Here is a 144,179-nt window from a genome sequence, read left to right on the forward strand (position 1 = left end):
ATTGGGAACCTATCCCCAGGCCTGCTGGGAGAGCCAGATCTTAAGGGCTGCGCGGAAGGTCTGGATGGTGGTGAGGGTACGAATCTCAACGGGGAGATCGTTCCACAGGGTCGGAGCTGCAACAGAAAAGGCTCTCCTCCGTGTAGTCACCAGTCGACATTGACTGGCGGATGGGATTCGGAGGAGGCCCAGTCTGTGCGATCTAATCGGTCGAAGGGAGGTAATCGGCAGAAGGCGGTCTCTCAAGTACCCAGATCCACTACCATGGAGTGCTTTAAAGGTGGTCATCAGTACCCTGAAGCGCACCTGGAGATCAACAGGTAGCCAGTGCAGCTCGCGGAGGATAGGTGTAATGTGGGCTAACCGCGGTGCGCCCACTATCACTCGCGCGGCTGCATTCTGGACTAACTGCAGTCGCCGGATGCACTTCAAGGGTAACCCCATGTAGAGCCCATTGCAGTATTCCAGCCTAGAGATCACAAGGGCCCGAGTGACTGTTGCGAGCGCCTCCCGGTTCAGGTAGGGCCGTAACTGACGGACCAGGCGAACCTGGGCAAATGCCCCCCTGGTCACAGCCGACAACTGATGGTCAAAAGCCAGCTGTGAATCCAGGAGGACTCCTAAGTTACGGACCCTATCTGAGGGGTATAAAATTTGACCCCCCAGCCTGAGTGTTGGAATATCAGCCAAATTGTTGGGAGGGAAACACAACAGCCACTCGGTCTTGTCCGGGTTGAGTACCAGTTTGTTAGCGCTCATCCAGTTCTTAACGGCCTCAAGACCCTGGTTCATCACGTCCACCGCTTCATTGAGTTGGCACGGGGCGGACAGATACAGTTGCGTATCGTCCACGTACTGATGGTATTTCATCCCGTGCCTCCGAATGATCTCGCCCAGCGGTTTCATGTATATGTTAAATAGTAGGGGGGATAAGACCGAACCCTGCGGCACCCCGTATGTTAGGGGCCTCAGGGACGATCTCTGCCCCCCAACCAACACCGACTGTGACCTGTCCGAGAGGTAGGAGGAGAACCACTGCAAAACAGTGCCTCCCACCCCCACCTCCCGCAGTCGTCGCAGAAGGATACCATGGTCGATGGTATCGAAAGCCGCTGAGAGGTCAAGGAGAACCAGGATGGACGCATGGCCTCCATCTCTGGCCCTCCAGAGATCATCGGTCAATGCGACCAAAGCGGTTTCTGTGCTGTAACCAGGTCTGAAGCCGGACTGGAAGGGGTCAAGATAACTAGCTTCCTCCAAGGCCCGTTGAAGCTGGAAGGCCACCACCTTCTCAACAACCTTCCCGATAAAGGGGAGGTTGGAGACAGGACGATAGTTGTTTAAGATGGCTGGATCCAAGGATGGTTTCTTCAGGAGGGGTCTCACCACCGCCGTTTTAAGTGCGGCGGGGAAGTGCCCCTCCCGAAGGGAGGCGGTCACGACCGCCTGGATCCAGCCATGTGTCACCTCACTGCTGTTGGCAACCAGCCAGGAGGGACACGGGTCCAGAATACAGGTGGAGGCGCTTACAGCTCGAATGGCCTTGTCCACATCCCCAGAGGCAACATCCTGGAACTCAACCCAGAGATGGTTTACCAAGCAATCCCCAGTCATCATTTTTTAGTTACTTGGCTGAGTGGTTCCATAGATTTAAACCCAAATCCATCCAAATGTGCTCCTGTGAGAATAGTAGATACTAATTTGTTTTATTGTTACATTTAGTCTGTCTTTCTTCCAGGTACTCAGGATAGTATACTGAGCTCTCTGTCTTCCAATATCTATGTTTACCCCAGAACAGCTGAATGGAGTAGATAACTGGGATAAAGTAGATGTACTAAGTGGCAGTTTGCTATAGTGATTAAGGCATCAGATGCAGTGACTAAAGCATCACTCTGCCGAGAAAGAGGGAGATAGGGAGTTCTAGTCCCAGCTTAGGCAGAAAGCTAGCTGGGTCACCTTGGGTCAGTCACTCTGTCTCAGCCCTCTAGAAGAGACAAGATAAAATCAATTCTGAAAAACTGTGCTAAGAAAACTGCATGGACCCTTGTAGGAAGTTTCTGAGAATTGGACACAATTGAATGGCTAAACCATCCTCTAAACTTCCATGGGAGAAATGAATTTGATCTGGTCCAACATTTAACTCCCATACCAAGCTTGTTCACTATTCATGACAGAACAAACTGATGTGTGTGTGCCTGTGTGTGTGTGTGTGTGTGTGTGTGTTCCCTACCTTTCAAGGCAGAGTTCCCCTGTAGAGCAACCTTGGTACCACTTGTGAGAAGTCACCCCAATGGAATTCCTGCCTGGCGCATACTTGCTCAGCCCTTGAGCCCCAACAAGGCAGAAAAGAAAAGGTGGCAGTTCAAGAAATTCAACCAGCTCAAGAAGAGAATTCATCACGCCTTCTTGGATAGGGGCGAGGGATTGAAGGGAACAGCCGTAGGCTTCGTCCTGGACGGGCAGATTTCAGTAGGGCAAAGTCTTAAGCGCCAGGACTGGGGCAGCCCCTCTTCCCTTGCGCACGATGCCCTCCTTTACGTTCACGTGAAGAGGAGAGGGGCGTCGCTATTGCCCCGCCCTGCGCCGGTTCGCTTGGCGAGAGATCGGAGCCTTGCCCCGGGCCCCCTCCGCCTTGCTCCTGCCCCATAAATAGCCCAGCAGCAGCGAGAGAAGCAGCAGAAGTGGTCAGGTGGACGGCGCGGCCACCTGTTGCTCTTGCCGTCGAGTGAGGTTCGCTCGCCTTCAGCATGTACTCCAACAACAGAATCGAGCTGCCGCGGCGAGGTCGGTCCTTCGACTCCGTGAGCTCCAACTTGGAGGAGAATCAGCTCAGCGATCTTTTATCTCCCCCGGTTCTGAATGGGGTAGGTCCTTCTCCTTCTCCGTTGGGAAAGCGGCTTTCCACTTCTTCTCCTTCTTTCTGGCGCTTTGGCTTTCTTCTTCTTCTTCTTCTTCTTCTTCTTCTTCTTCTTCTTCTTCTTCTTCTTCTTCTTCTTCTTCCTCCTCCTCCTCCTCCTCCTCCTCCTCCTCCTCCTCCTCCTCCTCCTCCTCCTCCTCCTCTTCTTTGAAGACGTTTTGCTCCTCATCCGAGAAGCTGAAGAGCTGAAGAAGCTTCTTGGATGAGAAGCAAAACGTCTTCAAAAAAAAAAAAAAAAAAAACCTTCCTAGAAAGTCCAATTGCCTCTGGAAAAAACAACCCTGACCTGGATGACTGAGAATCTCCATAGACATTTTTCTTCTTTGGTACTTTTTTTCTTCTTCTTTCCCTTTTACAAATAAGGGGTTGCTAGAACAAAAACGTGCTTTGGAATGCCACACTTTAAAGAATCTCACACTTTCCCTTTCTTTGTGAGCATTTTCTGTTTCCTACTGTTCCCATGAACCTTTCACACACCTGATGATGCTGTTGCTTGGTGCTTTTTCTGCATCTATGCTTCAAATAAGAAATGCCTTGGGATTAGATAGGTTTTTGGGGGGCTTCAGTTCTATATCTGTCTGTATTATAGAAGAGCAGGATGCCTCTGCACCAGAGTCGGTTCTTTGCAGGAACTCCTGTTACAGTTGGTTGTCTGGTTGAATCAAACAGGAGATTTGTGGGGAGATTAGGAAGAGGAGAGAGCCTCCCTTGTGAATTGGCAATTCTTATGATGGTTTAAAAAAAATGTGGCGAGGACTTCAAAATTACTCAGATAAAGATCTTGGTTATTTCTGCTTTATAGCCCTGCTGTTCAAAAGTGCACAAGGCAATTGAACTTGAATGAAATAACGGGAGAATTGACAGGCTTTTATTTAAGTACGGTTGTCTCCCATTGCCTGTTTCCTAGCTTGCCTTTTTTTTGTTAGCATGCCTTGGGAAAAGTTGCATGCACTTATTTTGTCTTGCATCCTTCAGTGGGAAATAAACAGTGAGACAGACATGGTTCTGTAAATTCTGCACGGATTCTAGGTAACCAGAATAATTTCCTACCCCAAATGCTCTTTGGGAAGGGATTGACTGACCATAAATTATAGGAAGAAGTAGGATACTGCTAAGAGGCTAGTTAACCCAGCACTCTTCTTGAAGTGCCACCCAGATGCCAGCAGCCAACTAGAAAAGTAGGCTGTCCACTTGGTATTCTTAGCTCTATGTTGTGGTAGCCATTCTATGCATTAAGGTCAAAAACTGCATTTGTGTTTGTCCTCTTGTATTGTTCATTTATAGCAGTCCAGTAAATTAGAAAGTCTTCTTTGCATAGCGATCCACGAGCATGCTCATGTTGTAGACTGTTTACAAAAAAAGACTGCTGAGTGTAGTCTTTAACTTAGAACAACAGAGTTGGAAGGAACTTTGGAGGTCTTCTACCTGCTTAGGCGGGAAACCCTACACCAATTCAGACAAATGATTATCCAACATCTTTGTGAATGTTGGAGCATTCACAACTTCTGAAGGCAAGCTGTTCCACTGATTAATTGTTCTAACTGTCAGGAAATGTCTCTTCAATTCTAAGTTGCTTCTCTCCTTCATTAATTTTCATCCATTGCTTCTTGTTCTACTTAGATTCCATATACGCTTTGGCTATATATTTGGTACCTCTCACTTTTGCTGGCAGTACGTTTCTGCTACTCCTGTTCATATTTTAGTAATACTAAATGTTAAATAGCGCACACATTCCTAAGACCTTCTAGATTGGTTCACCTACCTCTTTTTTGTCTATTAAATATGAAGTTTACTCATGAGCATCAATGTGTATTAACTGTCAACAAATGGTGGCAAGAAGGTCCAGATTGGAAAATGAAGGCTGCATTTTTGGCAGACAAGATTTTGATTTGTGCCTTTTTCTATAATGGTCTATGCATCAAGGTTGACTACTACAGCATTTTCCTGGGGCATTTTCTAGATTTAGACTATGGGACTTCAATTCCTGATTTATCATATTTCTTATATTTTTCTACTTTTGTGATTTAAAGAGGTACACCATAAAAAACTATAGAAAAATGTCATCAGCTGCAAAACTTATTCTAAGCATTCTTATTCTTTCCGAGTAATAAAGTTGAAGAATTACAGTGTAGCACTGATAGAATTGGGCAAAAGCTTCCAGAGAGCATAGTCCCCCCCCCCACAATAAACATATATGGCTGGTAATACTTAATGGGACCTTTTATTTGAAAAATGCTGTGAATACAGTGAGAAACTGAAAAGCTCAGCATAACACAGAGATTCATATAAAACAATGGCCAGCCACAAAACATTTTTTCCAGTGGTGTAGAAAAATTATAAAATTTAAGTCAGTCGGGAAAAAAAATCTTCAGTTTTCCATGCCTAAATATTCAGCAACCAAAATCTAGTTCCTTTCCCAATTTCTCTTTGGTTGAGATGAATTATTTAGGTGCTAAGTTTGACCAAATGGAATCTCTTATAATTTGTGATGGGGGCTTTGTGGTTGACAAGTGAGGTAACAATTCTTCAAACAAATAAATTCAAATTTTGCATTCATTATCTTTTTTTCTGCACTCATGATCAAGAAACAAAATGCTTCTAGCAATTATGGAACTGTTCTTGGGATTGTGAAAGAATTAGGAAACAGATAACACGAGAGAGGCCTGGGTGCGGAAAGAAAAGAAAGGAAGGGCATAGATAGATAGAAGTGCCTTAGTGCTATAGGATCGATAACAGAGGATAGAGTGAATGTAATAGCACCATACAGGAAGCTTTGACTTGTGCATAAGGAAAGCTCTTCTGGGCTTCTCTCTGCTGTTGAATGTTGTCATTCAGCCTCCTCAGCCTGGTGTCACATCCAAATGAACATGACTATGACTTGGATATTACCTCAGGTGTCATGGTTATTGGTCATAGTGATTGAAAAATAATGGGATTTCTACTGGAGGCTGAGACCTCAACTTGGGCTGAACTATCAGAAAGAATTCTAACTCTTTTTTTTTATAGCAAATATATTGCTGGGAATTGATGATGATGATGTTTGAAGATTTTCTTGTGAGAACTTAATCTGCTTTCTTAGGTACTAGATTTTATAAACTACATCAAACTGGTTGCTTTTACAGCAATTAAAGGAGTTGTGGATAAATAGGTGAATAGAAAATCAATACTGATATTTGAGGCAAAATGTTAAAGAACTCAATTTACAAAGTCAAAAGTCTTGTTGATTTTTAAGGTGGCTTAGGTTGCTAGTTTTTTTTTCTATTAGTTTCTCCTCTTCCCACTTCCACATATAGCATTTAGAAGAGTGTAAGGTAGAATAACCTTAAAAACGTGGCATTGGTGAAGTACAAAATAATAATAAAGATCCTATTCAACAGGACAAAAAACATAACACCCAAAGCATCCACGATAGTCTTGGCAATCAGAAAATGAAACAAACCCATTGATGGTATAATTTTAAGTCATTTTGGTAAAGAAAATCTTAATAACTAATGAGACTATAGGATATTCCCTGGAGAAATTTCATTTTCTTAGGAATAGTTTGCACTTTTTTCAGGCATTTTATTTCATGCTGTACAGGTTTCTTTATCAAGCATCATAGAGAATTTAGGGTTAGGGTTAGGGTACTTAGCAAGTAGACACATCCGTGGAATTTCCTCAGCCACATTATGGAAGTGGTTTGCTGTTGCCATCTTCTATGATTTATTCTTCTGACTTCCCAGTTTAGTCTATAGATTGAGATTTCCTGGTGGTCTCCCCTCCAAGAATTAACTAGGTCCAATCCGGATTAGGTTCGCTGAGATCAGCTAAAGTTACTTTGCAGAATCGTATGTGAATTTATGCTTACTGAAACCTAGATTAAGTGCATCTAATGTGTTATGTTTGGATATTCAATTTAAAAAAAATCCAAAAATAGAATTCTGTATAATTGGTTTTAAATATTAAGTAAAATGTGCAAAACTTTTAAAACTGTTTAAAACTTTTAAAATTTTACTATATGCAGCTATGATATGCCTTGACACATGAAGCAAGTATGAAATGCATTTGAGCATTTAAGTGCCACCTTTGCATCTATTATTGTTTTGATGTATGTGGGATTACTTCAAAATACTATCAGTTCAAAAACAGTGACAAAGCCATGATAACGAGTCATGCACCAAGGAAATCAAAAGAGGCCATTTATATTGTGAGGCTCCTTGAAATCTGTCTAAACCAAAAGTAATTCTTTTCCAAGAAAAAGTTCTCAGACCTTAGCAAGATTTATTGAAAAGAAATAGACATGGCTACAAGAATTATAGCTATTAGATTACTTTCCATCTTAAAAAAAAACCTTTGACAGATATCATTGGATTCAACTAGTGGAAAATACTTATCCTTGAAATAGAGCATTGTCCAAATTTGATGTCACTCTAAGTAATTAAAAAATAGATCTGACTTATTTAACACTGATGGTCACAAATTTTTATTTTAGATCTTCAAACCAAACTATACTACAAATGAAGACAATAAAGAGAACAAGACCAATTCATCTGAACGGAGCAGAGCTGCTATTATTTTCTCTTTAAAGAATGAAGTTGGAGGACTTGTCAAAGCCTTAAAACTCTTTCAGGTAAGGTGTTACTCTTGCCTACAGTTGAACCAGAGGTGGGCAGCTCCTGGTTTGGCCCATATTGGGCGAACCGGTAGTACTGGAGGTGGGAGTCTCCACCCACCCACCTGGACACTTTTGCGCACACAAGAGAACTGGTAGTAAAAAAAAAAAATGAAACCCACCGAGTTGAACAAATAAATATATTGTGTGGGCATTTCCAGTAGATGGGAACAACTTTGAGAATGTCATAATACACTCTCGATTTTGCTTTGTTCCTTAAAAATTCCAGCTGTTTAAGTACCATTCCATATCATAAACAGCCTGCTTAATAATGAATGAGATATCAGAGTCTTCTCTAAAGGGCTAGTCTACAAGAATTTCCTAAAAAATTGAGCAATGGAGATCAGAGTAAAAACTGTGTGTATTTCAGTCCTATTGGAAAAATGGCATAGCAGAACAACTCTGCCAAATGTTCCATGGTCTCCTTATATGATGCTTCACACTATCAGCTGATCACACAAAACATTCTGAAATCCTCTGCTCTAGAATGCAACAAAGGGTATTATACCAGGAATCCAATTTGACTCAAGGATGGAAAACAGGGAATGAACTTTTGTGGAAATGATCCTAGAGTCTTTTTTTTGTGTGTGTGTGGGTGTTTCAGTAGTGGGATTCAATTTTTTTTACTACTGGTTCTATGGGCATAACATGGCTTAGTGGGCATGGCTTAGTGGGCTTGGCAGGGGAAGGATGCTGCAAAATCCCCATTCTCTCCAGATCAGCTGGGACTCGGGAGGCAGATGGCGACGGGGCCAGTCAGAGGGAGTATTTACTGGTTTTCCGAACTACTCAAAATTTTCGCTACCGGTTCTCCAGAACTGTTCAGAACCTGCTGAATACCACCTCTGGGGGATTTGGGGTTTGCTTGTTTTTTGTCACAGTTCAGTTTCCTGAACTTTCTACTATAATTTTCAATGCGAGCAGAATTTGCCAGTGTAAAATGGAAAACTGATCAGCTGTGAACAGCTGATGTCGAAAGACTTCTGCTATTGTCAAAATAATGAATGCAGCATCATGCCATAGCACATTGATGTTATAAAATAGATCCACAGAGGCACACTTGCATCAGGATAGTGAAATGCTCTTTTCATTGGAAAGACTGATTGGACTCCTCTCCATTTTGTCACTGCCTCTGGCTATAAAAGTAAAAAATTGTATTGTATACAAACCAGTTGTAAAACTATTTTCTTTTACATGGGTTACTACCTCTTCCCCCATTTCATTTCTACTAGGAGTAGACTGGAACTTTATTCTTCTAATTGGAAATAAATCACAATTCCTTGTTGCATAAACATAAAGCAATGTCTTTTTAAAGATATATAATTAGTAAATTCAAGCAGACCAAATCTAGTTTGGATCACAGTTTTCCCAAAAAATAGAAGTGGTATTTCTCTTTCTGGGCTTGATGATTATGTTAAAGAGAAGGAGAAAGAAGATAGAAAGGGGTAAGGATGTATTTGTTATACATTATTTGTTATGTGACTTAGCCATATAATGGGAAGTTTTTAAAAAATTACATATGAACTAGGAAGAATAAAAGGCTGAACATGAGTATGGTTAACATAAATAGTTTTGACTATAAATTTAAATTCATTATGAATTAATTCAAAGTATAATTTTATTTGTGTAAAGCTTGATTAAATGCATGTTAAAGAAAGACTGTATACCCTAGATATTTGTTTTCAGATGATATTCATGATCCCACTATAATGGTCTTATTGTTTAGGAAAAACACGTGAATTTGGTGCACATTGAATCTCGAAAATCCAGAAGACAAAATTCAGAATTTGAGATCTTTATTGATTGTGATAGCAACAGGGAACAACTAGATGAAATCTTCCATCTCCTGAAATCCCATGTAAATTTTCTGACTGTGAACCCAATCAACTACCTACAGGCAGATGGTAAGAAGAAGGAAAAGAAGAAAGTGATTTATTAACATTACCTGTGTATTATAAAGATGTCTTGCTATTCCAAGGCTTATTGAACGAAATTTAAAAATACAGTTGATTTTGTCTCTCTGTTTTAAGTTTTCACTGATAAATGATAAATAAATTCAACAAAAGTAAGCTTTTCTGCAACTGGAACTCATTCTTCAGATTTCTGCCCTTTCTGCCCTTTGGGACAATGAAGAATAATTATTGACTAGCAATTCTGTTACTAAATAATTATTTTGTTAATTTTGGAATTTATGTATGTATGTATGTATGTATGTATGTATGTATGTATGTATGTGTTGCATTTGTGCTGATAAATAAATAAAGGGAGACTAGTATAGATCTATTTCAAGCTATTTAGCTCTCATCAGCTAGCCATACCCTTATTTGGTTTCGAACCTGTGCTGTATTACATCTTAGGCAGATGTGTTAACCACTAAGCCACAAGGTCCTCCTCCTTATCAGCTGAGCCAGGGAAGTAGGTATGTATTTTAGTGTCACAAGCCCTAGTATGCCCACATGTGGGAGGAAGCTAACTGCTTCCATTCTCTGTCTATCGGCTTTATTTTATATATATATATAAAATCATTTTTGTCCTCCATTTCATTTCAAAAAAATTTCAAGAGCATTTTAATATTGGTATGTCTTTACACATGCTTTGCTTCAGCAGTTTTGATGCTAATTTAATGCAAGCATTTCCCCTTATTTTTAATATAGCTATCCTGTTTCATTGTAAGTACCACAGCAGGAAGCGTTTTGTGCTGTGCATATATATGATAAGAAGTTGCCTTCAGTTTTGGCATTTACTTAGCAGCTAGATTCCACTTTGAACTGTCATGAGGCTAGTTTCCTTTTTCCAACCAGCCTAATTTTTATTAATAACTCTGAATTTTCTCCATTCCCTAGACATGGAAAATATACCTTGGTTTCCTAAGAAGATCTCAGATTTGGATAAATGTGCAAATCGTGTTCTGATGTATGGATCAGATCTGGATGCAGACCATCCAGTGAGTAGATTTGTAACGGTCTTTGCCAATCTTGGTTCTTTTCTGAAGAAAAGCTGCTTGAATCATTGGAAATTTAACTCCCAAGTTTGAATAATTTTTTTCCCTAATTTCCATTCCATTTTCAATTTTTGTTTTATATATTAAATTCTACCAAAATATGTAGAATTTAGATAAAGCTGTGACCTCTGAAGCTGTGAGAGATTCGGGGAAAACTGGAGGGATGGTGATACATTCTTATCTTTTTGATGCCATGTATAAGGTTTCATGTGCTTCCGTTTCCTCAAATATGCTTTTGCAAGTTCTAAAAAATGCCTGCTTGGTAGTGTCAGAAAGTTGCATCACTCGTGTCTGAAGTTGGTACCTCTGATATATGATGGGGCATGGTCCACACTATTGGCCCAGTTGCTTTCTTTTGGCAGTTATGGTACTACTTATTTATTTTGAGTGATGTGTATACAGTATGTTGGGATATGAGGTCTATATTAGCCTTCCATCCTTCTGAGGTTGGTAAAATGAGGACCCAGATTGTTGGGGGCAATATGCTGACTTTGTAAACTGCTTAAAGAGGGCTGAAAAGCACTGTGAAGCAGTATATACATAAGTTTAAGTACTATTGCTATATAGAGAGCCGAGGTGGCGCAGTGGGTAGAGTGCAGTACTGCAGGCCACTTCAGCTGACTGTTATCTGCAGTTCAGCGGTTCTAATTTCACTGGCTCAAGGTTGACTCAGCCTTCCATCCTTCCGAGGTGGGTAAAATGAGGACCCGGATTGTTGTTGGGGGCAATATGCTGACTCTGTAAACCGCTTAGAGAGGGCTGAAAGCCCTATGAAGCGGTATATAAGTCTAACTGCTATTGCTATAATATTGTATTGGACAGTTTGTCTCTCCTATTAATTGCAGGGATGTATGTAAATCAGTATTCCCTGCTCTGATACTCTCCAGATGTATAGGACTACAGCTCCCATCATATCCAGGCAGCCTGATCAAAGGCTGAATAGTTATAGGGAGATGGAATTGTAGTGTCAAATATCTAGAAGGTACCAGATTAAAGACTGAGGTAAATAAGTATATAAAAAAGAAAGATATAGGTTTCTGGTTTGCATATATTTACCTCATAAAATGTTCCTAAATTTTCTTTCCTTGGCTCCTGTCCAGCTGATTGATAGAACTGCACCATTTTAATCCTAATAATGAGGAAATTATTATTTGTTTTGCACTAGGGTTTCAAAGACAATGTTTATCGCAAGAGACGGAAGTATTTTGCTGACTTGGCTATGAATTACAAACAGTATGTATCACTGTGTACTAAATGCTATTACTATAATGATATCAAAACAACTGACAGATAAAAAGCATTGAAGACATTTAAAAATATCTGCTGAAAGGACATTGAACAAAACAGAAAGTATAGGCAGCATTCCTTGGTGTTCCAAAATCCACACTAGATTTGTACAAAGTAAAAGTAAGATGTTCCTCTGAAGTTAATTAGTTGGGCTTCTACATCTCACCAAAGTGGTTTTATTCCTGTAGTGACCATATTTTCTTGGGAAAAATAAAGTTTAAATTTGAGAAAGGGGGAAAATTGAAAAAAAAGTTCATGTTGAAAAAATGAAATTGCTTATGTTTACAACTTTGGTTACAAAACAGAACTCAAGATTTTTTTTTACAAAAACACTTATCCTACTAAAAATATCTAAAATAGAATTGTGTATTTAAAACTCTTTGCAGCCTTCACTGAATGTTTTACTGCTTCTGGATAAGTCTTGATTCCCTTCCTGCCTTTGCTAATTAATAAAGCAGGGTGGTGTTCCATGGGATTGAAGAAAGTGATAAAGAGTTTATGGGAACATTTATATCAGCTTCTTAAGGATCCATTTGGCGGAAAGCAGCTAGGACAGGTGCTACATATATCCTTGTAAACACTCTGATCCCTCTTTCCTCTTTGAATGTAACTCAATGTCCAGCTGTAGTAATATACCCTGGATCTTTAAAAGCTCAGCTTCCATTTTCCAATTGTCTCAACCCAATTTGCAACCAATAGCCAGTATCCAGAATAATAGAAAATATGCCATTATGCAAAACACCATTGTTTTTCACATTGGACAAATGTTAATGAAGTGAAAATTAATTTTTTAAATTCTTTCTGCAGTGGGGATCCGATTCCCAAAGTCAAATTCACGGAGGAGGAAATCAAGACTTGGGGCACTGTATTTCGGGAACTCAATAAGCTGTATCCAACCCACGCGTGCAGAGAGTATTTGAAAAATCTGCCCTTGCTTTCAAAGTGCTGTGGGTATCGAGAAGATAATATACCTCAGTTAGAAGATGTGTCCCTTTTTTTGAAAGGTAAGGATCAGATTCCTGTTCGGTGTTGAGCTCTTGCTGAAGCAGAGCTTCCATTACAGAAAGGGAGCAGAAAGTTCTTTCTCCACAAAGGATCACATTTATTTGGAAAGTAATCTGGTGGTCTGCTTTGGCAACAGTTCTTTCTGCTCTCTCTAGATTACAGTAGGTTTCTGATCGATGACTCACATTTACCTTGATTGAGAATTCATGCTGAAGAGGCAGTGAGGCTCTTTGTTGAGGTAAAGTTGAAGCCTTATGCCCTGATAAGGTGCTTTGTAGCCCTTAGGAATTTTCTTCAGTGCCTGTAAAAAAAACCAACCCAACCCAACGCAAACCAGGAAGGGCAACCTGAGGCATTGCATCTGTAAGTTCTGGATAGCTTGTGTTGAAGAACAAAATGATAGAATCACCCACTCCTTTAGAAAATGAATCAAGTAGATATTTCCCTTGAGCTAAGCACGTTTGCAATCCTGCATACAATAATGGTGTTAAAAGTTCTTCAGAGGATTGCTCTATGCATTGGGTAAAATGAATGCTAAAAAGAGTCTGGAATCCATTAACCAAAAGGGAATAATGCAAGGTCACTCCACTATCAAATGGCGTTGCTTAAAAGTTGCTTTTAGGAATAAATTGTTAACAGTCTAAATAAATCAAGGCCTTCCTGCCTTGAAACTAATCAAGGAGAGAAGCAACTCAGAACTGAGGAGAAATTTCCTGACAGTTAGAACAATTAATCAGTGGAACAGCTTGCCTCCAGAAGTTGTGAATGCCCCAACACTGGAAGTCTTTAAGAAGACGTTGGATAGCCATTTGTCTGGAATGGTATAGGGTTTCCTGACTTGGCAGGGGGTTGGACTACAAGACCTCCAAGGTCCCTTCCAACTCTGCTATTGTATTGTATTGTATTGTATTGTATTGTATTGTATTGTATTGTATTGTATTGCATTGCATTGCATTGCATTGCATTGCATTGCATTGCATTGCATTGCATTGCATTGCATTGCATTGCATTGCATTGCATTGCATTGCATTGCATTGTTATGAACCTGTTTGGTGATAAATAAGTGCAGCGGAAGTCCATTTGAGGATTCTGTGCCACAGAGAGCATTATTTGATGTGTACAGTGTAAGTGTACAAGCTGTTTTCTGTACCAGTTCTAACCACTTTCTATTATAAAGATAGTTGTCGCATCACGGCCACAACTAAGCCCAAACTTTCCATTGCTAAGCAAGACAGCTGTTAAGCAGGTTTTGCCCCATTTTACCACCTTTCTTGCCCCCCCAGTTGTTAAGTGAACACTGCAGTTGCTAAGTTAATAACTTGGTTGTCAAGTGAATCTGACTTCCCCATTGACTTTGCTTGTCCGAAAGTCACAAAAGGTGATCACATGATCTTGGGACACAGCAATGGTCATAAATATAAACCAGTTGCCAAGCATTTGAATTTTTATCATGTGACCATGGGGATGTTGAAATGGACATAAGTAAGAAAAACTCTCATAAGTCACTTTTTTCAATGCTGATGTAACCTCGAATGGTCACTAAGTGAATGGTTGTAAGTCAGGGAGTATCTCTATTATGTGTTCGATCCCAACTATTTTGGAAAGGGTGTTTTTAACTTTCGATCAAAACATGGTTTTTTTTGATAGTTATTTATTTATAGTAACATTTCTGTACCACCTAATGTCAAAATAAGTCAAGGTGGCTTATCACTGCTTTGATATTTCATCATACTTTCAATAGTGCTTTTGTTTTGGGCACATTTCTTCAGCTTCTTGCTCAAAGATACATTCTTATAATCCCAATTAGGCCTATTTATCAAATCTGTTGCTCTTTGTTGAGCTAAAGAAGTTGAGGTAAAGTTGAAGCCTTTTGCCCTGATAAGTGCTTCATACCTGTTAGGAACTTCCTTCAGTGCCTGTAAAAAAAACCAACCCAACCCAACCCAAACCAGGAAGGGCTTGTAGAAGATTACTATCACTTTTCCTATTGTGATATTTTGATGCCAAGTTCATTTTCAAGATTGTATTGAGAAATATATAAAAGACTGTTTTGTTTTGACTAGGGGAGACATGATAGCAGTGTTCCAATATCTCAGGGGTTGTCACAAAGAAGAGGGAGTCATACTATTCTCCAAGGCACCAGAGGGTAGAACAAGAAGCAATGGGTGGAAACTGATCAAGGAGAGAAGCAACTTAGAACTGAGGAGAAATTTCCTGACAGTTAGAACAATTAATCAGTGGAAGAGCTTGTCTCCAGAAGTTGTGAATGCCCCAACACTGGAAGTCTTTAAGAAGATGTTGGATAGCCATTTTTCTGAAATGGTATAGAGTTTCCTGCAGTGGTGGGTTTCAAACATTTTTGGAACCTCTTCTGTAGGTGTGGCCTGCTTTCCGGGTCCACTGGTGGAACTTCTTCTAACTGGTTCAGTAGACTTGACGAACTGGTTTTACCGATTAGGTGCGAACTGATAGGAACCCACCTCTGGTTTCCTGCTTAGACAGGGGGTTGGACTAGAAAACCTCCAAGATCCCTTCCAACTCTGCCATTGTACTGTATTGTATTATATTGTTCAAAGAAAATATATATATACTTTTATTTCTACTTGGAAACCACTTCTGGACTTTGTGCTTGAGGTGGAAAAAAATTAATTTTTGATTTTGGGTTCTACTGATTAGATAGGTTTGCTGTTACAGAAATGCTGCTTTACACTATTATGTAAAAGTAAAAAGTTGAGGTTTGATGTTAATCCCTTCTTCTACCGCACCAAAGGGAGTTGGAAGTCAATGCCTTTTTTTTCTTTTTCCCCTTTTCTTTTCCTCACTTTTCTCTTCCCTATTTTTCCTAATATTTACTTTGGTATTTTCTTTCTATGTTATATTATAAACTAATGAAAACTATTTATGAGAAATATATAAAAGCCATTTATGAACTATTGCTTGGTTTTACAGAGCGCACTGGATTTACCATTCGCCCTGTTGCCGGATACCTGTCGCCCAGGGATTTCTTGGCAGGCTTAGCATTCAGAGTATTTCACTGCACTCAGTATGTTCGGCACAGTTCAGATCCTCTTTATACCCCGGAACCGTAAGTAGGGATTGTAACACATTGATTCTGATTATATAGTCTACTTAATGGTAGACTAGATGAGGAAAAAGGCACTGCCATAAATACTAGCATTAATCTCTTTACTGATGGTTGTCCCCTATTTTTTTCAAGGCCACCTCTCTATACTATGATAAGTTTCTTCAAGTGTATTCAGTTTGGAACCTAAGCATTACAAATATTATTATTATTATTATTGTTAGGTTAATCTTTGGTGAGATTCAAAGCCTTTGGGGCTGGTTGGTAGCTCAACAGCTGAAGTCCTAACCAAGGACCTAGGCACTGTTAAGGTAACGTCGGAGGATATAAGCTGTTCCAAGTAGGGTGGTTTTTTTTAGAATCAGAATGTTCAAGTCTGATAAATTTAAAATTTCCAAATAGCGAGGTAGCCCTTTGGGTATTGCTCCAAGGGCTCCAATTACAATCGGGACAACAGACAATTTCTTTTTCCACAGTCGCTCAACTTCAATTTGCAAATCCCGGTACAACAATAATAATAATAATAATAATAATAATAATAATAATAATAATAATAATAATAAATCTTTGGTGAGATTCACAGCCTTTGGGGCTGGTTGGTAGCTCAACAGCTTGAGTCTTAGCCAAGGACCCAGGAATTGTTAAGGTAACGTCGGAGGATATAAGTTGTTCCAAGTAGGGTGGTTTTTTGTAGAGTCAGGTAAATTTAGAATTTTCAAATAGCGAGGTAGCCCTTTAAGTATTGCTCCAAGGGCTCCAATTACAATTGGGACAACACATGATTTCTTATAATTATAACTATTATTATATTGCAAATCCTTGTACTGGATTATGTCTAGCTGACTCATCTACTACTGGGACAGATTTCTTCCTTTATAATAGTTTTGGGAAAGGAAAGACAGCAAACTTGAGAAGTTAATTTTTTGACAAACTATTATTATTATGCTAACTATGTTAATGTGAGATGGTTTACATCCAGCAATTGCAATATTGCAAGTTTTAGTATCACCTTGATTTCTCTGTTTTCCAGGGATACTTGTCATGAGCTTTTGGGCCATGTCCCTCTTCTGGCTGAGCCCAGTTTTGCTCAGTTCTCACAGGAAATTGGATTGGTATCACTTGGAGCCTCAGATGAAGCTGTTCAAAAACTGGCCACTGTAAGTAGACAATCCTGCCCAGTACAACATGTTCCAGTCGTTTGTTAGTTTTTCTAGCCACATATCCCTCTTATAGTAGTTATCTCAGACATTTAAAAAGGGGGACAAAGTTGCAACATGGCTACTCCTGGTTATCCGGTCACTGCTGATCACTGCCTCCAGTGTTTATTCCAGAGTAGTGGCAGATTGGTTTATGTGAACCAGTCTGAGTCTGAGTCAGCCAAATTAATCTAAAAGTACCACTGATTTTAGCAGGCTTAACTCTAGCTTTTCTGTGGTGTGGAGAGGTGAAAAAGGCTAAAGTGGCAGACAGTCTGTGATTGAAGTCCTGACCCATTCTACATGAATTAATATTGCATACATGCATTTAAGCAGTGATGCTCCACCATCTTGGCTTTTTGCCCCCAATGGTTACCATTGTTTGTTTTCCGTAAAGAGCCTGAAAATGTAAATTTGAGGTTGATGGGAAACCTAACTCTTCAGTGCTCCACTGTGAGCTTGAGGGGAAAAAAACAACTGTGGAGAGGAGAGTGTCTAGTGATCTTTAACCAGAGGAGAGGTGCCATTCCTGCTATCATGAACAATAGACAATTTGACTGGAGGTGTATGCCTATAATAAAATGAAGTTCAGCAGGCAACTTGAACAGAATCACTTCAAATGGCATAAATCAATGCACAATACTTTTGACATATAAGAGAAAAAGATGGGTGATGGTTGGTTGCCTTCCCAGTGGGCTGTGTGCAGGTGGAGGACAATATCATGTATTCCTGCCATTGAGCAATGATCAATTTACTCTACTGATTCTGGATCTAGCTGCTCTTGTGGATTAAGCCACCCATCTCCTTGGAAGAGAGGATGTCAGTGAAGCTTAAAGGACTAACAGCAAAGGCAATAGCACTTAGACTTATATATTGCTTCAGAGTGCTTTACAGCCCACTCTAAGTAGTTTACTGAGTCAGCATATGGCCCCCAACAATCTGGGTCCTCATTTTACCAAGCTCAATAAACTGGCCCAAATATTTTTATTTTCATGCAAATCACAAAAATGGCTCCTTCCAAAGAGGTAGATTTGTTCATTCAACAGCACTTTAGAAACACCTAAAGCCTCAAGGTGTCTTCATGTACCATTTTGCTTTCCATTTTTACAAAAAAAAATACCATTTATCAAATGCTGTTTTGCTAAGTTTATTTCTGACCATTCATTATAAATTTGCCAGAATGGAAGATTGCTGAAATCTATGTCATGAGCAGAATATAAATAAATCTGCCTTTTAAATTAACTGTTTAATTTAAATAGTATCAAAATGATACTCTTCCATTCAGAGGTGGGTTGCTCCCAGTTTGGCCCGGTTCGGCCAAACTGGTAGTGGCAGCAGCGGGAGGTCCACCCACCTGGATGCTTCTGGGCATGCACAGAAGCATCGTGCTTACATGAGAGCACACGCGTGCATGAACAAAACGGTAGTAAAACCAGTACAAACCCACCACTTCTGCCATTCCTTCAGGAGCTCAACACAGAATACAAAATGGTCTCTCACTCAATTCCACTCCCCCAAATGAAACCGTGAAATAAATCGAACTGTAAGAAAGTGACTGATCCCAAGTCATTTGGTAACTTTGTGTGGCAGAAGATGATCCTGAATCTGGGAAATCTTGATCCTCGGTCAACATTTTATCATAGTACCATGCCTTGATACCATAGTACCATGAACTGGGAAATGAGGCAGCAGTACTTGCCTTCTGGGGTGACAGAAATTCCACTATTTTTTTCCTCCAAACTGAACACTGCATTTTCAAAAAGTTGATGGCAGTCTGAAGCTTTATGCTCTTTGGAAAAACAAACAAACCTGTTGAGCAGCTTTTCTTTAGTGGGTTGCTATGGAAGATAAGATGTCTGCCATAGGGAAAATTCTGAAAGGATCTTCCATTTTTCATTCATGCAAGGGGACCCAACCCTTCAGTGGTACACTGCTACTATTTCTCAGAGTAGTTTCCACATTTTTGTAACCCTGAGATCATCTAATCAACTTGTCACGTTGACTGAGGTATTATTGTCACTGAAGGTTGGGCCCACAGCATATTCTAGGTTAAAATGTTTTTGGATAGAATTCGGCTTATGCAAATCCAGACAATCTGGGTTTAGTATTGTTGAATTAGCCATGACATGGTGTGCTGCATTGACACAGCTGATATATCTGGAAATATTGGAGAAAAGGCTTTTATTTCCACCAACAAAAGATTATGTGGACATTCAGTGTTTATGCTTTATTCAATATGCACATCTCTATTAGAGAGTTACTACTTCTTCTCATTTAACTTTCTTCCTTCTCAGTGCTACTTTTTCACAGTGGAGTTTGGCTTATGCAAACAAGAAGGGCAACTGAGAGTCTATGGAGCTGGTTTGCTCTCTTCTATTAGTGAATTGAAGGTAAGCCCCCAAATCACCTTCAAAATACGGCCTTTAATTTAGTGTTAATAGTTTTACAATTGTACACTCAGGTGGAACTTTTATTTATTTCATTTGCCTTCACTGTTCTTCTACTTTAGACTTTCACCTGAAGGGCTGTTGATGCCCCAAACAACTTTTAGGAAATCTGTCATTGGTTATCTTCTCAGTGAAGGATATGATATGGTGTTTGATTATTTGGTATCAAGTTAGTGTCAATTCTTTGTGACCACAACTCTGCTGAAATAGAGCCAGGGGTCACATTGGAGATGACCAGCTAAGCCTAAGGTGTGTGTCATCAGTTTGTAGTCCCTTTGTGTCCATCACAGATTTAAGTCCAGCCCTCTGAATTCCATTGACCCTACTGCCAATTTGCCTTGACCATTAGTAGTTATGATTCTTGTAATGAGCTAGCATGGATTAAATTTGTACTCATTTGAACAGCCTTGGGTTCTTGATTTCTTGCACTAGACAGATTATTGAATACAATATTAATGAGTTTCAATGTTGTATGTTCTAGCATGGTATTTTACCCAATAAAATATTGTTTATTTAGAGCAAGTTTGGCAGAAGGAAGCTTGCAATAAGAAGAATCTAATATATCCAGCAATATTGCTCAACTGATAGAATGTCAGTTACGGTCCAGAAATATACAACTTAAAGTCCCCTGAACAACATGAAGCCCTCAAAATTTTTCAAGGTGGCCCACAAAACCCCCCAAATTATGTTATCAAAGAATCATCTTGAATGTGACAGATAGGGAGGAATTATGACAATCAGTAGAATTAATTCTATTTAATTGTAATTACATATAACTGAAATGAATTTTAGTTTTCATCTTAGCACCATTTACTAATTTTGGGTGACTCAGAGGTCAAGGGTGATTCTTAGTTTGAAAGTTGTGCACTTTATACAAAAAGACATTCTTAAGAATTACCGTAAGTAACAAAAAATAAAAGCAAACAAAATAATTAAAAGTTTGAATCCATGTAGAACAGGGCTGTCAAACTTGATTTCATTTGAGGGCCGCATCAAGGTTATGTTTGACCTCGTGGGGTGGGAGGTGGGCATGCCCAAGGTGGGCGTGTCACTCACGCCTGTGGTGGCTCAAGCACTGCCAGTGAAAATGTCCTCTTGCAATCTTCTGCCAGTGAAAATGGAGCTTAGGAGGGCCGTCTGTGGCCAGTCCTTTGCTGTTTCCAGGTCTACTCCTTTGCTGTTTCCAGGTGCCAGATCTAAGTACCCTGCAGGCCAGATCCAGCCCTTGGACCTTGAGTTTGACACCTTTGATGTAGAATGTCACTAGCTATCTTTATATGTTCATCAATATTGAGGTGTCTATAATATGTACATTTCAATCTTTTCTATTTTGGTGTTTCTGATAACCAGCACGCACTCTCTGGAAATGCCAAAGTCAAGCTTTTTGAACCTAGTGTCACCTGCAAGCAAGAATGCATGATTACTACCTTCCAGGAAGTTTACTTTATTTCTGAAAGCTTTGAAGATGCAAAAGAAAAGATGAGGTAATTTACTGTTTGCCACTGAGAAACTGAAAGCTGGCAGAATGAAAGACATTCAAATATAGTCCTGGTCCTAGTCCCTGGCCTTGGAAAAAAAATAACACCTTATCCCATTTTACGTTGGTGTTAGGTAGCCAAAAGGCCAGATACACCATAAATGCTAATTGTAATATAATGCCAGTGTTGATTTGAGGTTTGCCTTTTCTGTTATATTTTGTATTATCAATGACACACACAGCTACACTAAAAATGTCAAATATTTTAGATACTGTTACTTTTCCCTTTTCTAGCAATTGCTTACAGACAAGGGTAATTTACAGTTTTACTGTAATTTATGGAATATACTATGATAGCTGGCTTCGCTAAAAGGGCAAACTACAAGTCAAGCAAGCAGACAAAATTATGACTTATTTTGCTGTGTGATCTCAGTTATCTTCTGCATCCATTTAACTTTCTCATTTATCTTTTTGTTTTTCTGGGTTAATTTTGGAGGCCCTCCCTGCTGGAGCATCTTAATTTTTTAGTTATTTCTCTGGGCGTATCTTTTGCCAAGTTAGGACAAATTTGTGGACTATTTCTCTCCTTTTTTTTGTCTCTTTCCTGGACATTATTTCTGCACTCGTCACAATAAAGCAGGAAAACGTTGACTCATCATCCCTTGCCACTGGATCTATTGATTGGGGTTGAAAACATCTGGAGGCCACTAGTTTGTCTATTTCTGGTCCACACTATCACATCTGCCACACTTTTTCCTTTTTAATGGCAATCATTCAATAGATTAGAAACAGGGGTAGAACAATAATTAAGCTATTTAAATGTTTATAATTGACTGAAACTGCCACTATGTAGACAATTAATTCCCCTTTTTTTCCTTTCCTTATCTTAACAGAGAGTTTGCAAAGACAATCAGACGCCCATTTGGAGTGAGTTACAATCCATATACCCAAAGCGTTCAGCTCCTGAAAGATCCACAAAGTATTGCACATGTGGTGAATGAGCTACGGCATGAACTGGACATTGTCAGTGAAGCCCTTGGCAAAATGGACAAGTAAATGGGAGTCTAACCTGTCTAATAACCTTTCTACATTCGGTAGCTGTGGATCCCCCACATACATACAGATTTTAGCAAGATAATACTGCTTTTATGCTTCATGCAGGATGTTTCTTCCCAAAATGATCAATGAAAGGAAAATATTTTTGTTTTAATATAGTTTCTTGGAAGAGTCATATCAATGTTTACATACCACTTTTCTCTCCTCTTTTCAGGCCGTTTCTCATTTATTTGAAAAGAAAGTAGAAATAATTTATCTAGAAAAATTGATAGAATATATTATGAAATGCTATATTTAAAGGCTAATGGCTGATATAGTCCACTGTTCTGTGCAACCAATGATGGCTAGTATTAGCTGTTATGGAAGGAGAAATAAAACCTTAAAACTATCTCAAGAAGCGTGTGTTCTGGTTTATCTCCCATCATGTTTCTTTTTTAGTTGCCAAACCACAGTTATAACCATATACACACTTACCTAGCAGAAATATCAGTTGAATACAATGGTCATAGTCATAGTCACTTTATTTGTATGCCGCCCTTTTTCCCTGGGGGGACTCAGGGCGGCTCACAGTTCAAAAGGGGGGGGAGAACAAACAGTTTACAACATAAAGACACGACATCATTTAAGAACACAACAGTCATACAATTCGAGTGGGGTTAGAGTCTTTAACCCCAGGCCAGCCATGACATCCAGATTTTAAGGGCGGCGCGGAAGGTCTGGAGGGTGGTGAGGGTCCGAATCTCCACGGGGAGTTCGTTCCAGAGGGTCGGAGCAGCCACCGAGAAGGCTCTCCTCTGGGTAGTTGCCAGTCTACACTGGCTAGATGATGGAATTCGGAGGAGGCCTAATCTATGCGATCTTATCGGTCTAGTGGAGGTAATTGGCAGTAGGCGGTCTCTCAAGTACCCAGATCCAATACCATGAAGGGCTTTTGGATATTATTGCAATGGATATTATTGCATTCAATAATGTAATATTTCTTATTTCTAAGTATAAATACCTACAATATATGTTTCTGAGTAAGCACAGCATCTTCCATTTTTGCCTATTACATTTCTATATGAATAATATGAAATAGAATACAGCAGTTATAATTTGGGAAATTGTGATTGAATTTGAACATCATGCTAAGCCATAGTTTACTTAAACATGACTTGCTGAACCATCCACAATGGGCTGAATTTACATATCATGCTCTTCATCATGGTGCCAATGGGTAACAGGCACCTAGGTACAAAATGGGTACCTAAGAACCTATTTTGTATGCCAGAATCTTGATTTTATTTTTTATCTTATGATTGAGCAAGCCTGTCCATGTTGTGGACAGGTGCTGCTTCCTAATTGCAGCTCTAGTGCCCACAGCATGTTCCCAAATGTTAAAATGTGCCCACAAGTAAAAAAGTTGACTTATTCCATTATATCTTTGTTTGGTTATCAAATTTAGTTGCAGATAAAGGATGAAGATAGAAAGCCGATATTACCTGTGTATACACTCTGATACTATTTGGTTACGCTAGTATTACATGCCAGAGCAAAGAGCCTAATTGTTCAGTGCAATTTGCACTGAATTTAATCAGGCCATTTTGTCTTGACAGAAACCAGAAACCAGTATTTTAATGTTTGTTGTAATTATATTCCAGTAATTATATTCCTGTTTCATAAGCCTTGTATCCCACCTTTTATTATCTTTACAAATAACTCAAGACAACAAGCATATTCAGCATACCTTCCTCCTCCTATTTTCCCCACAGCAACAACCTTGTGAGGTGGGTTGGGGTACGAGAGAGTGACTGGCCCCAAATCACCTAGTGTCACCCACCCACCTACCTACCTACCAAATCACTATTACTAATTCAAAAGACATGACAAATTCTGATCAACAGAAAGCTTGTGCAGACAAAATAACACCTTTGACATATTGTTTAAAGTGACTATATCCTATAGTGGGTCATTCACATATTTTGAAATATATTTTTATTATTTTTACATTTAAAACAATGCAGTACCACAGAGTCGAAGTGACCATACATTCACATTATACACAATTAGTCTCAACCATTAACTATTAGCCTACTTAGTACATTGTCTATCCTTCTGTCCAATCACAATATGTACAGTTTGTTCCAGTCTTGTCACCTTGTCTTATACCAATAATAAAATCTGTTCCAGACTTCAAAATATTCTGATTCCCCTTTATTTTTAAGTTCAAGAGTGAGCCTATCTGCTTCCGCACAGCCAAACACTTTTTTGATTATATCTAGCTCTGATGGTGTATTTTCTTTTTTCCATTACTGCGCAAAAGTTATGCACGCCACAGTTAGTACATGTATAATTAGACAGAGTACATTTTTCTTAAACCCCTCCAGTATTATGCCTAGGAGAAAAATTTCTGGTTTAAACAAAATTTGGTCTCCCACCATTTGTTCCAACCATGATTGAATCATTTTCCAATCTTTTGGCCTCATTTCATGTCCACCATATATGATAAAAAGTGCCTGGTGTTTTTTTACACTTCCAACAATTTGGGGCCAGATTTTTAAACATTTTGGAGAGCCGTGCTGGGGGGAGATGCCATCTGTAAAACATCTTATACAGATTTTCTTTATACGCCATAGCCAATGTTAGTTTTACATTCCGATTAAGTATCCAAAGTTTTTCCCACTTAGCCAATTCCACATTATAACCAAAATTTTTCGCCCAGGCGACCACAGTTTCTTTTACATGTTCTTCCTCCTGTTTATATTACAATAAAAATCTATACAGGACTTTGATCAACTTATTTTCTGTCTCTATCAAAAGTTTATCTAATAATATAATCTTTAGCAATACCTTCCTTCTTCCTGTCCTGTGCAAACCTTGATTGTATCTGTAAATAAGACCATCATTCTACTTGTACCCCTTGTGATGCCAATTCTAATCTAGTTTTAATCTCCCCTGTATGTCAATAACTCTTTATATGTAACAATATTTTCCATATTAATTAAATTTGGGTGTATATATGCTTCCATCGTAGATAGCCACATTGGTGTTTCGGTATAGCGGTCATGTTTAATTTTGTTCCGTATTAATAACAGGGACTGTCTGATATAGTATCTATTGAAATATTTATGCGCAGATCCTTTTTCATACCACAGGAAGGCATGCCATCCTGCTTGGAGGTCAGGGTCATTCACATATTTGTTGGCTGCTATAAGATTTTGCAGAGTATTGACTATGTATTGCCATGAGTCAGCCTTTAGGAGTATTGAGAACCACCATATTGTAAATATCTAAGGTCCTGGAATAGAAGTGGGCAGCCCCAGATTTTAGTACTCTTATGTATGGAAACGTTGGTTAACCTTGGGCCAGTCAGTCTGTATTCTCCTTAAGCAACATCAGGCTTTGTGACAACCTATTTGATAAAAAAAAACCTATTTGCTAAACAAAGCAATAGGGCCTTGTGAAATACTATTTGTAAACTGCACTTACAATGACAGGCAGATTTTTTTTTGCTTACAAGTCAACAAATTGTTACCAAATTCCAAAATTCAATATTACATATTTGGCTTCCTCAGCTGAGTTATTTACATCAAAACTCATGAAAGATTATGCCTTTTAATAAAAAATTGTTAGTCAGAAAAGATTCTCCCAGTTGTTTGCTGATTTTCTATTACCAGAGAGGAACACAGCTCTCTGTCTACAGTATCATATTTCATAAATTGCAGCTTCTGAAATGACTGAGCATAAAGTGTCAGTGATGGACCTTCAGGAAAGTTGAAAAATGTTTTATTGTCAGAAAGTTGATTTAAGGAGAACCTTCTGAATTGTGAGATATTTTTTTTTAGCTAGCCTTGCTCATCATGAATATATCAGACAACAAATGTATTGTGGGTGCCATAAAGTTGAACTTTGATAGATGTTGCCTCAGGTGGAAAGTTAGAACAAGTGAACATGAAATAAACCAGAGATTATGTCAACACGTGTATTTCTTTTTGCTCCTTTCCTCTTCATAGTGCAGAGGCAAATTAAAGACCATGTTGTTATGACCACCTTGCAGCGAGACAGGTGGCAAACTAATTTTAAAAAGTAAGCAAAAATAAATAAAATAACTATTATAGTATTTGGCCCATCTGACAAAACAGACTAGATTTATTTAGAACCATACTGACTTCTGTTATCTTCAACCAAATCAAAGATTCCCAATACTGTAACAAATAAGCCAAATAAATATACCCTTTCTAAGGTGATGACTCAAATGCTGCAATTGTAAAACCATCTGTAATTCAAATGCCCCAAGTCACTTTTATTCAGAGTTGTTTTCAGACCACCAGTGGGCACATTACAAAATACAGATAGTCCTTGGTTAATTATTGCCCCATTTAGCAAGCCGTTCAAAGTTATGACAGCTTAACGGTTGGTCCTTGATTTTATCACAGGGCTCTTTGCAAACTTCACAGCTGACCTGATAAGCAAAATCAAACCAGCAGTTAAGTCATGGTTGTGTGATAGTGTAAACTTAAACCACTAAAGAGGCACTGAGATCATAAATGCAGCATAGTCATGTTTAGTCATATTATGTCTGACTTAATGACCATATTGTTTAATGAAATATTTCCAATTGTGGTCCTTAAGTCAGGTCAACCTGTATATCCCAGTGTGAAGATTTTCTCTCACCCTTACATCTTTTCATTTACATGTAAATGTAGGAAACGACCCCAAATGCAACCGCTTGGAGTATGAGTAAACTACTTCCATACTGCTGCTATGAAACATGGATGTGTCCAAAGGAGTCTTTGTCTTTCATACACACACAAACACAAACACACACAGGGAAGTACGATAAACTGCTTCTTGTTGCAAGAAACATGGACGTATCCACCAGAAGTGGAGCTCCGCTCGAAGACGGCTTTGTCTTTCATACACATTCACGCACTCACACACAGAACAAAGCAACTCCTTTGACATGTCTTGTCCACGTATTCCTGGTTATTCACGCGCTGCACTCCTCTCACACGTTCGCGTCGCCACATCTTCCACACCTCCAAGCCACCGCTGCAAAAGCCGAAGGGGAAAAAAGAGCGTTGCATCGGTCATAGTCTTCTCTCTCTCTCTACTTGCCCGGCCTGGCTAAGTCAATAAATCTCCGGCCTTCGCTTTAAATATACAATACTGTAAAACTACCCCGCTCCTGCAATTGCAGCCAGAAGCCGGGAAAGGCGGACTTATCGGCCGCCGCGAGCGCTTCCGCAAGTGGTTTCCGCCTTCTTCGGCGACTTATGGCCGTCGCCCGCCGAGATGCAACGCGAGCCCTCCTCGCTTGGGTAGGTCCCCGGCAGCGGTGCTATAAGAGGGCGGAAGGACGTGGCCTCCCTATGGGCACGGGAAGGAAAGGGGAAAAAAAGGGCCTATCGTGGGTCAGCCTACGGCCCAGGAGGAAAGGGGCGGACTTTTGTCTTTGCAAGAGCAATTTTCCCGCGTTTTGTTTGCCTGCCTGTCGTTGTTTTCTTTGGTAAATTAAGCGTCTAAACTAGTGTATTTTTCATCGCGCAGCAAGACGGTGGTGGTGGTTAGTGTTTTTACCCTCCCTCCCCTTTCACCCATTAATGAAAGTGACAGGATCTTGTTAGAATTGTATCTTCGGAGGAATTAGCTGTCCCTGAAGCTTTGGTGGGGTTGAAACTAAACGGGGAACACCTGCTATTAAGAATTACACGTCAGGCAGGCAGGCCAGCAAAGAAGCTCCTCTGGTCACACGGTAATGCCTTGGTCAGATCCAGACACCCATCAATCACATCGCAGTCCGAATTAACAAGCCCTTTAATGTCTTCGCTTATCGCGCGGATTCGAAAGGCACCTAGCTCGGATTCACGACACATTCAGCAGTGCTGCTCGGGGAAAAAAATATGAACTGTTCGTGTAGTAGTTGCAATGGCAGCAATTAAAGAACGTCGCTGAAGAGTTATCCCTTCAAATGCTTCGAAGGCTTCATACTCGAGAAGTGAAAGTTCTCCCCCCCCTCCCCCCCCCCCAATTTTTGGGAGAAAGTCTGTATATTCCAGTCTTGGGAGCCGGCTGTGACAGGAGCTTTGGCCTTTGCTGCTCCCTGCTGGCCAATGGTTTATTACCATATAATATATCTATAATTATAAATTACATTGGCTGGCTGGGGAATTCTGGGAGTTGAAGTCCAGACATCTTCAAGTGGCCAAGGTTGAGAAACACTGATCTAGCCCTTTGAAATGGTCAGGAAAACCAATGACCAGCTGGTTTTCCTGACCATTTCAGAGGACTAGATATTGGCAGTCCTTGATTTACAACAGTTCACTTAGTGAGTGTTCAAAGTTACAACAGCACTGAAAAAAGTGACTTATGACCATTTTTCATACTTACGACTGTTGCGGAATCCCCATGGTGACGTGATCAAAATTGAGATGCTTGGGAACTGACTCGCATTTATGAGTGTTGAAGTGTCCCAGCGTCATGCGATCCCCTTTTATGGCCTTCTGACAAGCAAAGTCAATGGGAAAATGAGATTCACTTAACAACTGTGTTCCTAACATAACAACCACATTGATTCACTTAAAACTGTGGCAAGAAAGAGTGTAAAATTAGGCAAAATTCAGTTAGCAAATACTTAGCAACAAAAATTTTGGGCTCAGTTGTGGTCATATGTCGAGGACTACCTGCATAGATATTCTAAAACTATGACTCCATTTTATGGCTCAGATGTTCAAAAAGACCTTGGCTGAGAATTAGTTATAAATAAAATACTCCTGGCTATGATATATGTTTGATATTTATTCCTGGGGTGCAAAGTTCACTGTAACTGTTCTTTTATCTCTTATTGAAGAAGGATTTGTAAATTGCTTTGTGGAATGGTAAGCTCAAATGAATAAACAAACAAACAACATTGGAAGATGAACATGTGAAAATTTGTGATACTCTGACTGATATTATAAGATGGAGTTCCCTAAGGAGATATTTATGATATATAAAATATTTTTATAGGATTTTTTTAAAATTTAAAATTGCTCTGAAAGCAGGGAAGTGTTAATTTGAAAGAATTATGGTGTAAATGACACAATTCCCATTGAAGTATGACTGGGAAAGAGAAAGCGAAAAAGCAATACGACTTTTCTTAAATTTACATTGATATAACAACCACCTTGGAGAAGGGTACATTTCAACCCTTAATATTTCTAGATATAGCTGACAAATTCCCTTTTGTAATTCCAGAATTTTGCTGTAAGAATCCTGATAAACAAATAGCATTTTCTGAATCACCTTGGTACCATCTGCTGTTTTGCAATCTAAGTGTATGCCACTCATTGTTGACAAAAATGGACTCAGTGTAAGCTTTGCCAATTTCTAATATATATGTTTTAAAATATTATCTTTTCAGTAATAAATTAGTAAATGAAAAGCTTCAATAAAGAACTGTGTGTGTGATGGGAAGAATGTTGTGTTCAACATATAAAGGCTTTTATTTGATCTCTCGACTGGCAAAGATGATTTCTCAATAACCATGAACTGACAGATTGTCCAAAAAGGGCTATAACAAGCAATTCCTAAACATACCACAACTATACTTCAGTGTATGGTTTATTTGTCTGTAAGATACAAATAGATAATATCTTGGGTATCTCTGAATTAATCAGAGTTTAAATAAATAAGTCTATTTCCCTCCTTCACTTTTTTTCAGGGAGCTAACAGCTATGGACAGCTTGGCCTTGGTCATAAAAATGATGCGCTCCTGCCTAAGGCTGTGAAGTCATTTCTCTTTAATCAGATTTGTATCAAAAGCATTACTGGAGGTGGTGGCCATTCTGCTGTTCTTACCGGTAAATATCGAACTGCAACATTTCTTTGTGCTGTAATGTTTAGTGACGTTTAGTTCTGTGGATTGTAGATCCTTCCTGCATGATCAGTCCCAACTACATTTCGATCTTTATATGATGTATATGGATCCAAGCCAGTGATGGGATTCAAATTTTTTACTACCAGTTCTGTGGTTGTGGCTTGATGGGATTGATATGGTTTGGTTGGCATGGCTTAGTGGGCGTGGCTGGGGAAGGATACTGTAAAATCTCCATTCCCTCCCCACTCCAGGGGAAGTTTTCTGCAAAATCCCCATTTCTTCCCGATCAGCTGGGACTTGGGTGGCTGAGAATAGATGGGGGCGGGCCCAGTCAGAGGTGGTATTTACCGGTTCTCCAAACTAAAAATTTCTGCTACCGGTTCTCCAAAACTAGTCAGAACCTGCTGAATACCACTTCTGATGCAATCTTTCCTCCAACATACATAATATAACAAACTGAAATATAGGTTTGGAGAAAAGGGAGTTAAAACCATGCTGCTGCTGCTGTTTATTATTATCTTATCTAGCCCTTCAAAACAAATCAAACTCAGGAAACAAGAACTACTTGGATTTTTGGAAAGATCTTTATTGCAAATAGTAATGTGGCCAAATTTTGGAAGTTTGTTAAAGCAATTCTTCAGCGTAATTTAGTGTAATTAAGGTTAACAGAATTAGTTTGGGTTTTTTTCTGTGTGACCCGACAAAAGCGCGAACGTCATAAGCGCGCCGACAACAGCGCGCCCACAACAGCACGCCGACAGAAGCGCAATTTAATTTAAGGTAAGATTTACGGTTAGGTTTAGGGTTAGGTTTAGGGTTAGGTTGAGGGTTAGGTTTAGGGTTAGGTTTAGGGTTACGCTACAGTGCGCTTCTGTCGGCGCGCTTTTGTCGGCGCACTTTAGGGCTAATTCGTCGCTCATTCGTCGAGTGGTTTTGTCACAGCGCTTTAGACACCGCGGTTTAGTCAGGCGCGCTTTTGTTGTGCGCGCATTTGTGGTGGAACCCTTTTTCTGACATTACCCCCCCCCCCCCAATCCAATGGAGTCTGGAATCTTTTTCAGCAGCCATGTTTCTTCCTGTAAAACCTATACTCCATCCTCCATGTTCTTAGGATCTGTTAGATATTTTGTCACAATTTTGTCACAATTGTCATCATTATTATATTTTTAATCCATTCTTCAAAGAGCCATATCATGCTGAACAAGATAATAAAAACTTGAACATAGCAATTACAGAACAATACATAACAGTACTTTTCCTAAAACAAAATAATAAAAATAGAAAGAATCCAAAGCTGAAAGCAATTCATTTCAATGAGGCAGTACAAAAGCATATTGTCCTAAAGCAGATGTTGTTCTACAAATGAACAGGCATGACTTTAATTATCTAAAGGAAATTAATTTCAATAAACTTTTTCCAAGAGATGCGTTGCCATTAAGAAGCCAGCTCCCCAACTACTCATATAGGTCGAGTGATATATTATGAGTGCAGGCTGATGATTAAATCTATTGATTTATATGGTCCGTTTGCTACAGATATGATGCTGATGCTATTTGTTTATTTCACAGACATTGGAGAGATCTTTTTCTGTGGCCAGAATAAAGATGGACAATTGGGACTTGGTCATACTGAGGATGTGACACATTTCACCTTATGTTCTTCTCTTTGTGGCTGTCCTGTCATACAAGTTGCCTGTGGCTGGGATTTTACAGTTATACTTGTTGGTAAATCTGTCATAATTTATTAGACTTGTATGCCAACAAACTCTCAATGATTCTGGGTGGCTCACAACAATTGAACAAAGTTTTCCAATAAAATCAGTTAAATGTAAAATATAAAGCTGGCAAGCAGGATGAAATGATGACTCTCTCTATCTTGGCAAAGTCTTGGATAAATATTGAAGCAAATCATTGCATATAGCCTTGGACCCTATTTATGCCTCCAAGAGGTTCCAAGGTCTTCAGAGTTTTGTATTGTGTATAAAAATTTAAAAATTACCTATTATTGAGTGTTAGAAAATGGGACCCTTTTCAACTGAATTAAGCACAATAATTGAGAAAACGAGTTGTGAACAAAGACTTTTGTACTCACCGTGCAACCAGTGCTTATAGAGCTGTACAAATTAACAATAGTTATAAAATAAAGGTAAATTAGTATTAAAAGTCCCATTCAGTTGCTTCCAATGGGATATAGATGTAATTAAAATTTATTGAATCACACTGGCTTTTTAAAATAACAAGAATTAGGTTAGACAAGATATGGTGAGTTGTGCTCATTTAAAGAGCACAAAGTTAAATAATAGTTCTGTTTAATTGATTTTACCACCATTTATTTCATTCATTCATTCATTCATTCATTCATTCATTCATTCATTCATTCATTCGCCAATTACTGTGGGAGACTTACAGAAGTTTAAAACATATTAAACGACCATTTCCTTTTAAACGTAAATCTCTGAAACTACTTTGCAGCTAGGAGATTTCTTTTCAGTTCTGGTTTTCAGCTGTTTTGCTGGCTCTGTTTTTGTATATACCGTAGTTCCTTTAATTGCAGTTTCTATTTCACTCTTGTTTGTTCTTTTATTCCTCTAATGTTCTAAAGTTCTTACACTGCATTTATGTCACACTAGAAATAAGTAATGAATATACAGGTAGTCCTTGCTTAATGATCTGTTTTATGACCATTTGAAGTTACAATAGCCGTGGAATGAGTGCCTTACAATCTGTAAAGCACCCCCAGATGTTGTAAATGGTTGCACCAGTCCTTATGGTCATGTGACTACATGTCAGATTTACAACCCGTTGCAGCATTCCACGGTCATGTGACTGTGATTCTGCCAGTTTCTGGCAGAAAAATGCCCATTCAAATGAATGGGTTTGTTTAGCAATCACAGTGTTTGCTTAATGACTTCTGTGTTCTCTTACTGATCATTGCAAAAAAGGCAGGGAATGTGGTTGTCTCGACTTATGACTGTAGTGGTTTATGACCTAATTCTGAAGCTCAATTATGTTGTAAGTCGAGGTTCAAGGAATGTTGTTGATTACATGAATTAGAATCAATCAGAGAGCTGAGCAAATAATAAGTATTTCATGGCAATATTATATTGAAAATTCATAATAGTTTTGACTTCAGCTAGACAATAAAGGTGTTCAAATGCGTTGCTTTGTCTTTCAGGAAAAGGCCAAGTATTCTCCTGTGGTTCTAACTCCTTTGGACAATTGGGAATTGCTGATATTTCAGGTAGATGCACTATTCCAGCAATGATTAAGGTAAGTCTTGAAAAGTCAGTGCTTTTGTCACCAAAGCTTTTTAATCATTCTGCCAGAGAGAGGAAAAAAAGCAGTTTTGTAAAAATGAAAGAGTTTGTTTTACAGGTCACTATGAATTTTTGCTGTAAGTTTTGAGGATATTTTATACTTACCTTCATGCTTCCTGTTTGAAAAATCAAGTATTTAATTCAATAGAATTATTACCATATGTTTTGTGACATATATATTTCTCTCACCATCCTCTCACTTCTCTCATAGTCTTTACAGGATAAAATAATAAATATTGCTGCTGGACTCAGGCACGCTGTTGCTGTGGCTGGTGAGTTACACCTTTATAGTGAAATTAACAATAAATAATGTAATACTGTGATCAGATGAGTTTAATTTTGTAGCTGAAACTGCTCTGTGAATTTGCTAGGAAAAAAACGTGAAGTGTTTAAGAAATAATTCATTGATTCAATATTCAATGATTGGCTAATACGAATTAGATATTTTATGGAATATATTCTATGATGATTATTTAACTTTCATGGATACTTTAAAAAAAGACATTTGGAAGACTTTTAAAAGGAATTTATAATTAGGATAATTTTGGTCTTTTACTCTCAGTTGTTTAAACTGTATAAATTGTTTGGTAGGTTTCATTAATTAAAGCCTGGAAATCAATATTACATTGCTTCTTCTGGTATTAACTGGGATGGTACGGTACTCATTCTAAAAATAGGTGCATAAAGTGGCCCTCACTGGTTGAAGGTGTAGCATATTAGGGATCTTGAAAATATTAATGGTAGTCCTTGGGTTACAACCCTAATTGGGACATGAGTTTATGTTGCTAAGTGAAGTAGTTATTGAGTGAAACATCACACACTTAGTAACAGTGGTTCGGGCAGTTCTGGTTGTGGTTGTTAGGTGACCTCCCAGCTTTTCCAGTGACTGGGCTTATCAGAAGCCAGAAGAGAAAGTTGCAGATCATGTCCCCTGTTCCCTGACAGTTCCCACCCTGATCCAAGCTATTCCTGGCTGGGTTCTTCCCAGCCCTGAGCCTTGATTCTTCGCCAGCAAACGATGCTTTCAAGGGATCACCGAGCCAGAAGAGGCCAACTTGATTTTACTGCTCTTTTTTCTGTAATCTTAAGTTTTTTTATTTTTTCATTTTCATAACATAATCACATATATACTATTACATAGCCAACATTGTATTGTATTATTAAATGTTTACATCAATTCATCTTACCATCAACTCCCAAAAATGATTATTGACTCTTCTGTTCTCCATACTCCATATTTGTACCTTATCCATCACTTTCTTCTCCCTATCTCCTTCCTCTCCCTACCTTTCTTCCCTCTGTCATCCTTCCCTTCTCCACTTCTCCTTCCTCTCTCCTTCTCCTCTCTCCCCTTTCCACGCCTCCTTTCTCTCCTCCTCTTCTCCCCCCTGCCCTCTTTCCTATCATTCTCTTCTTCCCTTACCTCTCTCCTCTACGTCACACTCTTCATCTCATTTGCTTGGTGTATTTCAGCTTCTGAGCAAGCTCCATTTTATGTTGATGGTATTTATAATTCCTTTTCAATATACATATTTAATTTTAATATATATCTTCCTCCTTTTTTAAGAAATAGAACAAAAAAGTATACATATATAGTCATTGTGCCTTTACCCCCCCCCCAGCCTAGTTTTGTCCGAGATGAAGAGCTAGTTACAATTCCCAGCTATTCTCATCATTATATTTATATAATTATACATCCTTATGCATCCCCAATTTGTGCTTCTGCCTTTAAATCTCAGTGGTTTCCCACTGTAAGTATATTTCATGTTCCCTTTCCATTTTACCATACCTTGGATTAGATCACCCTTAATTGTCTTTAAATAACAATCCTTGTGTTCAATGTTCATTGCAATTCCCTTAATCTACTATATAGAATAACAAGCGGTACACATCTCACTTTTTTCATCATCTTCAAAGTTCTATATATGTCCATGTTTCATATATTTTAACCCACGCTTAATTGTCCTCCTATTGTCATATTCAATCGATTAGCAACTCAGTTTCATTATCATGATTTTACTGCTCTGAATGAATTATATTTGCTTCAGCTCCTTCACTGCCTATCCCTCCCCCTCATCTATCTTTGTCGTTTTGTCCACCCTGTACAGCATGGCTGAGATGAAGACAATGCGGTATTCTGCCATTGCTTTTCCCCTGCCCCCCATGATCTTTGATGGACTTTCCCCCCTGTTTCTTCCTCTATCTTCTTGTCTTCTCTTAGCATTGCCTTACCTCCCCTGTGCTGGGCTTGTTGACACTGGTGTCCTTGCCGGGGTCAGAGATGGTGGTGAGGGGTGGAGCAGTGGCAAGGGGAAGGGACAGGCCCACCATTGACATGGGGCCTGAAGCTAGCTGGTGTTGCTGAGCCCAGCACAGGGCAGGCAAGGTGATGCTGAAATAAAGGAGGAAGAAAAGGAAGATGACAGCTTCAAGGAGGACAAAGAGGAAGGGTCACTTGGAGATGTGGTGGCAGTAGAAAGGTGGTGGAGGAATATAGCTGTGTCTTCATTTCAGCCGTGCTGTGCAGGGTGCCAGAAGGGCAGATATGGGGTGAAGATAGATTGTGAGAAATTGAAGCAGAGGCATTTTGCGCAGGATAAGGAAATGTGACTGTGGGTCCTGTGACTGTTGTAAGTGTGGGAAAGTTACCAAGCACCCACATTTTAATTATGGGGATGCTGCAGTGACCAGAACTCTGAGAATGGGTTGTAGGCAGGGGTGGGATTCAGTCGGTTCAGACTGGTTCGGGTGAATCAGATGCTAATTTTACATCTGGTTCGCTGAATTGGTAGTTGCAAGGACTGGCTGGGCCCACCCACCCCCTCGCAGGAGTGTCCATGCAGCCCATTTTGGATGGCAGGTAAGTGCAGGGTCCGCATGGAGGGTGAAAAACTGGCCTCCCAGAAGTTCTGGAAGTCTGGAAATGGGCCTGTTTCTGGCCTCTGGAGGGCCTCCGGAGCCTGGGGAAGGCCATTTTTGTCCTCCCGGAGGCTCGAAAAAACCCTGCGGAGCCCAGGGAGGAAAAAGCGCCCTCCCACCTGGTACAGGAGGCTAAGAAGGCCACCATGGGCATGGCCACTCAGCAACCGGGCAGAGAACCAGTTGCTAAAATTTTTGAATCCCAGGCCTGGTAGCAGGTCCATTTTTTTTGCAGCGCTATTGTAAGTTTGAACAGTTGCTGAACAAATGATCACAAAGGATTATGCGTACGGCTAAATTATGTTTTACAAGTTATGTGCTAAATGTGAACTGTTAAGCTGATATCAATAAGACACATTAATGTACTTCTTCAGGCTGTTATCGGGGGAATAATTTTTAATCTTGACAATTTATTTTCCTTTTGTGTGAGCAGAAAATGGTTCTGTATTTCAATGGGGAATTGGAATGGCATCACAAGCAAAGCGAATCTGCCAAGAAAAAAGCATTCCTTCTTTCTTGAGGGCAAAGGAACCTTGCAAAGTTCCAGGTTTGTTTGTTTTTTAAAGCTATACATGATATTGACACCTGTTTGGGGCTTTTGTGCATATATGCTGCCCAGAGTCACTTTGCAGACTGAGGTGGGCAACATATAAATGTGCCCTTGTTGTCTATTCTGTAGGTAAATATACTCAGATTTTTAAACTTTTCATAGCAGAGCCCTCACTATCTTGGTAGCTCTTCTCTGAACTTGTTTTATTTTGCTATTACTCTTTTTGAATGTTGGCATATCCCTGCCACCCCAAGTGGGTTCTTACCAGGACCCAATGCAATCAACAAGTATTTCCCCAATGACTTGGATTCTATGATCCTGTTACTATATCCAAATGTAACATTTGTCTTTTTAACAGCTGAGCCATGATAGTGGCTCATATTTAACTTATAGATGACAAGAATACCTAGTGTTCATTTTTCATGTTAAGGAGGAGAACAACACTTCCGATAGATGTTCCTATCTTATGACTTTGTTTTTCCTACAGAAAACCTGGGAATTCAGGAATTATAGTTCAAGGGAGGACATTCCCAAATCTCACTATTGCTATTCATTTTATTTTCAGTGGTTTTCATAATAGCAACATTTCTTTCTTCAAACCAACTCAGGCTACTTAAACCAATTCCTGGTTCTTGAAAATTAATTTCATTGTAAATCTATATGCTTGCATTTTTAAAGTCTATTCAGCTGTATCAAAGTGACCCTTGATCTATTAAAATTTGCTTGTGGTATAGTAAACCCAACATGACCTATGCAGCAACAATTTCTATATATCTAACATTTTTTAGCTTTAGTTTTATTTGTGACATTCTGTAACACAGAAAATCTCTGTGGAAGGGAATTGTCTCTTTAACACATGACATAAATGGATTACTCTCCTAGGTTTTGAAAATGTCAAAGTGAGGAGTGTAGCTTCCGGCTCACATCATGTTGTGTCACTCACAGGTATGTTTCCTTGTCTGCACCTATTCCTTTGGCTTGGCTGAACCATACAAAACATTCTGTTTCTGATATTAGTTCAAGTTTCCTTGGGAGTGTCTGAGTGTATGTTTTATGTATTTCAGTCTTCAAAGCACCTATTTCCTTCTCCCATTCAGATGTTCTTCATATGGTTCATGTGACTTTGATGTGTGGATTTTTGTCTGTATTTTTCTTAGCCGTTTTCATATGTTCATCCTCATAAGCAGAACTGAACCACTTAGATAAGCTTGCAAGCAAATCCAAGAACTGAGAATAAGTGAAATGCATTTAAAAAACTCAGGAAATTAAAGCCCAAAGAATTTTGGCAGCTGCTAGTCCTGCTGAGGATACCCAGTTTAGTGTGGTGATTAAAAACTCCAAGTTAGAAACTGGGAGGTCCTAAGTTTCTAGTCCTTGGTGGCGAAGCCAACTGTGTGATTTTGGCACAGTCACTTTCAGACGTGGGAAGAAGGCAGTGGCAAACTACTTTTGAAAAAAAAACTTGCCAAGACTCAGTCAATAAAGACAAAGTGCAATCCTTGTATTTAGTTTTTCTTTTCACTGTACCTAATGGTCTTCTCATCTCCATCTGTTGAGTGGCCTAGCTTGTTGTCATTTATCCTTTTTTTAAGATTTGTTAAGATGAGGGGTGTCAAATACAAGGCCTGTGGGTTGGATTCGGCCCAGGAGGTGCTAAGATCTGGCCTGCAGGGCTGCCCTGGAAACAGGGAAGTACAAGCCGATGGTGGAAGGAAGGAAGGAAGGAAAGTCCTGCCTTAGCACTTAGACACCAGCAGACAGCAAGGCTTCTCTGGAGGACAAGGGTGTGGTGCTCTCCCTGGTCTCACTTTTCTGTTCTGGAGACAATGGATCCCCCCCCCCAGCCCCACCCCGGCTACCACAGATGCCCCTGACACAAGTGATGTTGAACTGGCCATGCCCCCTCCCCCCCAGGGTTGGTTTTCATTTACCTTCCCTATCAGTTCACAAATGTATTTGTGTGTGTGTGTGCCCCATCCATGCTGTGACCCGTCAAAAGCGCGTTCCCCAAAAGCGCGGTCGACGAAATCGCGTATGTGACGTCATCACAACGTGACGAAAAAGATCGAAAAATTGAAATAAAAATTAAATTACAGCAAGCCGATTCACATAAAGGTAAGGGTTAGGTTAAGGGTTAGGGTTAGGGTTAGGTTAAGGGTTAGGGTTAGAGCATTAGCGTTACGTTTAGCGTTAGGTTAAGGGTTAGCGTTAGGTTTTTCGTTACGTTAAGGGTTAGGTTTAGGGTTAGGTTTAGGGTTAGGTTAAGGGTTAGGTTTAGGGTTAGGTTTAGGGTTAGGTTTGGGGGGGTTAGGGGAAGGTTTTACCTTTATTTTTACATTTTTCGATCTTTTTCAATCTTTTTCGTCACGCTGTGATGACGTCACATACGCGCTTTCGTCGACTGCGATTTTGTCGTCCGCGGTTTTGTGGTAGAACCCATCCATGCATACTTCCAGCCTTTCGTACATGTGCTTTGCTCAAAAAATGTCCCTAAATAGGACAAAAAAGAGCCAGGTAGGTGGGTGGGTGGCCCCACCTGGATGGGCCCACCCACGATTTCCGCTACCAGTTTGGGCGAACCGGTCCCATCCGGTAGAATACCACCTCTGCCCCCCGCCCCTGAGGTCAAACAGTCCTGATGCAGCGCTCAATGAATTTGAGTTTGACACCCCTGGTTCAGATAAATGTTTTTTTCTGATAATACAAAAACCTTTAGTCAGTATGCTCTTTTCTTATGAGAAACCAACGAAGGAATATTGATTATGCTTGCACTGTGTGTACGTATTGTGCATTGATGTTGTCAGAGCTATGTGTTTGTATTTCCTGGATGCACTTGTTTGCATGGGAATGATTTAGTTTATATATATTACAAATTTCGGTTTTGGAGAAATTTAATTGCAAAAAATGTGACTTGTGTGTGGTTTCTTGTGCTTTGGCATTTCTGAATTGTAGCTTCCTTTTAAAGTTAAGTACTATTTGTGCATGGAGCAATGACATTTAATCATTATATCTGTATCCTTAAGAAATGATACAAAAATGTCTTAATTGCTATTTTATTCTTTCTCTCTTTTTAAGATGATGGAGATTTATATGTTTGGGGAAACAATAAGCACAAGCAACTATTAAGTAAAGACTCTATTGTTTTGGTACCTGAGAAGATTGAAGCTCACTATTTTGAGGGTGAAAAAATCAGAAGAATTTGGAGTGGTTGGACACACTTGGTGGTGCAATCAGGTATAACCTAAAAAAGACTATATCTAAAATAAAACAACATCTATTTGATTGTAAATAATATTTGTATGGATCTTAAAAGGGTTTTTAGACTGAGATTTGTGGAAGAAATGGCAAAACACTGTATCAGAAAAATATAATTGCAACTATGCCTTGCTATGCAAGAATAAAATATACTATATGTTCAAATATAAAAACTCCCTAAAATATATTCTCAATCTTCCTCTTAGAAGTTCTTAACATAGAATGCAACAGATGCCAAAATGAGTTTTAGAAGGATTTTTTCTCTAATATCATATTATCTTAGACTACGACTTCAGACAAGAAGGATAGCCATATATATTCTACTAAAACGCTGCTGTTTGTAACCTTAACATTTAATTAACTCAAACAGTGCTTTATAAGAACTATCAGAATTTTATACGACTTTTAATAGTAGGTCTATATTTCTAATATGCCATCAATATTGGACAGAAATGCTATTCATTGTAGCTTTTCACAGTTGCCGTTTATTTTCTGGCTTAGATACAATATCGATATTTTCTTTAAATAAGATACTATGGCTCCATTTCTTCATTAGTGAGATCATGAGTTCTGTAAGGGAAATAATAGTTTGATTGCACTGGGGCTTCAATTTAGTAGACCAGACAAAGGTGAATTTGGCAGAGGTTTTGTCAGATTCTCCCACCTGCAAACATCATCTATCTACCCTATAAGTCAGGGAAATGATCTCATGTTACTGGATCCTTTTCTTTTTCTTACTTGCTTGCATGCCTTGTTGCATCTAAGGATTTGGGAATGAAAGCAATAGTGTGTAAAACCCATCTTTACAGCATGTTTTATTTTAAAAGAATGACAAACCAAAACTGAAAGTCACTCTTTTATAATTGATATTTTTGTGAGAATGGGAGTAGATTCTATAATGTTGCAGATGTAAATTAGATTATGTAAGAATCTCATTGAAGTGGTTAGACTAAAGGAAGTTCTAAATATAGCAGAAATGTGTTGAAGAAGAAAGGAAAGAACAAAGTCTTAAACCTTTAAAGGGTGAGTCATTCTTGGTTTAGAATAACTGCCTTCCTCCTTATGCTGGTAGCCAATAACAAATGGAGTCTTAATTAAGGGAGTTTATTTATCTTTGTGTTGTTCTGAATAAATCCACAGGTCTGTTTGTTATGTATTTTTAAAATGGGAAAATAATTCTCAGTACATTAAAGATATACACAACCTTTCTTGTGTAAATGGATTGAAGGAAATGGAAAAAAAATGCTTACAGGGTCATACCGCTCTCCCTGTCCAACTGCAGCTATACCAAAGACCTAGCAAAGGAATATACCATAAAATTATAAGCTGAGTTGGGTAGCTCCATAGGTTCTGCGGTGGAAAGGAAATACATTGTCCCACACAGTAGGCTTCTGTTGCAGATTGTGGTCTTGTACTAAAAGCTTCTGAAAAACACTTCTGTTCCCATGTAGTAGTATAAAGGTACAGTGTGATGTTTTAGAGAAATACTAAATAGGATTTATTTTGTTGATGAATGTATCCTACAAGACCTTTGTTGTTGTTCTTGAGCAGTTTGATTCTGTTTGAGGTCCTAGGTGAAATATGAAGAATCAGTGATCCAAGGTCTTTGGTAAGAAATGATAGATAAGTTACTGCTGGCAAAATAACATGTGAAATCTTGGAAGACCTCAACATTTATTTTATGTCTTCTCTGCCATAACTGGCAATAGGATGTCAGAAAATACCAGGAAGATGGTTAATTATCAAAATAATAATTGGAGGATTTTTATAAGGCCTAAAATATAGATGAAGTCTGGTGAGATAAAAAAGTAATAAATATTTTCAGATACTTTTAAATAACTAGTCCATGGATGAAGTTGAAACTGGTTGGTTGATTCATTCATTCTTTCTTTCTTTCTTTCTTTCTTTCTTTCTTTCTTTCTTTCTTTCCTTCCTTCCTTCCTTCCGTCCTTCCTTCCTTCCTTCCTTCCTTCCTTCTTCCCTCCCTCCCTCCCTCCCTCCCTCCCTCCCTCTCTTCCTCCCTCTCTCTCTCTTCCTCCCTCCTTCCCTTGACATTTATTGCTGTGTTATTCTGCAACAATTTCAGTAGTTTCCAACAAATCATAAAACACAGTTAAAAAGAAAGGTACTCTTTCCCACCAGGTACCAAATCAACCTTACACTTAATCCCCATCCTAGCTCAATGTTTGGAGAAAGAGCCAGAGCTTCATAGCCTTTTGGAAGGTTAAAAATGTAGAGAGTCCTGAGATCTCGATAGGAAGCTGTTCCAAATGGCTGGGGTTATCACTGAGAAGGCACGGCTTTGTGGTTCCATCAGGTGGCAATATTTAAGGAAGGGGATCTGGAGCATACCCATCCTACCTAATGTAGTAAGGACTGGCAAATGCCTTCAGGAAAAGATGATCCTGCAGGTATCTGGCTCTGGAAATTCTTGTTTATTGCTCTGATAGAAGGCGATGCTGGGGTTAAGCATCCTTCACTTGATGGCTGTGGTTTATACAATCCATTGTATACAATGATATGATATTGGGATATGGGAACAATGGAAGAATGGAATGTGGAGTAAAACATATTATCAGCTTAGAGTCTTTATGTTGCCACAAACAATTCATGTCCAGCTTCCCCTTGAATTCTGTTGACCCTTTTCTAACATCAATTTAGTGCTGACTGTTAGTTGACTTAATTCTTGTGTATAGGCTTGAATAAATCTTCTGTGCTGCAACTTAACATATGGGCCTGATCCTTTGTGCCAGACACAATGGTATTCATTCCTTGGTACTTCCAAATTCTTTGCCTTGTTTATTGCTTTTTATAAATAAAGTCACTGAATTTTTAAAAAAGGAAACCTAGTATACCACAAAGCAATACATCAGCCTGAGGCATAATTTCTATTCTCCAAAATGTCTCTGAGCCCCATTTCTCATATGGACCAGAAGAATTTTTAGAAAATAACCGAAAAGAGAGGGGAGAAAAAGATTGACTTACACACATGTGTGGACTTGAACATTTAGATCTGCTGATGCTTTACATAGTATGTAATCAGTGGTGGCATTCATTTTTTTTTACTACCAGTTCTGTGGGTGTGGCTTGGTGGACGTGGCGTGGCTTGGTGGGCATGGCTTGGTGGGCATGGCAGGGGAAGGATACTGTAAAATCTCCATTCCCTGCCCACTCCAGGGGGAAGTTACTGCAAAATCCCCATTTCCTCCTGATCAGCTGGGACTCGGGAGGCAGAGAATAAATGGGGGGAGGACAGTCAGAGGTGGTATTTACCGGTTCTCTGAACTACTCAAAATTTCTGCTACCGGTTTTCCAGAACTGGTCAGAACCTGCTGAATACCACCTCTGCATGTAATGCCTTATTGTAGAATCTTCCTGTCTATTTAGGAAGTTTATTATATTTCAAGTAACAATTCATATTCTGTGTTATTGGGGCTATTCTGTGACTTTAGTCTGAATCTCAGAAGTGCTGCAAACATCTTAGGGCACATAAAGCTGTCAAAGCTTTCCTGAGTTCCTTTCAAATGTGCTCATTAAACATGTTCAAACTGTGTACTGACTTTCTAGCTGTAATTGCTAACAGTATATAATTTGTAATAACTTTTATGGAATAGCTTGTGACTAATTTATTTTTTGGTAGGCCCTTTAGAAAGAGCATTTTGTTTCTATTTTAAATGTAGGCCACAAAAGGTGTAAGTGTAAATAGTTCCTTCTTTACAGCTTTCGCCAAATACATGTGAATGTGCATTTCATGTCAGTAGCAGAAAGAAAGTAAGACTTCTCACAGTAGTTATAATATTAAAAAACCAACCTTCCTTCCTTCCTTCCTTCCTTCCTTCCTTCCTTCCATACATCCATCCATCCATCCTTCCTTCCTTCCATCCATCCATCCATCCTTCCTTCCTTCCTTCCTTCCTTCCATCCATCCATCCATCCATCCATCCATCCATCCATCCTTCCTTCCTTCCTTCCTTCCTTCCATCTCATCACACGCGACTCTGGGCAGCAATTAACAACATTTAACTCTGAAAACCAATTAAAGCAGTTTTGTACAATAAAGAAAAAGGCAAAGAAAAGTGCAAATTATTTTATGACCTAATTATTCCACAATTCAGAGATTGTGTCTTTGTGTGCTACTACTGTTCCTGCTAAAAGGACAATGTCATTATCCAAAAATGTAACTGCTACTAAATTCCCCAACTACTTAATTGAATGCTACACTTAACAGGCAACCTCTTATGGTGAACAAAACTTGAATCTTTTTTCTTATGTCTGTCATTCTTCTCCCTCTGGATATCTGAGGAGGGTAGATAGATCTCACACTGTGTTATCCTCTTTGCGTAGCGATCCTATGTGTCTTTCATCATAAATCATTCTGGGACATGTAGCGATAGCAATAGCACTTAAAGTGCTTCGTAGTGCTTTACAGCCCTCTCTTTACAGAGTCAGCATATTGCCCCCCAACAATCTGGGTCCTCATTTTATCAATCTTGGAAGGATGGAAGGCTGAGTCGACCTTGAGCCTGGTGAGACTCGAACTGCCGAATTGCAGCCAGCAGTCAGCAGAGGTAGCTTGCAGTGCTGCATTCTAACCACTGCACCACCACAACTCATGTATCTCTTTAGCCACTTGTAATAGTGTAATACTGTCTTTCCTTCCTAGCCACTTTTATCTTTCCCCCTTCAAATCTTCCTTTCCAAACTCTTAAGTCATCTCCCTCCCTCCCTCCCTCCCTCCCTCCCTCCCTCCCTCCCTCCCTCCCTCTCTCTCTCTCTCACACACACACACTCATGCATGCACATACAAACATTATCTGTTCTTTTTTTCAGATTCAAGTTATCAACCATGATTACCATTTGTATGACTGAGCAGTAACCCAACAGGATGGCAGTCAATGTTTACCTTTTCCATTCTGTCAAAGATATTTGGATTTAAGCTGCCTTCTGTCTCCATATAACATGGCTAATAAAAAGCAGCTGTAGTGGTTGGAATCCAAAAGAGATCTTCAAGTTGTCCGAATTAATTTGGGACAGTACTACTTAATTAACATTACATAGTAAAAGGATTAAATAATTAATATTATATAATACTTAGCATAATACTAAAAATAGATTAATAATAAAATTATTATCTTCATATAACATTTTCTCAAATATTGAACCAGCACAGATAGTGAAGACCTGGTGGCATGCGTATAGAATTTAGTAGGTCTCATATAAATGTACATACAGTGTAAAACCAGTTGAAGTAGCAATGGAGGTGGCAATAAAAGCAATTGTAATATGCAAGTTCAAGTTTTAAGAATGAGTACTTTTCAAGGTGTAAATTTAGAATGGGTACTCACATTCTAAACATAAGAGAGGTTTCCATTTAATGCTCAGGCAGCAGCTGCCTTTCTCATTGAATAGATTAATGCCAATGTAAGCTAAATAATAATAACAAGGAACAGTCATGTGTAACTAAAGAACCGTTTACAATATAAAACAAGAATATAGATAGAACCAACTTGCTATGTAAATAGAACAGCTTATTTTCTTCATATAAAATCTCCTTAATAGTCATTTTTGCCAGTGGTCAAATCAAAGAATCTAAAATTAGATTAGTAATGGAAACTAGAAAGCCGGGGTATTCGAGAGGTGACTTCACTAGTTCATATATCTTTAGTCGAATATAAAGCATGTCTCGGGTCTTGTTCTTTTTAAGCTAGAAATAAGATTTCAGTTTTATTTTGAGACCTGCATTTAAGTTTGATATGGAGTGATGTTGATATGCTTATGATTAACTCACTAAAATTAGATTGCAGTCAGCATTTAGTTATTACTATTAAAAGTTTCAAAGGAAAAGATTATATCATGAATTTTAAATGGGACAAAGTTATGGCTAATGTGGTAGACTTGTGACTTCCAGGGGGAATTGGAAAAATGTTAATTGATTATTTCATGCATATGTAGGAGAGTTTCTTGACTCATTTCCTCTCAAGGTGAGGAGATTAGGAGAAAACTGGTGAGAAGTAAGCTAAAATATTCACAAACCTGGGAACTGCTCCTCATGATTCCTGAGGGCTTCATCTTGAAAGTGATGTGTACATGTTATTTGAACATATACCTGTTTTTATATTTTAGTTTGTGGTTGACTTCATTGATCATGCTAAACTTGGACTAAATTCTAACAAGCTAAGTTCACACATTGTACTAAGGCAGAAATGAATATATTTTGTTCTTCTATTCTATTCTATTCTATTCTATTCTATTCTATTCTATTCTCTTTATTAAATTTATAGGCTGCCCAATCCCGAAGGACTCCGGGCGGCTAGAAGGGTAGTTCCTCTTCTCTTTTTTTTTGGTGGTGGTGGTGGTGTTGGTGGGCAGACTGCAGGCAATGAAAGTTGGCTGTTCAGAAAACTCCAAAATAGATACAAGATACAGTACATAACTTACCACCTCTGTGTTAAGTCGCAAACCAAAATGTTTGCATAGTTATATTGCTAGATTAGGGACAGGGAGGTTCCTGAGATGCTTTGGGAGCAGTCATTATTTGTCAGCATAACCTACCCATCAACGTTGTTGTGAGAATAAAATTTAAAGAGTTCATATACAATATATCTTGCCTGGAAGAAACATAGAATATCAATGTAACAAACAAGCAAAAGGAAACATGCTCAGCAAATCACCATGGTTGAATTCCTAGAAACTGTACTAAGCCAAAACCAGGTAATCTCATTAATAGTGCTATTTATGAATTCAACTCCTAAATCCATTGGTGTGGAAAATATGTAAAGTGAAGGGAAGGAAATGTTTAATGAAAATAAAAGCTTAATGTGACATATTCCAATCTTGCGCAGCTTAATAATGTTTTATCATGGTTTTATGTTAAGTTCAAGAACTAACACTGCGATTATGTCACTGATATTTAGAGACAGAGAAAGTCTTCACGTGGGGTAGAAGAGACTATGGTCAACTTGGAAGAAGTGAGATGCGATGTGAAGAAGGACAGAGCGAGGACAGAAAGGAATCAACAGAGCATCATTTGAAAGAGTCATCTTATGCTCCTGCTACAGTACCCAGACTCTCTGGTGCATCTGAGGTAAGACAAAACTATATGTGTTGTCATGTTAGACTTTCTTTTATTAATTTGAATGGTGCCTCTGGCACAGGGAATGCTGCACTGTCTCAATCCATTAAGTCAACATTGCTTGCGTTTACTTATTATATCTAATATTCTGCAACTTATTTAGTTTGTGAAAACTGAAAGACAATCCAAATGTGATTCTCAGTACTACTCTTTCTACTAGTCTGATTGCAGCTTTCCCTATATTTGCTTTTTTACAACAGAAAAATTTCTTAATACACACTTTTTGTAGAGAATTCTTTGTAGAATATAATAAATAAGTTAAATTGTACAAAATATTTGAATTTTGGAAGACTGGCTTGAATGGTGTCCGTTCATTATTATCACCTAATATGCTGGAATTCATACTAAAGTTAATTGTAGTAGTACTGCCTCTGAAAAAAAACAGGAAAAGAAAAACCTGTTTTCTAATTAACAGAAATACAATTTTTCAGCAGAACATTTGCATGTCTGTGTTCTAAAAACTGTTGAATTATGTTTGAAGTTGCTTGTTTGTTATTTTAGTATATTATTAATTACAATTATTCAGGTAACTTAAGGACCATCTGAAGTTATGACAGACACCCCCTTCCCAAAAAAGGTGTACTTCTGACTCAGTGTCTGCTGTGCCTTTGTTCACCCTTGCAATCGACTGCAGTCCCAGCATATTAGATAAGCACTAGCTTAGGAGACCCATAGCAGCTTGAATTATAGAGCTCCATTCCAGATCTGTTAGAATATGAACTTCATATAAAGTAAACTCTTAGGTAATCTAGATACCAAATCTACTTCCAAATTGCCTTTTTTCCTCTTGAATGCATTGATAAATAGAAGATAATAGAACATAAGAAAGAATAGTGAATAAGTAAGGAAGAAAATAGAAAAAGAAAAGAGCATAAAGAAGTGGTTTTTGGTCTTTTTGACAGCAGTTATAAATGGATTTATAGTTTACCCTCTTTTTCTAAGGTTGCATCATATTTTTTTTTCTTCCATAAGCTGCCTTTCCTAATCATTATACCCCAAAATTAGAAGTTCATTTTTTTCCTTTTTCAGCAAAAAGTCCATTAATAAATTAATAAATGTAGTAGCTGGTCTTTCTCTAAGCAACAAGTTAACTTTGCCAGTCAGTCTTCTCAGCTCTAGGAAGGAGACAATGGCAACCTACTTCCAAAATACATTGCCAAAATAAATAAATAAAGGGATTTGGCCAGGCAGTTGTCAAAAGTCAAAAAACTGACTCAGAGGAAGACACACTGCCAATTACCTCCCTACAACCGATTAGATCCCACAGATTAGGCCTCCTCCGAATTCCATCCGCCAGCCAGTGCCGACTGGCAAATCCCCGGGGGAGGGCCTTCTCTGTGGCTGCTCCAGTCCTCTGGAACGATCTCTCTGTGGAGATCTGGACCCTCACCACCCTCCAGGCTTTCCGCAAAGCCACGAAGACTTGGTTGTTCCGGCAGGCCTGGGGCTGATGAATTTCCAGCCCCACTTGAAATGTTGTGACTGCTGTTGTTTTTTACTCTGTTTGTCTTTTGTCCTATTTGTATCCCCTTCCCCCCTTTTGATTGTTAGCCGCCCCGAGTCCCTCGGGAGTGGGGCAGCATACAAATGAAATAAACATTCAAACATTAAACATTCAAACATTCACACATATAATATCGGCCAAACAAGCCTAAAAGAAATATTTCCCTTTAGTGCATATTGTACTATGGTAGCCAGTCCAAAACACACCTCTATTAAGATGTTAGATGATATATAAGCTGTATGATTCAACTGAAAAAGAAACAGAAATATTTTAAGGGGAAATAATAAAAAATAAGAATAATATAGCTGCATAAAGATGCACACCCTTAAACTAATATTTTGTTGAAGCACTTTTTAATTTTATGACAGTCTTGTGGGGTAGGAGCCTATCAGCATGGCACCTTTTACCTTGGGAATCTTTGCCCACTCTTCCTTGTAAAAACGCTCAAAATCTGTCAGATGGTGAGGGCACATTCTGTGCACAGCCCTCTTCAGGTCATCCCACTTCTGGTCAAGCCATTCTTTTGTTGATTTGGAGGTATGTTTTGGGTTGTTGTGATGTTGAAAGGTGAAATTCCTCTTCATCTTCAGCTTTTTAGCAGAGGTCAAAAGGTTTTCTGCCAAAATTGACACTTTGACTAAAGCCCAGTTCCAGCTGAAGAAAAGCAGCCCCGAAACATAATGTTGAGGGAGGGAAGCAAGGAGGGAAGGAAGGAGGGAAGGAAGGAGAGAAGGAGAGAAGAAAGGAGGGAAGGAAGGAGGGAAGGAAGGAGAGGAGAGTAGAAAGGAGGGAAGGAGGGAATGCAGGAGAGAAGGAAGGGTGGAAGGAAGGAGGAAAGAAAGGAGGAAAGGAAGGAGAGAAGGAGAGAAGAAAGGAGGGAAGGAAGGAGGGAAGGAAGGAGGGAAGGAGAGAAGGAGAGAAGAAAGGAGGGAGGGAAGGGGGAAGGAGGGAAGGAAGGAGGGAAGGAAGGAGAGAAGGAAAGAAGAAAGGAGGGAAGGAAGGAGGGAAGGAAGGAAGAAGAAGTAGGATTGTTGTAAGATAAGATGGGTTTATGGGATGGTAAGAAAGCAATTTCAAGTATATTGTCAACGGTAGGGGAGAAAAATTGTTACAAATACATATTATTAATAACAGTTATGAGATCATATAATTGTGAATGTATATATGAGAAATAAAAAAATTAATAATAATAAAAAATAATGTTGCACCACCATGCTTCATGGTGGGTATGGTGTACTTTTGGTGATGTGCAGTGTTGTTTGCACCACACATACTTTTTGGAATTATGTCCAAAAAGTTCAGCCTTGTTCCAGTGGTGGGTTCTGGATCATGTCACAACTGGTACGCTGTGACGGGGCCGGACATCCACCTCGGGCACGTGCACTGTGTGCGAGTGTGCACACGACCGCCCTGCGATGCCCCAGCTGCTCATTGAGGTCGTGCAGGGACCATACGCTGTGTACGCATGCAAAATTGGCCTGTTTTCTTCAAAAAGAGGTAAGGAATGTGGGTGGGTAGAGGGCCCACCAAAACACACACCGTTTTGGTATGTTGGCTGCTGCTCCCAGCTGCTCCCGGTACGCCTGCACTGGGTTGTACCGCCCGGAACCCACCCCTGCTTTGTTCTCATCAGACCATCACACATTTTCCCATGTGCTTTTGTCAGATTTGATGTAGGTTTTAGCAAAATGTAGCTGGGGTTGGATGTTTTTCTTTGTAGGGTTTCCAAATTGCCAACCTACCTTCCCAGCTCAGACATATGCAAAATATGGAAGATTGTTGCCACATGTAGTATACAACCAGTTCTTGCCAGAAAATCCCTGCAGCTCCTTTAATCTTGCTGTAGGTCTCTTGAAAGCCTCTTGGGCCAGTTTTAGTGGGATTTTTTTTCATCAATTTTGAAGGGACATCAAATTCTTGGTAATATCACTAGAGTGCTGTGTTTTCTTCCACTTGTTGATCACTTCACTGTATTCCATGATATATCCAATGCCTTGGAAAGTGTTTTGTACCCTTCTTCTGATGGATACTTTCCAACAATGAGACCCCTTTAATGCTTTGTAAGCCCTTTACAGACAATTGCTTTTGCTGTAAGAGGCAACTGAGTCAATGTCAACAAAAAACCCTACAAGAACAGCTGGATTTTAGATGGGCTTGATCAGAGTCATCTTAACTGATGGCAGATGTGTACTGACTGCCATTTGCCATCATTTGAATGTGATTGGTTAATTCTGAACATAGCAACATCCCTACATAAAATGGGTGTGAACACTTATGCAGCTGCATAATTTTGGTTTTTAATTGTTATTTTTCCCCCTCTAAAATATTTCCATTTGTTTTTCAATTGACTTGTACAGCTTATATATTATATTAGAAATGGAAAATATTCTGAAGTGATTTACCTTGATCTGATTTTTTTTTGCATCTCAAAAACCTGGCATTTTAATAAGTGTATGTAGACTTTTTATGTCCATTATGGACTTAGGGAGTTCTTGTTTTCACTATCAATGAACAGAAGAGAGAAACCTGAATTCCTTCTTAACAGACTCCTTGTCACAAACATAGCTTTAAAAATTATTTCTGTTTGCCGAGAGCACAAACATGAAAAGGTATATGAAACAGATTTATGAATGTGGCTTTAGCTCATACAGACATAGCAGATCCAGTACTTTTCCACTGATGTTTTTTTTAAACAAATCAGAACTGTGAATGTGCTACAATGAACTGCACTGCAGGCTGCAGCCCCCAATTGGCATGCTAGAAACATCTTTAACATACTGCTAAGTAGAGATTGGTGTGGAAACTGGGTCAGAAAACATGCTTACTGTACCTGCAAGAGACTGCGGAGTGTAACAGCATGGAAACAGGACCGTCCACAGTATGGCACTGTCTTACTAAGTATAATGGGAAACACTGCTAAGGGTTTGCCATCGTGTGTTTTTGGTGATTGCCAAGTGAATGTAGCAATGACAGAATTGTATAAATTTAATTTAATGCCCTATAAGACAATAATCTATAGTGCTTTGAAGAAGAGTCACTCATTATTCTTTATGTAGCCAATACCATTTCCTACATAAACACATAGGCAAGAAATATGTTTGCATTGAGCATCCCAATCAGAGGTGGGTTCCTTCCGGTTCGCACGTCTTCAGGCGTACTGGTTCCAGAAATTTCCCATACTTTTGCGTACCCGTTCCATGGAGGTGTGGCCATGCTCCCATACCGGTACGCTCCTCTGCCCTGCAGCCCATTTGCAAGGCGCTTCTCAAAGAGAAGGAAGTGAGGGTGGGGCTTCTTCAGAGGAGCCGAGGTAGGAGCAGCATTGAAACCCTCTGAAGCAGCTGGAAAAGGTAGGTGGGGTCAGAGGGAGAGGGAGGAATTCAAACTTCATCTTCCTGGTGCTGTGCGGGGCTTTGGGCAAAGGCTGGAGGGAAGGACCTGGCTTGCTCGTGCTCTCCCTTCCCAAGTGTACTTTGATTGCAGGCAGAGCCACGTTGTCATTTCAAACCTGTAATCAGTGAAACTGGGCTGGATTTTTACATAGCGGATTAAAGCCTTCCGGGGTTAGAGGAAAGTGTGTGTGCTATAGCATGGTTCTTTGCCTGCCTTCCTGCCTCCTCCTGTGGTCTCCTCAGTGCTCACTCATGCTCTCCCTCCCCAACTGTAGTGACTTCCTCCCCAGGCCCCCATCCAGTCCCCCCCACACATAAAGCTATATAAAAATCCAGTCCAGATTCACTAATTACAAGTTTGAAAAGGCAACGTGGCTCTGCCTGCAATCAAACTACACTTGTGGAGGGTGAGCACAAGCGAGCACTGAGGAGACTACAGGAGGAGGCAGGAAGCCAGGCAAACACACACTTCCCCCCAGCCCCTTTCTTTCGGAAGGCTCGGATCGGCTCCCCTCCAGCTTCTTTGCCTCTCCTCTCACCCCAGCCTGCCAGCAGGAGGTGAGTGGGTGGGCTTTATTGCGTTCCAGGCATTTCCCACCCAGACAGAAGGCTGCATTTGCAATGGGGGAGGTGTTTGGGGAAGGCAGCGGGGGAATGGGGGGGATGGCAGAGAAGCTGCTTTCAAGCCATTGGAAAAGATATCCAATCCAACTTTTGTGTGTGTGTGTGTTTGTTTGAGAGTGAGTGAGAGAGAGAAGGGGGTAGAAGAGATAGTTCAATCCAACTTCTCTGTGTGTGTGTGTTTGAGAGAGGGGGGAGGGAGAGTGGGAGGAGGGGAAGGGAGAAGAAAAAGAAAGAAAGAAACTTCTTTCGCAAAGGAGAAAAACAAATGCTGTCGCTTTAAATCGGAACTGAGCATGCCTAGCTGTGGAATTCTGGGAGTTGAAGTCCACAAGTCTTAATAATTTTAAATTGAAAAGGTGCAGGAAAGAACAAATTGGTTATATGATTATATGTTATATGGTTTTATGTTTTTGAAGTTTTGGGGTTTGCGCAATAGGAGCATTGTGTTTCTAAAAGGCTTGTGAATGGAGCCAAACTTTCTCTAGGGTCATTATCTCATTATCTCTATCTGGCAGGCATGTGGAATGAGCCTTAGCAGAAAGAAAGAAAAACAGCACAGCAATTTAGGGCTAGAAGGCTACTAGGAGGTCATCTAGTCCAACCCCCTGCTGCAACAGGAAACCTTACATTGTATGGATTATTTTGGTGCCTCTAACAGAGAGGAAAATTGCCAGAAAGGAGAAACAGTTTACTAGGACAAGGCTACCATGCAGAGGAAGGCAGATATAGTCCTTGATTTATGACTACAATTGAGCCCAAAATTTTGGTTGCTAAGCAAGAACGTCGTTAAGTGGGCTTCACCACATTTTACCTAATCCATGACATCTCCTGGTGAGTGACATCAAGCTGGCACTCCAACCCAGTCACTTGACTGTCAAGCCACTCCCACAAAACAGGCCACACCTATAGAATAGGTTCTAAAAAAATTTGAAACCCACCACTGATCCCAATGTACGTTATGTAACATAAAGATGAACTAGGTTTAGTCTCTGTTACAATAATGTATGAGGTGGATTTTGATCTAGACCAGACAACCTGTGACCTGTTATGTCATCATTTCAGAGATTTTTCCATATGTAGACAGAGAAACAGAAAGATTACAGGGAAGCAAATATTTCAGTAGAAGCAGGAACAACTTCTGACTTCCTGTTTGCTTCCCCAATTGAGTTTCCTTATGTGAAACTGGCAGTGATCATGGGAAATATTCTCTCCTCCCTTCCTTTAAGTGTGTGATGAAATTTTTCCCTTCAGCCATGCCATGTGGCTTCTAGGCAATATGGGTAGTCTTTCTTTAGTGACTGCTTCGCTAAGTGATTGTTTGATTTTTTTAACAATAATTTTAATAAAAGTTACAAATAGAAAGATAAAACACTAATACAAACTAAGGAAAACATAAAAAGGAAATAAAAAAGTAAAGTAAAGTATAAAAGGACTCTCTCCCGACAAGTATAAATATTTTCAGTAGTCTGGTATTACTCTAGTACTTCAATACAAAAACTCTTCTTCCCATATCTCATCCTTTATTGATAATCAAATCATAAAAAATTATTCATTACTAATCAGAAAAAGTTTACTAAGAGCTAGCCAAAATGTTAACAAATAAGTTTTAACTTTAAAAAAAATACCCATTTTTTAATCAAAGAAATAAAGCAAAATAAATATCTCCCCATTTATAAACAGATTTTTAAACCTTGTCTTTCAGCTGGCCAAAAAGAAATCCCATTAATAGCTACCAGGAACCACAACACATGTATTTTAACCCCAATCAAATAGATTCAATTTACAGAGCTTCTGTTGACTTTTAAAAGCTTATTTTAAGCCTGTCGAGCAGTATCCCATAGGCTGATTTCTTATTATTTTTTCCTATCTCCTTTCAGGAACAATTTGAATAATTTATCTTCATCTCCTCTCAGAAACAGTTTCCCTGATTTCACACATTCAATGAAATCCAATCCAAGAGTTCCAAGGCACTCTTCTTACTTATTATTTTTATGTCTCCTTTAATTATAAAGACACCAGCTAACTTCATTTGTAAATCCATCCTGGCATCTTTTTTCATGTCATTTTTGTAATCCAGCATATTTTTAAAGCTCTAAATCCACATTCAAGTCAGTCTCAGTCTCTGTTTTAATCCAATAAAATCAATTATTCTTCTGTTATCTTCTGCTGGATATATCTTCGGAATTCTGAGAAGCTAATCTATGAACTGGCAAAAATTGGACCCATGTTCAGTCTGCCACTGCTGTCCTTGGAAGTCTTGCATTCATTCACAATTCTGACAGTGATGAAAAAAGTAATTTTATAACCAATCCTTTTATTTACAAACTTTGCAGGTCTGCACAATGAAAGAAAGGGGAAATAAGATAATAAATATAATTTTGCTTTCACTTAACAGCCGCTTCAGTTAACGACCAAGTGGCTAGTCCCAAATGTGGTTGCTCAACAGTTGGATTGAGATGTCTGCTATAGAAAATAAATAAACAAATAAATAAAATAAATGAGGATTACTTGTATTGTCTTGTAGCCTTTCTATATGAGGCTGTTAACGCCACAAATTCCTCCTCTGAATTCACTCATGGTATGAGGAGGGATTGAGATACATTGAGATGGATAGGGAAGGAAGATGGAAAGACTGCTATAACTTATAAGAGAAGAAACTTTTCCTGGGGAAATTTCCTGAAATGGAAATTTAAGTTTCTTCTCTTTGGAATTAAGACAGGATAGCCTTGGTTTGTGGGGACAACTAAATGATGTGGAAAATATTATAGAATGCTTTATTGCTTCTTTACAAGCCTCCAGGAGGCTAAAATGTTTTGTAGGCTACTAACCTTCATTGATTTATTTTTTAAAGCTGTTCAGAATAGAAAATGTGCCATAGGCCACTGCAATGGCTAATCTGTTTGAAACAAAGCTTTGAAATATTAGCAGCTGAGCTTTTTGCTTTTGGTTTAGCTGAGTGAGGTTTGATAATTGTCTTGGTCTATCAAAATATAGCCCATTTCATAGGCCATGAATGCAGTTTCATTTTTTGTTTTGAACTTTCAAAAAATTCTGTTTGAAAAGGTATGCATCCATACTTGGCTAACATTAAGTATGTTACTACATTATTTATTAACTGAATAAACCAAGACGCATTGGCAAATACAATTGTTGTTCTAAAGGTATCATATACACCCACAAACATATAATTTATTTATGCTATTTAGTAGTAGAATTTTTATCATGCCCATATCAACAGATTTTAGCTGATGTAACTCACACATGAAATATAACCAATTTTTGTTGTGAGTCTTTTGTGTAGATAGTATTAGTACTGAAACATACTTTCATTAATTATTTGTACAATGGAGAGTAGGACTGTTTGATTTAGCATGGTCACTGTCATGGGTAGACATTTTTTAAAGAGCATTTCCAATGAAATTTTGATGTTATTATTCTAGATCAGCAGTTCTTAAAACGTTTGATCTAATTATCCCTTGTTCTGAACTCAAATCATGTCAATACCCCCACAAAAAAAACCAACCCCCCCAGACTTCATTGCATTTCACAAGCATCTTGATGACAGCAGTTGAAAATTGGATTCTTTACTCAGAAATAAGCAATTACAAATTCCTCCATTATCCCCTGGATGTGCCCAAACTTTGCAAAGTTGTGCATTTGTGTGTGTGCAGCCATCTGTTGTATTATGCTTACTGATAAAAAGTTAAAAAGGAGGCAATTTATTTGACAAAAAATCCTGCCTTCCCTTGGATGATTAAACCCAAATTTACTAGGCTGATGTTATTTTGGATTTGAATTAAATAGAGTTGCTTGAGGAAGAAAATCTCTGCATCTGTTTGAATGCAGCAGGTAGTGCTCCGCAATCTTCATATAGCCATTCCTAACAGGCTAGTAACAATTTAATTTAATGGTTTGATTATGTGCCATCAAGTAGTTTTTGACTCCTAGCGACCACATAAATAGATTTTCCCCATATGATGATGTCTATGGAGATTATCAGTCATCTAAGTCATGGTTGTAACAAAGGTGCTTTTTCAAGAGGCATGTTTGTTTGTCCTTGAAGACGTTTCACTTCTTATCCAAGAAGCTTCTTTGGTTCTGACTGAATGGTGGAGAATAGGAATATAAATCCTTCCATTCTCCGGCATTTAGTCAGAACTGAAGAAGCTTCTTGGATGAGAAGCAAAATGTCTTCAAGAAAAAACAAAGAAAGTCCAGTTTCCTGGACTTTCCATCTCCACGATGATCTATCCCTAACCTGTTCTTTCAAGTCTCCACCAACTCCTTGCTACCGTAATTGAGTCCATTCACTTTTCTTCTGAGTCTTTTCCAGAGAGCTGGGTCTTTGCATAATGTGCCCAAAGAAAGATAATTCTAGCCTGGTCATTGTATTTCAATGAATGAATGAATGAATCAATCAATCAATCAATCAAGTGATCCATTAGTTTGCTTTCTTGGATATCCAACCTGGTAATATCAGATTTTTCTCCAATTGTAATTTTTTAAAAATGAAATCAACTTAATTCTGAAATCTGTACTGATTGAAACTGTTCTATTGAGTCTGCAAACATTTTGATAACTTCTTTTATTTTCATTTGATTTTTCATTTGTTATAAAGCCCATTTAGAAGGGAAATTGAAGATTTTTTTTCTGTTCTATTTTCCTTTGGGGGGGAATAATGTTTTCAACTCTTCAAAACTGTATGTGGGTGGAGTGGGAAGCTAGCTTTGCCAATACATGAAATTTCAGCAATACTGCTTTACTCTTAGAATTCAGAGGTTTCCTCAGAAATAATCCCATCTTTGGACACTCTCTGCAATTTTTAAAGCTCAGGATCAGATTATCTGGATGCATTTAATTTTACCAGGTTTTGAACAATTTTATACTAATTACCTTCCGAGTAGAAACTGGCTGTGGTTTTGCTTATCTGTGGAATAAACTATACAAGTTTTGGCACCCTTACAGAAGCTGCTTGGGGAAGGCCCATATGCATAAATGATTATCAGCTATCTCCTACTTCCTTCTTTTTTTGGAGAAAGGGGGCTTGGAAAACCAAATGTTCCCTTGTCTTTTCATAGGAGAAGATTTTAACAGACCGTAGGAAAGTGCTTGGAAAGAGTTCCATGCAGGAGTGTTTCGAACAGACACTAGGTGTCAGCTGATTCATACAATGCTAGCCAATAATTGGTAAGAGGGTGAAGAGCTATCCTGATGCATTTTGCTGTGGCTTGGTTGCTATGGAAACTGCTGCTTTTGTACGTGTATTGTGTGTGCAACCCCTCCACCATATGGGTTCTGCTTCACAGACACTGCAGATTAGGGAAACATGTTGCCACAATATAGCTCTTAATGGTGTTGCCTGGATCATGGAGAAACTATCCTTTTCGATAGCTAAAAACACAACCAAACAAGCCTCCTCTTCCTTCATTTTCTGTAGGCTCAGTGCATCTGTTGGCAAGCCGGGTCTTACAGGCACCAAAGGGCAGTCGCCCTGAAGTTGAACAGAAAAGAATGATTTTTGCTATTTTCTTTGTACAAAAAGTTGGTGACAGTGTTGGTGCTGTGAAAACAGTTAAAAGAACTTGAAGAAGATTTGTGAGGTCAGCCCGTCCTAGCCCAGAGCCCAATAGACCCCCTTGGACTACACAGCAAATCAGTCTAGGGGTGATAGGATTGTTATGAAACAGATCTGGAAAACAAGATCAGAAAGGCTGCTGAGAAATATAAATCTGCTGTGGGCTTTGAAGCATGACAATTCTGCTAAAATCTCACCATAACACATATTTATCTTTAAGCGTCATGTTAGCAATTACTGATAATCGGACTGGAATGTATTCATGAGGGGAAAGATACGGACTTTAAAAAAAAACCATGCTCATCTTTTAACCTTTTGCAATCAGGGGAATTTCTCAGTGGGGTGAGTATTTCCACATAGAATTAACTCATATGGTTGTGTGTGCCTATAGCTATCAGTATTCCTAATTTATCTGAAAGTAGCTATAATTTCTTCTAAGGTTTTTGGCTAGGAAGATTGTTTTTTTTTTGTGCCTAAATACTGCAAAACTCTTGGCTGTTGCCCAGCTCTATGCCAGTCTGGCTATTCAACATCCATTCTTCCTATTAAATAAGCTTGGTTTGAGCAGCTGTTTTAAGTTATGCAGCTTTCTATATATAATCTTTGTCTGTGAGTCTAGTAAACCAAGTCATGGCCAGAATAATTTACACCCACCATCTGATTCTTGCTTGTCCTAAAGAGAGAATACAATGCAAGAAAGAAGTCAATAGGATGCTGTCAAAAGCAAAAAGAAAACTTTTAAAGGAGTCACTGCATATACCATATTTAAAATAAGATTTGAAGCCAATAACTATAATAGCTGCAATAATTTAACAGCTGCTCTAGGATAAACTGTCTTTTGTCAACATCCCGTATACAGATTTTCCATAGGATGAACAAAACATGTAAATTATGGGTCTCAGAAAATTGAATGATATGTATTAATATTTTGTTTTATTCTATTTAAACAAGCTAACAATAACTAAGTTACTTGGATAGTGATATGGGGGGCATATAAATTTAATTTAATCTATATATAAAAAATGGCTGTGTGTGTGTGTGTGTGTGTGTGTGTGTGTGTGTGTGTGTATGTTTCAGCATAACTCTGGAACGCCTTGAGCAATTTCAACCAAACTTGGTACACAGTTGACTTACACTTTGGAAACAAATACTGTGAGGGTAAGACACCCCTAATGCCCCTCAGGGTGTGTGTTCTGTTATGCTACAGCCTGTTGTGCCTTAAAATGGCTTCTACTATACTGTCGTAAAATGGCTTCTGCTGCACAGCGCACTGGAGTTGCCATGGTAATGGCCTCACAGTACTCTACAAGTAAGGGGGAAAACCCAACATTAGAAAGTACATTTGGTTCAGACATTTCCCCCCCAATAAATAAATAAATAAATGAAAAAATGAATGAATGAATGAATGAATGAATGAATGAATGAATGAATGAATGAATGAATGAATAAATAATACCTGGACAATGCTGGGTTATTAGCTAGTAATAAAAATAAATAAACAGTGACTGTCTTAATAATATGATATAACATCACTATGATGTAATGTTAAAATGAAAAATGAAAAGAAAAATGAACACTTTAAAAATTGATGAAATTGTTCATTGGATTCTTCCTTGCTTCCTTAAGTGGACTTATTTGGACTGAGGTGGGAAATCCAAAGCTGTAAAAGATATGTAGATTTATGCTTTTATCACTGCGGGATCCAAGACCAGAGGTTTAGTTTTTCTAGTTTTCAGATACCTTGGACAGTTCTTTCAGATCAATTGAAGAGATACACTGTTGTAGAAAAATAGATTATTTTATTTTGCTCATAGAAAAAAATATCAGAGTTTCATAATCTTGCAAATGTAGGGCAGCCCACACATAAAGAAATGAAAATATTTTTGGTGGTTATCCAGTAGACAGAATAATAGAAAATTAGATAGCAAAGATGGATTGAGGAAAAAAAAATGAGAGCAAGGAAATGGAAAAAAATAAACTACATTGTCAAAGAAGGCTAAGTTTATAATCTTGTGCTTGTAGTTCTAAGGAAAAAAATATGTAGAACAAGCAAATGTCTTATTATGCTGGAAGGCAGAGGCAGATTTGTTTTCCATTGTTTTCCTCCCCAAAAGCTAGGTGTATCTTATACTTCTGAGCGTCTTATAGTCTGAAAAATATGGTAGTAATACTAAATTAGTAACACCAACGTAGCGGCAGTTGTTAAGTGAATTTGGCTTTCCCATTGACTTTACTTGTCAGAAGATTGCAAAAGGTGATCATATGACCCTGGGTCACTGCAACTGTCATATTTACATGCCAGTTGGCAAGCCTTCAAATTTTGAATATGTGACCAGGGGATGCTGCATTGGTTGTAACTGGAAAATGGCCATAAGTCACATTTTTCAGCGCCTCTGAAACTTTGAATAGTCATTAAATGAATGTTTGTAAGTCAAGGACTATCTATGCTTACTGTGTAAGATCTGTGTAGCTGCCCATCTTTAAAAAAATACTCTGGATAGGTCACAAGAAGCCTAAAAACTGTATTATAAAAACCATAAACCATATGTTTGAATATATTGCATATATTGCAGAACTAATAGTATCTCCACAAAATTCAAAGTGCTGTTTTTAACCTATAAGGCCTCAAATGGCTTCACTTGTAGGTACCAACTCATGAGAGGATCAACTCATGAGAGGATCAACATCATGAAAGAAATTAGTGGTAGTCCTTCATTGTCAAAGATGAGGGAAGCAAATGAAGTTGGTAAAGACAGTTGTTTTAGAAAGTTTTAGGGGAATGACTAAATATCTTAATATGGTTGGTCAGTTTTTGCAATTTATTAATTTTGTCAAATTTGAAAGTTATGTATTATGGTTACTGTTAATTATCAAGAATATCATATGCAATTAATGTGGCATACAAAATTGATAAAGTTTAAGAAATGCTAGCTGATGAGAGCTAAATAGCTTGAAATAGATCTATACTAGTCTCCCTTTATTTATTTATCAGCACAAATAAAAAAAAACACATATATAACAAAGGCAACAGTAAAAATATTGGGTTTCTGTCATGATGGACTCTTGTGACGAGCCGATTGACAGATGATGGAAGCAGTTAGCTTCCTCCCACAATTGGGGCTTACCAGGGGTTGTGACTCTAAATATATACCTTCTTCCCTGGCTGGCTGATAAGGAGTCGAGCTCTGTGGCTCAATGGTTAACACATCTGCCTTAGAGGCAATACAGCACAGGCTCGATTCCCAGTAAGGGTATGGCTAGCTGATGAGAGCTAAATAGCTTGAAATAGATCTATACTAGTCTCCCTTTATTTATTTATCAGCACAAATTAAAAAAACCATATATATATAATAAAAAATCTAATATATATATATATATATATATATATATATATATATATATATATATATATATATATATATATATATATATATCGATATAGATATGCATATATTTAAAATATATGAAGATATATGTATGCCTATTTATTTGCCTGCACTCATTATGAAGCACTTTCCTGCAAACTTCCTTGATTGCAATTTTGTAGACAGATAAAAGAAAATATTCTTTTATACATTGTGTGGTGTTGGCCTTGAGATTGGATTTACCTTTACTTGTGATATAATTGCTATATATCATCCCCAAGATGAGAGGCAGTATGACTTTTAATACCAAGTTTATTTTTTATCATCAAAGTATAATGTAAAATGTATAATATTTTAAAGTTGTATATTCGGAATGCATTGTTTTGTTTAGTATTTCAGTTTACTATTCTCTTATCATTTGTTTTGCAGATTGCATGTGGTTCAGAGCACAATCTAGCAATAGTTGGTAAGTAGTATGACATTTTTTATTTAATGTTCTGAAGTCTTTCTCTTTTAGTTGTATGCCAATTGTATACCAAATTATTTAGAAAGTATTCTAAGGTATATATTCTGGAACTAATGCAAATTAAAAAAAGTAGAGAAGAATGAAAAAGGGATAGAAAGTGCGGAAAAGAAAACATAAAGAGAAATAGAACAGAAGAAGAAATAATATAGTAAATTTTGACTTCTCCCTTCATTGTGACAAATACAAATGTTCTCTGAGAATACAATGAGCAATCATTTCTTCCTATATCTCATCTCTTTTCTATAAACAAATTCTTAAACCTGACATTCCTAGTTAGCAGCAGTTCATAAAGGCTTGAGAAAAAGCAAGATGTATATTTTAACCTTAAATTTTATATACATAATGTGTATATATTATTGTATATATACAATGTGTTATTTAGGCATACCAGAGGTTGTAACACTTAATACATACCAATCTCCCTGGCTCAGCTGATAAGGGAGAAGGACCTTGTGGCTTAGTGGTTAATACATCTGCCTAAAATGTAATACAGCACCGGTTCTAATCCCAGTAAGGGTATGGCTAGCTGATGAGAGCTAAATAGCTTGAAATAGATCTATACTAGTCTCCCTTTATTTATTTATCAGCACAAATACAACACAAATGTAACAAAGGCAACAGTAAAAATATTGGGTTTCTGTCTGGATGGTCTCTTGTGACGAGCCGATGGACAGAGAGTGGAAGCAGTGGGCTTCCTCCCATATTTGGGCATACCAGAGGTTGTAACACTTAATACACACACACACACACACACACACACACACACAGACATGTATTCTTCCCTTTATATATATTCCTCCCCTTTACTATTTACAAATTAATTTATCACTTATTCTAAAAATGCAACAAAAATATATTTTCCCAGATTTTTGGAGTTTTGTCATTCAGTCCTAGTCAGCAAAAAGCCATTAAAGTTTGGGCTACCAGAAATATTTTAATATTGATTAAATAAACCAACTTTGTATTATTTCTGTTTGGTGTTAACAATCTTGATATTTAAACACTTTAAATAATGTCTCAGAACTTGATTTTTTTCTTTTTCTTTTATTTTTGTTTCTTCTCTGAAAATCCTTTAACAAATCTCTTTTATAAATCCAAAGTAAGAACATTTTCCCAGTCATTTTTCTAGTTTGTTATTTGTATATTCTTTTAATTATTAAGACACCAGCCATTTCATTTATATATCCACTGTAACATCTTTTTTCACATTCTTATAACTCGTCATTATTAAATCAGAGGGAGATGGGTGGTTAAGAAATATGAAATATTAAACAAACAAACAAATAAATGAATCCAGGTTTGAATTTGCCTCAGTCTGGGTGTTATCTAGTAAAATTTGTTCCTCTTTAATAATCTCATTTAAATCCAGTTTTTCCATAACAGACAATTTTAAGATTAACTTCTGAATCCATTCTTTCCAAATAGCCTTGAATTCATCCAGAGTTAAAATGTTTTGCTGCGTTCTGTATTAGTGATTTGAATTTAAATGTTCTTTATTTATAATTTATAATTCCTCTAGTTTCTTCTAGTGTCAAACCTTCAAACTAACTTTTTCTGTTCTTTTCTAAACCACATTTTCCCATGGAAAGGTTTTTATAATTAATTGCAAAATGTTTTCAAATCTCTCTGGACCCTTAATTTGTTAATAACTTTCTGAAATCAAGATTCTAATCATCCTACTATTATTTATCCCCTTGTTTTAAAGCCTTAATCTTGTCCTTAGTGCTTCTTTATTCAAGGATTGAAGGAAATTCAACGTTGTAAAGGTTCTTAATAGGCTCTTAATTCTGTCAACCAACACAAGTGCTCATTTACCATCATCTTATCAGTACTTAGGAGCCATGGGCTTGGCATCACAAGGAGACCACAGCCAATTGCCAGCCATTAACACACTAATCAACCAATAGGAAGGCACCACATAAATACAACTCACAGAATAGCCCAAAGCACATATCCCAGTAGAAAGAAGTTCTCTGAAGATGGGCTTCAGCACAAGTCTGAAAGCTTGGAAGAGTAAACTTCTGGTCCGGTGACTGACCCAGATTCAATCTTGCAACATTATCTTGGGACATATATATTTTCATTCATGAGGTTCTTAATAGTTGAAGAAATGTAATTAAAATATAATTCCAAAAGTGATAAAGAAATGAGGCTCAACTAAACTTTTTATCCAGATACACTACAATGTTAATGGCTATGAGTTTGATGGAACTCTCATGACTCTCAGCCACTTCAATCATGAGTTTACCACAAAAACTTTGGTTCCTGCAATCCACTCACAAGGAGCAGCTGTCCAGAGTGCATATGTACAATCTCTTGAGTTCTCCTTTTTTCTGGAGAGATTGAAAGTGGCCAGAATTTGCCTTCTGGACATTGAATTCTGTGGCAACACCATCTCAAGAATGTTCACCTCATCATGTCCTCACCAGAAGTAATTGGAATTGTAGGTGAAATTCTAACGCTAGCAAAGTTTTGGGCTAAAAATCTCAAATAATACAATTAATAATTTCTCACATACAGACAAAAACCTGTTGTTTCCAGTTCCTGCGATTCCAGTGATTTCCCATTTAATGCTCTATTAGTGGCAAGATCTTTTCACCCAGCACAGAGCATTTCTGTACAGCAAGGAAGCACAGCATGTTCTTGTATTACTTTTATCAATTATACATGATAAATTCTGCCTTGACTAAGACTACATTGTATGAGCTTCCTGAAAGATCAGCATGGTAGCATGTTAACAACTTCTTCTTTCTCCTAGCTGTCCTAATCATATCCATAGTTTGCTTAAAGGGTACTTAGCAGGAATTCTTCCTAACAACCAAACATTATTCCTTAGGTCTAGCATTTATATGACTGTGCCATCAAGATTTATATGCTTGCGTAAGAGATAGACATAACCATTCAATTTGATTATTGTCAAAATCCTTGTTCAGTAGTATTATAATAATACATTCTAATTTAGGCAGCAGCCAAATATATTCTACAAGTAAAAAATGAGAAAAACAGAAGAATAATAAAATGGGTGAGAAATATCAGTACAAAATAAAACATAGCAAACAGGGAATTATGCCAGGAAGGATAGATGTAGATACAGGGGATCTTAGCTGATAAGCAGATTTAAACAAATATAAATATGCATAATTAATATTTACCATATGTTTTTTAACTGCAATAATTAAAAGAAAATAAATTCTCTAGAGAAAAAATGGATATTTGCATAATGTCAATGCTTTGTAGTAAATATATAATCAACAAAATCTTTGGAATTTTTGCCAAGTACAATTTACAATGAAAAGGCACATTTTAAAATTAATGTATTTTATGTAGATGCAGGATCTAACAATAAGCTATTTTAATACTTACTCTGCTTTCATGCTGTCATAGAGGGAGGCTTTACTAGTCACAGAATAATTTTGCTTTTAAGAAAGTAAATTTATGGTTTATTAGATTATCATGAAAAAAGAGATTGAAAGATTTTAAACTGTAAGTTAAACAGATGAAGAAATGGTTTATCTAGCCACTGATAAACATAGTATTCTATATTAATGGAATGCAGTTTGACTTGGAACAGTTTAGAATCTTGTAATGATACCTTGCAATAATAATCTTACAAAGCCTTGCAATTTGGATATCAGCCAAGTTGTTTAACATGCTGGCCTCCTATAAACAAGTTAGGAGGTATTAACATGTTTCTTGTTCCGGAAGATCTAACTATCAGAACATACCTACATACAAAACATACAAATATATACACAGCTGTTACTGAAAGGTAAAATTAAAATAAACCAAATTTATATGCAGATATTAATCAGATATTGTATCACTATCAGGTAAAATTATAAGAGCTAGCCTATTACAGCTTTTTCCTCCATAATAAATATTTTGTACTGTCCATAATTTATGAGTGGGGTGATTTTACTGTCTGGAATGATATAGGGTCTCTTGCTTGAGCAAGGAGTTGGACTAGAAGACCTTCCAGGTCCCTTCCAACTATGTTATTCTGTTACCTGAATCCACATTTTCTGATGTTGATGAAAATTGCTGAGAAGGTTAATCATGATAGATTAAATTGTATGCTTTGTCCTGATATACAGTGCTTCCCTATCCTGAAATGTTGAGATCCTTATATAGAAGCTTATTTTATATACATACCTACCTACGTACATACATATATATAAACTAAAAAAAGGGATGGAGAAAAACTGGTCTATGTTTTAAGAACTCTGTTTCTCAGGTCATCTGAGGAAACTGATTTGCTAGAACAAAGCTATCATCAGATGAATTTTAGATTTGTCTGAACCCAATGGATAAATTCAGACTACTTTACTGGGTTCAGAGAATACCCTTAACTTTATTTGATGGTGCCTTCACATCTTTCATGAATCTAGCTATTCTGGCATAGGCAGTGAAGGTAAGAAAATAATGGCTTGGCATGGTGAAAATACAGATCAGTGATTAAGTGCATAATCAATTTAAGGATTAAGAATGAAATGTTGAACGGTCTAAATAACCGTTTTCGAAACCTTAACAACTTGGAGAAGTGTAGACTTCAAACCCCAGAATACAAGGATTTCTTACAGTAATTCCTCCAGTAATTGGGACTGGTGTTAAAGAAAATCTTTAGAACTGCAGTTGTCTTGCATCTTCATAGATTGGTTGGAATTGAGTTTGGGTGCAGCAAAATATATATTTTTTTAAATTGAGGAAATTACAAACAACGTCTTCATGTCTTGCATATCATATGTAGTCATACAATCAATAAGAAAACAACAGGACTCCAAATGGTAGTCTTAAACTGCCCTAAACTAACTATAGCTTATTCATGAAGTCGTTTGCAAATCACACTAAGCAAAAGAGAAGAAACCTACATGATTACTTAACATGAGATGAAAAGTGTAGCCACAATGAGGAGATAGAAGGTTGCTTCTCTCCCCATTTGGTTCACCAAATTTTCCACACATGATTTTAAAAAACAACACTCCAATGTCACCAGTTGAGGTTTATCTTTTTCAAATTTAAACCTTTGGGGAGAGATTTTGCAGAAAGTGGCTGGAAGGAAAGTTTAAGCTGCTTATATATTTCATAGTAAGGGACGCTCGATGGCTAAAAGTTGAGCAGTTTGGTGGTTTGAATCCCTAGTGTCATGTAATGGAGTAAGCTCCCATTATTTGTCCCAGCTTCTGCCAACCTAGCAGTTTGAAAGGACATAAAAATGCAAGTAGAAAAATAGGGACCACCTTGGTGGGAAGGTAACAGCACTCTATGCGCCTTTGGCATTCAGTCATGCTGGCCACATGACCATAGAGAAGTCTTTGGACAGTGCTGGCTCTTCGGCTTTGAAATGGAAATGAGCATCATCCCCTAGAGCCAGAAACGACAAGCACGCATGCGCGGGGAACCTTTACTTTATATTTCATGGTATAAAGTAGAATAGGACACTACCTGATTAAGGTGCCTCTTTTAATTATATAGCAAATACCATGTTGTTCAGCTCTCTTAGTGACTAGAGGAATATCAATGGCATTTTTTTTCCTGAGACAGAAGCATAAACAAATTTTGTCACAAATCCTGCTTTGTGGGTGTTTTGCTTCTGACAGATCCCTGGTGGGACAGTTGTTACTAGGCACAAAGAACAGCTCGTGTTTATCAGAATTCTGATTTACTCTTCAAAATGAATGATGAAGTGATAGGAGTTCAAGCTCTTCCACTATAAAAATGCCATGCAAGCTCAGACAAGAACTGGCTCTTCTCCAGAGGCTTTCTGTCCTATAAATAATCATATCAGAAAGCTTTTGAGGAAAAGTTGTTCCTAGATTAAGAATTGCGGTGTATGTATGTAGATAAAATATGTGTATGGTAAGCATGGTCCCTAATCATTCTAGTCCAATTAGTCTCATCCTGGTCTACACATAAGATTTTTAGCCATTCTTTTTCTGGATATTCTGATAGTCCTGTTTTCGTTTTTTGCTTCTCTAGCTAACCATGTGGGATAGAAAGGTTCAAATGGATCTACAATCTTCAAAAATATAATTTGTTTCTGTACTGTACCAGGCTTCTTATTAGAAAGTAATTCTTTGAAAATAGAAATAAATGGACTTTTATAAAAAGTCCAAATATAGCTGGGATACTACAGGGCTGACGACATTAAAAAGAACTAGTGGCCTCTGGACAAATGAAATATTTGAACTTACAGCATGCTCCAATTCACCATAACAAATGCTGAATTGATCTTGAACAAAAATAAGTTAAAATTAAAAGGAATGAATGAGAAAATGGTTATAAGCCTGGACTGTAATTCTGCTTCTCTGCTTCCCCTCTCCTCCTTGAAAAGTTATTAGAATACAATATAACAATTGATATATCTTGAGATGATTTTGAACAGTTCATATTGCAGTAGAAAATAATAGTAATTATTAATATTGTTAATATCATTTTACTTCTTATTTCAAGTAGGGGAATCTCTCAAATTCACGATGGTAATTCATCTACTAAATATTTTGACATCCGGTTTGATTAGTTGGAAGAAGTGGGAAAAGCAGAATGAATAACCCAGGCAATGTATAATGACATAGCCATTTAGAACAAGTGTTCTTCCAGACTGTATGTTCAGCCATCTCTGTTAGATTCAGGTCCCTCTTGGTTGGTCCAGACTGTCTGGGAGTTAACCAAGTAAACCATTTACTTTTTTTGAAGTGGGGGTTGTCCCTTCAGCTTTGAAGGACGCTGTACTGTGCTCCCTCATGAAGAGACCATTGTTGGACACAATGATTTTATGTAATTTCCAACCACATCCTACCTTCCCTTTTGAGAGCGGTTTGTTGAGAAGGTGGTTGGCTTTAGCTTCAAAGGATCATGAAGGACACAGATTATCTGGACCATTTCAGTCAGATTTCAAGCTGGATCATTATAGGGAGATAACATTAGCCACACTTGTGAGTGATTTGAGGTGGAAATGCACTGGAGATTGTGCATTTATCCTCATGTTCCTTGATCTCTCAGTTGCTTTCTGTACTATCAATCATAGTATCCCTCTGGACTAATTGAAAAGACTGAGAGTGGGAGGAACCATTTTATGGTGTTTCTCCTTTCCTGGTTAACACCATCCCTTAAGTATCTTGACATTCAGGAAGCTATTAAAATTTGTGTGTTCTCCTAGGCTTTGTGGCTGAGTGAAGGGAACCTCTTTACAAGATATATCTGGTTATATCTTATTTTTAAGGTTGCTTATAATTTATTTTTTGATTTTGCGGTTTTTTTAAAGTTCTCAGAGTCATTTGGGAGTTTGGTGGCCTATAGTAAATTGTAATAAAATGAAGACAATAAGAACAGCAATAATAATAATAATAATAATAATAATAATAATAATATATCAACTGGAAAAACATACTTGATTCAGAAAGATGCAACTAAAGGAACAACACCTGAAAACTACAGACCACTAACATGATTGCCAACAACCTTCAAATTACTCACGGGCATTATTGCAGATAACATGATGGATTATTTGGAAACAAACAACATCTTGCCAGTAGAGCAAAAAGGCAACAAAAGAAGGAGCAGGGGCACAAAAGATCAGCTCCTAATTGATAAAATGATATTAGAAAATTGTAAGAACAGAACAACGAACTTGAATATGGTCTGGATTGATTACAAAAAGGCATTTGACTCACTGCCACATAGTTCGATCATAAAATGCTTAGAAACAACTGGCATTAGCAAAAATATTACATCCTTTACTGAAAAGGTGATGAAACAATGGAGAACTGAGTTGGCAGTAGGGAATGAGATCTAAGGAATGGTTAATATCAAGCGAGGAATTTTCCAGGGTGATTCACTTTCACCTCTTCTCTTCATCATCGCAATGATCCCACTATCAGTATTCTTAAAAAAAATGAAATTAGGCTACCAAACAGCCAAAGAAGCTGAAAAAACTTCGCATTTACTATATATGGATGATTTGAAACTCTATGGAAAGTCAGAAATAGAAATCCAATCATTGACAAACACAGTCCGAGTATTCAGCACCGATATTTCAATGCAGTTTGGCATGGAAAAATGCGCCACTGTATCCATAAAAAGGGGCAAAATCACTGCATGTGAGGGAATTGAAATTTCCAATGGCCAACTAATTAAATGCAATGAAAATGAAGCCTACAAATACTTAGGCATTCTGCAGTTGGAACATCAAGCATGGAGAAGTAAAAACTATTGTCAGGCGAGAGTACACCAACAGAGTTAGGAAAATTTTGAAATCTAAATTGAATGGTGGAAATACAATCAAGGCCATAAATACCTGGGCAATACCAGTTATAAGATACACAGGTGGTATAGTTAATGGACACAAGCTGATTTGGACATTTTGGACCGAAAAACCAGGAAACTAATGACAATGCACTACAGTTTACATCCACGTGGTGATACTGATAGACTCTACCTGCCCCGAAAATCAGGTGGCAGAGGATTATTACAAGTGAAGCAAACAGTTGAAGAAGAAAAACATGCACTGGCTGATTATTTAAAAGAAAGTCAAAAACATCTATTAATTGTAGTAAAGAACAAAAATCTACTGAAGGCCCAACAGATAAAACAAGAATACAGAAAAGATGTGATAAAATCAAGAATGGAGAGTTGGCAGAACAAAGCACTGCATGGCCAATTTCTGGAAAAAATAAAAGATAAAGTGGACAGTGAACAAACTTAGTTATGGTTAACAACAGGTACATTAAAGAAAGAAACAGAGTCATTAATCCTGGCTGTGCAAGAACAAGCTATCCGCACAAATGCCATTAAGGCCAAAATCGAAAAATCCTCTGATGATGCCAAATGCAGACTTTGCAAAGAAGCTGATGAAACTGTTGATCACATACTCAGCTGTTGTAAAAAAATCGTGCAGACTGATTATAAATTGCGGCACAATTCAGTAGCACAAATGATCCATTGGAATTTGTGCAAAAATTATAATATTAAAACAGCAACAAACTGGTGGGAACATCGGCCTGAAAATCAGATGGTCAAGATCTTGTGGGATTTCCGTATACAACGGACAAAATACTGGCGCATAATACACCAGACATCACACTGGTTGAGAAAAATAAGGTCACAATCGTAGACATCGCAATACCAGGTGATAGCAGGGTCGCCGAGAAGGAACATGAAGAAATTGCAAAATACCAGGACTTAAAAATTGAAATTCAATGACTATGGCACAAACCAGCAGTGGTAATTCCAGTGGTAATTGGCATACTGGGTTCTACTCCAAAAGCACTGGAATTACAGTTAAAACAGTTAAAAATTGACAAAATCACCATCAGTCAAATGCAAAAAGCCGCACTGCTTGGATCTGCAAGCATATTACGAAAATACTTTACGACGTTCTAGGCGCCTGGGTGGAGCCCGACTAGTAACCAATGCCAAATCCGGCGAAACAACTGGCTGCTGTGATACAATTGTATAATAATTTTTCAGTTTATTTGTATTATTTGAAGAATTATTGAATTAAATTATTCAAACAAATGCAGTCAAGGGCAGATCTGAAAAAAATAATCATCCAATGATTCAAAGTGCAGATTGTGCAAAGAAACAGAAGAAACAGTAGATTATACACTCAGTTTGTGCAAGAAAATTGCACAAGCTGACAGTGACCAAAAAGATTCCACCGGATTATCTGTAAGAATTATCATGTACCAATAATGAAAAATTGGTGAGAACATAGAGTTGAAAAGATAATTGAAAATGAGTAAGTTTCAATACTGTGGATTTCTGAATGCAATCTGATAAAATCTTGGCTCATAGCATACCAGATTTAACTATGGTTGAAAAGAAGAAAGTTTGGATAATTGATATGGTCATAGTAGAATAGAATATAAAGAATTGGAGAACATGAAATATCAAGATTTGAAAATCAAAAATGAAAGGTTATGGCATAAAGCCGCCAGGGTGGTTGTGGTAGTTATTGGCATGCTGGGTGCCATACCAAAAAGTCTTCCACTGCACTTAGAAAATTGGCATATTAACAAAATTTCCATTTGTCAATTATAAAAAGCCACAGTGCTTAGATTCACACATATGCTATACTGATATATTATGACATCCTAGGTTCTTGGGAAGAATTTGATGTGTTTGAAGGCGAATACCTCCGGGGATGTGGACAAGGCTATGCGAGCTGTGAGCGCCTCCACCTGTATACTGGACCTGTGTCCCTCTTGGCTGGTTGCCAACAGCAGAGAGGTGACACGAGGCTGGATCCAGGCGGTTGTTACCGCCTCTCTTCGGGAGGGGCACCTCCCCACCGCGCTTAAGGCGGCGGTGGTGAGGCCCCTCCTCAAGAAACCGTCCTTGGATCCAGCAGTTCTTAATAACTACCGTCCAGTCTCCAACCTCCCCTTTGTGGGGAAGGTTGTTGAGAAGGTGGTGGACTTGCAGCTTCAGCGTACCTTGGAGGAAGCTAACTATCTTGACCCCTTCCAGTCTGGCTTCAGGCCCGGTTACAGCACAGAAACCGCTTTGGTCGCATTGACCGATGATCTCTGGAGAGCCAGAGATGGAGGCCATGCGTCCATCCTGGTTCTCCTTGACCTCTCAGCGGCTTTCGATACCATCGACCATGGTATCCTTCTGCGACGACTGCGGGAGGTGGGGGTGGGCGGCACTGTTCTACAGTGGTTCTCCTCCTACCTCTCGGACAGGTCGCAGTCGGTGTTGGTGGGGAGGGAGAGATCGTCCCCGAGGCCCCTAACCTATGGGGTGCCGCAGGGCTCGGTCTTGTCCCCCCTGCTATTCAACATATACATGAAACTGCTGGGCGAGATCATTCGGAGGCACGGGATTAAGTACCACCAATATGCGGACGATACACAGCTGTATCTGTCCGCCCCGTGCCAACTCAATGAAGCGGTGGACGTGATGAACCGGGGCCTTGAGGCTGTTAAAGACTGGATGAGAGCTAACAAACTGGTGCTCAACCCGGAAAAGACCGAGTGGCTGTTGTGTTTTCCTCCCAAAAATTCGGCTAACGTTCCATCAATCAGGCTGGGGGGGGGCAAAATTTATACCCCTCAGACAGGGTCCGCAATTTGGGAGTCCTCCTGGACCCACAGCTGAGTTTTGACCATCATTTGTCAGCTGTGACCAGGGGGGCATTTGCCCAGGTTCGCCTGGTGCGCCAGTTGCGGCCCTACCTGAACCGGGAGGCCCTCACAACAGTCACTCGAGCCCTTGTGATCTCTAGGCTGGAATACTGCAATGTGCTCTACATGGGGCTGCCCTTGAAGAGCATCCGGCGACTTCAGCTAGTCCAGAACGCGGCCGCGCGAGTGATCATGGGCGCACCACGGTTCGCCCACATAACACTGATCCTCCGTGAGCTGCGCTGGCTACCTGTTGATCGTCGGGTGCACTTCAAGGTCCTACTTACCACCTATAAAGCGCTCCATGGTAGTGGATCTGGCTATCTGAGAGACCGCCTTCTGCCAATTACCTCCCTGCGTCCCATCAGATCGCACAGGGTAGGCCTCCTCCGAATTCCATCCGCCAGTCAGTGCCGACTGGCGACTACGCGGAGGAGAGCCTTCTCAGTTGCAGCTCCGACGCTATGGAACAACCTCCCCGTGGAGATCCGTACCCTCACCACAGTCCAGGCCTTCCGCACAGCCCTCAAGATCTGGCTATCCCGTCAGGCCTGGGGATAGGATTTACTCTCACCCCGCCCGAATGTTGAGTGAATGTTGTGTTTTATGGTTAATTTTTTTTACTCATGTTTTTCTTTTATGTCTTGTCTTGCACTCCCTTCCCCCATTGTTGTAAGCCGCCCTGAGTCCCCTCAGGGAAAAGGGCGGCCTATAAATGTTCAATAAATCTACAAATCTACAAATCTAAATACCTGCTAAAGAACTATGATTCCACATTTTTGTATATATAATAATAATAAATACTAATGTGGAATGGTCTCTTATTTTTATGGTTGTATAACATCTCTGTCCTGGCTTCTGTCCCATATACTATTGTCTTTTTCCCCCTTTTAAAGTTTGTTCTAATATGCCTGCTACTGAATCCCATTGGACAAGTCTTCGGTCACCTTTATCTCTTTGTGTATACATATAACATTTCTTGTTTTCTGATAATCTGATCCTTTATTCTCAGCTCTGTGATAAAACATTTCCCCCAAATAACCCCAAAAGGCTATGTTTGATTGACAGAAAATCAAAGCGAGTGACAGAGCTTTTATTTTAATTGTTTTAAAAGGCAGCTTAGTTAAGGTTTGGAAATCTGGACAGTTCCACAACATAAATGGCTACAAAGTTATTAGATGATTATTTTCTGGACTAGGGCAGTTTTCAGTAATATTGTAAACACATTAGCAATAGTGCTTAGACTTATATACCGCTTCACAGTGCTTTACAGTCTCTCTAAGTGGTTTATAGAATCAGCATATTGTCCCCAACATTGCTTGATATGGTCAAGAGTATTTGAGAAGCCACATCCAAGACTTGAGTCTTTCCCAAATTAGTACCCTTGAAATGTGTTTGGACTGCAATTATTTATTTATTTGAATACCTCCTTTATTATTTTTACAAATAACTCATGGCATCAAAGCATATTCAACACCTTCCTCTTATTTTCTCCCTAATAACAACAACCAATTTCCACCTGAGATAGACCAGAAGAGGAGACGGTACAAAGGCAATGGTCAGATAAGAGGGACTTGAGCCAGGCCAGGAAAACCTATTTTTTCTTATATTCATTCATAGTTAATAGCTTTGTACTAAAATCAAATAATCACTATTGTTGTTTCGCAGTTAGACAAAGATCATGTATAGGATGTATATGTAGTGTTTGGATGTTTTAATTCAATAGACATTATGTGTTCATGACTTGAAATCAATGTGTTCAAATAGACCTAAAGAGAAAAGTGATGAAAAAAGAGAGTAGTAACTCAAGTAAGGAGATAGGAAGGGGACACTTTCCTAAAATGAATGAGCTTATGGTTCAAATCAATGGCATTAAGTGTTTTGAAGGAGCTTGCAGATGTCACTTTCAGCCTCTTTCATGGATTTGGAGAAATAGAAGATAGCTGCAGTGGCAGAGGATAGGATAAGAATAAAAGCAACTCACAACTGAGGAGAAATTTCCTGACAGTTAGAACAATTAATCAGTGGAACAGCTTGTCTCCAGAAGTTGTGAATGCTCCAACACTGGAAGTTTTTAAGAAGAGATTGGATAACCATTTGTCTGAAATGATAAAGGGCTTGTATATTGCGTTTTGGTTTGGTTGCATTTGGGCTGTCAGACTCTTGAATGTGAAATAACATCATAACTACATATGCAATAGACTTGCAGGGCTGGCGCAACGTGCAGCATATTCACGTTGGTGAAATAGGATTGTGTGGTTGTTAATAATATGATTTATTGGTTAGGGATTTTCTGTCTTCCCTGTGAGTGTGTTGGGGTGGTGCACTAGGGGAGACTCATTGTACATATGTTGTGCACTGTTGTTTATCCTGGGAAGGAAAAAGAAGAGGCAGACATGATTACTGTTCTGAAATGTCTGAAAGGCTGCCATGTGGAAGATAACACAGAATTGTTCATGGGTTTAAATTACAGAAAAGTAGATTTTGGTTAGAATCAGGAATACTTTCATAATCGTAAGCATCCTATATCAATAAAGAAGGTGGACTATTCTTTACTGAAGGTGTTTAATAGCCATCTATTGGGAATGCTAAAATATTGAATTCTTGCATTTGGCAGAAAATTAGATATTTCCAAAGTCCCTTGCAACACCTACATTCTATGATTTAGTGCAAAATGTTATGAATCCACGAACTTATGAATCTAAATTTAGATTCCAAATAAATGTGTATGTGAAATATTCTAGCAGGGCTTTGTTGAAACTATGCTTCCTTTGAATGCCTGCTTTTTTTTTTTGCCAAGGAACAGTCACATCTGTTTAGCAGAGAATGAGTTAAGCTCTGTGTGTAGGCAGCTCACTAAGATGGGCAATGAAGCAGCAGAATTCAATTTGCAGTAGTGACCTAAGAAGGACTATTTTTAGTTTTTTTAAAAATAGGTCAGAGGAAATACAGTCCTATAAACCAAAAAATAAAAGCCTCCCCCTGCTCGCCCTCCCCCTGCTCACCCTCCCTACCCCAGGCTTGTTTACTTGTTTAACAAGATGGCTCCAAGGTGCAGAAACCAAATTAAGTATTATTGTATGATCAACCTTGAATCTTCCATTGTGAAATCATTTGGTTGTTTTTTTGGGGGGAGGGGGGGGGAGAAACAACAACAGTATATTCTTGTTCTCAAATGCAGAGCAAAACTTGGGGCATAGTTGCTTTGGAACTTCACAGAGAGTTAAAACAATACAATTCCAAACAATTAAATTGTTTAAAATACAAGTTTACATGTACTGAATTGTATGTACTGAGCTGGCAGAGCTCAGTTCTCATTGCTGAGGATTTCTTCTTTTTATTGTAGTTCCTTTTATTTTTCTGGATCATGAAGACCAGCTTCCCATTTATAGCATGTGAAAAATAAATAAAATAAAACTTCTCACTTTACACTTTTGGATTTTAATTTCTTTTATACCTAAGCATATTCTTAAAAAAATAAATAAACTGCATTCACTTATCCTACATATTTTGGGCAGTATTATACTTTTTGGTATAAAAAGCATATAAAGATAAATCAACATTATGAAATATATAGGACTAGTTAGATTCTCTAAATTTTCACATTTTTGTTGAAAACCAGTGTAACAACTATTGTACAACTAAATACAAATATTGCCTATAATACTTTAGGAATATTACACTACAATGTACAATGTAATACTGCTTCAAAGAATAAAGTAAGAAAAGGAAAGAATATGGAAAAGTACAAATTATTCCTGGATAATATGCAATTGAAAAGAAAACACATTAAACTAAGTCATGTAACATTCCAATGCTTTTCTTCAGTGTGAAAAGGGAGCCAGTATTCTTTTAGAGAAAGTATATCAAGCAATATTTTCAGCAATCTGCTTCTTGTAGAACTCTATGAAATATCACAGCAGTGACCAAGTTAGTGTAAAAAATCTCTTACCCATGCTTGCTATAAATTTCAGGAAACTGGATACTTCATTGCCGCACTGATAGTTAAAAATTAGATTACTTTCACTTACCGACACTAAAATAGCTACCAGTATTTGTGAGCATTTGGGAGAAGACTGAGGAAGAAAACAGAGTGTATAGGCATGAGCATCAGTTACACAATTAGATAGCTAATTCCTCAAATGCTTCACTACAAAGAAATCCAGGAGAGAAGAGTTTGAAATAATTCAGAGACCCAACCTCAATTAATTTGCTATAAATAAGGATGGGAAATGCTTCTTAAGTTTCCGGAGTTCTGCATCTACCCTGTTTCCCTGAAAATAAGACCTCCCCAGATAATAAGCCCAATCAGGATTTTGAGTGCATGCGCTAAAATAAACCTTTTCCTGAAAATAAGCCCTCCCTGAAAATATTGCAACACAACAACAACCATGAGGTGACCATGCTCGCCGCCTCCTGTACCTCAAAAATAATAAGACCTCCCCGAAAATAAGGCCAAGTGCTTATTTCGGGGGTCAAAAGAAAATAAGAACCTGTCTTATTTTTGGGGAAACACGGTACTTCCAAATAGGAAGAATGTTACCTTATTGATGTCTTCGTAATTCTTGTTTCCTTGATCTTATCCAGCCAGCATGGGGCTTGATGCCATATACAGGTCAACCATTTATTTAAAGTTTGTTTAAAGATGGTTCAAAGTTATGATAACCTCAGAAAAAGTGGTTTCTGATTTGTACTTGCACTTATGACCATTGTTCCATCCCCCTCATCACATGATTAGTGGCAGTGTCTTGCAGTCACCTGATTATCATTTGCAATCTTCCCAGATGATTTTGTGGGAAAAATAAATTGGCAAAAAAGTCAATTGGGGAAATTGGATTTTGTTAACAAACAAATGTTTTGCTTTACAATTATGATAAAAATGTAGAATCCAATCTGGTTTTCTCACCAGGATCAGAGGTTTAGTCTTTTCAACTTTTGGACTGTGTTGGAGCCCATCCTCAGGGAAAGTTTTTCTAGCAGAGTGTGTGACATTTATTTAAAGTTTTTTTAAACTTTGTGTGTCACATCCTGCTGGAGAGAAGTTCTCTGTGGATGGGCTCCAGCATAAGCTCAGAAGACAAAACCTTTGGTCCTGGTGAATAACCCAGATTGATATTATCCTGGGAGATACATATCCACCTTCATTTGTGTGGTAAAAATAACTGTAAAATTGGATCCATCATGTGATGACTTGACTGCAATGATTTATGATGGAAAGTCCAATCTCAATTGTGGTTGTAAGCTGAAGACTACTTGTACCATTTGAAAAATCAATTTTAGGCACTAGAACTCACAGTCTCCTAGTTTTCAATCTGGTGCCTTAACCCTTCAGAAACTGGCTGTTTTGGCAATAGTTACCAGTATGAAACCAACCACCAATCACCTCCTACAAAGGTGGCAAGTTTTGTCAGAGGGCTAAATTCATGCATTGCAAAAAAGAAAGATTTGGAACACTTCCTGCCTCTCTATTACATTAGTCTTTTGGTATCAATAGAACAGTTATAGCTAGCATAATTAGTGTTTAAGGATAATGGGACTTGTAATACAACAACATATGAAGGACTATAGGTTCTTTACACCTTCAGTATTTGGTCCCCTCCCAATTTTTATATGATTTCTGAATATTCTTCGGCTTGCACTACTTTCTAAAAAAAAAAGCATTATTAAGATGGCACTGAGATATTGGGCTCTGTGATAGCAGTGGTTTTGTAAGTTTTGTATGTGTGGGTTTGGTGGGGTCTTACCTAGAGCAGCCTGATTCCAGTCTGGAAGTATGGACAGATGGGGAAAGTGCTGGCAGCATGGAGATGGAAGCTTCCTATGTGTTCAGCTGGGCATCAGATAGATGGATGTCAGCAACAGAATGTAATTGCAGTTTCATTTTGGACCATGCTGTCCTGTTGTGGAGAGCTTTCTGGTCTGGAGATTTCAGCAGTGCTGCAGATCAGCTGTTTTTTGTTCACTTGACTAGTGGAATCTGGCTGGAAGCTGGCTGGAGAAAACAACTAGGAAGATGTGGAGTTGACCTACTCCTCCATTTTGAGGCCGGTGTTGGGAATGACATGGAAGCTGGACTAGGCTGGCATGACTGCAGTGCTCTGAAATGGCAACAGCATCCTGGAGATAGACCATTGGTGAAATGGAACTTTAAATGTCTCTAGATGGGTAGTAGTAGTGAAAGCAGGCTGGGGGGGGGGTCTTGCAATTGCTGCTTAACTGACCACATGATGTAGTGGCCATGTTTGGCAAATTCAGTGGGACTAAATTGTGGATTATGGCAAAAAAAAAACCTCCACAAAAAAACAGAACAAGGTGATTTACGCAAGCAGCTCAGGTGGAAACCCATTCAATTCACATGATATAAGGGGAGGAGAGGGAGGATTTGCAAGTTTCTGTTATAGCCATTTACTTACTTACTTACTTAGCTACCTACATACCTACTTAAATTCAGGTAATTGCCCATCTCACCAGAAGTGACTCTGGGCAGCACACAACAACTAATAAAGGTAGTTTTAGTCTTGTGTTCATTTTCTTGGTTGGTTTATATAGTGGGGCTTGACATCAACTCTAAGGTGAGAGATGGGGAAGGAAGTGGATCCTAGCTTGGCATATTGAATGTGAGATGCTTTTCCCTCTGAGGCCCAGGTGAGAGTAGGGTGGCTCGAGTCGGCCTACTTGAAAAGCGAAGGTGTTGTGTCCTCAGAGATTCGACTGGCAGCTGACGGTTGAATCTCTGAGGACACAACACCCCTTTGCCCCAGATTGTGCATGTGTAGTCCCGAAGGTATCCTGGGTGTCTGTACATGCACTGAGATCGCCTTTCAATGGGTGTGCCCGCCGCCGGAGGAGGAGTACTGGGTCTGCACATGCGCAATCTGGGGTGTTGTGTCCTCGGAGATTTGACCTGCAGCTGCCGAAGAACCAGGAAGAAGCCCTGATTGGTTTAGGTGTGCCTGCCGGCTGGCAGGCAAAAAACAACCCTCCCATTGGTTCTCCGCCTGACAGCTCCAAGTATAAATAGCTGTCAAGCGGGGTTTGTTCTCTGTTCTATTCTACTAGTTTGCAGTTGAGTGTTAATAAACAGTTAGTTGAATCCTCTGCGTACTCAGTTATTAATCGCTACTAAGAACATAAAAGAAGGTTTCCTGTGATGGTTGTAAATGCAAGGATTGGATGCAAAGTTACTTTTCCATTACAGTCATGATGGTTAACAGCCACTGTCTGAGGCAGTTGGTAAATGAGGACTGTTGTACTTTTTTTTTTTTTAAAGAATTAAAATAATCAACTCTCAGTTACTGGATATTACTGCTGTCTCATATAATGTATGTGAAGAAATAAGCCATAATTGGAGGCCTCCATTCCATATTTGTCTTAATTAACTTTTGAGGCGCAGGATCACTTCCTAGGTATCTTCTCTGTCATTAGTTGCTCTATCACCCTTTTCATCTTAGGAAATAAGATTGGGAACTATTGCGTAGCTAATTATTACCATAATAGAGCTGTGGTGGTACAGTGGTTAGAATGCAGTACTGCAGGCTACTTCTGCTGATTGCCGGCTGCCAGCAGTTTGGCAGTTCAGGTCTCACCAGGCTCAAGGTTGACTCAGCCTTCCTTCCTTCCGAGGTGGGTAAAATGAGGACCCAGATTGTTGGGGGCAACATGCTGACTCTGTAAACCGCTTAGAGAAAGCTGTAAAAGCAGTATGAAGCGGTATATAAATCTAAGTGCTATTGCTACAAATTGTCCTAAAGTCATGGTCCACACACTACAAATGGATGCTCCCAAGCACTCAGCTACTAGTTACCTAAATAGAGCTTCTTTTGGACTGCACCCAAGCTTAACTGTTGATTTTTTTTCTCTCTCTCTCTAGTTTATTTTGTCTTTATACAGCTATATTGATTATTGAACGTTGTTTTCTTTCATGACATTCCTGGTTAGAGGCTGATTAAAAAGTACTATTTACAATAGATAAAGTTAAACAAGTTTGTAGTTTGTGAATAAGGGAATTGTATCCCTCTCTTCCAATGACTGATTACCTGAAGCCAACAGTGTCAGGTTAGCACTAATGGCCTGAATTTTGGGTAGGTTTTAACAGATCTGTAAAGCTTTATTACACCATGCATTCCGTCTAATGCGTTTATGCCTCTCTTCCCCAGGTGGGCAGACCTATTTTTGGATTGTTTTGTGAAGTCTTTTATTCATTACAGGGGTGCAGATGTTCTCAGTGCTGTACTTGTTTGACTTACAGGATGAGGTGGCCTTTTCTATCAAGTTAAACTTTGATGTTTAGGGTGAATCTGTATTCAAGGAAGGGATGAGAGCATTCCTGTCTCAAACAATAGCTTTATAATATTCACTGGCTTGGGTGACAGAGCATGTAAAATCCACGTTGCCTTTGGTTCATCCTGTAGGTTGTGATGCATCTTTGAATAGATCTGAACCAACAAATGAGTGTCTGTTTTGATCACTGTCACTGTTAGTTCATTGCCCTGAGGTGTTTCTCTGAGTTCAAAGATGCTTCCCAAATATCCCACATGATCTGGGGATATAAGTAGTCAAGGCCAACATAGGCAGAGATTCTTAATTTCCCTGATGCTTATTTTCTACAGTTATCTCTTATGTGGAAGGCACAGCCAGCTTTATTTGGTTGCCGTGCTAAGCAAATTCTTTGGATTTAATTTCTTCTTTGTTTGGTTTAGAATTTTAAGTGTTGGGTTCATCGTGCCCCCTGATAATGAAATTTGATAAGTATCTCAGTGGTAGGGCCCTTCTTGGCATACTAAAGGTCCCAGATCCATATCCTGATATCTCTTGGAAAAATTCCTGCATGAAACTCTGAAGAATTGTTGCTACTCAGGAGGGTCAATAAGAGAGCATTATTCTCATTCAGTGTAAGGCAGCTTTCTGGATATCTCTGTTCATTTCCTTCTCTTAACTCTTGAGCTGTTTACTAAAGAAGGAGTAGGGTAGAGGGAAGAAAAATCACCAAATATTATAATGTAATACTAGGCTTACCGCAGGGAGGAAGGCAAAGGATACCTGAGAGACCGCCTCCTGCCGATTACCTCTCTCAGACCAATTAGATCGCACAGGTTAGGTCTCCTCCGGATTCCATCTGCCAGCCAATGTCGGCTGGCGACTCCCCGGGGGAGAGCCTTCTCTGTTGCAGCTCCGGCCCTCTGGAACAAGCTCCCTGTTGAGATCCGGACCCTTACTACCCTCCCGGCCTTCCGCAAAGCCACCAAGTCCTGGCTGTTCCAGCAGGCTGGGGGGAGCTGAGAAGCATCTACCTCCATGGAAATTGTGAATGTTGGTTTTGTTTTTAATATGTTGTCTTTGTCTTGTTCCCCCCTTTCCCTTGTCTTTTGTGAGCCGCCCGGAGTCCTCCGGGAGTGGGCGGCATACAAGACAAATAAATAAATAAATAAAGGATCCATCCTAGCAACTAACTCTACTTCTTTGTAAATGCTGCTGGTGAAGGATGCTGCAGGTCACTTTGCCTTCACTAAAGTGCAGTGACCGAATCTAGCATTTAAAATGAAAAGAGGGGCAGTGGAGCCTTTGATGGAGCTTTAAAAAAAAAAAAAACCACCACTGCCTCTGTTCCAGTAAAGCACAGAAAAAGAAATGCTTCAAAACATTTTCATATGCTCAGACCACATGGAAAAAGTCTCTGGCGTAACTTTGAATGTTCCTATATTGGTAGTCCTCATTTATCAACTGCCTTGTTTAGCGATCATATGCAGTTACAATAGATATGAAAACTTTGCTCCCCAATCCTCGCTTTGACGACTTTTGTAGGTCTGTAAAGGAAAAGAAAGCAGAAATAAGATCATAAGCACAGTTGTGATTCCTCTTAGTGAGTGCTTTGCTTAACACCAGAGTTGCCAGTCATGCAGTTGCTAAACAATGACTACCTGTGCATCCCCTGTTAATCTTGCCATTCTTGTTTTTCTTTTTTCTTGGTTGGTTTTCCACACCCACTGTTTGGAACATAAGCAATACATACCGGTACATACATACATACAAACATGCATACATACATACATATTTCCATGAAGCAGTAATACCAATGCCGTCATATAAACTAATATTTATTTATTTTATACTAAGGTTTTTAGATAGCCTGAAAGGACATTGTCCTTCCATGGTGCCTTACAAAAGAGAATATAGTAAAATTGCAATTCCAGAATATAACACAATTTAAAATGCAAAGCATAGACATCAAACATTCCAAAAAAACAATTGAACAATAACTACAGTTTACAAACATTTAGCACTGTTCAGTCTAGCAAATGTGAACAGTGCACAGTAATGCAAAACTAAGAATAGAAATCATTAATCTTGAATCTGTTAGTAGCAGCAGCAGCCATAAAAGAATCAGTTAAGCCACGTGAAACAAAAATTCTTCCCTTGAAAGAACTTGAACACTTTAGGGGCTATGACTGAAAAAATATCCTGTCTGTGATGTCCATAGTCTGTTATCTCAGTCAATTTTTTTCTCAGCAGTGACTAGCCAGCAAGGCCTCCGATGCTGATTTTAAGATTAGTGCAGGATCATATGGCTGTAGTGACTTTTAAAGAGTTTACGATTTTAGTTTATCAACCCTTTGAACTGGATCAGAATCTGATGCAAATAGTATAGTATTGATACTATACAAGTATTTAGTTCCAAAAATAACTGAACAGCTTGTGAATTGTTTTCCAGTACAGTCCTGTGGAGGGAAAAGTGCAGAAGCCTAATCAGGTTATAATTGATGCATGCATGATTTAAGTCAAGATCCACATTTTCTGATCTGTGTTACAAAACTGTTCATATGTGCGTCCATCTGCTGTAATCGCTTAAGCTTCCCCAGACTTAAGTCCTGCAATCTGCCATACTGCTCACTTTGTCCACCAAGAGGAGGCATGCCCTTCATCCAGGGTCTGTATGTCTCTGTCCAGGTGATCTTGTTCACGACATTTCTGCCTTGTCTAAATTAAGCGTCAGCTGATTCGCCTTCATCAAGCTCGAAACCTCCTCCAGCCACTGGTTTGAGGTGGTAGAACTGGAGTCCTTTTAGACTGATCAGCGGGATAGTTGATGCTTTAAATTGAAAACAAAAATAGTACTTTACCAAAACATACATGAGATTTAGGATGATTTTTTCCCCTCTCCCTGTGTAAATTCTTTTAGTTAAGATATGAATGTTCAGGTTATCTCTAGCATAACTCTTGATGGCAGATAGAAATGTGGACTCCCATTCATTTTCATCAACCACATATTAGAATAGGAGAAGAAGACAATGTGCTGTGTGCCCAGTCCCAGCGACTCATCTTTGCCCAAGCTTGCATATGTATTTAAGGCATGGGAAAAGGTTGGAATTCTAGCAAGCTGTACTTACTTACTTAAACATTTACTCTGTGACTTCAGAATGAAACACTGAGCTGTCAACTGGCTCTGGGCATTGGCTTTGGATGGGCACCTGGGCTTCTTCCCTGTCTGCCACCTGACGTGGTGGTCTTTTCCTGATGATAGTTCTTATTCTTCTAAAATCTACTTTGGAGGTCAGTAAGAACTACTGTATATTTTTGGCGACATGAAATGTAAAATGTTTGAATTTTACATAGAAATAATGCTGGTGGAAGGGAGGGGGGGAATGGCATGTTTCATTTAACATGTGGTACTACGTTTGTTATATTGATTTATATATGTCTGATTCCCAGTCTCAGACAATCTGTGTATCTTTCAGATACAGTAAGCCTAGGTATTCCACAGTAATGCTATATATTTCTTTGAATTTGATTACAAAAAGGTGTTTTGGAATATAAGAATACAAATGTGGCATCTGTCTAAGTCATTAAACCAGACATGGTTTTTTTCTTGGTATTGCATAGCTGTTCTTCATAGTTGTCACATATCAGGATATGATGTTGCTGCTTTAAAGAGCTGAAGACTACCTTGGTGCCTCCCTATGCACCTAAGCATCTCGTTGGAATTAAATCCAAATCATTGAACAGTCTTATTAAACTGTAGAATCAAGACATGCCAGGCTGATTTTGTGTTAATGAGAATTATTTTAAAAATATTCAGTAACCTTAACAAATACATAATGATCTTTTTGCTTCAGTGACTTATTAATGTGAAAACCAAGCATGGGATCACCAACTCTCTCTATAGAGTTATTCTATCTCAAAATGTCATTATGGGTTCTACTAAAAATGTGGAGAACAAAATCTGAGTTTTGGAAAAAGCTTGTGCCGCTAGTGTTCATACTACTAATGGGTCTTTTTTAATATGCCAAAAAGTCTGGCTCACTGAAACTCTTACACTGATTTTGATTTCCTTTGTCAAAGGAAAAAGTAGGACTGTATTTGAAAATTGATGACATTGTCCAGGTAACAGCTTTACAACCTACTGTGTAGCTGAACAGTGTTTTGATTAATGGATGGATTTGGAAATCGTAGTTACTCTAGACATAACTGGGGACAAGTGTATAGATCTCTGCAGGAACTCTCAACTCTAGCTGTCTTTGGAGTGGTGTTTTAATGTGACCTTTTGTTATTAATTTGCACTGGAGGTTGCTATTTTTTTCAGATAATTTAGGGAATTTGTTCAGTCTTTATTTGTCAGGCGTTTTACAAAGCACCAGTACTCCTTCCAGAGAAAAGAGACAAGATTGGGCATGCTGCAAAAATTTAAAAGAAAAACCTGATATGACTTTTCTTTTGTAATAGTGTCCAATCATATTTAATGAAATGATGGCATGAAAATGAATCAAATTTCATAAGTTTTATATACGTAATTCTGATAATATGTAATCATTATTATCATTGTGAACAACTTTGTTTCTATTCTTTTAACTACTTTTTATGTATTTGCCATACACTTGTAAAATTTCTAATTTTCTCTAAATCAAAGCTCAAGATCAGTATGTTTCTTTGTTAAGTGGATTTGTATCCCAATATCCTTGAGAAATGGTGGGCTGCCTAGACAAGACCATGTGATACTCTTGGTTTGCATGCTGGAGTTGTCATTATGCTTCTAGGCATAATTCAAAATGCTGGTTACCACTTATGAAGCACTCTGTGGCATGGAAATTAGTCATCTGAAAGGCTACCTATATCCCATAGCTTTTATCCAGCAGATAAGAGCCAACAGGGGGCATGCTCTGGATGCCACAGATTAAACAGTGTAATATTTTGGGAGCCAGAAAGTGAACTTTCTCTATCGTAGTACCTGACCTTTGGAATGAGATCCCCACTGAGCTCCAGTTGCTTTCCATTCTGATGGTGTTCTGGAAGGCCTTAAAGATCTGGCTATTCTTTTGGGTCTTGGAATAGGGTGGATGGAACCCTTGTTAGATGTAATCATATCTTCATAAGTTTTGATATTAGTGATTTGGGTATTCTGACCTAGGCTCCCCAAGAGAATGAAGCAAACTCCTTTTATTAATTTACTGTGAATTCTGCTCATTCACATCTTGCAAAGTCTTTCAAGGGAGGATTTACAGTCACAGACCTTATCTGGCGTAGAGAACTGCCAGGCTGATATCTGCAAAATGTGGCAAGGAGTTTTGGATAGTCACAGACCAATTAATCAAATTAATTGTTTCCTGCAAGCTCCACTCCCCTTTCGCTCCTCTTTTATTTCATCTGTGAGGGGCCATTCATCGTCCACTTGTGGCCTTCCTCCCAAGTTGACCCCTGTTCTTTAGCTGTTTGCTTCGTCTGGCACCTGTGTGCCTGCACACACTGGGAACAGGCTCCAGCTGTTCATCTGCCTCATTGATGTCTGACTCTGAAGCCATCTGATAACTGGCATATAGCTCTGCCCCCCCTCCACAGAGCCCTCCACAGAGCCTTCCCCAGATTCCAGGACTGGCCCATGTTCCTCCCCAACCTCCTCACTGTCCAAATCTGCTGCCAAATCTGTTGGCCGCTGGCGGACCACAACGCCAGGTTTGCCACATTGCTTATTTCCCTTGTATTATTTATTTATCTTATGTACTTGTTATTATATTGTGAGCTGCCCAAAATGAGTCTGGAGTTGGGCAGAAAATAAAATAAAAGTAAAAATAATCTGGCTGGGTGGTAGCATCTTATCAGCCTTACTTAACTTATATTGAAAAGCTAGGTAGTATTGGTCCTCCTATATATGAATAGGAGATTCTAGGAAATCCCTAGACTGGGAATTTTATTCTAGAATCAGTTAAATCACAAAACTATTTGCTGTTATTGTCAAGTAAACCACATTGATGTGTCGTCCATAATGCCACCAAGACTTGATACTGATTCATACCTAGAGAAAAAATTGCCAGAAAAATGGACTAAATGGAAAGGGACTTGAACTAATGCTCCCTCTGATATGAATAGCCTCTCTAATCTAATATGGAAATTCAGATGACAGGAATGGAATTATAGTGCTCCTGCAACATTTGCAGCCATTAGTGTTCTGATTGGTCTGTGATTGTGAATGTGCATAATATATTGCCTTTCTGAACAGAAACCAGTAGACTATTCTCACGAAGAATGCACCCCATCTGCATTCTGCAGAGAGTCAGCTTGGTGTAGTGGTTAGACCACTAGGCTAGAAATCAGGAAACAGTGAGTTCCAGTTCCCCTTTAGGCATGAAGCCAACTAAGTGACCTTGGGATAGTCACACTCTCTCAGCTCTAAGATGAAGGCGCTGGCAAGTCACTTCTGAAATCTTTCCAAGAAAACAACAAGAACTAGTCTAGACAGTTGCCAGGAGTCAACACTGACTTGAAAGGTTTCTGTCTGTCTACAAAAGAACTACAGTAATTAATTTGCCTGCAACAAGCCAATAACTCTTTGGCCATTGGGGACAATCTTTTCCAAAGCATGCATCTGTTCTGGAGCATGTTAGTACAAGATTCTGAGGTGTCAAAGCATCTCATTTTAGGCTCAGAGATAAATTTTCTTGTGACTGATCATTGCATAGCGTAAATATAGGGTAGCTAATGGCACCCAAAACTGCTCTTTTCTTGTTACAAAGCTGCAGCTGGAGGAATTTCAGATAGTTCCTGATCCCAAGTTTTAATTGCTTATATTTTAAATAATTTCCATTCTTTTGATTTATAATCATAAAAATGTGAGCAGAGGTGATTTTTTTACTGTCTTTTATTAGGACAAAACTATATCTATAGTATTATTAGATAAGATTTCTTGAATTATGTAAGATATAGAAAAGCAATTATTTTCTAGTTGTCAAGGTTCAATATGGGTCTTGTTGCAGTATTTTTTTCTGAAATGTATTGCACTGGCTACCCTCCAGAAATAATGTTGACAAGTATTCTGTTTCCCATGCAAGCAAATATGATTAACCCATTGGTGGGATTCAAATAATTTAACAACTGGTTTTTTGCCCTAATGATTTCTTCCAACAACCAGTTCATCAAACTACTGAGTAACTTAACAACCGGTTTTCCCAGTGGTGCGAACTGGCTAAATCCCACCATTGGATTAATTCCTACGTCCAAGAGACTGACATTTTATTTTCTGTATGTTCTAACATTCTCCCTCAAGCCTTGTAAGTTTTAAATTGCCTGCCCTTGACCATATTTTCTTTTCCCCCCAAAACTTGTTAAAATAATTTTGTAGGAATTGCACCTTCCACATTTGATAATGTAATTCTTTGAAGTTCCTAGATTTTTATTAATAGAATTTTGTGATCTGGACTACATTTTTTTTTGCTAGGGCTGAGTCAGTGCGCTTCTTCTCTGTATCCAGGAAATGCCATGTTTGTATAGATACAAGGGGGTGGGGGGAGGAAGAGAGAGAAAGCCCCCTTTATATACAAATGGCAACGCAAGAACAGTTTTGCTTCCTATTGTAATTTTTTTTAAAAAAGTAGTAGTTAATAAAGGAGATCCATATCATGTAAGAAATCCCTATTCCTGACCGACAAACTTACCTCTGAGCTGGGACTTCATTGGCTAAATTAAAAGGCTGTTATACAAACAACTAAATATTTCATCTCAAAGACAGTGATGTAATTTGGGACTCTTTTTTTTAAAAAAAAGTGAACGTATAGGGCTAGTTAGTGAACCCTCTGGAATAAGAGGCTGGTAGAACGGGTGGTTTTAGCTGCTCTAGGCAACCACAGCCCTGGTTTCCCTTAACCCAGATTAGTATATGCATTTACAAGCTAAGACTTTAGGGATTTCTGCTAGCATCTTACTTGACAGATCCTTTCTGTCATTTTTATTTCTCATGATCCATTTTACTTCCATCGCAGGCAGTGTTTCCCCTTGGGAATGAGTCTGACTCATCTTGGCAAGTCTAAATATAGAATAGTCTGAGTTGCAGGGCCATCGTAGCATAGATTTGTATAATATAATTTTGTTCGCTAGGATCTTCTTACAGGATCCCTTCTAAAAAGAATTTCTTTACCCCCCACTCTTGTGACTGCCATGAAGGGAAAACAAAATGGGAGCATCAAATAAAATAACTTTGGGTTATGCCTCAGGCTGTACAATTCATCTAGACTCCAAACTTGCACTAGAAATAATAGTAAAACCACCACACTGCTACTAGCAATATACGTGTATTATCAGATCCACCTTTTACCTCATCTAGACTTTGAAGCAGGCTGTTTTGGAAATCAAGAAATCTTGACCAGAGAAAGACCCTAATGGAGACATATGGGGAAGAGGGGGGTGGGCATCGGGCAGCATCCAAAATCCTCTCCATCTTCCCCCACAAGCTGTGCCTGGTTAAATATTTGATATTCTACAGGCCTGGAGTCAATTTATTTCTTTCCACACAGTGGGAATAAATAGAAACAGCAAGACGAGAGAGGCAATTGGTGTTCTTTCTTATATTTTGCTCAGACTGCCTGTGTCTAAGTAGGCCGCAGAAAATGTCATAATGCTCCGAGGTAAAAGCGCACTGTTGTTGGGCTGGGAGAGAAGTAGTTAGAATTGCTTTTTTAAAAAGAGGACTGTTTAATGAGAAAAGCCTTCTTCAGAAAAGTGAAGCACTGTCAGTGAAGTTATTATTTGTTCTCCGTTTGATCTTCAATCCTGAAAAAACTTAAATCTGCAGAAATAAGCTCTTGGCTTGCCATTCAGCTGTTTGACAAATATCAAGCTTCGTTGTAATATTATTTCATTCTTTAATTTTTTTAAATTAATACTAAAAAACCCAAATCTTATTTTACTGTTCTCTGTAACCAAAGGCCACCTTATGATGCTGTTTTTATGACATCAGGCTCTTGCTATGTACTGTTGCTTTGGTTGATTGCACTGGCTCATGGCTGTGAGAACTGAAGTCTGTTATAACTGAAAAACATCAGGATGGAAAAGGATTCTTGACTGAGAGGCAGTGTGATGTAGTGGTTAAGGAATTGAAGTAGAAGGAGGAGAACCACTTTTACAGAGTCGTCATAATGCCCCAACCATTTGGATCCTCATTTTACTCATCTTGGAAGGATGGAAGGCTGAGTCAACCTTGAACCTGGTAAGATTTGAACTGCCAAATTGCAGGCAGCTGGCAGTCAGTAGAAGTAGCCTGCAGTACTGCACTCGAATCACTGCACCACCGTGGCTCTGAAGTGCGAATGATTTGAGGGGAATGAATTGGGGCAACATGTAGACAGCTACATTCTATAAACTAGAGTCCTATAAAGCAGGGGCCTCCAACCTTGGCAACTTTAAGACTTGTGGACTTCAACTACCAGAGTTCCTCAGGCAGAAAAGCTAGCTGAGGAACTGTTGGAGTTGAAGTCCACAAGTCTTAAAGTTGCCAAGGTTGGATACCCATGCTATAAAGTACCCTCTGCAGCGAGATTCTCTCTGAGATCTCTATGGCTCCTAAGCTGATGATGTTCCCAAGACCCTTAAAGATTTGGCTATTTGCACAAGCCTTGGCATCAGGTGGATGGCCTCTCCCATTTGTGAGGTTTTATGTTTGTTTTGTTATATTTGTTTTGGGTTGCCAACATGTGATTATTTTGTAACTAATATTGTTCTTGTTTTTTTATTCATTTTCCATATTTTGTGATTTTCAATATTATTTTACAGTTGGGAGCTACTCAGAGTTGGTTGGAGTCAGATGGCATCCAAATAAGCAAACTAACAAAAAATTGACATCCCTTGGTTTCTGCTGAAGTCTCATGCTGCTAAAAGGCATATTTGCTGATAAAATTAATTTTTTTTCATCTTGGATAAGAATAAAAAAAGTATACATCTTTTAAAAAGAAGGATATTTAACTTGTCTTGGGCCACTATTTTCTATTTTAAAATGTTGTTATATCATAACACAAGAGCTGAAGTTTATTTACCCCCCCCCCCGAAATGGTGTCTTATTCTTGAGACAATTATGTTGCCATGGAGAAGATATACCTTTGAATTGATCCTGTAGATGTGTAAGGAAATGTATTTTAATTCATTTGCCACTCTCGCTTGTGGCTATGTCACCCCTGTTTTCTGTTATTTTTGTTGTTACATATTTATTTTTATTTATAGGCAAGTTTTTTCTGGATTGTAAATTTTGCTTTCTCCAATGACATCTATTCTTATAATAGGCAGGAATATTCTCATATGCTGCAAATTGTCTTTTAATCTCTGTAGCCTACATAGAATAATAGACTGCTAAGATGTATTAATACATTAAACTGCTACTCTATTTCCTTTTTAGAAAATGAAGGTTTAGCCTAATAACACATATCAGTAATGATTTTTTTTTCAAAAAATGGGAGATAATATGAAACAATTAAGCTTCCACCCTTCAGAGAGTTCTTGCTTTAACTGCAGAAAGTTTTAACCATTGGCACATTTCCATTGAAAAAAATGTTGAATGTTCACACGGATAAAATGGAAGACCTTAAGAAGGTTCTTATATTCCTCCTCTCCAGTGAACAATCTGTCTTTCTGTGGAGTGAAGATATAACAGTGATATGAGTTACTATACTGTAACCAACATCTCCCCTGTACGGCTGCCCCATCTTCATTCTTGCACAGTGGGGGTCTGTAACTATTAAAATGAGTTATCAAAATTTAACATGAAATCCCATCTTAGTTAGCTGCCCCTTCATATATCATGTTCTTATAATGGGCATGAATGTTCACCTTCAAGGGATTAGATGCAAGCAAACTAAATTAAACAGATTTCAAAAGTGAGGGTGTTTTTAAAAAGTGAGAGTGGACAATCCAGTGTCCTTAAAAGCTCTGCCTTGATTGAGAGCTTAATGGCTTCTCTCATCTTCTGTAGTTTAGACCTGTGAGTTGTCTGCTATCCTGTGGTCTCCTCATGAGGAGCAGGCAGTCTCTTGTCCTCTCTTGGTCCAGAGAGGTTCAGTTGGATTAAGCTCATTGCCAGTCCATTGGCCATCCTCTGGAGATGTTCTTAGCTCACCATCGCCTCATCTCAAATGTCAGGGTATGTAGGTCATCTGATGTATTTGGGGAAGCAACCTGAAATGCTATGATTTTTTGGGAGGTTCCTTTAAGTCATGGTTATATATAACATATATATGTACAGTATGTATTGTATGTATGTATGTATATGGTGGGTTGGGCTGAGAAAGATTGGCTGAATCAAAGTCACCCATCTGGCTTTCATGATTAATTATATAACAATGCATGTGTGAGAATAAAAGGAATAGTTTATGAATGGTTTAGTACTCTCTAGTAGGGATGTATGATGCCACTTTGGTTGAATTTTTGAACAAATACCGGTATATTAGAGGTATCTTGGTTGATGATGCAGAAGTACATTCACTTGTGCATGCAGATGTTGGCTGAAAACCCAAATGATTTTCAGTAAATGTGGAACAGAGAATTAAAGTTTTGAGAACCAAGATAGTTGTGCTTGACAAGAGTGAATGATTGCGAGTTCTAAATAAAAAAAAATAGAGGAAATGGATAGAATGTGAATTAAATATGGGAATGTGAATGGAAAAATTTGAGATACAGAAGGTAGTATTTGGTCTAGTGTGAGGACTGGATGTTTAGTCAAAAGATGCAAAAATGCATATATCTGCCTGCTTTGAGGAAATGATAGTCGGGTATATAAAGATGAACATAATAAATTGAATACAGTGGGATGAGGTACTTTAATAAGTGTGATAAACCAAAATGAGACAGGGCCAAGAATGAATGGATGCTGAATACATGTGAACTGAATACAAAAGTAGAAAACTAATGTGACAGAAATATTTGAGTTGTTCAATTATTTAAAGATAATAGATGAACAAACTGCAAAACAAATACATGAAAAGGAATAAATGAATCAAAAAGAAAAGGAAGACCAATAAAATTGTGGTTGAATTAAATTCATAACATTCTTTAAAAAAGTGTGAGAACTTTAAAAGCACAAAAGGCAGTATCCATAGTATTTTATGAATGTGGGAGAAGGATGGTTCGCAAAGATGGTAAAGTATACAAAAGCATAGCAAAAGATATAAATTAGTTTTTGCTTCGTTTATTTTCATTTATTTAACATTTTGGCTTATTGTTTCTTACTTTGCATCAAGCATAATGTTGGTTATCCTAAAAAGGAAGAGCTTGTAGGTATGTTTGCATGTAAGAACTAATACCTTACGTTGTGAGCATGCGTCTAAGTAACTCAACTGGATATTATTGCAGGTTGATGATTTTTGTTTTCATACCATAGATTATTGAAAGGCATTGTTCTGGGTAGCCCATAAGAAAGAGCATGGCTGTGCCTAAACTGAGGGGCTAGTATTAGACAATTGTTCAAAATTCGTTTACATTTTGTTGCTGCTTACATTTTTATTTTCAGTCTTTAAATATATTGACAGGGTATCTCTTCAGGGATGAGCAATCTAAAGACTTGCTGCCTTGTTTCTATAGCAACCCAGCATCTCTGTCCTTTCAAAATAGCAAGTATGCTGCAGGGGTATTAGATTCAGCAGAATTATGTTAACAATTGAGCATCTTTCCATTTCTAAGACTTTGCACATGAAAATGGGCTGCACTGGCACTTAAGAAAGAAAAGAGAGGGAGAAATATCTTTTCTCCTGGAAAATTGTATTTTTTTTTGGACAAAAAGACTATCTATCTATCTATCTATCTATCTATCTATCTATCTATCTATCTATCTATCTATCTATCTATCTATCATCTATCTATCTATCTATCTATCTATCTATCTATCTATCTATATATCTATATATCTATATACACACACACATATACATATACATACACACACACACACACACACACACACATATATTTCGTCCTTTTACTATATATATATTTGAGATGTGATGTGCCCTTAAAAAGCATGAGAATGGCTGTGGGAATCAATGCCTGCTGTCCATTGTTATCTTCAGTGAATTGTTCTGTATTAAAAACTGTCATTAACGTTATATTCAGAACTTCAGTTAAAGGATATACTGGCAGCCTGCACCTTGTATGCACTTACATTCACAGACACAATTATTTCAAGAGACAAAAAACACCTTCTGTAATTTTAGCCCTTTGAACTTCTGCTTTGTTCAAAATTATTCGGTTGTTTGACTAAGCCAAAGTGCAGCTCTGCAAGGAATGCTGATCAGGCAGCTCATTCCTGTTTCTCCTTCTTTCAATCTTGGTTATTGTTTCATTATCAAATTATGTGACAGGGAAATCTGAATTGTGTGGATTAATAATTTTCCTTGATTTTTAGCTGGAAAAGTATTTTTTTAACAATTCTTCAAATGACCCACATTCCAACTCAATCAGGTTACTGGTGCTAATGTAAAACAGACAGATATTTATGCTATGCTTAAATACATTTTCTTAAACCCTGGGAAAAAATATAAGCCAATTTAGGCAAGTAAGAAAAGGATTCAGCTACAACTACTTGCATTAAAATTGAGAAACTTTTACGAACTCAGTCTGTCTATATTATTGTCCCAGTTCACAACTAGGGAGACCTTCATCTGGTTGGTTTAATAATTATTTAAGCAGCCAAATTCTGAGATCCTAATGCAGGCATGTCCAACCTGTGGCCCATAGACCACATGCAGCTCTCATGAGTTTGTAATGCAGCCCTACATAATTTATATATATAAAAAATAAAAGCCTTGTTATTTATATATGTTAACTATATTTTATATGCAGCCCAGGACAATTCCTCTTCACTCATTGCAGCCCATGCAAGCCAAAAGGTTGGACATCTATGTCCTAAGTCTAGAGAAAAGAAGGACTAGGAGTGACATGATAGCAGTATTCCAGTATTTATGGGGCTGCCACAAAAAAGAGACAGTCAAATTATTCTCCAAAGCATCTGAGGGCAGGATAAGAAACGATGGTTCTAATCAAGGAGAGAAGTAATCTGGAACTAAGGAGAAACCAATTTCATTGTATTTAAGTACAATGACAATAAAGAGTATACTTACTTCCTAACAGTAAGTTCAATTAACCAGTGGAACACTTTACCTCCAGAAATTGTGGGTTCTCCAACACTGGATGTTTTTAAGAAGAGTCTAGATAGTCACTTATCTAAAATGGCATAGGTTCTCCTGCTTGAGCAGGGGGCTGCACTAGAAGACCTCCAAGGTCCCTTCAACCTCATTCTATTCTATTCTAATGCATATCCTCTGCTTGTTCAAATCAGCAAAATAAACTTAGAAAAAGAGAACATGTTTTCTCACTGAATTTCTGACACGCAGAACTATTCCTTTTAAAATGTAAGAATAGCTTTTATCATTCTATGTCAATATTCCCACTTCTGGTTTCACATGTACAGTTGAAAGGAAATAAACTGCTGAATCACCTGATATGAGAAGAAGAGACACACACGAAAGAGAAAGGGTCTCACACCAAACACAGAGTGCGCTAAGTTACATCACAAGTGGTCCCTTTTGCAACTGAAGGCACCTTTTGTGTGGTTGTTCTTATTTGCCAAATAATAGCTGAATAATAAATGCGCTCAGGAAGACGCTTTGCTCTTTGAAACTTAGCATCCCATGAAACATTAACGTCTTATGTCTCATCTAACAGATTTTTCACCATTTGTGATATTAAGCAACATCATAGTTAGAGGAGATTTCCCCAATATTCATTTTCACGGATGGGCTTTGCTTCAAAGAAATGAAGATCCATCAATAACTTGATGGACAATATTTTTTAATTTATGATTCACAATATTATTCAGAAAACTCTTCATCTTGTCACAGAGGCTGGAGAGCATATTTAGTATTTTGAACGTGTTTGTTTTGTGGGCACTCTCACAAAATGGTTACCGGGATATCGACCATAAAGTGACTGTAATGTGGGACTAGCTCACTTCAAAGGGTTTCTCTGCCAGACAAGATATCTGCTGTCTGAAGAATGTTCTATCGTGGATTCTTGCTTATCTTTATCCTTCGGGATATTAGTCTTATGTTTCTCTTATGAAAACTTATAGAAGAGTCATTGGATGTGAGATGGGTAGCAAATAAATTTATAAATAAATTATAAATAAGTAATAGAATCCCATTCCAACTTTCCTTTGGGTTAACTTTAAAACATACAAATAAAGGATGATTGTTTTCCCATTTGAAATGCCGAGCCTTCCCCCCCCAAAAAGATTTAGGCTGCACACTAAAAATATTGAGAAATAATTGCAAACATACAATTTTGGCCTGGATATGCAGAGGGAGTCTGCTAGAAGAGGAATAGAGGGACACCACAAACTGGAGATCTACAAATGGTTCATTCTGCTTTTACATGTAGTTCTTGACTTACAACCATTTATTTAGTGATTATTCTCACTGAAAAAAGAGACTTGCATCAGGTCCTTGCACTTTTGACCTTAACAGCATCTCCATGGTCACATAATCATAACATGGGTCGTTGGCAACTGGTATATATTTATAATGGTTGCAACCTCCTAAGGTCATGTAATTGCCATTTGTGACTTTTCCCAGCCAGCTTCTGACAAGCAAAATCAATGGGGAAGCCAGAATTGCTAAAAGACAGCATGACTCACTTAACTGCAATGATTTGCTTAACCATGGCAAAAAAGAAATTGTAAAATTGGGCATCATTCATTTAATAGCTGTCTTATTTAGCAGATGAAACTTCTGGTCCCAATTCTGCTCATAAGTTGAGGACTAACTGTAGCTCACTCAAATGTCCATTTCCAGAATCTCTATGGAGATTCTCAGTCATCCAGGTCATGGTTGTCTCAAAGGAAGAAAACAGGTGTTCCTAAGGAATAAAGGAATGAAGATCCTATTTCTTGAATGCATTGAAGTTAATTGTTGAGGGCCAAGGATAAAGTGTAAGGAAGTGGTATTTTAGTCTAACAAATAAATCTCTATATATGAAATATAGGTGTGTGTGTGTGTGTGTGTGTGTGTGTGTGCGTGTGTGTTCCAGCATAGCAATTTCAACCAAATCTGGTACACAGATGACTTACTCTATGGAAAAAAATACTGTGGGGGTAAGATACACCTTGGAGTGTGTGTTATGTTAAGATACAGCCTGTTGTACCTTAAAATGGATTCTACTATACTGCTGTAAAATGGCTTCTACTGTACAGCACAGTGGAGTTGCCTTGGTAATGGCTTCACAGTACTTCACAAGGGGCTCCCTCTGGTAAGGGGGAGAATCCAACATTGGAAATTATGTTTGGTCCGGACATTTTCCCTCTATAAATAAATACCCAGCTAGTAGTCTAATAACATATAAAATAAAATAATAAATCAATTAACTGATCAGTTTCATCAACTAACAGCATTCATCAATTACAATTACATAACTTATCTGGACAGAAAATTTGACAAAACATTTAATAACATGGGACAAAGTGGTTTAATTAAAACTGGCCCTCATTTATGTGAGTGCTCTTTCTATAGGCAATGTGCCATGGAATCTTCGCATGGGTTGAAGGGATCAGGTTGAAAGAAGCATAGTTTTCCAATGTTTTTCCCTTTTGTTATTCACTTAAAACATGGTAGAAAGCAATTTTAGCGTAACTTTATTAGAACAGTCACATAGTTTCACTAATTGTTTTGCATTCTTTGTGAACAATTCTATCCTCCCAACTGACAGAATCTGTTGCAGTTGTATTAAATGAGCATTTCCCCCTCTGAACTCTAACTTCTAGCTCAGAGCCATTTTAAACACAAATCATATAGGAGGTTATATTATGAACTTAAGGTATGTATGTACCTTGCACATATACATCCTTCTATATATATTATTAAATACTAAGGTATTTCAAACTAGAGTTTGGAAAGGGCTTAAAGTTATATTGGTAGCATCCTCCACCAATCAGATTAGCAATTTGTTATCTTCTTTTCTCCATGGTAGGTAAACCCTTGATCAACTTCTCTTCTGTCGTCTTCAACACCACCAGAAACCTTCTGTACAGCATCTCTTCCTCTGCAGCATGCTTCTTCAGATCATGTCCAAACAATTTTTTTAAGCATTCTTTTTAGCTGCCTAAGAACTAGTCCAGTCCAGATTTACCACACTGTATTGGGTTTTACTAAAACTAGCTACCCAACCATTTCAGTCATTTGAGCCACCAGCCATTATTTCTATTTCCAGCTTTCTTCTCTTCTCTAGTTGGGTTTCATCCCACCTTTAATGTCAGCATGGCATCTTTTACTGGTATAGCCCACCTTCTATGAGAGCTTTCCCATGCGAGACAAAACCAGCTCCTACTGTAATCTCTGTATCAGCAAAGTGAAAACAAACTGTTCTGTTTGGGTAAGAATAGGTGTGAAGATGCTATGGTGTAACATGGGACCCTCCTCTTTTATGAAAAGGATGGGGACTTTCACAGGTGTCAGTGATACACAGTGTACAGATACTGTCTCTGGGTCAGTTTCATAGAAGGGGAGTAGCTTGGTGCTGGTTTCCCACCTGTTGCATTTAGTGGTTGAAAGATCAAATAACAATGTACAAGTCTTTTATTAGGAAGTTTTACTTTTTTCTAATCAAACTATTAGTTGGTTGTATGTCATTGTATTGAATTCACACCATACAGGCTTCCATTACTCACTTCAGAGCATACGTTTCTGTGTAATTTGAGAAAATGCCTCAGACAGGACCGTCCTGAATTAATATTGAACCGCGGTGGCACGGTGGTTTGAGTGCAGTACTGCAGGCTACTTCTGCTGATCACCGGCTGCCTACAGTTTGGCAGATTGAATCTCACCAGGCTTAAGGTTGACTTAGCCTTCCATCCTTCTGAGGTGGGTAAAATGAGGACCCAGATTGTTGGGAGGCAATATGCTGATTCTATAAACCACTTAGAGAGGGCTGTAAAGCACTGTGAAGTCTAATTGCTATTGCTATATGAAAATAAAGTGAAGGAAGTGTCTTCTGTCAAGACTGTTTTTTCAAATGAAAATATCTTTAAACCTAATGGGATTGGTTTCTTAGTCTGACCACCCTTTAGGGCTAACAATATCCTTTCCATTGATAAATACTTTCTTGAAAGATATAAGATTGGATGCCTACCATCATTAATCTTTTGTATTAACATCTCCTCTGATCACATCAGATCAGAGGTGGGTTGCTACCAGTTCGGTAGCAGCCCACTGGGATTGGGTCGGCGAACTGGTAGGGACAACAGGCCGAACCAGTTCCCCAGTCGCTGCTGCCATTGCCGGCTTGTTTTTTTATGCCATTTCTTCCTTTGTGTGACAACATAGTCCACTAGATCTTTGGATCTGGAATTTCACTGGTCTGTCCTTCATGACAACAATGCTTTTGGTTTTCTCCCATTCAACTTTAAAGACCTGAATCCAAGTGGATGCACAAATGCTTCAACCGACTGGATGGATTGGGGTTTGATCCATGAGAATTTCACCAGGGACTTCCTCAATATTGTACACTTGGGCAATTAGTCAGCAATATCTTTTTGTTGTGACTGTGCACAAGGACTTTTCCCCTGGGCATTTATTATTAGAGTCTGAAATCATAAGCATATATTGATTTCTTCTTGCTGACTTTGGGAAAAAAAGGCTAAATCATTAACAATTCTAGAAAATAAAGTAGGAATCAAGGGGATTCTTTCCACAAGAGTCTTATATTATTTTTTACCTTAAGTTTTATATATTGATGTTTTTGGCAAGACTGGCCATGAATGTGCTTGGCCGAAAGTGTATGTCCCTAAGCCTCATTAGCGATTTTTTTTCCTTGCCATATGTGACTTGAGATTTTCCCTGTCAAAATTCAACACATCTTTAATAAAATACTGGGAAATTGCAGTCTGCTCTTTCAGAATGGAGCTCCAGCTCCTCATAAACCCTACAAAACAAAGTTTCTCAACTTTAACATGTGTGGACTCCAACTTCCAGAATTCTTTAGCCTACGTGTTGCCTGGGGAATTCTGGGAAGTAAAGTCCACAAATCTTGAAGTTGATGTGGTTGAGAAATACTGCTATAAAGATCTCCTTTTTCACAAAGACAGTTGCTGTAAACAGAGCTGCATCTTGCAATTAGAAAAGATATTGCCTCCCTGGTGGTTGAAGTACTCCCCAAGATGCTATTAGAAATTTGTTTGGTTTTTATTGTTTAGCTGAATTTTCTTCCCCAGAGAAATCTATTCAATATTAAATGTCATGTAGATACTTCAATGAAAGTTTTTAAAAAAGAATCATTTCATTTGTAAGTATTTTTCTTCGATGGTAAGTGCCAAAAAGAGCATTAGAGTAGCTGAAATAATTCTCCCACAAGCAAACTGCTTCTTTTCAGACAAAGAGTTCCCTTTGGCATCAAGTTATTTTAAGTGTCTGAGAATTTCATATGGAATTTCTATCTCTAAATACCACTAACAATCAATCTTGGTTCTTGATCAGACAAAGTGAAGATATCATGGAAAATTGGGAAATGTTATATGAGCAAAATTGGATTGCAATTAAAAAGTTCCCAACACACATTATTCTCTTTTTAACGGAACTATTACGAATGATCCACAATGTAATAATCATTTCAATTGCAGTCCCTGCATCATAGTTTTTAATCCCTGTGAAGGCCTCTAAATTAGCATAGGTAGTCCTCGATTTATCACCACAACTGAGCCCAAAATTTTTGTGGCTAAGCCAGACAGTGGTTAAGTGAGTTTTGCCCCATTTTATGATCTTTCTAGCCACAGATGTTGAGTGAATCACGACAGTTGTTGTTAAATGAATCTGGCTTCCTCAATGACTTTGCTGGTCAAAGGGCACAAAAGGTGACCACGTGATCCCAAGACAGTACAACTGTCATAAATATGAACCAGTTGCCAAGCATTTGAATTTTGATCATGTGATCATGGGGATGTTGCAGTGGTCATAAGTGTGAAAAAAGATCAGAAGTCACTTTTTTTCAGTGCTGATGTAACCTCCAATGGCCACTAAATGGATGGGTGTAAGTCAAGGACTATCTGTATATCTTTTCTATCAATATGTATACCAATACAATACAATACAATAGCAGATTTGGAAGGGACCTTGGAGGTCTTCTACTCCAACCCCCCGCTTAGGCAGGAAACCCTATACCGCTCCAGACAAATAGCTATCCAACATCTTCTTAAAGACTTCCAGTGTTGGGGCATTCACAGCTTCTGGGGGCAAGCTGTTCCACTGATAAATTGTTCTAACTGTCAGGAAATTTCTCCCCAGTTCTAAGTTGCTTCTCTGATTAGTTTCCACCCGTTGCTTCTTGTCCTACCCTCAGGTGCCTTGGAGAATCCCTCTTCTTTGTGTCAACCCCTGAGATATTGGAATACTGCTATCATGTCTCCCCTAGTCCTTCTTTTAATTAAACTAGACATATCCATTCCTGCAACCGTTCTTCACATGTTTTAGTCTCCAGTCCCCTAATCATCTTTGTTGCTCTTCTCTGCACTCTTTCCAGAGTCTCCACATCTTTTCTACATTGTGGTGACCAAAACTGAATGCAGTATTCCAAGTGTGGCCTTACCAAGGCATTATAAAGTGGTTGGTAAGGCCACACTTTTCTTTTTCTTCCTTTTTTTTTTTTAGGACAGCAAGGTTAGTGAGCTTTTTCCAAGTATGATTCACTAGGATTTCGGATGTTGCGATTTTTCACTAGCTGCTTTAATATGCTGATTATTTCCTTTTCCTTTTACTTAGGTAGCCAGTGTTTTTCCTGGGGATGGAATGAGCATGGCATGTGTGGCAACGAAACAGAAGAAAACGTTTGTCTTCCTCAGCCTGTGGAATCTCTGAGTTCTTCAGAGGTGCTTTTAATTGGATGTGGAGCCGGACACTCCTTAGCATTTTGCTCTTTACCAAGCTTAGACACAACACCCTCTGCACAATTTTAAATTCACCCTGAGGTTTGTCTTTGGTTAATAAATGCAGTTAAAGTCAAAGCAATTTAGTCATACTAGCCATGGCAAGATTATCCATATTATATACTGACAGTCATTTTGCCGGGTTCATATTTAAAAGGAGGACGATTTTTTTTGGCTTTTGTTTGAGGGGAGCAAAGTATGAAAACATTTAGGTGTGATGAAATGACTTTATTTATTGTCAAGTGTGTAAAACCAGATTTACATGTAAAGCCTCTAATGAACTGATTTATTGCTACAGCCTATACACAGGAATCTCCTGATACTAAGAGTTAGCACCTGGACAAAACTAGATAAGTATTAATGGCAGACAAGGGTGGCTTGGACTTAGTTTGCTTGTGGATACAAAATGATTCCAAACTGATGCCTAGTTTAACTCCTCCCCCTTCTGCCAGTCCTTTTCCTACATTTATTGATATCAAGCACATGATTACCACAGGTAATCCTTGCTTAATGACTGCCCTGTTTAATGATTCTTTAAAATTATGATGGTGTTGAAAAAATAACTTTATGACCAGTCCCTACACTTGCAACGGTTACAGTGTTCTGCTGTTATGGGATCTTCAATTGAACACTTCATAGCCAGCTTCCAACAAACAAGGTTAATGAAGAAGCCAACAATGAAATTATAAGTCACAATCATCTGATGGCTTGCTTAAATACTGTGCTGGTTAGCAACAGAGTTGCCCATCCCAGTTATGATAATTAAGTGAAGGACTACTTGTCCATTTTTTATCCAAGAAAATATATTGGAGAATTAATCTCAATATTGGAGATTTATAATTGGACTATACTGTTTTATCAATACATATACAATCAGATATAGAGACTTCCAGGTGAGAAAAATGGTGGATTGAGGCTTCTCTGAAAGGGTAGGGATGCCGAGGATGGAATTATGCCTGCCAGCATAATTCTCGTACACAATTTCTCCAGACAAAGAAAAGCCAAAAAGATTGCCCATGTGTGCTCTGGATAGCAGTTCCTTATGAGGAAGCCTTCAGTGCCCAAAAGAATTCTGCTGGCACCTCCTGAGTGAAGTGCCTGGAGCCAAGGAAGATCTGATTTGTGGCCTCAATGGATCCTTTAATGGATATCAAGTCCCACTTTCTTAAGCGCTTCAGATGGTAACTCTTTAAAAACTAGAGAATTATTTGGAATAGCAGTTTAACTGGACCTTCTGTGTTTAACAGGAAAAGAACATTTTTTTCCCTAGGAATTAACTTGCAGCAAAAAGTACATTAAAAGTTTGGACTATAAAAGTTTTTAAACAGTGATATTTTTAAAGAATTTGTTCTACTGTAGGTTCCTGTAAATTTATTAGAAGAGATACCCACAATGGTGGAGTGGAATGTGAAGGGAATAGAACTGACTGAAATAGCTAAATTGACTTGTCTAATTAAAGAAAAAACAATAATATTTTTTTAAATAAAAGAATGGAAACCCTTTATGGACTTTTTGCTGCAAATGGAGAAAAATTTGTGGTTAGGGGGATTTACTGATTTAAAAGCATTGTTTACAGGAAGACGGGATCCAAAATATTTAATTTCAGAGGCTGGAAAAGGTGAATAATCATGCCAGTAATGGCTTCCCTTCAGAAGTTGTGGATAATCAATCACTGGAGGTTTTTAAGAAGATTTTGAACAGCTACATGTCTGAAATGATATAGGGTATCTTGCTTGAGCAGGGGGTTGGATTAGAAGACTTCCAAGGTCCCCTCCAATTCTATTATTCTGTTGTATATGTACTATTACCTGCTGCAAAGAAGATTGAAAGTTGCTGCTTTAGAGATCTTTCTTCTTCTTTGTCTCACTTTTTCATTTATTTTTTAGGCCTCTTACACACATGCATGTATACACACATAAGCAATCAAGTATGTACTAGAATATGTTGCCAAACTCATGGTTACTTGTTACCTTTCTACATTTTACTGGCTATTGACTGGATGTTTTGCTGGGTAACAAATCCAGATGGTATTTTGAAAGGCCTTTGTGAATTAATTCAATATCTAAGTGACAGCACCAGATACAAAAATACTTTTCCCGAGTCTTCCTCCTTTATTCTTTAGTTCATTCCTGGATTGAATGCCCATCTCCTATATTTTATAAGTCAAACTCCTGAATATATGTATTAGAATTGTGCAGCCCTTTTGATTTAGTTTCAATCATAAGCAGGTCTGTGAACATAACAACTTCCTATACCTCTTTGAAACCTTCATGTCTTTTCTCAGGATTCAGTGGATACTCTGTGAGCGACAGGGCTGCTTTAAAGAATTGCAACCAGGTGCTACATTTGCTGTCCTGTGCCTTTTAAAGCTCTTTTTTTGGAATTGAATCATAGCCTTTATATGTATATATTAGGTTGTTGAAGGGGCATAAATATAATAGCAGCATTCACAAATAAGCTAGTTAATTAAAAAAGAGAGTTTTACTTTCCTAGACTGGAGTTCGCCATATGTATAAAATGCAGAAGCTTTGGAGTTCTGTGCCACATCAACTGAATCAGTGATAACAGTACTCTACAAATCCAGGATTTTGTGTTAATAGTCTGATACTCTGTAAACCTAATCTGTTCCATCTGTTTGCAAGCAATTTATTCGGAAAGCCAATTAAGATTGATTAACAAAATCTGTTTAGCCATTTGTGATCTCTGATAACTTTACCTGTAAAAATGTTACCAGAAATTATTGCAGTGACTTTTAATCATATCCTACTAAACATAAATCGTAATATATGTACACAAATATATTTGGTAGAATGCAGTATCTCAGGCTAACTCAATGCTCACTGCTAGGAATTCAATTCTGATGGGCTCAAGGTTGGCTCAGCTTTCCATCCTTCTGAGGTTGGTAAAATGAGGACCCAGATTATTTGGGGCAATAGACTGACTCTGTAAACCATTTAGAGAAAGCTATGAAGCACTATAAAGCAATATATACCGTATTTTTCAGAGTATAAGATGCACCTTTTTTCCTCAAAAAGGCTGAAAATCTGGGTGCGTCTTATATACCGAATACAGCATTTTTTGCCTCCTGAAACCCTGCCCTTCACCAAAATGGCCGTGCATACCCTTATGGAGGCTTTTAAAGATCTCCTGGGGAGTGGGGAGGTCAGAAATGAGCAAAACACAGGGTGATTTTTTGCCTCCCCAGCCCCCAGCAGCACACTATAAGTCTCCTTAAGGCTATGCATGCAATTCTTTTGACAAAAAATGGGCCCGTTTTTGCAAAAAATGAGGCGTTTTTTGCTCATTTTTGACACCCCAGGAGCACTCTGCCACCCCCCCAAGGCTATTCATGCCTTTTTTAAAAAAAAAATGGGCCTATTTTCGTGAAAAACGGACTGTTTTGGAGAGGTTTGCAGAGAATTACATTGATTAAGTGTTGTGCCAGCAGAAACACCTACCTACCTACTATATTTCTCTATCTCTATTTCTCTCTCTCTCCCTCTATCCTTTTATCTACCTTCCTACCTGCCTACCTAACTACTCTCTCTCTCCCTACCTACCTACTGAATTTCTCTCTCTTTCTCTCCCTGTCTATCCCTCTACCTACCTACCTACTTTTTTAAATTTGCCTCTTCAAAACCTTGGTGTGTCTTATACTCCAGTGCGTCTTATACTCCGAAAAATACTGTAAGTCTAACATAACTATTACTATTGTTATTGGCCAGGTAAACACAGAGGCTACATGGTCATGTATCAGAGATGCTCTAGCATAGGGGTGTCAAACGTGCAGCCCGTGGGCCAGGTGCATCACCCCCACCCCTTTTATCGAAGGGGGAAAAAGTTGTGACACATGACAACATGTCACGTGACAACATGTCATCGCAGGCTTGACACCCCTATACCTACCTCTATTAGATCTCGCATTAAGCAAGTGAATGAACTAATTAGCTCCTTCTAACTGCATGAAATTATATGGGTTGACAAAAAGTCTTCTATTACGCTTCCCCTCAGATTGCACTATAAAAATCCAACAGCGCACAAGGATGTTCAATCTGATGAGGAAGATTGCTTGAAAGAAAAAAAGTACAGTATTCATGAGGTGTCCTTCCAGCTGTCTTTGTTTTGTTTTTAATCATCATCAACACTCAGAAATCATTTCATAATGTTGAGCATGCTATAAACTATTTTACCTCTTCATGTTTTTGCTGACATCCTTTTGCAGAAGGATTTTTTAAAAATCATGTTCTGCTATTAGGCTTACTTGTATTCAGGCTATTAAACTTTTTATCTCTAGCTCTTGATTAGGCATTTGCTTGTTCTATCCGTATATCCTTGGCTACAGGGGAAGATTATGAATTGAATTTTCTTTCCCAGCTGCATTTTGTGTCCCTTCTGCTCCTCTTCCTTTGTTCTTCCTTTTTATTTTTCCTCCTAAATTTGAGTTCATTTAAGGTGTACACCTTCAGTGATTTACAGTATATTGTTAATTCTGTGCTGTGTATCTATTGTTTGTATTCGTTAATTATTTTTGCATAATAAAATAAATAGAATTTATTTCCTTTATCCTCCTCCTTTATTTGCATATTATTAACAGTAGAATTATGTGATTAGATGTTTAATCTGTGTAAGGAGCATCAAGATGCATTGCTGAATATTTAATTATTTTTATCATGTATATATTTTGTTTTTATCATGTAATTTTTTTAACTTTCATTTATTTTTTGAGGGGGTTGACCTTTTGATATGACATAAATGGATAGAACAATCTTTTCCTCACTGTTTTTGATGTTAGTTATATTTTGTGCCTGTTGGATCAAAGCAAAGGCGTACCAGGTACCCTTGGAACAAAACTAGAAACTCCACACTCTTATATGCCCTTCTGAATCTATGTATGCAATCCAAATCGCCCTCTGAAAGTTTCTGGTGAATTGTTATTTTGTGTGACAAAAAGGGAACATTATTAAATGCAGCTAAATTAGGGTTGTTCATGTATAGCAGAGGTGAGGAACTATGGCCCCTTTATGACCTGTGGACTTCAACTCCCAGAATTTCTGAGCTATGTTGGCTCAGGAATTCTGGGAGTTGAAGTCCTTAGGTCATAAAATGGCCATAGTTCCCCATCCCTGTTGTAAAGGGTTGTGTTCCTACAATGCATGTTCTTTCATCTGTTTGCTAGACAAGTTTTTATTGGATTGGATATCCCTAGGACAAACTTCTAATAATAAAAAAATGGGATTGATCAGAAACTATCATCTAGAAACATTAGAACATTTTAGCATATGAATTCTCAGTCCTTCAGATAAACAAGGATATACGGGTGGTTCTGTTTATGTTCTCCTTATGATTGTAATAGTGCAAGTTGCAAGTTGTGATAGTCTTAAAGTGAGTTATCCATTTAATGACATTTTTGGGCAGTGGTTGTTAAGCGAAGCAGTTGTTAAGTGGACCAATTGTTTGTTTGTAAATTTTTGCCAGTTTTTGGCAAAAACATCATAAAATGAGGTCCTGTCAATGGACCAGTTGCTGAACACCCAATGTGCAGTATTGTGACTCTGGGGTGTTTGTGCGGCAGATGTTTGAACTTTGGAACCAGTTCATTAGTACACCAGGAGAGGTCTGTATAACTTTGAACCATCACTAAGCAATGGATCATAAGTTGAGGACTACCTGTAAGGCAGCATAACCAATATTTAGCAAGCATCAATGCAGTTGTTTCTAATACATAGTAAAGGGAAGCCTGATTATTTGTCAAGTGCTGATGCTAAGAATAAGAGCTACAAAGTCTTATTTTCTCATTCATGGTGTCTATTTACATTAGGCAAATTGCATTTGTATGTAATGAAATGTGTGTAGATGACTTGGAAAATGAGGGGAAGAGAAACAATTACACCACAAAATAATTACCTAGAAAACAATTACACAAGAGAGGCAGAAACTCCCAGTGGCTTAACTGTCAGATAAAGAAACTTGGGAAAGACCTGCTCTAAAGGGTCAAGCAGGTAAAAGTGGCAGAAAGTTTGTACTTTTGTACCTGGAGATTTGCAATATTCTGTTAATGTAGCCTTACAATAAAGCAGAAATAGTTCTTTTACGTAGTTTTTAGGAAATATTTTTAGCCTCAGATAAAATAGGCATTCCATTCTAATGAGAGACTCTGGCAGATAGTTAGGCAAAAATTTATTGGAGGACATGACATTATGGCATTCAACCCATTTGTTTTATGGGATGTCTGGATGGGGATATCTTTTGCTTTGATTTCCCTTATTTTCAACTGCTGCTTCCATCATAAAGAAAATATCTTTGCCAAAACAAAGAATAGCCAAATATTGTCTTTGGACTGCTAAAGGTAGAAGGAATTTACCTGCAATTGCCTGTGGCCCATTGCAGAATCAAAAACAATCTTGATAATCTTTAAAATACCATAACAGTTCTGTTAGTTTTATTTGCAGCGTTATAGCAATACTACCAAATTCCACAGAATTGGATGTTGAGATACTTTTGCCTTATGGCATTAAAGTGGAATTAAATCTTAGTAGGTTTTACTCTACTTGGATACATTGTTTTCCTTTAAAGAGAGAAGAGTTGTTAGGAGCCCTTTTCTGAAGATTCTATAGAAAGTTGCTGTGACATTCCAGCAGTGGTGAAATTCAATTTTTTTTGGTTCTGTGAGTGTGGCTTGGTGGTGTGGCAGGGGAAGGATACTGCAAAATCTCCATTCCCTCCCCACTCTGGATGCTGGTGTTGATCAGCAGAAACCTGGTAGCTTAGATTTTACTCCCCGTAGGAAGTTTCTTTCCTGCTGCAGCCTATCATGATCATGAATCCTGAAAGAGGCCCCCTGATTGCTCTCCATCTGCCCTCCAAAGCCCCTCACTACAGAATTATTTGATGATTGATTTTGGAGCCTGTCCTGAAGTTAATCAAAGAAGGACACATTGGAAGCTAAAAAGTTCACCCCTTTGCCCTTCTGCAGCAATATTGAAAATTATGAATCTTACCCAAAATGAATCATTGTGGGAGAGGGGTCTTTAGATCTCATGACGGGTGATGAAATTCAACAGAAATTGGGGAAAGGGTCTGACTTGCACATTTTCTGTCCTATTATATCTCAGGTCTAGAATCTGTTTAACCAGCAGAATTAAGTTTTCATTAAAATGTTAAGTGATATGATGGCAGTTAATTTAAATGCATTTTAACATGGATTTCATCTGTATTTTTATTGCCTAACATTTGTATTGTATGCATGACATTAATTTTCATCCAATGATTACATTGAAACATTCCCATATCTGACTTTTAGCACTAAAATAATTTTTGTCTACTTTTATTTATTTTAGGCAAACAATAAAAAGAACACAAAGCAAAAAAGTTAAACACAATCTATTGCCAACTTTTAGATACATCCAATTTAAATATTACAAAATTCCTGGGTGACTACAGAAATGTGGCTATTTACAAGTGACCAATATGGCATCTAAGCAGTTTAACCATATGGTTGATTACAGAAATAAAATTTATTGCTCTTCCCACCCTCCATTTGTTTCTAACAAGTAAAAAAAAATATCATAAATTTCAGCCCTAAGATGCACTAAATAAAATAACTTCCTTCTATATTACCAGACATAGAGGTCCACAACTGGGAGTTTCCCAGGTACAAAGATGGAAAGCATGATTATTATTTAGGGCTATCGGATCTGGTCTGCAGGAAAAAAAATATCACTAGATGGCAGTAAAGAAATGCAGAAAAGCCAATTCTTTTCAGGCAAATAAACTGCTTGGCCAGATGTTATATCCTGCCAGTGGGGCCAGAAAAAAGAATACCGTAGGTTAGGGGCAACTAGAGAACTTCAAATAAGATCCTGAGGTCCAGTTAACCCTGGAATTGGCACTGATTAGTATTCGTTCAAATATATCTTTAAGAAGTGACATTATTTTCAGTCCCATCTAGAAGCTGGAGGAGGGGGGTGGGAACCAGGCTGCTTTAATGAGTAACAGGGAAGTCCTCGTGTGAGGTTCAAAAATTCTTATTTTCAAAAGGTGCACAGCTTAGTTGCCGTACTGTTAATACTGTGGAGAGAAATACTGCTTCTGCTTTTTTGAAAATTGCAGGCTGAAAAAGCTCGGGGAAGGCTTGAATGACTAAAGATACAATCTTATGAAAAAGAGCCAAATAAAGTTAAGATTTCTCTTAGAACTGGTAAACTGGTACCCTACTGATACGGGAAGTAGGGTAGAACCACCATCTTTTCAGCAGTTTTGGGAGGTACAAGCTATCAATTATCAGGAATTTTTTTTGAAAAGGGTGACTTGGACAGCCTCCTTACGTTGGACTTACAAAAGAGATGTATTATATCTGTAAGGATATTCTTGAGGAATGGTAAAGAGGATGAAAAGAAATCAGTTTCTGAGACACTACTTAAAAGGAATAAGCATCAATACTTTTTTAAAAAATAAAAAGATTTATACAGTTGACTTGTTTGATCAAGGTTAATATATATATATGTGTCTGTATCTTCTCCAGATGCTAGTTCAAATGAAGAAGAGCCAGGTCCAGGGACATCAGGAGCGGGTATGGAGGAACATCTGAAGGTTGCCGGAGGCTGCCAGGACAGCAGCGAGACCAAGCACAGCAGAACAGTCGCAGGAGGAGCGATGGGACGAGTGGCCAGTTGAGCAATGGACAGGAGAGGTCCAGCTACAGCTGGGAAGCCCAGAGCCTTCGGGAGAGGAGGAAAATTTGCCTACCCTTCCCAGTCTGAGAAGGGTTAAGAGGAGGCAGGCACAACAAAGTTCAGCCAGGCTATTTGTGAGTCGGCATCCTTGCTTCTCTTGATGGACTACACCAAGGAGCGGCTATTTACCTCGGCGCTTGGAGTGAAGTGACGCTGGAAACAACATGTCTGTTTCCTTGCTGTGTGTTCTTCAGCCGCAGTCATTCTTGCCTCGACTACCAGATTTTGATTCTGTACTTTGAATTTTGGCTCATGCCTCTTGAACTCTGGACTGCCTTTGCCTTGTGGATTTGCTTTTGCCCTATTGACTGGCATGGGGTTTTCCTTGAATAGCCTACTGAATTCTTGGGATGGGCTGGTGTGGGTGTGAGGAATTTCTGGGAAGCCTATTTGGGACTTGGAAGTCTACAAGATTTCTAACACCCATGGTGTGTGTGTATGTGAGCGGGATAGGAGACCAGGATTGAATTTTATTTTTATTTATAGGTGGCATTTCACTTAAAGCCATTCATCTAGGGACTGTTGAAAGTTACAACAGCACTGGGAAAAAATGACTTATGGCCGTTTTTCACACTTATGACCATTGCAGCATCCTTATGCTCATATGATCACCTTTTGTGACCTTCCAAGCAAAATCATTGGGGAAGCCAGATTCACTTAACATCTATTTTACTAACTTAACAACTGCAGTGATTCACTTAACAACTGTGGCAAGAAAGTTTGTAAAATTGGGCAAAATTCATTTAACTCTGTCACTTAGCAACAGAAATTTTGGCCTCAATTGTGGTTGTAAGTTGAGGACTACCTCTATGTCTGTCTGTCTGTCTCTCCCCCTATATCTATCTGTCTGTCTGTCTGTCTGTCTATCTATCTATCTATCTATCTATCTATCTATCTATCTATCTATCTATCTATCTATCTATCATCTATCATCTATCATCTATCTGTCTGTCTGTCTATCATCATCATCTACCATCTATTATATATCATCTCTATATCTGTCTGTTTGTCCGTACATCCATCCATCCATCCAATCATCTAACGCCTGCCTGCCTATATCATTTAGAAACTACACGTCTCCCTCATAGAGTATGTGAAAGACTGGGCAGTCTTAAAATAAAATCTTAAAAACATAAAAACTGAATATAAAATTTTAAAAGAAATAAGAATAGTTAAAATTTTACATTAAAAGTTGCCTTCAGGTCACTAGCTAACCACACTGCTGCATGCTTTTGTATGAGCCCCAAGCAAGATGGCAGAGCCAAGTCTTTAGATACTTTAGAAAGTGCAGGAAACAGGGCCAGTCTTGCCTCTAAGGGGAGAATATTTGAAAGCGGGGGGGCAAGGGCTGAGAAAGCTGTCTTCCCAAACATGCTAGTCTGAATTCTTCAACTGATAGGGTCGGCTTGAGAGGGTAGGAGGGGCTGATGAGATGGGGTAAATATGGTTCCCGATGTAACTTAGCTCCATGTTTAGAGCTTTAAAAGGAAAAACCAACACTTTAATTGAACCTGGAAACAAATTGTCACCCAGTGGTGAGGCTTTAAAGATTTGTTTATGGATAAGATATAGAAAGAGGAAATTATTTTTTCTTTTTATTTTCAGAGAAAGTGAACAGCTATGGTATTAAAATGAAAGGAAACTGTTGAACTTGTGAAGGAGTTTCCGAAAGGAGATGAATAGATGATGAGAAATTAATTTATAGGACATTATTTGATGGGAGTAAAATTCAATATGTTGTTTCGGGTAGCTTTTAATGAATTTTTAAAATGAATTTTGAATGATGAAGCTTTAAAGATTTATGTATAGTTATGAGATAAGATATGGAAAGAAGTCATTTTTTGTATTATTAGAGAAAATGGTAAGTTATTGGCTAAAGTAAATGAAAGGAATATGAAATTGATTTATTTTATGTATTTATATTTATTTCTGGTACTTGTTAATGGACTTTTCTTGATTAAGATTGAATTATGTGGTTTTATGATTTGCTAATAGATAAAAGATGAGATACAATTTCAGTAACATCTCCTTCTCTAACATTTCAGCCTAAAATCTCTTCATAAAGAAAATGAAGAGATTTTACTGGTCTTGCGGAAGGGAGAAGTCACTTATATATAGTCATATATATCACATTTCCCTTCACCAAGACCAGTAAAATGTAGGCTGAAATGTTAAAGAAGATGATGTTACTGAAAATGTATCTCATCTTTTAGCTATTAGTAAATCATAAAACCTCACAACTGAATACTAATCAACAAAAGTCCATTAACAGCTACCAGAAATAAATATATATACACAGTTAAACGAACAAAATATTTTTTTCATTTATTTTACCTAGTAACTTAGTATTTTCTGTAATACTTACACAAAACAGTTATTTCAATATCTTAACTCTGTAAATAAATCTTTTATGCATATACATATACATAATTGAAAATATATCTATCTATATATATATATATCTCATCTATCTATCTATCTATCTATCTATCTATTTATCTATCTATCCTTTTCATATTTTTCTTTCTTTTCATTCCTCCTTTTCTTCCTTTGCACTTTTTGCTTTTGGTTTTTTTTTGTATTTTTATGAATTATTAGTTTTTTATCTTTATGTTTTTTTAAAAAAAATATGTGACTCTGCATTGGATAAAACTCACACAGGATTCATATGCTTCCCAAAATAAAATAAATCTTTTATAGTATTAATAGAAAAATAAAATATAGAATATCTAGGACTACGTAGCAAGCCACTCTCTGGTGGGAAAAAAGGTAATCTGACTAATGCTAAATAAGAGTAGTTCCCTTTAAATGGGTATAAAATTATAGTTTGGCACATCTGTCAAAATTAGAGATAAGCAATAAAAGATCTCTGGTATCACCACATTTGATGAAAAAGAACTTAGTTGGGAATTATTTTGGAAATTACTTTCCAATGAAAGTTTCAGCCAAATGCCATTGATGTAGTATGATTTTCTAGTACGTACTCAGTTGCCAGGGGGAAAGATCCATGTACAATCATGTCTTCAGCAGTTTTCCACCTCACACTTTTATTGAATCCCAAGGGAATGCAGCAGGGTGGAAATCTCCCCGTGAGTCTTTTTCCCGTGTGAGATTGAAAAATGTGCAACCATAAACATCAACATCAGCACTAGATTTTTTTGCCACCTCCAACAACAAAGAGGTTTTAAAAAGATACCAAGGAAAATGAAAAAGGCATTCACAAGCTCTCTATGCTCAAATGTAACTGTTTCTCCATCCCTAGAAATTGCAGATACCATGCTCTGTCCCTATCTCAGGGCTGGTATAATTTTGGAGATCTTTTTGATGACATCCATGAAGAATAAGAAAGCTTTAGAGATCTGCAGCTCTGCAAGTTGCCTTTGTAAAAAGCCTCTGCTACTCTTCAAGGAGATTAAACCTACATAAACAGTCAAGGATAATAAAGATAGGTTCTTTTGGATTTTTTCCTTCCCTTTTTGTTTCAAGGAATGGAAAGAATTTTGAAAGTGGGATGAGGAAAGATAATGCTTCTTGTATACCCATTTAACTCTTATTGCTACTGCCTTGTGTTTTCCTTCCTACCTTGCTGTCCTAGGTAGCACAAGATTACGTCCTTTAAAGTTTAGCTGTCAAATGGGACTTTATTAGACTACCAGCCCAGGCAAATTTTTATCAGTGTAATGTGTTTAATTCCTTGCCATGAAAGTCATGTTCTTTGAAAAATAATGAGGCTATAATAACTAGTTGTAAATGGGTGTTAAAAGCCAGATATTCAAGAGATTTCCAGTATGTGAAAAAAACCCCAACAACAGATGTCCAATTTGGCATTTATGTCACATTTTAAACTGATGTCAGATTATGATTATTTCCATAAGATTTTATGTTTATTTGACATCCTTGTGTCCATTTAGTGAAAAAATTAATTGGCTCACTTACTTGCTAGACATGTGCTCAAAGTACAGCATTGGTTCATGTGATGTGATCAGATATTCAAGCAATTCCCTTTTACACTTACATCACAGAATAATTATTGCTCTGGAAACTGAAGGTTTATACAGATTCTCATGTGTTCTGATATCATACTGTATACTTATGATTGGGAAAACACAAAACAAAGGCACATGTGAGTTTTTAGGATAGCAATGTAAATAAATAGATTAAATCCTGATACTGCAATATCCATGCTCTTATCAGTTTATACAATATTCTGAAGAACGTACATATACATTCCTATATATGAATACATGTTTTATAGATAATTAAGAGACTATTTAGAAATGTGGGTTGCATATACTAATTATTACATTAGATGCCTCATTTTTTCTTATTAAATATACTGACCTAAACATGCAAGGATAAGAAACATATATTCTTTTGGATTTTTTTTTTCTGTTTTAAGGAATGGAAAGAGGTTTGGAAGTGGGATGAAGAGAAGTAAAGCTTCTATATTTATGTAACTCTTATTGCTACTGTCTTGTGTTTTTCTTATGTTTATTCTATGAAATACTTCATTCCTAAGCTTTATCATCATCATCATCATCATCATCATCATCATCATCATCATCATCAATAGCCTTCCCTTCTTGTTAGGAAGTAGTTAGGTCTTATGATGTGATGAAACTTAATCCTTTGCTTCAGTGTTTTAATTACAAGCAAATTTACAACAAAAATTCTAAATATTTTCTTTCAATCTGAAATAAAATGGTATGATTCAAATCTCGACGACTACCTTTAATGTTAGGTAATTTAAGACATCATTTATTATGATTAAAAGGTATCTAATTCTACATCTTTCTAAGTGCTATCAACTGTTAAGAGAACCACAGTAGTAAGAAAAACTGAATTCACATTATCAACTAAAAAGCCAAACTTTTATTATTAATTAAGCAAGGAGGAATAGAGTGAAATCTACCAATCTCTAGATTTTATCTATTCAATTATGAAAATATTGATTAGTGTTGTGAAGACTGAAGACGTGAGTTGTATCAAGGATTTGGGAGGTGACTTCCTTAGGCACTCACCAGTTTACCATCTTATAAGCAAAGCATAAGCAAGCTTTTTCTCTTTGATTGTTCCATTGGGAATCTTTGCATGGTATTTATTTACAATTTCAAAAACATTTTCTTTGGGATTTTCTGAACATTTCAGAAAGGAATTCTGATTTACACTAAACAGCAGGCATTGAAACCATTATACAAAATTTATTTCATGCTAGAATTATTTTGCATAACATTGCGCATGCATTTTATTCAGAATCCTAAATTGCATACAATGCCATTTTGTTGTTTCTTGAAACTCAGAGATAAGTTTATATCGAAGTAGTTTCCTGATTTGTATATTGTAAATCCCCAGGTGTTGCTGTTGTTGCTTTAAAAAAAACCCAATGTTGGTTCCTTTTTTGGTTGAATTCTTTACTGATCACTTAATATAAACAATTTGTCATAAAGGGTCTTCACACTGGATCTATACACCAATAAAGTACAGAGCTGGAAAATTAGTTTAGACCAGCTATTTCCATCAGGATCAAAAACTGGTCCCAGATTTCACAAGCATGCCAACAAAAACAGACAAGAAAAGAAGATTGTTTGTACATTTTACACAAGTCTAGTTGGATGAAAAGTTCTTGGGCTTCATTGTTCTGCATGATGAATTTATGAAGGCATGGTCAATGTGACTGCCAATTGCACTTTTTAAACCATCCACCCTTGTGATCATGTATACAAATAAACAATCCATTGCAAAGGAATGTACGGCTTTAGAATATCTTTTACAGTTTGCTACTACAACATATGTAAAAGTAAAGAGCTTTGAAGGAAAATATATTACTTTATCTCCCCCCGCCCCCCCCCAAACACCCCCTTAATAGTAAAATAAGTTAACTTGTACAATCTCAGGGGTTTTCTTTTTTTTTTTTTTCATGCAATTCATGCTATGAAACAACAACGGAAAAAATCTGTCATTTGATACATTCTGGCCATAGAGAAATCCTGCACGTCTCCCTGTTTGAAACCACATATATCATCCTGCAAACTTGCATGGAGGGAGATTACATTTGTCCAAAGAAGAGGTCTTCTATGCCTGCACAGTTCCACCCAGACGTTTATAAGCCATCATTGTCCATCTCGTTTTCTCCATGTCAAGTCACTTTGACTGCCTCTGTTGGCATATATTTAGCAATGACAGGACTTTCTTTGCAAAGATCTGCATGTAAAGAATATAATCAATACTTGAGCTTCTCTCCTGTGCTTTTCAAACCAAGCTGGGTGTTTTATAGCAAGGAGGATAAAGGAGAAAGAGCTACATGCAGAGGCAGCCAATTTTCTTCCCCGCCAATATGTATTTTTTTCCCATGCAGTCAGCCAGCCAGCTAGAGACCTCTCTACAGTGTATCTTATTGCTTTCAACATAGAAGAGACACCATGCAAAATTTTGTCCTACTGCTTGTACTTTGCTCACACTCTTGTAAGGTTCCTATGGCTCAACAATATCCTGAGAAAAGCAAAAATCTTAAGTCATTGGCAAGTTTCAGCATTGGACTATATGACAATCTAACCCACATCCAAAAAGCCAGTGGATCTACCATTAGCCGAAAAAAGCACATACCAGGATGGGGTGCACCACCACAAGAAACTTTGTGGTGCCTCCAGCTTAGCATCTTATGTACCAATAACATGCAGTGTTATGGCCCACCAAAGCAACTAATAGTGTCAATTTTAGCTCTACATGATGAAGGAGCTGGCTAAGATAAGTGTTACTACACCAGTAGTAACATCAACCCCATGAGATGCTACCAAAAGCCGTGATACTTTCAAACGTCGATCTGCTTACAAGTGACACCACATAAGCTAATGAGAAATCATTGCTTTTCCCTCTTTTTATTAGCTTTATGATTAGAATACTAGAATCTAGAAGACCATTCTTTGCTACTGATCCACACTACGGAATGGGAGACCAAGGATGTCTCATGAAGTTCAAAGAATTCCAGGCTTGCAGAATCTTTATACCATTTTTCCATGTCTGCAAACTAAGCTGTTAAGGCTTATAACATCTCAAAACCTTCTTTTAAAAGAAAAAAAAAAGGTAAAATCACAGAATATTGGATCAACAACAGAATGGTCAAATTCAATAAAGTACAGCCTCATTGCAGCAGCATCATCTTTCATGCTTTGACATGCTAAGAGTAGTATCCCTTGCAACATGGCCTTGGCTAGAAATGGTGGAAGAAAAAAAAAACATTCCTATGTTTCAATGGCCCCCCTGCTATGATATAGAGGAGTTGGAAATAAATAAATGCAAACCCTCAATCTGTCATAGAGAAACTGTCACACTACCAAGTCACTGTGTTGTATGTGATTGTACTGAACCTTTGGCATTTTACATTGTGTTATCTGATACTAAAAATGTCTCTATCTCCCCACCCCTGCCATCAAAAGCATTTATAGTTCTGTTGCTATAGAGATACTACTCAATTTGTTTACCAGCATTTTTGCATGCATTTGGTTTCCTCTTCCCTCTGCCAGTTTTTTTTAAATCATGCACCAAACAGCTCAGCAAATCAGAGGCATTGTTATGCAATCTATGGAATGAAAATCTGTAGAAACACTAAAGGCGTCCTTGATAATATTCCCCCACCCACCCCAACACAGGCCAACAATATGCTGACATTTATCATCCCTTCGACCAGCTGGCCACACTTTCAATCAACTTGGTGGAGCCTCATTCTTTCAGTTGCTTTGTGAGAATTGTCCATTTGTCAGTCCTAAAAGCAGAACCTGTTAGAAGCAAACTCACAAAGCACTGAACCAAGAACCAGGGCTCAAGCTGAATGAAAAATGACCAACCTGTATGCAGTATAGAATCAGGTATTAAACACTTTTGCTACAAAGGTAAACTTAAGCAAAAACGTTCATATGAAAGTACAGTGATCCTCCTATATCTTATCATTAGTAAATGGTGAAATTATAATTAAGTATACTCTATAGCAGGGGTGTCAAACCCGCGTTGTCTTAGCGTCGTCAGGTGACATATCATGACTTCCCCCCCCTTTACTAAACTGGGCATGGGTGTGCCCAGTGCATGAATGCATCTGGCCCATGGCCCGCAAGTTAGACACCCCTGCTCTATAGTCACCCCCCTTTTTTTCTGTCAACATGCAATGCATCCTACAGGTTTGGTAAAGAACTGATTTGTGCCACACTCCAGTTTTTGCAGGGTCTGTAGAAATATTATTATATTCTGCAGCTGCAATCCACAAGGTTTTTGTGACAATCATCCAAAACGTAAGTTGAGGCTCTGCATTTACTTAACTGAGTATAGCACATTAAGTGTCCTGTTCAATATGAGGGAACTGCTCATTTGAAGCACCATGGCCACAACAGAGCCTTTGCCTATGCTGACTTAAATGAGGAAAATATAGGGTTTTTTAGTTCTAAATATGCACTTGTTAATGTTATCATAGGTGTGACCTTAAGACATTGCTATTTTAATTCTCCTGGATTTAAGATTAAATACGCCACCATTTGCTTATTTTCCTTTCATACGTGCAGACAATATTGTAAGAAATATTCAGGGAGTTCAGTAATAAACTGCAGTACAAAACAAAAATTCAACGTCAGTTAATATAACTGAACAAGGGAGCATAAAATGATGGTAGAACTTCAATGGTGGCTATTTTTCTGAACTATAAAGCATTTATGCCCTTTTAATTTATCGAGGAATTTTCACTTAGATATCATAAAGTAAAGAAGTGGGCAAATAATACAATATGCCTGCATTGTCCAATTAGCTACTAATTACTAACTTCAACAGTATAATATTTTCATGTGTTTCAGGGATAAGCAGGAAGAGATGCTATTCCTTGATGACTAGTCTGCTTGACGATGGAGCTTTTCTTAACTTGGTGGTTCTCAACCTAGGATCCTGAAGCCCATTAGGGACTTGAGCGTCTGCCAGGAGAAATGGCAAAGAGATGTTTTAACCACTTTTCCACTGCAAAAACCTGCATTTGCCACAAAGGACCTTCCTTTTTGCCTCTGCAAACCTTACAGGAAAGAAAAGTTAAAGAAGGAACTAACAGCAAAACTATAAGGCTGAAAATATCGGTGGTGATGAAAGAGTTGGCACCAGACTGGCCCAGCAGTGCCATAATAACAAAAATAATGGAAGAAATCTGAAGTGGAGTCATATGACCACCAAGGTCATAAAGCACAATGAAAGAACATGTCAGACATCCTTATCAGGTGGAATTATCCTCAAAGAGTACACAAGTGCAAATTTCAACCATCTCCAATTCTTGCCTGGGTTAAGATGTCTAACTGTTACTTTTAGCGCAAAAAACCAATATTCTCAAACAACCTTAATATTGTTCAATAAATCATTATCTTAAACTAACTTACTATCTATGTGATTAGCTGACCTTATCTACATACCCTTTCTTATTCCTCCATCAGGCGGGCAGGGATATTCCCCGGTTGATAAGAGGAAGCAAGGTCCATATTTCTGCCGAGTGCCAGGACGGGTTAATGGTAGACCTTCCTCAGGCGACATAGCCTGGTCTATGTGGGGACAGTCTTCATTTGCCAGCGCCGCCTTGGCCACCTCCCCATTCAGTTTCGAATCTTCAAACATATAAGCAGAAGCCTATTGAAACACTAAGCATGCTTTTTTTGACATGAAATCTCTTAGCAGAGTTCCACGACTAGGTGGTAAGAGTATTGGGGTGGGGGTGGGGAAAGAGGAAAATGAACACATTTGTCCTGGGTAGCTTGGTGAAGTGTGAGACACTCTTGTTTAAAGGAAAAATGTTAATGGGGGGAAAAACAGAAAAAAGAGAATGTTAGCTTGCTAGAAACATGGCTCCTAACTTTGTGAGAAGCCTTTAATTAAAAATGTGAATATATCTAGTAGAATGGAAGCTGGCACCCACATGATCTGTTCCTCATCTAGCTGCCTAGAACTAGCAAGATTTTTTTGAGGCTGGCACTCACAATGATTCAGATTATGGTATTGGAGTAACTTCTGGTTTTGCTGTCTTACATTTTTTTCCCCCAGTGTGAATTTTGAACAAAATTATCCATTTCCGTATATACCAGTGATTCTCAACCTTCCCAATGCCACGACCCTTTAATACAGTTCCTCATGTTGTGGTGACCCCCAACCATAAAATTGGTGTCTCGGTTACTAAGACCATCGAAAATATGTGTTTTCTGATGGTCTTAGGCAACCCTGTGAAAGGGTTGTTTGACCCCCAAAGGGTCCCGACCCACAGGTTGAGAACCACTGGTATATACAAAACAGTGGCACTCATTTTACGCAGACACACGTAGCATGCAATGAAAATGTGATAGCAGAACATAGATTTTTTTTCACAGTAAAAATCCATGTGCTGAGAAGTTAACTGATGGTTCTTCCCCCCACCCCTTGCCTTGCCCCACATAATTCTATGGCAGCAGAGAATACTGGGTATCTCCGGATAATCAAATGAGATTGAAAAACAAACATACATGACACATGATTATAAATGGCTTGTAAACATGTTTCCATCTACATGTTTTTAAAGAGAACTGACTTTGTTTCCTCTGTGTGACTTGCTTCACAATCTCAAAGCAATTTAAAGTGCTCTTTTAAATTTTTACTAAAGTGCAAATTAGTATATTAAGAATATAGGTGAAATATGGCATAGTTCACTGTGGCCAAGAAGGAATCACTTTATGTAAAAGTAACTTTTTTCAGAGGAACTGACACACTATAATTGCACCATTTAAATGTTCAGTTGCACAATGCTTATTACATAAAGATAGCCAGATAGACATAGAAGTGTCTCTACCCAGTTTTAGCGAAAGAGGAAATTGATGGAGCCTAATATATTATGTTCTTATGCCAGAAATTAATGCTCAAACTTGTCTAACACAGCCTATAGTTTCATTGATTCATAATGGGTAATTAGTAAAACCAATCTCCTCATTTATAAGAGACCATGTAACAAACACGTGTATTTATCAGTAAATAATTTGAAAACTTTGTGAGACTTAAATAATTTTAAGAGCATAACATATTCAAATAACATTAGGATGTCTCAAACTGTGAGATGCGTAGCAAATAAATTTAATAATAATGGTAATAATAATGTTTCTTCCTAAGTTGATCTCCTTTCTTATTCCTGTTAGAAAATGTTAGGTAAGGATGCTCTGAATCTACCTCCTACCTTGTATAATAAATAGAATTGGTAGTAAGTAGAATTACTTTTGATTTTTACAATTCTGTAGTTTATACCTGCTGTACAGACTGTATAACTTATTTAGCAGTTAACTATTGTACATTTATCTTTACGGTTACCTGGAAGACATGATAGTACAGAAATAGCCTGACATGTCATTATATTGTGCCTTACCAAATTAGTATACTGAGTTTGCACTATATCAATTATAGTTTCTCCTTGGCTTTTTTTTAAAAAATTGAAGTCTGTTGGATCAAGCAGTTATAAATGGATAGTGCCAAGTCCCTGATTCGCCTTAACTTTACTATAACTGGATTCAAAACCTAATGACAACTGGCAATAGCACTAAGCTTGTAACATCTCCAGGGAATATCCAAGCAACCACTTTTTTAAATGCAAAACTAAAACTTAATGTAAAAGCTAAAATTTCAGTGAGGTTGCTAATTCATTAGAGAGTATAATGTTCTTCAGAACCTTGTAAGATTTCAGGTCAGAATATTGAAATATCACGAGATCTTAGGTGCAAATGCTGAAATCTCCACAGATTTCATAGTGAGATTGCCAGCATGTCATGAGGTTGGAGGAACTTGTGAAAATTTTATGATGTTAATTCTATTTTTCTTGTGATTTGTGTCATTGTGTAAAATTGTTTAATGGCATCTGCCACCTGAAAAATTTACCAATCCCGGACCTATGTTTTCTATGTTACCTGCTTGGAAATACAGATTGCTTCATTTTTTACTATATCATTCACATTTTTGTTAATATTTTCATCCAATCGAAAAGTAATACTTGGATTTTCAGATAGTTTGGATCTTTGTACATGTTTTGCCATTCTTTAGAAGGAAATGGCAGTATTTTGTAAATTATCATGGAGAATTATATTTTTTCTCAAAAAGTATTTTTAAGAAACACTTACCCTGAACTTCTACCACAGAATAGAGCAATTAAATCACAACAAATAAAAGGGGCTAAGACAAGGGAGCTTGTGGACTTTTGGTAGGATATAAATAATTACTTTTAATAAATAATACATGGTTGTTTTAAAAAAATGATTAATTAAATCCTCCAGAAAAAGAGGAACAATTGCATGAAATGGCACTTTTATAAACTGGGTATTGTGTGTTTATTTTTTAAACACACAGCATATGAACTATGCTAAGACAATTGAACTCTTAAACCATGTTTGATACTGGAAATTTCAGCCTCTTTTTAAAATGATTTAAGAAAAAGATATCTGGACATCTCGTAAAACAACTTCGTGATGCCCAACATTTATCCTCCACTCACTTGATTCACACTTGAATTCTGAATTCAAGGAAGGAATCTAGACATTACATCAGAATCAACAATCAATGGCCTGTGTCCATTTTCCTTAATCCACAGTTCTCAATTTTCTGATTTAGCAACAATGGCTGCCTATACCTGGAAATAAATAAGAAATGAACCTAAAAGAGCCAGAAAAGCTCAAATATCAACCCCTGTTATATCCAGATGATTTCGGTGAGTGAAGCCTGAGTTTGAAAACTAATTAGTGAATCTGAGTTATATCAGTAGAGGAAAAATATAAAGGGCAATTATTATCTTCTTGATAAGGGATATTGTTATGTTTATCTTTGTATAATATTTGACTCATGTAATTCTTCAAAATATAATGGAGATCCAATTCATGTTTATTGCTTTCTATTATATTTTGTTTGCTTGTGTTTGCAAAGAGAAAATGAAAAAAAAAAAAATCAAAAGCATGGCCCCATGCCTCTGCTTCTTTCCTCTTGCAAATTCTGTAAATACAAAATATAAGATATATATTTTTTAAATGAAACCAAACTGAGCACTATATGCTCAATTGCAAAAGGTTTAACACATTAGGCCTGTGCTTTGAATTAGAGTCCCAAAAACACATAGGAGTGAGAATGCTCCATCTTTTTGCATGCTTTAAAGCAGCTGCATGTTTTCTTCAGTTGGCATGGCAATAAAACACAAAGCATTGTACAGCTGTGTTAGAAAGCATAATGCTTCAAATCAACACAACATAAAAAATAATTCCTCTACTCTAAGAATACTTGTGTGACTTTTTTTTTAAAAAAAAAAACCCAAACAGCTACTGGGCAGCTACTTTTAATATCAGGACCACACTTCAAAACATAAAAATTGTTTGGTTTCCAAGTATCAATAGATGTGAGCATCATGAGGTCACCAGATGAAGAGGGACCAAAGATCATGACCCTTTTGATTTGAGAGAAGAGTTGTTATGGAACGAAATGGAGATCAAAACCTAAAAGGGAAGGAACATTTTAAGGGATAATCACTAGGATAACTGACAATTGGATGAGATTTGTCCCATCAGTTGAATGATTTCATCTGTGCATTTTCACTAATGAGCAATTGTAAACTCTATCAAGAGATTATTTGCACCATCACTGTGGTCACAAGTTATAAAGAATACTGACTGTTCTTTCTAAATCTGCATTTGTGATTTAGAATTCAGAAAAGCACTTTATTGAAGCCAGAAATGCAGATAATGCAATCTAAAATAAAAAATTCATCCAACACCTTAGGAGATGTGCCAAGAAAGCTTACAATATTTTAACTTAATATTAACAGAGTAATAAGCTACGTTATGCCTACTGTTTATTAGAAACTTGACATGATGAGATGGCTTGGTAACTTTAATATTATCAAAGAGTAGCACTGGTGGAGTTGGAGGGTCATCTCTGATGATAAGGAGATTAAGATGATCCGTGACAGGCATGAGGGAACATGGGGCCCTGCAGATGAGTTGAAAGCCAATCCACTTAGAAGGATGAATTCCAAAATCAAATCTGGTAGAAGACAATGGCAAACCACTTATGTACTAAAGCGAAGACAATTATATGAACGTGGCTGAAAAGTGAAACAAATTTATACCAGATGATGAAAATCTCATGTTGGAAGGAAGTCCCGATAATTACCGGAAAGGAACCAGAGGTGATGATATGACCAGACCAAAGCTGTAAGAGAGCCTGACCACTGATGATGCCTGTACTAAAAGAGGAGGTCCTCATTTTTCAAGGACATATACAATTTGGAAAACATAATGTGAGAAGTATGAACCAAGGAAAATTGAAATGGTCAAAAGAGAAACAAAGCCTACTAAATGGATGGTTTGGCATTTGTAAATTTAAATGGGACAGATTAGTTACTATAAATCAAGATGACCATATGGTAAGTATTTCAGGCATGTAAAGAAAGGCATGTAAAGAAAGAGTTAATATTTTTCAACAGTTTTGTAACCAATAATGAATGGCTTGGTTATAAATGTTAGGATATTATCTGCTAGAATTAATGTCTGGTGAATAACAATGTTATATAAATGTATGTCGCCTCTACAAATGTAGTGGCGGAAAACACTGACAACTTCTACTGCAACTTGCATTTAGTAGGAAGTACAACTTTAGAAAAGATTGGGTACTTCAAAGTCGCTGAGGTCGCTTGGAGGTTTATCTGTGCCCTTCGGATCACCTGAATAGTACAAACAGCTGCGGAACCTTCTTAGAACTGCTGAAACAGCCCTTTGCGCTATTTAGGTGACCCTAAATGTCCAAGTGGCCTCAATGATTCTCAGGGAGAGGGCTAACAACCAGATGACTTCAAAGAATATAAATCCTTCCACTCTCCATCATTTAATCAGACCTGAAGAATCTTCTTGGAGGAGAAGTGAAACATATCCAAGGAAAAACAAAGAGAATCTAGTTGCCTTTTGAAAAAGCACCTTTGGGACAACCATGACCTGGATGACTGAGAATCTTCCTAGACATGAAGTTAGTGAATAAATATATCTACCACAGTCCTTTACCAATAGGATTATAAACAACAGAAACATTTTCAGAGACAACAATTGACTCCCTTACAAAGTGAAGAGTCAGTGAAGAAGTGGAGAAGCAGCATTTAAATAGCTAACAGCTCCATGGTCAGAAATATGTAGGAAGAGGATATACTGGAGGGAGATGCAGAAGAAAGCACAAATTACCTACTCTTAGAAATGAGTAGACTAGACAAGACTATTTCCTTAGCTGAAGCAAAAAAGCTGAAATGAGCTCATTAAATAAGCAAACCTGGAAAGCGAACAATGTGGATTAAAGTTAAAGATTAAAGTTACAAAGGTAACGTCAGCTGGCTCACTAATGAACTCACAGTTGATGCAAGTGAGTGAATGTAGATGATAGTTTTGATTTTCGGGGACTCAGAAATGAAAACGGACGAGTAGTTTGATTCATGAGAAGAAAGGTTAGACAAGATCAAGGATCTGTGACTACAAAAATCAGAATAATTAAAGCAACAGCTTTATTTTAGTAACATATTACTTAGCTATACTTTAGCTTTACTTTAGTAAAGCTAAACTTTAGTAACATATTACTTAGGAGTAATATGTAACTCTGAAAGCTGGACATTGAGAGAGATCAAAAGATTGAACATAAATGATTTAAATAATAGATTTAGAAACCATTATTAAGTACCATGGACTTCAAGAAAATCCTGTTGCCGCTGGATGAAATGATGTCCTGATTAGTCACTTGAAACGATGACCAAAAAGCAGAAAGTCACATTTACTTTGGGCTATAGATGTGAGCAGGCAATGGAGTAGAAAAAATAACTATGCTTGGCAAAATTGAGGAAAGTGGAAAGAAAGAGAATAGAGCAGGTGGATCAATGGGATTTACCTGTTGCCTGGACTATCTTGGAAGAAATATGAATTATTGGTTGTAGCAGGTTGAGATGGTGGGCATTTATCTGTATAATTCCCAAAGACCAGACCTGACACAATGGAACCAAATTTTAAAAATATTTTTTAAAATAAAGAATTTTTAAAATTAACTTAAAATAGGAGTTTCTTTCTTCGTAGAAATCAATTTTTGTTTATCCGTTAACTGAGATTAAGTTATTTAGCTATTAGTTTAGTTCCAAATGAAAATATTTGTTTGATTATATATATGGTTTTATTAGACGTGGTAAAATTCTAACAATTGTACATTTAACTCAGTTTTGTGAAATTGCACTTTACACTGTTAAGTTTAGAATTTTGGGGTTCTTGAGCTGATTTTTTTTTTAGAGCTGAATTGTTAATATCCTTTTAGTTTGCTCTTCTTCCCACCGCATCCCTTATTTTTCTGTGTATTTCTAATGGAATTGTTTTTAGTTACTAATACTTTAACCAACGTGGCTTATGTTAGCCTCAACTAATATATGATAAATTAGGATCCAACCTTCTGCATTCAGAATGATACGTCCATATATTTATTTCTCTTTTGTTGAGAAATAAACACAAAAGCACTATCAAGATTTGCTTCATTGAAAACAAAAGGGACATTTTCAGTCAGGCTCTAGGTCTGAATTTGTCTGCCTTGTGCAGCAGACTGTGCTCAGAAATAAACATTAGATATTTATGTGTACCAGAACTCCAGTGGAATTCCAAAAGGACTCCAACTCTGCTCCATTGTTTGCTGTGGAAGGAGATGGCTCATTCTGGTGCTAAGTACCCTCTCTTAGGAGTAGTTCCACTGAAAACCATGGACTCATTTTGATTGTTAAAGGTAGAGTAGCACATTTGCCATTAAGTATAACAGAGAAGAATTACAGAAGAGACAAGAAAACCCAGACAATTAATGATGACGTGAGAAAATGACAGCTTAGAAAGATGATGGATACAAGTACAGCTTCAAGCTATGACAGAAGTGATTTTGAAAGCAGTAGTGGAATCCTCTTACAGCGGATACATTTTGGAATTATTCTGCTGGAGAGCTATGCATCCTAACTTATTTTCCATGCAGATAGTACTAAAGAGAGCAACATAGCCAATTAGTGCCGTGTTGCATCAAGTACTTACTTTTTCTTTTGGTATTTATACCTTTTTCATCAGGATTTGTGTGTGTGTCACAATCTCAGTGGAGTTTACCTACAGCCTGTGATATCCCTTGTTGTTTTGGATTTAAAGAAGTGTACTCTAATGTCCTTCTGTTGCCCAGTATGGAACTCAGGTTGATGACAATTGAAGAAAAACTTCAGAATATAAAATGTGACAGTCTGTAACATATATAAGTTGGAAGCAACATATAGGAGTAAATAAATAAATAAACAAATAAATAAAGCAAATAGTGAGAAAGAGAGAAAAAGAGAAACATGAAGAACATGTAAAGACTTCAGTTGTTTCTACACAGAAGCTGATTTTAACTATCTCAAAACTTTATACTTTTAGCTTTTTGAACCAAAAAGTAATATTGCTTTTCATAACTTAGAATTATCTTATGCGTGTATCTAAGTGTGTGATTCAATGTCATCCTTCTAGCAATAGAGCTTATCTAGATAAATTTTAGCTTAGCACACTAAACCCAAAGGCCCTTAAACCCAACCTACCTGTGAGTAGTTACTCACCAGTGTGTTGAATTGGATCCCTCCAGGAAGTGTAGGTCCCAGTAAAGATCTTTCAGCAAATAACCTCTCTCAAATCTTACTGGCCAATACTGTGATCTCCCTCCTAGGCAATACCCCCATTTTTAGAGATAGAATATCTCGTATCTCTAAAAATGAATGAGGTAGCACAATGGTTTACTAACCGCTGAAGCCAAGGAGTTAAAATAAGTATGAAAAGGTCAGGCAGTTTCTCCTTTACAGGCCAGTCTGGAACGTTTCAGTTGGGTAATCCTGAAAAAAAGGTTTGTTCCCAGCAGTACTTCCCAAAAATGTATCTCGGAACTTGAAGTGGTCTTGCAGTACTTACGGCCCATCATAGATAGTGGCCCTATCTATGAAATCATACTAAAACCATAGCAATGCTCTGTTACAATGCACTATGCACAAGTCAGACATTGAAGGAGATTATATTACATTCAATGTACAGCTGGGAGAGGGAGATTTAATGCGGGTACTACCTCTCTCCATTAGCCTTTAAAATCCCTGAGTTTAGATACATTCTTAGATAATAAACACTGCAACATGGTAATCATCTATGCCATTCATGGAGTGGGAATGAATGTGAAGGACCATGAGAGTGAGAATGGTTAGTTAATGAAAATAGCAGATGCAGAAGGACCTTAGCAGAAGTTTACATCATGTGTAAGAGAGTAAGAAAAAGTACACTGAAAAGATCCCTATGAAATGATTGTTTGCTCCCTTTTCTAGTTGTGCAAGCTAACCATCATTTGTTTTCTGTTAGTGGCCTAGTACAGGGGTTCCAAATTTGGCAACTTTAAGACTTGTGGACTTCAACTCCCAGAATTCCTCAGACAGTAAAGCTGGCTGAGGAATTATGGGAGCTGAAGTCCACAAGTCTTAAAGTTGCCATGGTTGGAGATCCCTGGCCTAGCATACACCTTTAGCATCAGCTCTAGGATTCAAATCACCAGTGCTCTAGGCTTCCCATCTTATTACAAGTTCTGATTTTAAGACATAATTCCGAATTCTGATCTGATTGTTATCTTGGATTTTGGTTTTTTTTGGAGCAGCTGCATTGACGTTGATCAGCATTGGTGCAGAAAGTAACCATCGAAGATCAGATGGCTGTCAACGTGACCTGTCATTGCATCATTTTCAGTGAAGCAAATAGATTTGGATAATGCCACAAGGTAGAGAGATGCTCATTTTGTTCCTACCCAGTTTCATTTGGGTGACTGATGTTCACATTCACAAATTTCCAAAGTCAAATACATAACATTGCTGCTAGGCTTTCATTGCATGCAGAGTGAATGATTGTCCAAATTTTGGTATTTAAGGAACTGTAATACAGTTGCCTATATTTATTAATCACACATGACTGAATCCAGGCTTTAGACATTCCTAGACAGAGACGGTATTGTATTGCTGAAGCTAGAATTTCAAATTGGGATGATGATAAACAGCATCATCATTGAGTTATTTCTTTTAAGTACAAAGACATGGAATTGGAATATGCTGACAACAAGACAGCCACAGTAGTATCACGGTGAATGTGAAAGTCTAAAACCAGGGAACATCTGGATCTAATCTACCTCAGCCACTGGGGGGGGGGTTAATTTGGGTCAGTCCCTATCTTTTAATCTAGTCCCTCAGTATAGATAATTTTGGAGGAGAAAACACAAGGTATCCTACTCAAACTCATGTTTTAATAAAGAAATATAGAATTTTAGACCATTATGATGATGCTTGGGAGACAAGTTAAATCAAGGTTGGATGACATGTTCCAGTAATAATTCAAATTCAGTGCAAGTTTGGGAAATAAGTAAACAAGTCTTCAAATTCTGTCCAGTTTCTACTTGTGTTCTCTATCTCTGGCATAGCAAAAGCAGAGAGCCAAATGAAATTGACTTTCAATTAAAATCTGGAAAAATCTCACTTTTGTGCCTCAAAAAAAAAAAAAAGAAAAAAAAAAGAAAAGAAGCAACGGATCATTGTTTAAGCTTTGCTGTTTCAGTTCAGAACGGATCTGTCCCAAGTGATCCTCTATAAGATGTGAATAAGCATGATAAACTCCATATAATAAAGCTGTATCCATCAGCCATCTTTTTCTCCTTAACCTCATCATGCTTTTAGACTTCTTATCGTACACTATCATGCAATCACACAGTGAGTTTCTCCAGCCTCATCAGTCTCAGCAGAGAAATGTTTAACATAAAGTTAGCGAAACCTCTAAAAATATTTCCCAATCTAACAGGCACAAGGGAGAAAGATTGCTATGTAAACTCCATATTCATGGTGTACTCATGGAAATGTAATGTGTATGTATCCCTTTCTCTGGTCTATGCAGACCTGAATCACACTTATGCCTTCATCATTGCAGCAAACAGTGTTAAATTAAGTGATTGAAACAAATAGTATTGTGCTTTTTTTGGTCTTTGTTCCTTTTTGTAAACAAAGGGCCTGCTCGCCTGAAATCTCTGGTGATTTTTTCTCTCCCTCTTGAAAAGGTTTGAAATGCAAATTGTCTGCTCTTGGTCCTGATAAAGTTATCAAGCAGGGCAAGGGCTCCAGTCCAAAGAACATGACAATAACTAGCCCCAAATTAAAACAAATAAATATTTATTATATCAGTTATTTAAGTAGGTTATAAATCTGACGACTTGGAATATCTTCATTTTTGTCTTAAATCTAATACCTCTCTGGGCATGGAATGAGTTGGGGTAGAATTACCATTTAATGAAGAATAAAGTTTAGGGTTATTCTCATTGGGAGATATATATATATATACTTCCTATGGACTCACATGGGGCCACAGGCATTCTTAGGAAATAATAATGGTGGCTGACTGCAGAGGTTCCAGGAAAAAGGCAAAACTGACATGAGATTACAGACTGCATTTTGAAAATAGGGGGAGGAGAAATTATTAGAGGGGATGGCAGGAAGCACCATCACTAACCTGCCATTAGGTACATGGGGGGTGTTTTGAGACGGAACGTATCAATGAATGTGAGTAGGTGAGTGCTTTTTTGCCAGCCATTTTGCGAAAATGCTCCCGCTAAGCACTGAAAACTGCAAATATGCTCACCAAACACAACATCTTGCCTGACTTTTACTGCATTCAAATATACCTCGTTGGCTTAATAATTTTGCTTCTGTGCAACTAAGATCAGGAATCACTTTTTCCTTCAATAAGGCAAAACAGTTCTATTGAAGTAAACTATCCATTATGAGGTAGGTAGTGCAATTCTATAGTGAAGTCGGTTATGTGGGTTCTAATGAATCCTCCAAACAGAGACAGCTAGACCATCCTAAATGAAATGGTGTGGTACTTAGGCTCATATCACCTTAATCAACAAACAGACATATTATCCTCTATCGTACCTTTACTACATTGGTTAGACGTGACCTGAGCTCACTTCTTTCAGCTCATCTGGTAGCCTAGAACAGGTTCCTTACTTCTAAACACTGGAAAGTTGCATCAAGCCCAGGAAGAGCATCAAATATTTCTCTTAGACTGTTGACAGCTTGATATCTGATGCACAAATGCACCCATTTTACTCTTTTCAGTAGCCTTTTAATCACTTCAAAACTCTTCAGAAAAAGAAAATCTGCCTCTTCCTTAATATGGACTGTAAAAGCTGGAGAAAACAGACTTGTGCAAACATGAAGGAATATTTTTGCACTGGAATTTACTAGTGTTACTAGTGCTACTACTAGCAGCAGTCATTAGAGGGAGGTTCAAATAAAATTTGGGATATTTCAATCTGTTGAGAGTAGAATATTTTAATTTTAAAATTTCCTACTGCACCAGAAACTGACTACCGCTGATCAATATCTTATTGCAAGGTGCACAGAGCGTTCATTAAATCTGCCTCTGAAGCAGCTCACTTCCTTGTGTTCTATGCAACAAAGTAGTAGCTGATTACTACATGGTAGGAATTATAACAAAATTGTAAAGAAAGCATGTTTCTTCAGATATGAAAACGAGAGTAATTAAAGAAACCCAGGATAAAGTGAGCATCTACAGTCGTTTGTAGATGCTATCTAAATCTAGGTCAACATCCACTAATAATTGGGTGTTAGTTGTGATTCTCTTTGGTTGCTTTTCATTTTTAGGATTGGGATATCTGTGGCTGATACGTAGAAGTATAACTTATGATGGCATTCATATACCGGGAATAGGATTTACTTTATCACCTTGGAATCTCCAAATGTCTTTATTCTGGATATGACAGAAGCCTCCTCAACTCCTTAATGCACTCCCTGCCAATTAAGTATTAAACATTTGATTCTATTGTATTGAAAAAACAACCAGGTACTGTGATCCAACTCTATTAAACAAATTACAGATGGGCTCTTGGAGCTGATGAAAAAGCACAAACAAACTGTTGACTTTAAGGCTCATGCATGCAAGCTGGCCAATTGTTTTCTGCACATAACCCTTTTCATGTATAGAACCATTTGTTGATGTCCTAACATGAACTGGGCTGCATAGAAGTGCTAGCCCAGTCATAACCAGTACAAAAGAGCTGCTTGGTTTATATCACATACAGTACAGTTCACTTCATACTGCACATAATTCCACATGTGAGAAGAAATAGACCAATGATAACAGGTTGCCACAGACCTTTTTTTTTTTTTAACACACAAGGGTCACATATGATTTTAGAGCCTTCGTGAAAACCAATTGGTTCTCTGGATTACAGGCACCCAATAAGCAGGGACATTGTTCAGCAATTGGAAGTATGCAGCATACTGCTTCATAAGCATTGTTTTATCATCCCTGTGTTACAGAATCATACATGTACTTCTTTACTCATGAAGAAGTTGCATTATTCTTGGTGATGACTTTGTGATAAGCATTTGCAACCTGAGAAGAATGCGTAGGTATGTGCAAAGGGTAAAATAGTAAAGAGGCAGTCATTTGCATGGATTGTGGCCAGCCTGGAGCAATGGAAGTCTTCAAATTAAATTAAAGGATTTAAAAAAAAATCCACAGGAAAGAACAGAGGCAAAAATGAAAATTTTACCCATCTGGATGGATTTTCAAGTTCCACAACGAAATAACTGAAAAGTTGTACTATCTCTTTGTCATCTCTTAGAAATTAGCATTTGGCACCGGTGAAGCCACACACACAAAGGAAAGTTATACTTCTTTTGTGTTCTTTCAATAGCATCCGCATGCATGGCTATGAGATGGAAAGAGAAGAGTCCTCACCGCATGGAGCAATAAATTAGATTTTCCACAAAAGTAAACAAATAAATGGTACTGCAAGACCATCATAAGCTCATCCTTTTAAACATATTCTTACCCCTAAAGTTTAGCATGAACTGCTGTATAAATGATTATTTTTTTCTCAATATATACCAATTAGAAATGTCCCACCCCCGACACTTAGGCTGAATATTGCACATGGCTTGCAACTTACATTGATTTCACCAGCCAAAATAATTGGTGTCTGTTTGTCTTAAAATTACATTTTTTTCCACAGAATAGGTCAATGATATTCCATGGATAGAGGTAGATTATGGGGTTGAACTAATCAGATCAAAGCCCTGTATGTTTGTGTGCTCTTTGAGGAGTCTCATAAAACTGAGATAGTCCCATAATTGACCACTAGCCATGGGATATTATAACATATTCCATGATGACTAGTATTTTTATTCCCCAACCTCTATGTTGAACCAATGTGAAAAATAGTTTCGTCCGAATGGAATTATTTTCTTATTGCTTTCATTTATCTCTATGTTTTTTTAAAAAGATACCCTGTGAGATTATCGCTCAAGGCTCTTCAGAAGAAATCTGCCCCCAATGGCCACCATGCTCCCCCTTTTCCATCAGCCTTTCAATAGTAGATGGTTGCAGAAACTGTTGATTGTAGACTAAGTTTTCACGAGAAAGCATTGATGAGCCTTGTGTTTTGAATGCTAAATGCTAAGCTTCTGTATGATCCTACTGAGTTGGAATTGCCTGCCACAGGATAAAATCCTTATGTTTAGCTTTGTTCCTTTCTCAACCTCATCACATGTCTTTAACAAATCTAAGCTGCGTTTCTAATAAGTAAATAAGCAAACCACTTGGGGGGGGGAAGTGTTTTTCTTATGGATTTGCATGTAGATGTAAGTTACCGGTACTGTTTGCTTTGTTCTTCTAAACCCCCAAATCCATGGTTTTCTGCAACTTTAGAAGTAGCTAAGTATAAAAGGAAAGTAGCTAGCTGGGGGGGGGGGAATGTAGTGTTATATTTGTTTTTTCTTTCTGGGCCAAAAGCTGTGCCCGTGACTGCTAATATACTAGGCAGCAGACAATCTTTGTGAACCATCTTGAAATAAAAAAAATGTAGTCTGTCAGTAAAAATTATAGAACCCTGAAAATATTCCTCAATCTAGTTATTCCTTCAGAGCCTTTAAGTATCCCGTTAAACAGGACTGATCGGAGGGCTCCTAGCAAACCTGTGCAAGTGCTAAATTTTGTTCATCAGCTTCTCCTGTTTGTCACCTGTCCCTGCAACCTGTACGTCCCACACATGATTCCATTTGTGGTAGTGGGACAATAATGGGATAACGTGCTATCCATTGGGCTAAGAATGCAGTCTGACTGAATCTTTCAAGCTCTAGAAAGGATGGAGATTAAAAGTCAGATGGACATTCCTCTAAGAGGTTTCCTACCTGCTCTGTTAATTTCTAACATTTCTTCTTGGGCGAGTGGGCATGTGTCGCTCTGAGTACTGTGGTGTGGAGAGTTTATGACAGATTTACAATAATTGGGGGATCCCAGCTGGGGCGGCCGCGGGATATGCTTCTTTTTTTTCTTTGGTAGCTTCTGCTTAGCCATAGCTAAGGAGTAATACATTCCAAAATTGTTCACAATGACGGGTACAGGCATGGCAATGGTCAGCACGCCTGCGAGAGCACAGAGGGCCCCCACCAGCATGCCTGACCAAGTCTGAGGATACATGTCTCCGTAGCCCAGGGTAGTCATGGTGACAACAGCCCACCAGAAGCCAATGGGGATATTTTTAAAATGTGTGTGTTCGCTGGCACTAGGGTCATTGGGTTTAGCACCTATTCTCTCAGCGTAGTAGATCATTGTGGCAAAGATTAAGACGCCCAGTGCCAAGAAGATGATGAGCAGCAAGAATTCATTTGTGCTGGCACGGAGAGTATGACCCAAAACCCGCAGTCCTACGAAATGGCGAGTCAGCTTGAAAATTCGCAGAATCCGCACAAACCGGACCACCCTCAAGAAGCCCAAGACGTCCTTAGCGGCTTTGGAAGACAGGCCACTGAGTCCAACCTCCAGGTAAAATGGGAGAATGGCCACAAAGTCAATGATATTCAAGGTGTTTTTGATAAATTCCATCTTGTTGGGGCAGAAAATGACCCTCATCAGAAACTCAAAAGTAAACCAAATCACGCAGACCCCTTCAATGTAGGTCAGGAAAGCCTCCGTCTCAGTCTCCTGATAGACCCGCACCTGGGTGTCATTGCCAACAATTTCCTTCTCTGTCTTGTTAACGATAGGGTTAAATCTCTCGTGGGTCTCGAGGCAAAAGGTGGTGATGGAAACCAGAATGAAGAAGAGGGAAGCAAATGCGATGTACTGTAAAAAGAAAGAAGAAGAAGAAGAAGAAAAAAATAGTTAGAGGATTAAGTTTCTTTGGGAAGGATAGAAAGATCACCAAGCATACAGAGATCCATTTGTGACTCATTAAGGAAAATAAGGCTGGCACAAAAACCTAAATACAGATTCTTGGTACTCATCAGTGGTGGGATTATTTTTTTTTTACTATCTGTTCTGTGGGCGTGGCTTGGTGGATGTGGCTTGGTGGGCGTGGCAGGGGAAGGATACTGTAAAATCTCCATTCCCTCCCGATCAGCTGGGACTTGGGAGGTAGAGAATAGATGGGGGCAGGGCCAGTCAGAGGTGGTATTTACCGGTTCTCCGAATTACTCAAAATTTCCGCTACTGGCTCTCCAGAACTCCTCAGAACCTGCTGAATGCCACTTCTGGTACTCATCCAATAAAGTAACCAGGTCCTGGCCTAGTTAATTTATGAGTAAAGAGAAGGCTCACATATAATTCAGGAACCATCTCAGGAATCTTTATCTCATTCTTTTGTATAGAATTTGTTTTGAGATTTTTCTCTTTTTTTAAAAAAAAAAACATGTTTGCATTTTGCTCCAAAGAGGAAAACAGGTGTTGTTTCGGCCACTCAACATTCTGGAATCATAAAAAAGAGGCATTACGTTAAATGCAGGAAAGTGTTTGGCCAAGATGACATCAGTGAAAAGAGTGAGGCCAATTGTTCCTTTAATATAGCGGAAAATTCCCATTGTTTATCATTGTATCTCATGACAGCTGATGCTACCATAGTTAGTAATCTTTACCACTGAGGGAAAAAAAGATATTAAAAGTTGCATTATTTTAAGTCATGTTTTAGCTTGGAGATCAGAACATTTTATTTGTTGCAAGCCTCCTTAAATATCAGCATTAAAAGCAAAACAGGTCATAAATTCAAATAAAAGAAATGCAGCAATGAATAAGAAGATAGGCATTTTTTTTAAAAAAGGGGGGAGATGGTAATCATAGGTATAACTAGAAGAACAGTCTGATAATTAAATTATACCAGATATCATGATCAAAGTTTTCAGGATAGGGCGAAGATCTGGACATTTGCAAACTTTGTTTGGAACAAAGTGCTGAATGCTTTATGATGTGTGCATGTGTGTATGTGTATGTGTTTACGTGTGTATCTATTTCTATATCTGTCTCAGTCTCTATCTCTATCCTCTCTATCCATATCTGTTGTGGCCCAGCAAGAAGCCGTTGGAGCTGCCACCAGACTCCGACAGCGAGGGGTCCTATGAGTCGGCTCTGGAGGACCCTAGACAGGATTCCGACTCCGAGCAGGGCGCAGAGAGGCTGGTTGGCCACCAGGAGGCACCTGAGCCTTGGACCAGTCGGGAGGAGACAAGGGAGTGTGATCCTGACGTCAGCAGTGAGTTGTTCCTGGATGCCCGGCACCGGAGAGCTAATAGGTGTAAGGAACAGTTGCGCAGTTACAGGAGGTAATTGCACCTAGCTGCTGGTAATTAGGCTCCTCTCCAGACTATAAAAGGACTGCTTGTGCACATGCCCCTTTTGCAGAAGTCAATGCATTAACGAATGTTGGAGAACAGTATTGTGAGCTTGGTAGGCTGTATTGCTGCCATGGCTTATCTGTATTGGATTGCTGCCAAGGCTTATCTGTGCCGGTTTGCTGCTAAGGACCTGTCTGTCTGTTAATAAATTCCGTAAAGTATTTTTGACTCGGAGTGTGTTGGTGTGGGACGAGGGGGGTCAGAACACATATCCATATCCATATCTATGACCTAATTTACAGAATAGCTAAAGAAACATCCAGTGAAAATGGGGAGACACTTGCACTCTCTGAATAGCCTTTATATTGTAGGAAAGCAGTGAAAACGTCCTGGCATTTCAAATTGGATGTTTTCATACATTTTTTCTTTTTGAACAAAGCTGCTAGTATACTTTAGATTAAATATTGTATTGTTTAACGTTGTAACATCAGGAATGTAGTACTTCACATGCTTAAAACCCCAGTTGTTCAGTCCATTATCCCCTCCCCCATTTATGCTGTTTCGTGCACATGACCTAGTGCTGACATGAAGCCCTGATACTGCAAAACCCTTGTTCAAGGGAACTCAGCTAAAACACCTAGCCAAAGTCACAGGGTTTTATAAACAGAAAATCGGGAATGCATAATTTATTACTGTACAACACTTGAAACTTACTAATGTCAGTTGACTATTTAAATAACTATTCAAAGTTCATGAACAGATATTTATTAAGAACATCTCTAATTATATACTTGTTGTTTTCATTGTTCCTATTTGTCTGATCTCAGAAGTTGGAAAAGACTTAAGTGCTTTGGAATGAAAGCACCATGCTTTTAGATAGTTCGTCACCCAAATAGTGCATTTTCATGACTGCATTCAGAAATCACTTGGTCTGTTCAGGTTATAGCACCTGAAGGTGATAACATTCTGTCAAGGACACCCAAATTTAAAATAAATATTGATTTTTTTTTACATCTGCCATTTTCAATGTAACCATTAGTTATAAGAAGAACATTGCTTCTATTTCACTCCAGTGCTGCTACCACTTGTGTGAGAATGCCATATTAATGTAAAAATGGGAACATAGGTTTGTTCGTATGCATTACAAGAATGCCTTAGGCATGCCTACCAAGTTATAGTCTCTGAAATGAGAATTAATGATCCGGAGATAGATATCTTAAAAGGTGAAACACAAATATTCTGAGTTAAAGATTAATTGTCGGTTCAACTAAATATCAATTGCCTCTCCCCGCAAAAGCGTCAGAGATTGTACTAAAACATCATAGGTTTATGATGAATGAAACTAATGTATGCTTAATATAGACTCAGGCTGTTTCTATCTATGATTTGTTTAGTGTGTGAACCAGTAACTTTGGATTGCTTGTTTTGTAACACAGCAGGACCACAACCTAGGAAATGAAATATAGCTTATGACTCTATGAGCCAGTCTGGTTCCCATTTAATATGAAATGAGCCGAAGGAGCCAAGAGGGAGCAATCAAGCAGTTGACACTGGGCATTTTTATTTATTGTGACATCCAAATTTGTAAGATTTTTTTTTATTAAAAAATATTTTTAGTTTTCAAAACAGACACAACCCCAAAAATCCTCTTTCTTTACATACTGTAGAAAGTGTATTATAATTTTTTTTGTGCATTTCTTTCACAGTCACCCATGATTCATATTAATTCTAGTATTTTAAATCAAATATATTTGTACATATTGCCATCATCCTACCCCCATTCTCATTTGACTATAATTGTTTAAATATCCTTCATCACAAAACATACCAAAAATCAAGACATAACCACGTACTGGTATCTCATTTGTTATTTCCAGTATCCCAATAACCCTATTCCTTATGACCTATTCTAGCTAAACATCAATAACATTTAGTAACAAAGGTTTCTAATCTTTTCCAAATCACTGTTTACAATTTACATCCAATTTCCCCATGTTGTACCCATACCTATATATACATTGTTATCATTATCTCTCCTTTATTTGACTATATTCATTATCATAATTTAATTCTTTTTTTATTAATCTTTATATGTAACCAAACCATTTCTCATCTTCTTTTCATAGGTACCATTCAATATTCATATCCAATTACTACTTGTTATACCAATACATGTGTATACATTATTATCATTTTCAATTGTTTATTTAACCATATCTATTGCTACTAAATTTCACTAAATCCAACTAGTTTTAGATTAAATACTTTCATCTATCAACCTTTGTATCCTTCCAATTAGCTAAACATCCATAATATTTAATAACAAAAATTTCTAATCCTCCTTTCCAAATCACTGTTTAAAGTTTACATCCAATTTCCTTATGTTATACCCATATCTATATATGCATTGATATTCTTATCCCTCCTTTATTTGACTACATCCTGTATCATAACATTTTCTCCCTAATAACCAAAACTTTAATTGTATCTAACTTAGTTCTTTTTTAAATTATTATCATTAATATTATTATTAACCTTTATGTATAATCCAAAGGGATTGCTAATCTTCCTTACATGGATACCATACAATATTCAATATTCATATCCAATTATACTTATCATAACACTACACATTATGTACATTAGTAACATTATCAGTTATTTATTTAAGCTATATCTATTATCAATCAATTTCACTAGGCTTAAATTATATTCTTCCATCTATCAACCTGTATCTTTCCAATAACAAAACAATTTCATATCTTCTGCCATTTGTGCCATCCTCTAATCATCTTCTTGATCAGCTTTGTATGGACTTCTCTTAGCAACTCCTTGCTTGTAAAATCTCTCATATAATCTTGATGCCCTCTTTCTGTTTCTTTATTCAGCTTGTCTTTGATTGTCAGCAGTGTAAGATTTTGAAAAGCTGTCCTTGTTCCTATCCTCACTGACTCTTGCTAGACCGTAGTGCTGCACAGAGCTTCAACTATGAAAGTAAGAAGATGCATATAGGAGTGCACTCAAAACATCTATCTATAACTCCTTAAAAATCAGCTTCCTAGATTTGTGCAGCTATCTCCATGCACTCCAAAACACCTTTTTATCTGATTTTAACAGCACTATCAGATACCACTGGAATACATCACTATTCCATCTTATATAGCGAGTTGCTCTTTTACACAGATATGGAATAAACCTAGAGCCTTAGAAATGAGCATCAACTAAAACTTGTAACAATTAATTGGAAAGCTAGTCAGGAAGCAATGAAATAAAACAGAAGAAGGCCACTATCACATGTATGGAAAGATTCAAAAGCACAGCTGTGTGATAGGTTTAATTCCTATAGCAATGACACTTCTGAGGAATGGAACTAAAGGGATATAAGACAACTACCGGTACGTAAATTTTCCCACAGAAAAGATATATGCTAATTTTATACTTATGAGTCAGAACATCATCATTTCAAAATTCTCATAGTTGTACAATATCATCATCATCTTCATTCTTCTGCTTCAGAAAAGACCTTGTTTACGTCATAGGTAAGAAACCAACATAGAGCCAAAGTTTTCCAAATAGATAAATAATTATTCAGGCTTAACTAATCATGCAAATTCCATATCTCTGATGCTTCCTGACCAGATAATGCATAGACAGTAATAAGAGAAGAGTTGTCATGGCAAGATATTCTGTTGTTACAAAGAATATTATTTGTCTAGTGTGCTGGTCATAAGATGTTGTGGCTGACAAAGGCTTCCCTCCCCCCACCTAAGTTGACCCATTGTGAAAGCTAGTTGGCATGTAGTTGCTATGGTCACCAAGACAATTTCACTGAATGTCACCAATGATTAAATATCAGTATTGGACATCACTATATTCAAATGTTTTGCATCTTTTCTAGCTATCAGTTGTGAATTCTTGAAGAACTATTCAGCCATGGGTAATTAAGTGTGGAGGAAAAGGCCTTGACACCATTCTCTTCATTTTAGAGTTCTGTAGCAAGCCATTTTCTGCCATCAATGTGCTATCTGGCAGTACTTCTGTATAAAATACTGAAAGGTACTCAAGATTTACACAAACGTGAAAATATGTTTGCGAATGCTAGCAGATCATTTCTTTGCCATTCGTTTCTTTCAGGTTCTCTTCCAACTGTTTTGCTTCAGAAAATTTATTTGCTTCAGAAATTTATTTCAAAGGAAGAGAGAATTGCTGAGAAATACTCCTGGGTGGAGCATATAGTTTCTATACTTAGTAGCAAAATGACTAATTGGTCTATGGGATCACGAAGTGTGGGACACGACTTAGAGACTGAACAATAACAACAACAAGAAGATGACTAAAATGTCTGTGTGAATTTCCTGTCTTTCTTTGTAAATAAACTCTCAAATGATTATCATATGAGGGAAGCCTCGCATTGGGTCCTTTTTAAATTGGGGCATTCAGAGAACCAGGGAACCTTTACAATAATGTTAATTTATGCTGCACAAAACCGTAATGCCAACATCAATGATAACATTACAGATTATGGCCTTCAAAGTTACTACTACCTATACTAAGGTAAAGGTAAAGGTTCTCCCGCACATGCGTGCTAGTTGTTTCCTGCTCTAGGGGTGGTGCTCATCTCCGTTTCTAAGTCGAGGAGCCAGCACTGTCTCGGCTCCTCTAGACTTCTCTGTGGTCATGTGGCCAGCATGACTAAATGCTGAAGGCGCACAGAACATTGTTACCTTCCCATCAAAGGTGGTCCCTATTTTTCTACTTGCATTTTTTACTTGCTTTCAAACTGCTAGGTTGGCAGAATCTGGGACAAGTAACGGGAGCTCACTCTGTTACAGTGCTAAGGATTTGAACCGCTGAATTGCCAACCTTCTGATCGACAAGCTCAGCGTCTTAGCCATTGAGCCATCTTTACTACTTATACTATTTCTGTTCAAATGCATTGCCTTACCTTCTTTCTATTCAGCTGCTCTCATGAGAGTTAAGGCCTGGCATTAATATAAGTAAAAACAAACAGTAGCTACCGATCAAGCTTTTTGTTCACCAAGAAACAGAAGTCTTGTATATGGCGATAAACCTATCATGGTGATAAACCTTAGGAACCTAAGAAAATTTTCTGCTGACTTCCAGTTCCATAGATGCATAGCACTTAATTTAAAGACTGTATTGGTTGTGTCTGAAGTCAGTTGGTGCTTGATTTTGCAAGAGTTGATATTTTGTGCATAGACAACTATTGAAAAATGAACAGGTCTGAGAAAATGTGATTGCGTGGTGTTGTTGGAAATGTAAAGAATAAATGTGAGCTCAGGTGCCACATATTTAAAACCAACCTTTAGTCAAAACTTCTTGTGCTCACCTATGTCCTTGGGTTACAAATAGATTTTTCAAAATGATTTCAACCCTTTATTGCTTAACCTCACGGTGGATTCTCTCCACAATGTCTCATTCAGGGTCACCTTCTTTGATCTTTATAGCCAAACACGATTAACCGGTGACAGATTATATAACAGATATGACTCTGTCTACATTTAAACTATCATTGTCATTCAAATATCCCAAAGCAATGAATGTCTTTTTCTACTAAGTGAGGTGCTGGGCACATTTGCCAAAAGGCTCTGATACCAGTAGGGCCACTTGCTGTCACTTCTTTTAAAAATCAAGCTCTAACACGGATTTTAGTATCAGATTTTCAAAACCAACCATAGGCAAGCAGGGAAGATTTTGCTTCCCTGGATAAATAATGCAAAATGTAATGTTTTGAAAGGAGAGTTGATATGCATGCATAATCTCCAATTACAGCTGGCAGCAAATTGTAATGCAGATAGTTCAATTGGGCTATTTTAAGAGAAGTGAAAAGCGAGGCTCTCACTTCCCTTGTTAAGGAAGCATCTCACTGTCTCTCTCCTATCACCTTCTGATTGAAAGAGCAAGTAATGACAGTGCCTCATCTTCTGCTGACCTTTCTTTGGGATTTTCACAATGGTCCTCATTAAGGAAGATTTGGCAATTCACGAGTTGTAGCACCCCGCGTTATGTTTTTAAAAGATGCATCCCAAAGACCCAGAGATGGGGATGACTGCTGAGCAGCTGGTGACCTCTGAGGGAACCAAATGCTTGCTGCTCTCCGATGATTTTCCCAGATCAGGAGCTGAGGGCAAAACATGCAGAGAGGAAGGGCAGCAAATGCTGTCATTTCGTTTTGCCTTGTTTATTTGGATCAGCAGGAATGTTCGGATATAAGCATAAATATATTGGATGCAGAGGTGGTATTCAGCCGGTTCATACCGGTTCTGGTGAACTGGTAGC

At 38.0% G+C, this 144,179-nt stretch overlaps 3 protein-coding genes across 4 annotated transcripts in view; 2 read left to right on the plus strand and 1 right to left on the minus strand.

Moving 5' to 3' along the window:
• The first annotated feature begins 2,705 nt into the window (after positions 1-2,705).
• TPH1 (tryptophan hydroxylase 1) lies at positions 2,706-22,131 on the plus strand. The gene is given in 11 exon segments (XM_032223439.1): positions 2,706-2,864; positions 7,389-7,526; positions 9,295-9,472; positions 10,412-10,512; positions 11,735-11,802; positions 12,664-12,860; positions 15,811-15,946; positions 16,974-17,100; positions 19,434-19,529; positions 20,937-21,070; positions 21,957-22,131. Coding segments are annotated over 11 exon segments (1,467 nt in total). The 5' UTR covers positions 2,706-2,747.
• Positions 22,132-25,054: 2,923 nt separating this feature from the next.
• SERGEF (secretion regulating guanine nucleotide exchange factor) lies at positions 25,055-111,760 on the plus strand. 2 transcript variants are annotated; one of them, XM_032232175.1, is made up of 12 exons: positions 25,055-27,419; positions 29,801-29,939; positions 31,525-31,680; positions 33,131-33,225; positions 33,484-33,544; positions 36,625-36,738; positions 37,624-37,686; positions 39,817-39,975; positions 46,911-47,080; positions 62,018-62,054; positions 102,277-102,482; positions 110,962-111,044. In XM_032232175.1, exons 1-11 carry the CDS (start codon positions 27,375-27,377, stop codon positions 102,468-102,470), a joined length of 1,233 nt encoding a protein of 410 aa, XP_032088066.1. In that variant the 5' UTR covers positions 25,055-27,374; the 3' UTR covers positions 102,471-102,482; positions 110,962-111,044. The 2 variants fall into 2 exon arrangements, with proteins under 2 accessions (XP_032088066.1, XP_032088074.1); XM_032232183.1 differs by lacking the exon at positions 102,277-102,482 and having other exon boundaries at positions 110,962-111,760.
• A 5,548-nt stretch (positions 111,761-117,308) lies between these two features.
• KCNC1 (potassium voltage-gated channel subfamily C member 1) overlaps positions 117,309-144,179 on the minus strand; it is a 142,712-nt gene continuing 115,841 nt past the window's right edge. Inside the window, exons 3-5 of the mRNA XM_032229700.1 lie at positions 135,465-136,398; positions 120,601-120,789; positions 117,309-117,373 (exon numbers count right to left, since the gene is read on the minus strand). Coding sequence (XP_032085591.1) covers positions 117,309-117,373; positions 120,601-120,789; positions 135,465-136,398 — 1,188 coding nt within the window. The remainder of the gene's footprint in view (positions 117,374-120,600; positions 120,790-135,464; positions 136,399-144,179) is intronic.

Source organism: Thamnophis elegans, chromosome 1 (assembly GCF_009769535.1).
Source record: "Thamnophis elegans isolate rThaEle1 chromosome 1, rThaEle1.pri, whole genome shotgun sequence".
Lineage (NCBI taxonomy): Eukaryota > Metazoa > Chordata > Lepidosauria > Squamata > Colubridae > Thamnophis > Thamnophis elegans.

Coding starts and splice junctions, on each gene's coding strand:
- SERGEF (XM_032232175.1), top strand. CDS start 27,375: ATGGCCGTCGCCCGCCGAGATGCAACGCGAGCCCTCCTCGCTTGG. Junction 33,226..33,483: donor CTATTCCAGCAATGATTAAG/GTAAGTCTTGAA, acceptor CTTCTCTCATAG/TCTTTACAGGATAAAATAAT. Junction 39,976..46,910: donor ACACTTGGTGGTGCAATCAG/GTATAACCTAAA, acceptor ACTGATATTTAG/AGACAGAGAAAGTCTTCACG.